Source organism: Oncorhynchus keta, chromosome 4 (genome assembly GCF_023373465.1).
Source record: "Oncorhynchus keta strain PuntledgeMale-10-30-2019 chromosome 4, Oket_V2, whole genome shotgun sequence".
Classification (NCBI taxonomy): Eukaryota; Metazoa; Chordata; class Actinopteri; order Salmoniformes; family Salmonidae; genus Oncorhynchus; species Oncorhynchus keta.
The window spans coordinates 21,410,467-21,554,645 of NC_068424.1; the positions used below are offsets into that span (position 1 = coordinate 21,410,467).

Below are 144,179 nucleotides of genomic sequence, written 5' to 3' on the forward strand. Positions count from 1 at the left end.
AGAATATATTGAAAAGAATCTAGTTGTCAAAAACAAGGACGTCTATATTGAGTTGTCAACTAACTGCAGGACATGACTTATTGTAGAACAAAATGCATAATTGTGTAGTCAATTATGTTGTTATTGTACTATTATGACAGTTTTGTAATTCAACAGTGATCCAATTTCTAGTTTCAGACCATGGCAAATCCAGGAATGCATCTCAATAGTCTAAAATAGGTTCTTCTCACTTTCTCTTTTCATGAATCTCCACTGCCTGGAAAGAACTGGTGAGGTGAAAGCAACTCCTTACAAGGCATCAATCATATTGCTTTCACCTAATCCTGTAGTTTCAGATCAGTGCAGTTGAAGAAGATTGAAGGAAGCCACTGTAGACTATTGAAACGCGCCCAGGGGCGACTCCAGGCATAAGCGACATGACCAGACTCTTTGGGCCCAAGGCTGCTAGGGGGCCCTCGGCTCCCCCCAAAATATGTTTTTTATATACAGTATATCTCAATTTCTTTAAAGAAACTTACTGTTGAGAGCTAGAATAGTAGAAAACATAAGGTGCAAGTTCGAAATTTGTACATCAGTACTTTTTCTCTTGTTAGGTTAGTCACTGACAGTCACTCAATTAGCTAACAATGTTTATATTGGTCAGTTATTCTCGCCAGCCTTCTAAACTTCTAGTAATCATGGCCAAATATCGACCTCACTCAGATATCATTAACGTGGCTTACGTCATCGCAAAATATGTACAATTGCAGGAAATGAGTTTCAAAACTGATTTTTTTTCTCTCTGTCCCATGGCGAAATGAATAGAATTGCATGAAATTTGTTATAAAAACACTAATGGGGGGGGGGCAAACAAATCTCGCTTAGGGCCTGGACGCACCCCTGCAATAAGATTTGAAGAACTGTCTGTGCCCTAATCTGACCCTGGCCTGGTTAATGTCTAAATGCCCTGGACAATATCGACACATGGGCTCTGTGTGAACTGACTGAAAGTACATGACACACTCAACCACTGGCAGGACACAGACACACAAACTGACAGGAAACACACGCATGCGTGCACATGCACACACACACACACATATTGGCGAATACCCAGTTTGGAACACCCCCTAAGGGATTTGAATATTTTCCTCTGCAGGGTGTTTTTCAGTGAATGAGAAAGGCACCTATACCCATATCCACAACCTGGAGCAGATGGCGCCCACAGTGAGAATCTGAACCTAAAAGATCTTACAGTAAACATCACTGGCTTTAATTAGTGTTTTACACAAACACACACACGCTGTACGGGAGACATGTGGCGTAGCCTTGCCAAGTGACAGACAGTGGCGGAAATGTTGACGTTAGCCTGGCAACCCACTCACTGTATGTCCTCATCAGTGTCGTTGGGAAGGAAGTTGCTTTGATGCTTTCTATTAGATTAGTGTTTGTACAGGAGAGAGATTAGCTGTTCCTCCACGATGACCTGGTATCATCTGAGGACAATGCCCTTTAGAAAGCCTCAGTCCCTTCAGTTTGCTCAACTTTATTTGACTATAGGTGAAATAAAATGATAAAATAATTCACCTGTATTAATATTACTCCCTCCTTTTATCCATTATGATCTGAAAGGCAAAACTGATTCTAGATCAGCACTCATAGGCATTTTCAACAGTCAAAACAATAAATTCTAAGCACATGCAGGACCATGCTGTTTTCTTGTAAACATGTACAAAATTACAAATTATGAGACACTGTGTCCTGGACTAAAATACATTTTAAATGCAGATTCTCACTTGATAATGCTTTTTAATCCAGGACTAAGCTTAATTTGGGTCTAGGAAACAGGCCCCATATATATATATATGACATATTTATGTGTGTAATGTAAACACTGCCCATGTAGTCATCTCACCTGACTGTTTGGTGGTCACCTTGGGTTGTGTCTGTCATTAAAACACAGTGACAGCTGTCACTTTGGCTCAGTGTGTAACCTGTTTGTCTTGTTGTTAAGACGCGGTGCTTATTACCATACCTGCCCCGGCTCATTCCTATCAATCCGACAGTGCTGTCGCACACACTCTGCCACAGCACGAGTCAGGACTATGTATCCTCGTTATGTCAGGTGTATAAACATCGCCCAGCCCCCAACGCTTCTCACGCACATACATGTATATGTAACCAGACTCGTGCTGCCACAGTATAAATAACCTATAGCATAACAGTATAGCTCCCGCCCTCATGAGCTCGCACTGAGACAAGCTCTTGGGACGTCTTTCTTGCAAACATAAGTGACTCTCGAAACACTGGTAGCCAGCTGCGCCACAAAGAAGCTAGCAATTTCATGGCGCGGGTCCGTGGGGGTATTTCAACATGAGCAGTGAGTTTAACCAATCAGCAATGGGGGCATGAGGGGCTCAGCAGATATATTGAAACATATGCCCATGTGACATACCAACTAGTCTGCTGTATGACTGTGATGGCTGAAATACTTAACAAGTCAATCAGGCATTGTAAATGAACCTCTCATTTCTAATCTCTGAATGGTCATTAAATCAAAATAATTCACATAGTGATATGCTTTAACATGAACCTTAGACAACAGAAACCGTGAAGGCCTCAGGCTACAGTATGTAGACCTGCATAGTTTATTTGTTGCATAAGAGCTGGCCTGCGTTATGTGCCATCCACCCCATACTGCACTGAGTCAGTCTCGGAGTCCTTTCTCATGTCAAAGTGATATGACTGATGTGGCGTCTTGGTCAGAGACTGGATGGGGACTAGGAGAAATTGTGTGCCTCATTTGGGCTGTCAGTGAAGGTTGATGTGGGTGGTATTGGGGATGGGAGGGTTGGACATTTTAAAGGGGGGATGGCTAGTCGCTAGTGGTGCACGTGTCAGCTGTTTGTTGACCCGCACCCACCCGCAATTATATATAATAATATAATATATAATAATATAATATATGCCATTTCGCAGACGCTTTTATCCAAAGTGACTTACAGTCATGTGTGCATACATTCTACGTATGGGTGGTCCCGGGAATCGAACCCACTACCCTGGCGTTACAAGCGCCATGCTCTACCAACTGAGCTACAGAACCACTTATTATTATTATTATTAGCAATTGCTAATAACCCATCTTCAACGGCCAACTACATGTGATAAAGTGAAAATCTGAGGCCCACATCCGGCCCTAACCCGCTAATATAGAAAATGCACTGTAGGCTCCAGTCAGAGACAATGGAGCATTTTTTGACAGGGGGTGAGGATTTCTTGACCGAGGTGAGGATTTTTTGACACGGGATGCAGGATATTCTTTAGCCTTTTTTTTTTGTCTTTCTGACATTTTGGTAGGCTATATGTTAGTCAATTTGTCTATAATTAGATACTGTACATGCAGCTTCTCTTCCATTATGTTGCCCTGGAAGGCTAAATAAACCCTTGCTCACCAGAACAATGTCGTAAATCGATAGAATCAACGCTTCAATCTAGTTGACATTGGTAAACTTTTCTCTGTCATCTGCTTTTTTCATGGACCAAAGACATTTCGGGACCGTGGAGAAAATGAAAAAATTAAATGGAAAATATATTTCTGATATGATTTCAGTCTGGCTTAGATACATATTTTATGTGGTTGAAATACAATTAGCTTTTATGATGCTGATAAAGATAATGCACCGACAGATAGTATCTAACTGACATTCACGAGATCTCACAATTTCTCGCATGGAATAGCTTTCATTTCTCAGAACAAGAATAGACTGATGAGTTTCAGAAGAAAGTTCTTTGTTTCTGGCCATTTTGAGCCTGTAATCGAACCCACACATGCTGATGCTCTAGATACTCAGCTATTCTAAAGAAGGACAGTTTTATTGCTTCTTTAAACAGCACAACAGTTTTCAGCTGTGCTTATATAATTGCCAAATGGTTTTCTAATGATCAATTAGCCTTTTAAAATGATAAACTTGGATTAGCTAACTCAACATGCCATTGGAACACAGGAGTGATGGTTGCTGATAATGGGCCTCTGTACGCCTATGTAGAAATTCCATCAAAAATCAGCCGTTTCCAGCTACAATAGTCATTTACAACATTAACAATGTCTACACTGTATTTTTCTACTTTAATGGACAAAAAATTAGCTTCTCTTTCAAAAACAAGGACATTTCTAAGTGACCCCAAACTTTTGAACGGTAGTGTACATTCAGCCTCTTGCATATTGAAGGAAACACAGAGAGACGAAAGATAAATAATTAGATGCTTTTTAAAATGTATATTATTGGTCAGATTTTTGGTGCAAGCCTGGCTTCCCTTGGCATCCATGAATACACACCACTGGGGATGCGGGGGTGTGGGGATAGAGGGATACAGTGGCGTGAGGAGTGGAATGGGCAAGGGGGTGGGTATATGGGAAGGGTACGGGAGAGAGAGACAGATAGATGAGATTTGGACTAGTACACCACCAGTTGGGCAAACGTTGTCCTGTGCCCTACCCAGAAGCTGGCGTGCAGTTGTATAGTCCTGGTAGGCACTTCGTCTGGGGCTCATTTGCAGTGTTAATGATGAAGTCAACACAAGTTGGTTAGACGTTAAGAGTTGGAGAGGTGAGTTGGTTAAGAGGGGAGATTAGAGAGACCACATGGTATGGGGCGCGCACACAATAGGTTGGTTAGAGGTTAGTGTTGGTTAGGAGTGGAGGTTAGAGAGAACTCGCGGCATTGGGCACTCACACAATAGGTTGGTTAGAGGTTAGTGTTGGTTAGGAGTGGAGGTTAGAGAGACCTCGCGGCATAGGGCACTCACACAATAGGTTGGTTAGAGGTTAGTGTTGGTTAGGAGTGGAGGTTAGAGAGACCTCGCGGCATAGGGCACTCACACAATAGGTTGGTTAGAGGTTAGTGTTGGTTAGGAGTGGAGGTTAGAGAGACCTCGCGGCATAGGTCACTCACACAATAGGTTGGTTAGAGGTTAGTGTTGGTTAGGAGTGGAGGTTAGAGAGACCTCGCGGCATAGGGCACTCACACGACAACAGCTGGTCACACACTAGTCTAACTCATGGGAAGGTTACAGATCCTACTGTGCATAACGTTATCATCAATCTAGCTATTCTATTCTATTGCTCCAGCAATGATTAGGCTTGAATAGTACTTACTCCAAGATGAGGGTCAAATATATTAGGATATCAGCATACTAACGCAAAAAATATCAAGTCAACAGAAATTATTGTGGTTTTAGTAAGAAGTCACTACAACAAACAAATGGCCATAAAAATGAACTAAAACTTGTTGTGTCAATGCAAAACCCTTAATCAACTGAAATAAACTGACTAAACCAGCCATTCACCACAGGTCACTGCTGTGAGGAAGCAGAACAGAGCAGTAGAGTCAAAGAGTCCTGGGTCCGGTCTTTATCTCTCTCCCTCCCTCTCTTTCGTCTCTCTTTCTGTAATTACCTCTCCTTCTCTCTATATCTTCCACTCCTCTCTCCCCGCTCCCTCCCTCCCCTCCCTCTCTCCATGTGTTAAGAGATAAGCGTATGTGTCTGCGGTGGGTCCCGGGGGAGCAGTGTGTTGCTGTATGACGTTGCCATGGCAGCCGCGGTCCTGATGAGGTCTCAGGATGGCCCGGGAAGATGACTGTGTTCTCCCAGGTGGAAGGCTCTGACCTCACTCTCCCAGGGTTAATCCTCCTGTTTGCCTCCCGTCGTACAGACAGAGATGACTACGAACCACACCACTCACTCACACACACATGTACATGTATACAGTATGTACAATACACACACATGTACACACAATGCGCAATACACACAGTACACAATTGTGTACACACACAATATTGGGACTATAAATTGTGCATCCTGTATTATACTTATGCTAAAATGTTTATTATATTCTACTGATTTTACTATATTCTACTATTTTCTTGCATTATTTATTTTTGTTGTTGCATTATCAAGACGGAACCTGCAGGTAAGCATTTTGTTGGATCGTGTGTATCCTGTACATAAGGCCAATAAAACTTGAAACACACACATACAATAAGCACAGACACATTTGCAGGTCCAAACATGTACGCCATTTCAATGTGCTAACACATGCTCACAGCCGTAGAGAGAAAAAACCCTATAGTGATAGAGAAGGGCATCCCTTACCTTCAGAATCAAGGTTAGGAAAAGTAGCATTTCAAACTTCTGCAAACTGACTCATTGGTGACACCGTGATTGGCCTCGGACTCATTTGGGCTGACATTTTGTCGATGCAAAAAAGCTGTGCAGTTGTCACAACAGACATCATCACTTCATCATGGCTTATATTAAAAAATTAAATGTTTCCTTATTTAGCTAATACTGCTTATTTTAACGCTAACAATACTTATGTTGACACTAACACTACTTATTCTGATGCTAACACTGCCTATTTTGACAGTAACACTGTTTATTATGGCACTAACACTGCCTATTTTAGTCTTAACACTACTTAATTGGGTCGTCAAAATGAGACCCTGGGTGATTGTTTCTGGAGGACCAAAACTTTAGGCCTGAAAGATGTGAAAAGAAGAGGGACAGTTTGATCATACACTCTGGGTGGATGGGACAGTCAATCCACTCTGGTGTGCTTATCCTATGTGTTCTTCTCAGTGTTGAATAGTGTTCAAGTGTTGAATAATCGCCTTTCTCAAAGACCATCCCACACATTTAACAAGATCGAGAGTAAACAATTCAAGCCGCTACCAAATCGTGTGGCCAGTGCCTCTCCTTGACGAGCTTCCAGGAAAGTCAAGCCAGCAAACGGTGAGTAGGGCCTAGGAGGGCCACAAATACAACATGACCGGAAGCTCCTCCGACAGCATATCGGCTGCAGCTCTCCTTACTCAGACTTAATGCGAGTGGTCCTCGGAGCCAAGCGTGTTGTGCTGTCCTCTAGAATGCCTGACCTCAGAGCGTCTCTGTTTCCCAAATCTTTCAGGGTGGCATTGTCACGCTAATTCAACGTGACAGCTCGTTAGGGGAAAGAGAGAAAGAAAGAGAGAAAGAGGGAGAGAGAAAGAGAGAGAGCAACTGAAGTTCATTATGTCGACTTGCAAGTGTCAAGGGAAAGAAAGAGAGAGGGAGAGAAAGATAGACAGAGAGAGAGAAAAAGAGAGAGCGACCGAGAGAGAGACTCTTCACAAAGTCCATTACGTTGACTATTATCAGCTGGCCTAAACTTCTACACAAAGCATAATATTATCCGGCCTACTTCACAGCACTTAAAAAAGTTAATTGTTTCTATTTTTGATAGGTCTAGTTAGAAGAATAAGACGAAGGAGGCAAAAGTGGCCTAAAAAATGGAGATTCATATTACAGTAAGCAGAACAAGTCCATTGTACAGGGCTAAGCTATAAATATGAATGAAGTCTGTGTGGACAGACATGCCTGGGTTGTATTCATTGAGGTACCAAACAGAAGAAAACAGACAAACAGGGAGGGACTAGATGAACTGTCAAATAAGAAATGCTTGTTTTCGTTTTCCATTGCAAAACGTTTTTCTATAGTGTGCCCTAAACGACATTACCTGTGTGGTTCTTGAAGCACCTTTAGGAGGATGATATTAAGGAACAGGGCAAAGGTCAGTGTAATTTACATGAATGGGAGAAAAGGCTAGTCTTAATCACAGATCCTTTGACCTTAATCCCCTCAAGGAGTCTGGGCTTGATCCCCCCTCTCTCTATTTCTCTTCATCTCCCTCCATCTCTGCCACTCCTGTATCCTCTGTATCAACACATGCACGCACGTATGCACACACACACAATTCAACACTTCTGTGCTCCAAAGCAAGATCCTAAACCTGCTGGTATTAAACTACACTGTTAGTACCATCAACTCTAAAGACGTGTGGTAATCAACTCACTAATAATATAGCACTGATACTGTCAGTACATGGTCTAACATCTCCCCCTGCTGGATTCTACAGGTAGGAACCAAGAGTGTCCTGAACACAGATAACCTGCTCTCGGCTGAAGGAGACACACCCTCGAAGGAATTACCAACAGTTTCCCTTATATCTGCTTTGACTGAGCGGAGATAGTCAGTAGTACTCATTGTCAGTATCCAGTGTTTACAGTTCTGAGCAGATGATGTGAAGGAGATGAGGAGAGTAAGTTGTATTGAGCCTATAGAGCCCCAATGGTAATGCACTCTATGGAAGAAATGGATGAGTCAGGGTATATCAATGAGCTATAGCTTTGCCAAGCTTGGAAAACACTGGATTAAAGACAGTGGTTCAATAAATTGATGTCAGATTCACAACAACTTTGAGCTTGGTCTATGAAGGGACACAGAGGTAGTGAGGGGCAATGTGAGAGAGTGATTTTTTTTTCTTTATCCCCCTCCCAGAAGTGTGTAGGCCTACATACATAGCAAAGTTGATTATAAGTCAGCACAGTAGCCTTGTGTAAGCCAGATCGGCCCTTCTACTGTGCTGTAAACCAGAGGACGGGCAGAGCATAGATGGACTAATTGCTTACATGGCATGTTGTTCTGAGGGGGAATTCACTCCGACACCGTGGCAGACTGGGGCAACTAATTACAGCCTTGGGTTGGCCAACGCAGCTGCTCCACACACAGTAACAGCACAGGTCTGCATGGGGAGGAGAAACACTGCAACTTCACACATACACACACACATGCATGAAAGCCTACACAGACACAGACACTTTCACATGCACGCAGGTACACACACTCACTTGCAGATATGACACTCACAAGACCCACAGACGCTACTCAAAACCGCCCATGCCATCGCCAAAACCGCCCATGCCACCATCAAAACCGCCCATGCCACCGTCAAAACCGCCCATGCCACCATCAAAACCGCCCATGCCACCATCAAAACCGCTCACGCCACCGCCAAAACCGCCCATGCCACCGCCAAAACCGCCCATGCCACCATCAAAACCGCCCATGCCATCAAAACCGCCCATGCCACCGTCAAAACCGCCCATGCCACCATCAAAACCGCCCATGCCACCATCAAAACCGCCCATGCCACCATCAAAACCGCCCATGCCACCGTCAAAACCGCCCATGCCACCATCAAAACCGCCCATGCCACCGTCAAAACCGCCCATGCCACCGTCAAAACCGCCCATGCCACCATCAAAACCGCCCATGCCACCGTCAAAACCGCCCATGCCACCGTCAAAACCGCCCATGCCACCATCAAAACCGCCCATGCCACCGTCAAAACCGCCCATGCCACCATCAAAACCACCCATGCCACCATCAAAACCGCCCATGCCACCGTCAAAACCGCCCATGCCACCATCAAAACCGCCCATGCCACCGTCAAAACCACCCATGCCACCATCAAAACCACCCATGCCACCGTCAAAACCGCCCATGCCACTGTCAAAACCGCCCATGCCACCATCAAAACCGCCCACGCCACCGTCAAAACCGCCCACGCCACCGTCAAAACCGCCCATGCCACCATCAAAACCACCCATGCCACCGCTCGCTCCCACTATTCCCTGCTTTTGGAGATTTGAAGTCCTGTGGAGGTCGTGGGCAGCAACTAGTCGTTTCTGAATGCTCTCAGGGGTGGAAAGACACCCGATAGTGCTCCTGTGTCAGTAGTAGTTTCTGATGACTTAAGCTGCACTGTGAAAAATAGAGTTAATTTTATGTTTAATGCACACGTGCAAAAGTAACCTGCAATGCTTGATAGAGCCCTGTGGGTTATAGAATCTGGTCTAATATGAATAACAATGCTTCCAAACAGGGCAGTAATATATTTAAGCTTCATTTTTGGGTGGTGCAAATAGCAGGCCTACATGAATTCAGCCTGGCCTCAAATGTTAGACGTAAAATAGTAAACGTAAGTCTGTGACACTCAAATTAGTATGATATGTTACGTTTGGTATGGTTACATAAGACAGAAGGTTACTTAAGCCAAAAACCAAAGGAGGAAGGTTGGTCAGGGAGGTGTATAATGCAAAAGTCTAGCAACCCAAAGGTTGTGGGTTCGAATCACATCACAGAAAACTTTAGCTAATTAGCAACTAGTTACTACTTTTTTGCAACTACTTAGGATGTTAGCTAACCCTTCCTCTAACCTTAACCCTAGACTTAACCCTTAACCCATAACCTTCACCCCTAACCTAGCTAAAGTTAGCCACCTAGCTAATGTTAGCCACAACAAATTGTAATAACATATCCTACAAAATGGGTGATGGACATCCACAAATTAATACATACCATATGAAATGTAACATTTCATACTAAATGGAGGGAGACAAGAGTTACACTTGCTATGTTACATCTACCCCTGAGTCCAGCTTGGAATTAAACATAACCTTTTCCACGCCATAGTTCTTGTAACCATGCAACCGAGCAGCACAATACGGTTTGGATCTGCCTTTATTGTGTGTATCAAGTATTTCTCTTGCTAGCATATTCAGATTCCCTTCACATTTTTAACACCTGTAGCCAACACCTCTGAAAATATTATGATATCTCCCAAAGGCCATGTGAAGTTATGAACTCTCTCATGTAATTTACAATGTAATGACCTGAATTACACAAAAAATGTGATTACATTTGATCCAGCTGCATTCAATTTCCTTTATGGTGTCTGCCTTATTAGTAAGGTTAAGAGGATGTAGGTGATCAAAAAAAGTCCAAAGGAAAATCTGCTTTAAAATGGGACAAGGTCCCATCTTCCAAATGAGAACTTCTCTGCTCTCCATATTTATTAGCTGTTGGGAGAACTTGATCTTAATGTACAGTTGATTATTAATAAAACCATGCCATACATTGGAAAAGTAACAACGTATTTCTACATAATATATCATCACATGGTTCCCAGTGCCACCCTTGCCCCTGACCTTCCCTGGCTGGTGATCCCTGACAAACACAGTGGCACAGTGGGAATCTAACCGGTAAAGCAGTGCCAGCTGAGCTCAGACTGGATTACTGTCGCCCCAACCTACAGTAAAGTGGCATCAAATCATTTAAGATAGACGAATCACAAATATAGCATCTCAATAGTTGAAAATGGTCACCTATCTATCCCCTGTATCCTTTTAGTCACCTTTAGTAATCTTTTTATTTGATTTTTTAAAACTTCTACCCCTTTATCTCCCCAATTTCATGGTATCCAATTGGTAGTTACAGTCTTGTCTCACCACTGCATCTCCCATACAGACTGGGGAGAGGCGAAGGTCGAGAGCCATGCCTCCTCCGAAACACAACTCAACCAAGCAGCACTGCTTTTTGACACAATGCCCACTTAACCCGGAAGCCAGCCACACCAATGTGTCGGAGGAAACACCGTGCACTGGGCGACCGTGTCAGCGTGCACTGCGCCCGGGCCGCCACAGAAGTCGCTAGTGTGCAATGGGACAAGGACATCCCTGCCAGCCAAACCCTCCACTAACCCGGACGACGCTGGGCCAATTGCGCGCCGCCCCATCGGTCTCCCAGTCGCGGCAAGCTGCGACAGAGGCTGCACCTTTAGTAATCTCACAAGACTGGAGAGGTCCAAGCAAATTCCTGGTAGGCATCAAGCATGAGAGTTTCAAGGAGAGAACACAAGCAGAGTAAACTGCTTCGTAATATTGAGATGCAGCTCTGGTCTGCCAGACAGTGTGTGTACAGTAGACAGAGTGTGTGTTCATGTGTTCTCATTTGTCAATTACACTGCATTAGGCATAATACTTCTCATCCTGGTTCCAATAGGCTATGGTTGATTTTTCTTTGGCTGAGTAAGATCCTGTGTGTGTGTTTGTAAGGTGGATGATGGGTGAGTGATGGGGTCTAGGCTAGTCTTTAGTGATGTGATACTACTGTATATCTGATATCTGCGTGGTCCATTTGGCGGACGGCAGTGGTTGAGTTGTAATGTCCTGAAGTCAGCTATGAGTTAATACAAACAATAAAAAAGCGACCCATAGTGCTTCTCGGTAACAAACTGATCCATTACACTGGTGATACATGTGCTCTTCTTTTTCCTGCGGTCCAATTGAGATGTCTCAATGCAATTCGTGGCGACAGGAAACACATGATTCCACCTGGGTCTCTATTAACGATTAGTACCCATAAAAGCCTGATAAGCTGATTGAGTTAGACGGGGGGACAATACATTTATTTAAATTGACTGATTACCTTATATGAACTGCAACTCAGTAAAATGCTGAAATTGTTGCATGTTGCGTTTATATTTTTGTTCAGGGTAAATTTAAAAAACTATCCACATTTAAAAAAAATGTTTTGTAATTCTGGCATGGGAAATACACCTTCCAATGGGAAAAAAACGAAGAAATATACAGAAAAATCTGTTCAATAAACAATCTAATAAACTATGTAACCCATAGCAAAACAGCCACTTGACCAGCTGCTCGTTTCACAGAGCCATAATGGACATTCCATCCAGGGTTGTGTTCATTAGGCACCAAACCAATGAAAACAGGAGGGACTATGTGGACTTGTCCAATTAGAAACCCTCATTTTCTGTTTCTGCTACAAAACATTTTCTCTTAGTGCCCTAAGGAAGAGTCAGGTTATGCTCTTTGTTTTCCAGCTCCTTCTTCTTCTCCTGGTACAGTTTGAGTATGTAGTCGTCCGGGGCGATGCCTTGCTCTTTCAGCTCCGCCATGCTCTTCTCCAGCTTCACCGTGGTGCGGGCACTGCCCACCTTCCTGGCCGTGAGGTACAAGGTGAAATCCTTAAAGTCCATCAGTTGGCAGGAATCCCTATCGCACAAGTTGGGGAGGCTCGGAGTTGTCCGCTCCACTTTGGGAAAGAAGGTCAGGCCCGAGATCTTCTCTAGTTCCGATAGACTCACCTGGAAGTCCGTCAGTGGGCGCTTGAAGCCGATTGGCTGGTTGGGTACGACAAAGGCCCCGAGGGCCAAGGTTTCTGATGCCGATTGGTTGTTAGTCAAATTGCCCGATGCCGATTGGTCTTTCCCGACGAGGATGACTTTGAAGAGGTGGGTGGGGACGGCCACGTCGTCTTTACCTATGACCTGCACAAATCACAACATATTACGTTAAATCATGTTAAAACACACATTTTTTTGCATTTTGAATATTTTGGTCTACCCGTGCCTCGATAGATTGTGGGCTAGGCTGTTCCGAGATACGACAGTGTTAGTTTATGGAGGCCTCGTAAAGAACAGATGGACTTATGCCTTCAGCACCCTGAGATCTCAAGGAGAGGTCCACGCTGATTTATGGTAAAGGTTGTTTGTTCTAGATTAAAGTAGCCTCATCAAATAATCCAGGAACCAGGCAGATCCGCTTCAGCCGAGATCCGCATATCTGTAGCTGTTGTTTTGATGGTGTCTGAGGTGGAACTGCATTAGAGCTGTCAAATCCACAAGCGGCACCTAAATAGGACAATGCCATTGCTTTGTTAGAGGGGCAATAACCATTAAGTTAAAGGGAGAATCATTCTCCACACCTGCCCAGTGCCCGGGGCTCCAACTAAGGCCTTGACAAATCAAGGAGACCTCTCAATCGGTTACATTACTCGAATAAACGGGAGTACAGACTGTACACTAAGATCACATTTCCCTTCATAAGGTCATATAATAAAATTGGGGTTGTGAAGGAAAGTACCAAAAATAAAACACATATATAGGCTTAGACATAGTATCAAGGGTGGCTACTTGAAGAACCTAAAATATATTTTGATTTGTTTAACACTTTAATCGTTACTACATGATCCAATATGTGTTATTTCATAGTTTTGATGTCTTCACTATTATTCTACAATGTAGAAAATAGTCAAATAAAGAAAAACACTTGAATGAGTAGCTGTGTCCAAACTTTCGACAGGTACTATATATATATATATATATATATATACACACACACAGTGGGGCAAAAAAGTATTTAGTCAGCCACCAATTGTGCAAGTTCTCCCACTTAAAAAGATGAGAGAGGCCTGTAATTTTCATCATAGGTACACTTCAACTATGACAGACAAAATGAGAAGAAAGAAATCCAGAAAATCACATTTTTAATGAATTTATTTGCAAATTATGGTGGAAAATAAGTACTTGGTCAATAACAAAAGTTTATCTCAATACTTTGTTATATACCCTTTGTTGGCAATGACAGAGGTCAAACGTTTTCTGTAAGTCTTCACAAGGTTTTCACACACTGTTGCTGGTATTTTGGCCCATTCCTTCATGCAGATCTCCTCTAGAGCAGTGTGGTCCTTCTTAGCTCAGTTGGTAGAGCATGGCGCTTGTAACGCCAGGGTAGTGGGTTCAATCCCGGGACCACCCATACGTAGAATGTATGCACACATGACTGTAAGTCGCTTTGGATAAAAGCGTCTGCTAAATGGCATATATATGTTTTGGGGCTGTTGCTGGGCAACACGGACTTTCAACTCCTTCCAAAGATTTTCTATGGGGTTGAGATCTGGAGACTGGCTAGGCCACCCCAGGACCTTGAAATGCTTCTTACGAAGCCACTCCTTCGTTGCCCGGGCGGTGTGTTTGGGATCATTGTCATGCTGAAAGACCCAGCCACGTTTCATCTTCAATGCCCTTGCTGATGGAAGGAGGTTTTCACTCAAAATCCCACGATATATGGCCCCATTCATTCTTTCCTTTACACAAATCAGTCGTCCTGGTCCCTTTGCAGAAAAACAGCCCCAAAGCATGATGTTTCCACCCCCATGCTTCACAGTAGGTATGGTGTTCTTTGTATGCCACTTAGCATTCTTTGTCCTCCAAACACGACGAGTTGAGTTTTTACCAAAAAGTTACATTTTGATTTCATCTGACCATATGACATTCTCCCGATCTTCTTCTGGATCATTCAAATGCTTTCTAGCAAACTTCAGAGGGGCCTGGACATGTACTGGCTTAAGCAGGGGGACACGTCTGGCACTGCAGGATTTGAGTCCCTGGCGGTGTAGTGTTTTACTGATGGTAGGCTTTGTTACTTTGGTCCCAGCTCTCTGCAGGTCATTCACTAGGTCCCCCCGTGTGGTTCTGGGATTTTTGACCCCACGGGGAGAGATCTTGCGTGGAGCCCCAGATCGAGGGAGATTATCAGTGGTCTTGTATGTCTTATATTTCCTAATAATTATATATATATATATAGACACAGTTGAAATCGGAAGTTTACATACACTTAGGTTGGAGTCAACAAACTATAGTTTTAGCAAGTCGGTTAGGACATGTACTTTGTGCATGACACAAGTCATTTTTCCAACAATTGTTTACAGACAGATTATTTCAATAATAATTCACTGTATCACAATTCCAGTGGATCAGATGTTTACATACACCAAGTTGACTGTGCCTTTAAACAGCTTAGAAAATTCCAGAAAATTATGTCATGGCTTTAGAAGCTTCTGATAGGCTATTTGACATCATTAATGTCAATTGGAGGTGTACCTGTGGATGTATTTCAAGGCCTACCTTCAAACTCAGCGCCTCTTTGCTTGACATCATGGAAAAATTTAAAGAAAATCAGCCAAGACCTCAGAAAAAAATTGTAGACCTCCACAAGTCTGGTTCATCCTTGGGAGCAATTCCCAAATGCCTGAAGGTACCAGGTATAAACACCATAGGACCACGCAGCCGCCATACCGCTCAGGAAGGAGACGCGTTCTGGAGATGAAAGTACTTTGGTGCGAAAAGTGCAAATCAATCCCAGAACAGCAGCAAAGGACCTTGTGAAGATGCTGGAGGAAACAGGTAAAAAAAGTATCTATATCCACAGTAAAAGGAGTCCTATATCGACACAACCTGAAAGGCCGCTCAGCAAGGAAGAAGCTACTGCTCCAAAACCTCCATAGAAAAGCCAGACTACGGTTTGCAACTGCACGTGGGGTCAAATATCGTACTTTTTTGGAGAAATGTCCTCTGGTCTGATGAAACAAAAATAGAACTGTTTGGCCATAATGACCATCATTATGTTTGGAGGAAAAAGGGGGAAGCTTGCAAGCAGAAGAACACCATCCCAACCGTGAAGCACGGGGGTGGCAGCATCATGTTGTGGGGGGACTGGTGCACTTCACAAAATAGATGGCATCATGAGGTAGGAAAATTATGTAAAATAATTATATTGAAGCAACATCTCAAGACATCAGTCAGTTAAAGCTTGGTCACAAATGGGTCTTCCAAATGGAAAATGACCTCAAGCATACTTCCAAAGTTATGGCAAAATGGCCTAAGGACAACAAATTCAAGGTATGAGTGGCCATCACAAAGCCATGACCTCAATCCTATAGAAAATGTATGGGCAGAACTGAAAAAGTGTGTGCGAGCAAGGTGGCCTACAACCCTGACTCAGTTATACCAGCTCTGTCAGGAGGAATGGGCCAACATTCACCCAACTTATTGTTGGAAGCTTGTGGAAGGCTACCCAAAACATTTGACCCAAGTTAAACAATTTAAAGGCAATGCAACCAAATACTAATTTAGTGTATGTAAACTTCTGACCCACTGGGAATGTGATGAAAGAAATAAAAGCTGAAATAAATAATTCTCTCTAATATTATTCTGACATGTCACGTTCTTAAAATAAAATGGTGATCCTAACTGACCTAAAAAGACAGGGAATTTTTACTAGGATTAAATGTCAACTGAGCTTATATGTGTATATATATATATATATATACAGTTGAAGTTGGAAGTTTACATACACCTTAGTCAAATAAATCTAAACTCAGTTTTTCACAATTCCTGACATTTAATCCTAGTAAAAATTCCCTGTCTTAGGTCAGTTAGGATCACCACTTTATTTTAAGAAGGTGACATGTCAGAATAATACTAGAGTAATAATAATACTAGAGTGAATTATTTATTTAAGCTTTTATTTCTAATTGTTATAATGGACAAAAAAAAAGTGCTTTTCTTTCAAAAACAAGTGACGCCAAACTTTTGAATGGTAGTGTATATATATATATATATATATATAGTGTATATATATAATATCCCCATAAGGACAAAAGGTAGGCCTACTACACAGAGCTTTCATTCTTCTCTACGCTCTCCTTCTCCACTCCATCCCTTCCTCTCTCTCTGTTTTATCTTTCTCTCATTCTCTTTCTCTCTCTTCTTCCTCTCTAGGTGGGAGTCCTGTTCCTGCTGATGGGGGACAGTGTGTTGGCCCCTGATAAACCACAGGGAGACCCCACTCCAGGGGAGTTCATCTGGGATAAAGACACTGCACTCCAGGCCTCTCCACCACGGATGTTAGAGGCTGGCACTACCAACCTAAGGCGGGCATCCCCGGAGCCCTCTAAACCTCTCAATCCCTCACAGGAAACAAGGACCCATGGTAAAGCCCAGGGGGCACTGCCATGGCAACTGGAGAGGTAGCAAAAGGAAACAATAAACTGTGGGTGTGTCGTGTGTGTTTAATCCCCACCGCTGCAGCTCAGGCCCCAGGTGGGTTTGGGGTTTCAATGGGTGGAACACGGCCCCTGTCGCAGATGATCTGTGTGTCTAGGTAACAGCCCTAGGGCTAGGTTCCCCAACTGGCGGGGAACCCATACACCTGTCACTGTGACTTTATTTGGCCCGCGAAAAAGTGTTATTTTATTTATTATCATTTTTTATTGGAAGACAAAAAAGACTGTAAAAACACCAGCAAATCAGCTCCCAAGTTATTTTGATGCAAAACAAACTTCCAAAGTATTCCCACGAATAATAGAGATATGTGATCGTATACAAATGTAAGCAAGGTTTGAAATGATGTTTTAGTCAAATACTATATCTGTTTGGGCGTCTTGCGATCAATTTGCAGTCTACAAATGATTTGAAATTATGTTCTGGCCCCTTGACCATCGAGCCTGTGGCTGAATCTAGTTGATGATCCCTGCCCTAAGGCAACCGTCTGTCCTTGTGGGTTTACACTCTGGGCCTCACTGGAGGACAAAGAAACATTCATAGCACACTCTCTCTGATAGAACAGCCACAGGGGGGCAAAGCATCGATGCAAACCTAACTAACGCAGAGGAAAACAAACAGGAACCTAACCAGCCGACAGCATCCAGATATTCAATTTCTTTTTAAATGAAAAGCTACTAAACAGCCACACTGTCAGAATCTAGCGAGTGTTGTCCGAGAGTGTTGGCATATTTTATTAATGAAAATATGGGCAGTGTACAAAAGTCTCAGTGAATAAATAACAACTTAGTACGTGTGTGCTTTCTGTGGGTTGGAAAAACTTGAAAAAAAGATGGGCTTCATCAACAAGAGGGATTTTATGTGCAACAGTGACATCTAGTGGCCATGAGGCTGCACTGTGATATGTCCAGGAAATAACCATCATGTTACCTCCTCCCTCATTGTATAAGTAAGGGATAATCAACGAGCTGCTCGCATTTGGAAGCAAAGGTCAAATTGAAGTTATTGGCATTGCTGAAATCTATTTTCATAATAGCGAGCAAGGACTAATGGGTTGGTTAGCTAAACTAGTAAGTCTGTTTGTTTGGTTACCAAGGCAACTACTGTAGCTATCTAGTGAACTTGCAAATTATTTCAGTAGATGTTGAACACATTTATTCCTGCAAATGAACACATTTCTAGCTGCAAATGTGTTAAATTATAGCCATGGTATAAAATAGATAATCAACTTGGGGCACTATGTGTTCTCTGGAAAATAATGTAACTCCTTGGAAGGTTAGTTCCACTCCCCTAGCGTGTCGTGGAATACACCCTTCCATATCATACACTTTTTCTCCAGAGAACGCATAGCTCCTCGTTGATTATCCCTTATTTATAAACTGGGTGGTTCGAGCCCTGAATGCTGATTGGCTGACAGCCGTGGTATATCAGACCGTATACCACGGGTATGACAAAACATTTATTTTTACTGCTTTTATTAAGTTGGTAACAGGCTTATAATAGCAATAAGGCACCTAGGGGGTTTGAGGTATATGGCCAATATACTCCACATTGTGTCGTGCTAAGAACAGTTCATAGCCGTGGTATATTGGCCATATACCACACCCCCTCGTACATTATTGCTTACATAATAATGCACATTCTAGAATGCCCTTCAAGCCAATTAGAAACGAGTATTCAACAATGTCATGGTATAATTAAGTGATGATGCCCGAGCATAATTAAGTGACTCTTCCTAGAGCTGGCCTCCCGGCCAAACTGAGAAATCGGGGAAGAAGGGCCTTGGTCAGGGAGGTGACCAAGAACCCGATGGTCACTCTGATAGAGCTCCAGAGTTCCTCTGTGGAGATGGGAGAACCTTCCAGAAGGACAGGTTCTGCAGCACTCCACCAATCAGGCTTTTATGGTAGAGTGGCCAGACAGAAGCCACTCCTCAGTAAAAGCCACATCACAGCCCACTCTCAGACCATGAAAAACAAGATTCTCTGGTCTGATGAAACCAAGACTGAACACTTTGGCCTGAATGCCAAGCGTCACATCTGGAGGAAACCTGTGAAGCATGGTGGTGGCAGCATCATGCTGTGGGGATGTCTTTCAGCGGCAGGGACTGGGAAACTAGTCTGGATCGAGGGAAAGATGAACAGAGCAAAGTACAGAGAGATCCTTGATGAAAACCTGCTCCAGAGTGCTCAGGACCTGACTGAGGCGAAGGTTCACCTTCCACACAGCCAAGACAACGCAGGAGTGGCTTCGTGGATAAGTCTCTGAATGTCCTTAAGTGGCCCAGCCAAAGCCCGGACATGAACCCGATGAAACGTCTCTGGCGACACCTGAAAATAGCTGTGCAGCAACGCTTCCCATCCAACCTGACAAAGCTTGAGAGGATCTACAGAGAAGAATGGGAGAAGCTCCCAAAATATAGGTGTGACAAGCTGGTAGCGTCATACCCAAGAAGACTTGAGGCTGTAATCGTTGCCAAAGGTGCTTCAACAAAGTACTGAACAAAGGGTCTGAATACTTATGGAAATGTGATATTTCCATTTTTTTTTTAATACACATTTTTTGGGGGGGGGATTTGTCATTATGGTGTATTGTGTGTAGATCGATGAGGATGTTTTCTTTTTAATCAATTTTAGAATAATACTTTAACGTAACAAAATGTGGAAAAAGTCAAGGGGTCTAAATATTTTACAAGTGCATTTCTTTTTGGAGCTCTCAGACAAACCACTGACATTGAGTGGACACTGTACAGTTGCCCCTAGTCGCACTTCCCCCATTAATGATTAAGGTTAGGATTTGGGGAGATCCTAGAGCTGTGCACCCTGGACTGCACAGTGTGGTAACAGCTTCAGTTACCTGGTAGGACACTGTCTTTTTCCCATCATCCCCCTCTTCAGAAAGGACCAGAGGTCCCGATATGACCCACACGTCATCAAAGCGCTTGGCCAGGTCCCTGCAGTACATCTCCAGTCTGAAATACAAAACAGTATATTATACTGGGGCAACACACAGATCACGGACTTCAAAATGATCATAAGTCAAGTTTGGCTTCAAGGTACAATAGCTTAGATTAAGAGAGTTTTATTTCAGCATAGGTCATTCCATTTATATACAGTACTAGGACCAAGTAGTAGCACCTAACTTGTGGAACAAATGCAATGAATATCACTGGGGGTTCCCATATACCTGTTCCAGTATCCAGCGTTGTTTTCATAGTTCTGGGGCACAATGTTGGATAGGTAGAAGGTTTCAGCCATTGACTGCTGTTAATAGGAACAGAAAGGAGAGAATTCTGTAAGACCAGTTCACCTCACATACCATCAAAACGAGAAAAGGTCTTAACAAATCACTGGTGTAAACCACATCAACCAAGGACAAGACATTACTCCAAGCTCAATCTATGACACCAATATGTTGGATAGGTGTGATGTTGCTCTGTACCTCGGAGGTCTTGTTGTCTCCTGCGGGGGCCATGTGGCCCCTGGACCAGCCACTGCCCAGGTAGTCAGCATTGTGTGCAGTGAAGGGTTCTGGGATACTGGGGTCTGGCTTGAATTTACAGTGCTTTCTGTCGGCTTTCCCTGCGGCAGCAAGAAGAAGAGAATTAGCCTATATCTAGAATGTCTGTATAACAGCTGCCTATGACTATCCCAGTGAGCACAATACATTTTTGCTCATAGGGATATTATGACTACATTATTAGATTATCATTACAACATTATTACCCAATAGTTTCTCATGTGACAGGTGCTCAGCGACCCATCTTGGTGTTTTCATGGCTTGGTTGTAGGACAATGTGTGGTTGGCGTAGTATCGTATCTCAGCTCCTGTCAAGGGGAAGCCATACCGCCCTATCTCCTGCTGTGCCTGAGGAACTGTAACAAAGAATTGATGTTATTTACATAGGCAGAACTCACAGATATTGCAAAATTCTACCACATTTGGCTGGCCTCTGAACTGGCTAAGTTTAATATGAATCATTTGGGTACTTGTGTATCAGCTATGATAATTGTTCATTCGGTAATCATTACGTATCATCTGTGTATACTGGCTAATTTCATTACAGGTGACGGCTAACTTAACTTAGCTAGCTAAATACTAACTTAAAAGCAAACCTTTCTCGGGCTCTCTCTGGTCCTCTGTGTCCTCATCCTTGTAAAGTTTCATCACTGCAACACATGATCCAGTGGTGACGGCGGCGCCGCACACATAACCACCGACAAATCTAAATAATTTAACATTCCCTGCCATCTTTATAATATTCAACTGATAAAATACTTTGAAATAGTTTGTCTTGTTGCTTTGTGTTTTTAGGTAGAAGCTATCACCAGGGTCTCGTGGGCAACACAAAGAAAAGTACATCCGGGTCACAAAATTTCGAAAATTTTCAAAATAAAAGTCTCCTACGTTCATGATATGTGAAAAATACTAGTCTAAACATGAACAATGATCCATATTTGTTTATATTTATGTGACATTTGTACGTTTATTTGGGTCAAATAAATGCCCCAATGAAATACACTGTATATGCAATACAGTACATATTGGCTTACATATTGGCTTAGAAAAGTAGTCCAGATGCTGAAGTAAAAGTGGGGTTGAGGTTACTCACTAGAGAATGTAGAATCTATATATGTTATTTAATGGGGGACTGCGGTCTATGTGCCCAGCAACACTTTCTACTCCACCCACTCCATTCGTCCCAATGTAGTCTCGTCTTGCCATACCTCCCATATCACGTCGTTGTCATATCTCCCTTGGAAGTCTGAAGAACGTTCTATAGCAAAAACGGTTTGAATGGTCCGCTGGCTCCCAGTGGCAAGATTTTGATTGGATGTTACATTTCAAGAACCCTCCCCTTACACGCCCGTAGAAGGAGGTGCTGTATGTCATGTGAGTCACTGTTCCGTCATTGTAATTGTTGCCTCTGCGAGATTCAGGCAGTGTTTGCTATGTCCGCGGTTTTCCTGTTAAATGGGCTACTTTGAAAACGATGTCGCTTGTGAATGTTTTTTTTGTTGTCGCAGGTTGCTTTTTGCGTGCCCATTTCTAAGTTGCACCGCAGCCGCAATGGAATTTCTCTTAAAAATATATATATTTCACTGTGACCTGCTGCTGACTGCCAGGCTGTTGCTGAGTGCGTGAGTGGTGGGGAGGGCTGGAGCGGTGTGTGTGTGTTGAGAGAGCAGTAAGAGCTGTTGGCTGAATCACGTGAGCGAGAGGAGAGAGCAGCACGCGCACGTTCTAAACCGCTCTGGTGACAAAACACACCTGCCCCCCCATTCCATTTGTCAACATGGCTGCGCTTTGCTACCACCAAAAATATTGTGACAGTTGAACATTTTTGTTTTTGTAAGGACACAAAAAACAGGCAGTGGGAGAATACATTTTTTTTTAAGTAAAAAAAAACTATTATTAGCTAGCTGCTACAGTAGGCCACGTTATAGGCTAACTCAACTGAGCTGTACAATTTGCTAAGCGAATTAAGTGTCATCAGCTAACTAACTTCTTATTAGCTAGCTATCTTGATGTAATCCTTGTAAATTAAAAATACAGACTCCAAATGCATTTGTAGATAACAGCCATGGGACAGGGTGAAATAGCAGCTCCAGCTGTCAGTAAAGGGAGTGTACAGTGGACTACTGGATAGGGTGAGGTAATTACGTTGGAGGACATGACAATATTTTCCAGTTCCAGTCTATGTAAAGTCTATATCCTCAGATATGTAAAGCCTGATTGCGATGAAGAGAGAGGTCCCAATGAATGTCCTAAGAGATTAAGGGTATATCCTATATGCCACGTGTAGGCCTACCTATGTTAGCAAATATTGTATACATAAATACAGTTAAACATCACACAAAATGTATAAACATTGCAATTGGAGCAGGCCAACCCTGCTGGAGGTCTGCTGGATATGCAGGGTTTTCTTTCAGCCCAGCAATAATACACCTGATAATCAAGCGGGCTATTTCTAGGCTGGAATATAAATCCACTAACCCAGTAGATCAGGGAACAGTGGAGCAAGGTTAGCCACCGCTGGTATGGAGTTTTTTTTTGTTCATCTTAAATTATGCTTTAGTAATAATAGCCTACTTGTTACTACTCAAGTACCTATTGTTGTTTAGACTAAGATGTCTAATTTTTACATATGATCTTATTTGTACATGTTTAAGTCATGAGAAGAATCATGAAGTGTTGATTCTTTGAAGATCTCCAATCTGTTTTATTTGATTGTCACTCTCTCTCAGTATATCCGTTATGTGAATACATTTTTCAGCTTTTCACATGGCATGCGTTGCCAATGCAGCCATAAACCTAGATAGAGTATGATAGCATAATTGACTTCATGGATATCTGTCATCTGAAGCAGAGAATAGCGAACCTCACACATTGTTTACATGTTGAGCTATATGCTCAATTTAAAATGATACCAGTCGACAATGAATATGAGGCAAACCATATACCAGATTTGGCCTTTTAAGTGCTGACAAATAAAATTGTTTAGTGGGAATCCATCCCTTGTAATTCAGGTACAGTGGGAAAATAAGGAGATGACAATTAAACTACATGAGATCCCCATTACAGGGAACATTTTATTTCATTCATTTTAGCAATGTTGCTAGGAACATGATTGCAGATGTGTTTTTCAGGGGGTTGGATCAGCTTTAATATTGTAGCGACCCGCACAGACAGCTGTGTGTTATGTATTAGGCTAGGAGGTGGTTGTGTTGTACTGACCAGTACCCGGTGTTCGCGGGGTCCGACATGTCAATCAACCTGCTATCTGCCAATCACGGGAATGCCTGGAATGTTCTGATGCCGGGCATCCTGGTGGTTGGCGGAGTGGCGTGGAGGGGGGTTGGGCAGGGGGGTGGAGCATTGGAAGTTAAGACCAGGTTCAGCCTTTGTTCTCTCTCTCTTACGTCTGGGCTTCACAAGAGAAGGTCACGATTGGCTTGTGGGTTATCTGTCATCTATTTGGCGTGTGCTACGGCCCAAACAGTAGCCTGTGTAAAGTTGGTTTAATAAACCGTCAATTCGCAAACTCAAGCCTCTGTCTGGACAATTGTTCATTTATGATCTAGTCAGGTCATTACATTGGTGTCAGAAGTAAAAACGTTGATACAAGTTAGCCAGCTAGCTAGCTGACTTATGTGGCTAGCTACCGTAGGTGAGAACGGGGATTGAAAATGCTTCGAGGGAATCCGAAAGTGAAGGTGGAGGTAGGGGACGATTATGGCCAAGGAGGTGCGTGTGAATGGACGTCGGGGGTTCTGTCTGAGGAGATCGCCAGGGCGTCGGAGCGCAGAGGCCGCTTGAGGGAGGACGTTAGAGCGATGGCGGCTGAAGCGGGCATGAGTGCTTCGTCGACGGTATTTCGCGCGGATTCTGGTGGGCGGACCGAAGTGGTGACGTCGACGCGGCGTGACGAGGAATCTGGGGCTCAGGATGTAAACAAACATGGCGGCGCCCAGTTCCCGGCTGCGTCCGTATCTGTTAAGACCCCGAAGTATTCCGGTAAGGCGGATTGGGAAGCTTTTCATGCTCAGTTTGAACTGTTAGCTCATTTTAGGGGGTGGTCGGATGAAGAAAGGGCACTGCAGTTGGCTTTATGCCTCACGGATGAAGCTCTGGCCTGTTTGATATTGATTAGCCCCGAGGACAGGCATGATTATGGTGCTTTAGTGGGAGCACTGAGGAGGCGCTATGGACAGTGTGTACAGCCCGGGCTACAGCGCTCCGAACTGAGTAATAGACGCAGGCAGCCTGGAGAGCCTCTACGGGTGCTAGCTAATGACATTGAGAGCCTCTCTCGGCGGGCATATGCTCACATGCCCCCCTCCGTGCAGAGCGAGCTAGCACGGGACCAGTTCATACAGGCGCTCTTCTCCTACGGAGCTGCGCATACAGACCCAGCTGGCTCATCCTGAGTCATTGCAGACAGCCTTGGAGATGGCTTTGGAGAGGGAGCTGGTGTGGGCTGGGGCTTCAGCTGGGGCTTTGGTGGGGGTGCAGGGAGACACACCCTCTGTGCGAGCTGGGGGGGCAGAGCAGCCCGGAGCCGGAAAAGCCTGCTTGGGTGGCCGAAATGACAAAACTCATTCGTGCTGTGTCGCTACAGGCGGAACGAAACACACGCCCTGGTCCCAGGGTCTGCTGGGGTTGTGGCCAGCCAGGCCATCTGCGCCGAGATTGCCCCATGTCCCCCAGAGCTCAGGGAAACGGCTCGGGGTCCGCATAGACCGGGTAGTGCGGACCCCTGGCTTTCTATCCCAACCACCATCATCTTCAGGAGGAGCCCACCGGCACAGACGGGGAAGCAAGGCTCCACTTCCCCCAGAAGCAGACGAGGGCAAGCGGATGGAGCCTGTTGTTGTGGTGGGCCGGACCTGTGTTGGGGACTTTTGTCATGTCCCTGTCACTGTGGAGGGGTGCCCTGCTCCGCCCTGGTGGACACTGGGTCCACAGTAACCCTGGTGAGGCCAGATATTGTGCCAGGTTGGACTCAGTGTGAGCCTACAACTGTGCAGCTCCGCACAGTCACAGGTGAGCTGGCACCCATGAAAGGGAAGGGAATAATGACTCTGACAGTAGGGGGCAGGACTGTGCGTCATCCTGTGTGGGTGGCGGCTGTGCAGGACCCTTGTATCCTGGGGTTGGACTTTCTTAGGAGCACAGGCTGCCAGTTAGACCTAAATAGGGGCACACTGAGCTTCCAGGGTGGGACGGAAGTCACCATGGCCCCCCCTAATGTCACATTCACTCAACCCAACAAACCCTTTACTCCAACAGTTAAAGCAGCAGAGACTCATGGCTGCGCCCTCTCCCCCACAGCTGTGTGTGACTTTTCCCCAGTCCCCCTGTCACCTACGGCGGTGTGTTACATTCCCACAGCTACCTCCATGACACAGCCCTCTGTGAGCCCGGGCCGCACCCCCCCAGCCCAGCTACCTCAGATGGGAGAGGAGAGGACACTGTCTGCAGTGAGGGAGATATGGGGGAGGAACTGTGTTGGTCTTGACCCCGAGCAGCAGGAAAGGTTGTGGCAGTTGCTGTTTGAATTCAGAGACAGCTTTGCGTTGAGTGAGGAAGAGGTGGGTCAGACTCATCTGGTGCAGCATGAGATCGACACAGGTGATGCTCGATCCATCAAGATGCGTCCCCGCCGTATCCCGCTGGCACGCCAGGAGGCGGTAGACAAGGCTGTGTTGGAGATGCAGCGGGCAGACTTCATTGAGCCCTCAGACAGCCCCTGGGCAGTGCCAGTCGTCATGGTTCTGAAGAAGGGGGGCAAGCTGAGGTTCTGTGCGGACTACAGGCGGCTGAATGAGGTAACCAGGAAGGACTCATACCCCATACCACGTATCGATGAGTCGCTGGACCTGGTTAGGGGGTCCTCCTGGTTCTCCTCACTAGACCTCCGCAGTGGCTACTGGCAGGTGCCCCTCTCCCCAGAGGCCAGAGCCAAAACTGCGTTCTCCACTAACAGAGGACACTGGCAGTTCAAGGTCCTGTGCTTTGGCCTGTGCAACGCTCCAGCTACTTTTGAGCGTTTGATGGACAGGGTGCTGGATGGCATCCCCCGACAGCAGTGTCTGGTATACCTCGATGACATCCTGGCCCATGGCAGCTCCTTCCAATCAGCCCTGGGGGCGCTACGGCATGTGCTGGAGAGGGTGGCTGCCGCAGGTCTGAAGCTCCACCCCGAGAAGTGCCACTTCATGAGGAGAGAGGTGTCCTTCTTGGGCCACCGAGTGGGGAAGGAGGGGATCAGCACCATGGAGGACAAGGTAGGGGCTGTCAGAGACTGGCCCACCCCCACCGACCAGCGTCAGCTGAAGAGCTTCCTGGGCCTGGCCTCGTACTACACGAGGTTTGTACGGGGCTTCTCAAGCGTTGCTGCTCCACTGAACCGCCTGCTGCCGAAGGACAAGGCTTTCACTTGGACAGTGGAGTGTGAGGAGGCGTTCAACACCCTCAAACGTGCACTGATCGAGCCCCCGTGCTCGCCCCCTGACCTCACCTTGCCCTTTATCCTGGACACAGACGCGAGCAATGTGGGCATGGGTGGGGTGCTGGCCCAGGTGGGGCCAGAGGGGAGAGAGTGGTGGCGTACTTCAGCAAAACATTTGACAAACATGAGCGCCGCTACTGTGTCACCCGGCGGGAGCTCTTGGCTGTTGTGGCTTCCGTCAAACACTTCAAGTACTACCTGGGTGGTCTGCCCTTTACTGTAAGGACTGACCACTCTGCTCTCCAGTGGCTCATGTCTTTCAGAGAGCCAGAGGGGCAGGTGGCACGCTGGTTGGAGGAGCTTCAGCCGTATGACTTCACGGTGGTGCACAGGGCAGGGGCACGCCACTCCAACGCCGACGCCATGTCCCGTCGGCCCTGTACTGCAGACGGCTGCCGCCACTGTGAACGGGAGAGGGACGGGAGAGAGAGCTGCGGGCAGAGGAGGGTGTCTGTGCCACAGTGTGTCGGGCGAGCGGGCCTGTCTGCTGTGAGCTGCAGACTGTCGACGTGGCTGAATGGCGGCAGCAGCAGGGACGGGACACAGACCTACAGCCAGTGCTACAGTGGGTAGAGGCGCAGGTGAGGCCACCATGGGAAGAGGTGACAGCGCTCTCACTCGCGACCAAAGGGTTGTGGTCGAAGTTTGAGAGATTGCGGCTGGCTGATGGCGTGCTACAGCGGGCATGGAAGGAGTCAGCTACGGGAGAGGAGAGGTGGCAGGTGGTGGTCCCAAAAGCATTCCGGGAGGCTGTGCTCCAGAGTACTCATGGGGGGGGTGGGGACTGGACACTTTGGGGTCACAAAAACACTGCGCCGTCTCCGTCAGGGCTTCTACTGGGGGCAGCACAAGAGGGATGTGGAGGACTTTTGTCGCCGCTGTGACAACTGCACAGCGAGAAAGGGCCCCCCAGGCCGCTCTCATGCTCAGATCCAACAGTTCCCAGTGGGGGCTCCCATGGAGAGGGTGGGAGTGGATGTAGTTGGGCCGTTCCCCACCACAGACAGTGGAAACCGATGGGTGCTCACGGCCATGGACTATTTCACAAAATGGCCCGAGGCCTATGCTCTGCCTGACCAGGAGGCAGAGACCATCGTCGACGCCCTGACAGCGGGGATGTTCAGCAGGTTTGGAGCTGCAGAGTCCATCCACAGCGACCAAGGCAGAAACTTTGAGTCCCGTGTGTTCGCCACCATGTGTGAGAGGCTGGGTATGCACAAGACCCGCACTACTCCTCTCCATCCTCAAAGTGATGGCCTTGTGGAGCGCTTCAACAAAACGCTTGGACAGCAGCTGGCCATCGTCTCTTCCAAACACCAGCGTGACTGGGACAAGCACCTGCCTATGGTCCTCATGGCATGCCGCTCCGTTGTCCAAGACTCCACTTCCTGCACGCCTGCCCTCCTCATGCTGGGGAGAGAGATCCTCACCCCTGCGGAGATGGCGTTTGGTCGGCCCCTGGATAGCCCTCATGTTCCTCCGGGGCCGGAGTATGCCCGGAGACTCCAGGACCGCCTGGAGACAGCCCACACCTTCGCCAGAGAGCAGCTGGTGAAGGCAGGTGTGAGGCAGAAAAGGAACTATGACGTGCACACCCGGGGAAGGCACTTTGTGGCTGGGGAGCTGGTCTGGGTCTACAGCCCCTAAGGAAAAAAAGGCAGATGCCCCAAGTTGGACAGTCACTGGGTGGGACCCTGCAGTGTCCTGGAGAGGGTAGGGGAGGTTGTGTACCGGGTGCAGCTTCCTCCCAGGGGGAGAAAGGTGGCACTGCACCGGGACAGGTTAGCCCCATACAGAGGGGCCTCTTCTCCCCAAACCCCAGGAACCCCCACAATTCCCCTCTCTGGCAATGACATTCTCCAGGCACCCACCCTCAGGTGCCGCAGACAAGGCTCCAGACAGTCCACTCCCCCTGTCTCCCCCCCTGTGTCACCGCGTGGTTCCCCAGAGCCACGGACTGTATTACCCGTTCCCGCTTCCTTGTCCCCCATATCCCTGCCTTCATCCCCTGGTTCCCAGAGGGGCACTCTGCGACCATCACGGCCACGCAGGCAAAGGAGACCTCCGGGTCGCTTCAGAGACTTTGTTTGTTCCCTCGGGGACGAGGGACTTTGTGGTGGGGGGGCTGTGTAGCGACCCGCACAGACAGCTGTGTGTTATGTGTTAGGCTAGGAGGTGGTTGTGTTGTACTGACCAGTACCCGGTGTTCGCGGGGTCCGACATGTCAATCAACCTGCTATCTGCCAATCACGGGAATGCCTGGAATGTTCTGATGCCGGGCATCCTGGTGGCTGGCGGAGTGGCGTGGAGGGGGGTTGGGCAGGGGGGTGGAGCATTGGAAGTTAAGACCAGGTTCAGCCTTTGTTCTCTCTCTCTTACGTCTGGGCTTCACAAGAGAAGGTCACGATTGGCTTGTGGGTTATCTGTCATCTATTTGGCGTGTGCTACGGCCCAAACAGTAGCCTGTGTAAAGTTGGTTTAATAAACCGTCAATTCGCAAACTCAAGCCTCTGTCTGGACAATTGTTCATTTATGATCTAGTCAGGTCATTACAATATTGCAGATAGATTGTGGCTTCCATCAATGTAATTGTCTGCATAATTTCCAATCCAGTTGCAGTTGTTCCCATAGATAGACAGTACGTGGTTTATCTATGTATCACTGACCCTGGATACGCTAGCAACGGCTAACCTTTTAGGTCAATAATATGCCCTTTTTCTTAAAATGTTGGCGTTATAATCGTGAGAGAAATTGAACTAGCCAGTAGCTAGCCAGTTATACCCTAGGTATTTTACTAGTTAGCTAACTTCTCAAAATGAACGTCATTGTGGCTAGCTGCTTCTTGTCTCTCAAATTTACCTTTACAGCCAAATATCAATTCAGAAATGTCCAAATAAAAAATGTTGATATGGTCAGCATTGTTGACCATTTCTCCCCTCTTGTTGCAGCTTTAGCTCATCTCGAAATAACAGAGTAATTAATGCTTTGAAAACCAGCGCGCTGCAAACGTTCTAAAATGTTCTGTAACGAGTGCTTGTTTTGTTGAAATAGACCTCAACAGGTCTATATGCCCAACAACACTTTCTACTCCACCCACTCCATTGGTCCCAATGCAATACACTATAGGCCTATGAATTACATATTAGTTTATATATAGAACAAAAACACATGTAACAATTTCGAAGATTTTACTGAGTTACAGTTTATATAAGGAAATCAGTCAATAGAAATCAATTCATTTGGCCCTAATCTATGGATTTCACATGAGTGGGCAGGGGTACAGACCCACCCACTTGGCATCCAGGCCCACCCACTGGGGAGCCAGGCCCAGCCAATCAGAATGAAATTTTCACTTCAAAAGCCGTTATTAGACAGAAATACCCACCCCAGATGATCCCGCAGGTGAAGAAGCCGGAGTGGTTCCACGCGGTCTGCAGTCGTCAGGCCGCACCGCCAAATTCTCTAAAACAACGGAGGCGGCTTATGGTAGATAAATGAACATTACATTTACCGGTAACAGCTTGTGGACATTCCTGCAGTCAGCATGCCAATTGCAGGCTCCCTCAAAACTTGAGACATCTGTTGCATTGTTTTGTGTGACAAAACCTCACATTTTAAAGTGGCCTTTTGTCCCCAGCACAAGGAACACCAGTGTAATCATCATGTTTAATCAGCTTCTTGGTATGCCACACCTGTCAGGTGGATGGATTATCTTGGCAAAGGAAAAATGCTCACTAACAGGGATGTAAACAAATGTGTGCACCACATTTTAGAGAAATAATCTTTTTGTGTGTATGGAAGATTTTGGGGATTTTTTATTTCATAAAAAAAAATAAAGTGTTTGACTTAATAACATGTTATATTTATGTGGTAGCAACTGAGCCAGGGGACACGGTTAGCACAAAGCACTTGAACAGGCTACACTACCTCAAGCAAGAACAAATTGAGAATAGTCATTGAAATCACTAAATTGCTGCTGTGCTTTAATATAAGTTCCTTTAGGACATTCCATAGAACAGCCTTGGAGAGTTCATATTTAATTTGCATATATGCTAGAATGTGCAGTAATCTTGTGTAATTATCAATAGTTGAGGCATTTAGCCCACTCCTGCATGGTAGTTCACTGCATGTAGAGCATTTTCGAATTCCAGAGAATAAACATCGTCAGCTCCCTTCAAGGCCACTGTGGCTACACAGAACACACGCAACATTATCACAAAAACTTGTGATGGATAGAATCTCTTTCTATTATGGTGTGATGATTAACATCCTAGCACATTAGAAAACTTAAACATAATTCTGATGAACGGTCATTCTAAATGGACACACATACACAATAAAGTAGGAACATGCTGCAATCAAATGCTTTAACAGTATTTTATTGGTTACTTTCATATACAAAAAGATACAATTGAAATAATCCATTCTAGTATTTTTTCTCTAACAGTCAGGGTGTAGTTGTTTCACACTGGGCAAATACTACATTCATACTGGTTTATTCTGGCACCAAGTGCAGAGTAGAAACAGCCACACCCCAACAACTAGGCAAATCTACTTGGATAATGAGTTCTAAAATTACCACAGTAAAAAGGAACAATGATCCACTGCAAATTAAAGAACTATGTTACACTGATCGTTCAAAAAGTCCTCATGTCATTACGGCAATACAATGGATGTTGGATTTTTCCAGGGCATTTCATATACATAAAACTTTTAAACATATTCTTCAATCCAAAAGAGGGGATTACAGCAACAATCTCAACTCTCCGTATACATTTTATCTTATACAGATTTATTTGAGTATATTTATGTTAAAATCAGTAGTACAAGCCATCTCTGTTCTACAATTTAGCTACAATAGTGAAACATAACCTACAACATTTACATTTCACGTATCCTGGTATAGAAACATCACTTTTAAATAAGACCCCTTGACAAAACAAGAAACCCCCCTTGACCCGTTTGCCGAATCCTGCACCCTGGTTTTGGTGGGTCTTGGAAGAAAGACATTGTGAATCAGTTCTTTGCAGTGGAATAGTTTTTCGGATTTGTTTGAACACTTCCATGTGCAAAAAGCCACTGATGAGCTCTTATGAGGAACAAAAAACATTCCACATTGACATTGTTTACCAACAGCAAATTCCACCTGGTTTTAAAGGAGCGAAAGAAACGGGCACTGTATGGAAGTGGCTTTTTAAAGCAGCAAGCTCTACTAACCCAGAGGCTACAAAGATATTGGACGTTCTTAGCGTTTAGTCATTGGCATTTAGAATCAATAGTTCTCTCCTGCTGGGGAAGATCTTAATACTTAAGGAGGGTAAGTCGATTGCCCGGGCTCACAGCTGATGTTTGACACAGGACCTGAACACTGATCTCTTGGAAAACGAGGTAACGTTCACATGGCCTGAGTGACTGTCCATGCACAGTAAATAAGTAACGTAATAACACTAAAAGATGCTCAGAGAGTTGGGTAAAGAAGTAGACGTATAAGAGGGATTGATGACCAATCTAAGGGTACAATGGTAATTAGTGTTGTTGGGGCATTTTTAGTGAGGTAGACAGGACTATAATGAAATCTCAGCTAATTTAAATGTTTATTTTTCTTCAGTTCTGTCAGGTGACAGAGTGAGCTGTCAAACCAGTGTACACTAACAATTTCAGCTGGGAAAGTAGCAGAGGAAGCACTTGAACATGGTTTTCCATACAATACCATTTCTTAGCTGTTGAAAACTAGAGGCGAGAAGCTCGGAAAGGAAGAGGATTTTCACATTGTCAAGGGGTGGATCATACATGTTACACCAGTACAAACGAGGTTTCCTGTTGGTATGACGAAAGTGTACATCATTTTTCTGTAGTAGACGACTATCCAGCTAGCAACACTGTTTCACGTGAGGTCTGAGGTAATTGGTTCCTGAACAACCTGGATCTAAGACTGCATCCAGAATTACAGCTGGTCACTAAGATTTTTATATCATATCATATATATATATGAGATTAATCTAATATATATTAATCTATATATTTTAATACATATATAATATATATATTAATCTATATAATATATATATATAGATTAATATAGATTAATATATATTATATATATAGATTAATATATATATAGATTAATATATATTATATATATACATATATATAATATGTATGTATTAAACTATATATATTAATATATATATATTTTAAAATATATAGATTAATATAGATTAATATATATATATATATATAGATTAATATATATAATATATATAGATTAATATATATAGATTAATATATATTATATATATAGATTAATATATATATATATTAATATATATTATATATATACATATATATAATATGTATGTATTAAACTATATATATTAATATATATATATATATATATATATTTTAAAATATATAGATTAATATATATTAATATATATAGCATTTTTTTGTCAGGTACTAATAACAAACAAACAAACAAACAGAGGGGCGCCGCAGCAGTGGCTTCAGCAACGACGATGAGGAAAATAAAAGGCACAGCATCAGAACACCTCAGGATTTTAGTCCAAAGCTCCAGCAATAGCAATGTTACTGATATTACATGCTGTTTGTATTCCAAGACTTCAGCTTTGTCATCATGAACCCAAATGTGAGTATTGGTAATAATAGATCACTGATTTTACCCTATGTCCAATGTACTAAAGCTAAAATATTCATTTGGAAAGATGTGTTAAGTCCAGCTCCCATCCCTCTGCTCTCAGATAAGACTAAACTAGAGTGACGGTAGAATCATTAAAATGGCACCAGAGTAAAAACCCAGACAATGATGAAAGACCAGAGTAATACTTGCCTTTCACATTGTGGCTAAAACTTTAAAACCACCGATTGGTATTGCATAATTCATCATAACAGTGACCTCCCCCCCAAAAACTGAAACAATTAAACCCTTAAGACCGCACAACAAATGTAATGCTGAAAGTGCAACAGTCCACTATTTGGAAAGAAACTTTAGAGCTTTTAATTTGGAAGTCTAACAACTCACTTTTGTAGACCTTACTCCCTGCACTGACACTCCCTCCCCATCAAATTAATCCACTTAGCTCTGGAAAAGGTGGCAAAAATGTCAAAACAAGGAAAAAACGTCAGATTATTTTGTCTAGCGTCTCAAATCAAAGTATCATAGAACAGAAGGATTTTGTCTCCGCTGTTCCACATAAACAGAAAGTGAGAGTGGGGACACATTACAATTCTCTCAAATATAGAAAAAAAGAAAGACTTTGGTTCCCCTTCTTTCAGACTTAGGTGCAAGGATTTGGCTACATGTTTTTCATGGTCAAAGGTCTATAACTGAAGGTAAACCTATCATAACTCAACAAGCATTATGACCATGACTTGGGGATCAGCAAACCCACCAACCTTCCTCTTGACAACAAAGCGCATCTTGAACAAGATGTTTTGGTTGGTCGCTAGCTCAAGGGCCTATTGCGGTACCTATGAGGTTATTCTGTCATACCAGAAACAATATGTAGGACTATTGCTGTAGATATTGCTTGCTACATTTATATCCAAACTTGCAATTTCTTGATCCCATTACATTTATAGCAGAAATACTGTAAACCATAGTGTTAAAATAAGCTTCCTGAAAAGATAGACATCAAACACTAACCTGATAATTTGACACAAACAACCCCGATTTGCTAACAGGCCATTGAAATCAAAGCAAGAATACCTCAATTCTGGTTAATGATAAAATGGTGGGGAGTCAATCCAAAGAAACTAAAAAGTGCTAAACAAGCGTGCTCTACCAAGGCAGAATGATAAATTATTTTCTTACCCTTTTGGCAAATATTACAGAGAAAGTGGGGCTCCTTGAAAAGTAGTCTCTTAACAGACCTAAATACATGTTCAAGTTTCCTAAGCCCAAAAGCTCAAATAAAGCCAGCTGTGGTTTTCCTACTCAAAGCAGCTGGATCACAGCGATCTGCAGGCCCACATCAATCACTGGGGTTCATGATGACAAGAGATTGAAGTCATGAGTGTCTCAATGCTCTCACTTCTCCATTGGTATCCCTAAAACACCCTGAAAGACTCTGCGCACATGGTTCCACTTACACACATGCGGAACACTGGTAAACGATGTAGAACCTTAAGAACGTATGACACCGTGAATAAAACTTAAAGCTCTCGTCTGTAGGATGTAGTGCTAAGGTGCTGAAGCCGCCGCCATGGTGTCTCATCACTCATCAGTCAATGTAAAGGAAAGGAGATGAAGGGATGAGAATCCAGGGACACTCCCCCCTCAAAGGCGCTATCAAATCAATCATCAATTGAGAACAATTTCATAAAAATATGACTATGCTTTAAAAAGTTAGAACGCTATAAATCGAGAAACTAATTTGGAGATGCGTTGCTTTGTATAAGGAAATTCAATGGTATCTCTTAGTTCTCAATTTGTCTTTTCTGTATAAATGCTTTCTTTTTAATAGAGGAATGGGATAAGTCATTAAAATACATTTTAAAAGCAATGACAAACCCAAGGTATATCCTGGGGTATGCAAAAATATTACAGGTGAGACACGGTGGTGGTGGGTGGATATTTGTTTTTCTGGGAGGAAAATCAAATACAAGGTTCAATGTCCCTTTAGGTATTGGAGAGGGGGGGGGGGGGCAGCACAAATCATGAATAATGCCTAGGTGTCATATATTGGTAGAATACTACAACTGTATACAGCTATTTACACTATTTTCTTTCATTTATACAACCTGTTGCGGTAGCACTATTTTTCCAAAACTCCCTAATCATATAAGCCAAAAAAACTCACATTAAAATATACTTAATACAAGTCAACACAACTAACAAAATATATAACAGAACTCATACACGTAGAAAAATCTGAGGTATTTCTGGTTTGAGGTGGTCTGTGGTTCATTAATGTTTTTTGTTTTTTTGCGTTTCGTTTTATGTTTTATCTCTACTAGATTTTATTGTTCACCTCGGAAGCCTTGTACGTTGGTAGACATGACTTTAGCTGTTTTATGCATGTTTCCTTTACTACTGAGAGTTGCACGTGTAATGCACAGAAAAAAAGGAACACAGAAATATATTCATCTTTGAGTTGAAACAGCAGCATTGTGGACATTCACTGTTACATTATGGCATACGGAAATGTGGTTTCTTGCATGCCACTTTTAAGACAAAAAAAGTTCCATGTTCGTTTTCAGTTTCTTTTTTTCCTTCTAATGAATGAGAACGTGTAACTAATCGTAATGAAGTTAAGTTTAAGCCGCTTGTTACGCTCGGTGCCCTGTCAAAAACTGTTCTACAATGCAGGACCTACCCGGTACAAACAGTTTGGTCCCTGTGCGAAAGAGGTAAATAACAAAGGGACCAGGCAGTGATGATTCAACTGTATTCCCTCCCGCTCAACACTAAATGAAGGATATAGGCTTTTGCTGAGGCCTAGGATGGGCCTCTGTGGAGAAGAGTCTAGGTCCTTAGCTCCCAATGTCCAATCTACTGACTGAAATAAAGGAGGAGAAAAAAAACCTGAACAAAAATACATTTAACTTATCTTCAGATGTTTACGGCTGAAACTTTTTATGGTCTTAATCTCCATCCCTCTCCGCTACACACACACACAGTCACTCTCCACTGCACAAGTAGTCACACACAAACACACACCCACCCAAAAATGCATACATATCTTCCCCAGGGTCTTGCACCGATTGTGTGTTTTTGTGGTTTGGGCACGTTCTGTGTTTAGACTCCATTTTGATCTCAGATAAAAAGGCTCTGAACCAAGTCAGAAAAGCCCCCCCCCCACTAAAGTTTGCCCCCGCCGACCACTCAAGGGCGGCAGTTGTGGCTCTCGCCCTACTTTACGGGACGCGTTGCGATATCACCTCAAATCAACATCTCCTGCCCCTTGAGACTGGTTACCTGAGAAGTAGTTCCATACCAAACGCACTATCCAGATGATGTGTTGTTCAATCTCTGAATGTAAGCCATTTCCTTTTGAACTTTTCAACATGCACTCATAAGAATGCTTTGGCCAACCCCATCCATAGTCACCAGTCTGAACACAGAAAAAAACTAAAAGAAATGAGTCCAGTTGTTTTCCACTTTGCCCTGTGTTCTAGAGACACCCGTTAGTTCCGAAGGTTTGTATGGGACACGCTGTCGGAAAGGAAACGTTTTCTGAAAACTAAAATCCCTTGAGGAAGGTTAGTTGTGTGTAACAGTCTTAATGTTCCTACAAGGTTTATGCAGCATAGTTGTATTGTCCAACGTGGTAGATGGTTGCTTGGTGAGTTGGTTGGTTCTGTCACAGGCAATCCTGTCCAGAAAACAGAAAAAGAGGAATAAACTAAACCCAAAGAAACTACTGAGAGCTGAAAACATCTGAGGTACCTGCACCTTGTCAGCATTCATAAGTCGGCACCTGAATGCGCTTTTGAGATGTCCATTTAGCTTTTTTTGTCCTGTATTGATAAAAAAAAAAAAAACAGTATAGAAGAAGTGTGCTGGTAATAGTGATCTGATCGGAAATCAAATAAAAATAGTAATAATTAATAATAAAAAAATAAAAAATCAGGATAAAATAGCAGCTGCATTCATGTTTTTTTTCTGAGATCCGCTGAGGCTTAAGAAGAAGACGACGAGTGGTTGTTTTGTATGCTTGCTTGCTTGTCGCTCTGCGTTGGGAGGGTTGGTGGTGGTCGGGTTGAGACTCAGATACTGGACTCTTTGGGTGGCAAGTCCACGTTGGTGACAGAGGTCACCATGGAGACCAGGCAGTCCGAGGTAGGGGGGCTGGTCAGCCGGCGGATCTGCGAGATGCGCTCCTCCACGCAGCCAGCAGAGAGGCGCGCCTCCGCGTCATGGTCCCAGCACTCCTCTATCGTCTCACACATAGACTCCAGGCCCTGGGAGACACATCAGTTAGGACAGGAACTCAGCATTTAGCAAAACCAATCTGCTTATTTATTGTCATTTAAGTGTTATTACATGCATGTATTAACATCTTATTCAGTGTTTGTTAGATGTATTAAATGTGTATTAACAGGCGGAGTGGACATGTTTTTAGTGCTCTCCTGCCAATTTCGGCTAAACTTCTTTTAATCTCTTATTTTAAATCCTCGTAACAAACAGGACAATGTCAGGCGTATCTACATCCGTTATGAATAGACTTAAACATAGTCCTCCTAAAACATGAAGAACATATCACAGACAACGTGGTCCAGATTAGACCAGTTAGCCCTGCTAATTCAGTTAGCTCTGCAAGCTCCTCACACCACGAGTCTGACATGACAACCAACGATGTAGACGACCTAAACCAGAACCAAGGGGTTATGGAAGCAATCTTTGCCATGAGGGCAGGCTTTTTAAAAATATTTTTTATTTTTACCCCTTTTTTCTCCCCAATTTCGTGGTATCCAATTGTTGTAGTAGCTACTATCTTGTCTCATCGCTACAACTCCCGTACGGGCTCGGGAGAGACGAAGGTTGAAAGTCATGCGTCCTCCGATACACAACCCAGCCAGCCGTACTGCTTCAACACAGCGTGCATCCAACCCGGAAGCCAGCCGCACCAATGTGTCAGAGGCTACACCGTGCACCTGGCAACCTTGGTTAGCGCGCACTGCGCCCGGCCCGCCACAGGAGTCACTGGTGCGCGATGAGACAAGGACATCCCTACCGACCAAGCTCTCCCTAACCCGGACGACGCTAGGCCAATTGTGCGTTGCCCCACGGACCTCCCGGTCGCAGCCGGTTACGACAGAGCCTGGGCGCGAACCAAGGGACTCTGATGGCACAGTACAGAGCACTGCGCCACCCGGGAGGCCATCATTAAGTTTCTCAACTTTCAAGACAAACTCCAAGTGATGCAGAAAGCCAGGTCTGTGTATGGGCAAGGTGATGTACCCAAGAGATCATGTTCTTCCCTGACCTATCCACGGACCTGCACCAAAAAAAGAAAAGGCTACGATGGGGTGAAACGCCAGCTCAGGTCCCTCAACATTGCCTTTGGAATAGCCTTCCCAGCTAAACTACGTCTGACTTACAATCGATGGTCACAAGACTTTGAATCTCTATATGACAGGCGAGATAGCTGTCCATTGAGCATTGGACGCCATGTTAAGTTTAATTATGTTAATCAATCTCTTCCATTGGATTACATAAAACACTAAAATGTCAGACAAGATGTTTCGCTCCATGTCAACGGACACATCGGGACCTTATTCGTTCTGGACCACAGAGAAGCATCGGGACTACTTTATATGATGACTTAAGTTTCAATCATATCCTTGGACTAAAAATGATTGACACTCACGTGCAAGCCTGACAACATCATGTGCAAGGGTCTTAGGGTAACGTAGCACATATTCAATGGTATCTCTTTATCTCAAGTAGCCTGTTCATTTCTGAGCTTTGATATTTTTGGGGGGTTTATAAACTTACTAATGGTATACTACGTTAACACTATATGTATGGGCCATTTTGCTACTTGGTAGACCCTGTGTTGTGGCTCATCTACAACTATTTAGGACTGTCCATATTGTAACGTTAGTTAGGATTCACTAACTAGCGTTACCGTTTTAGGTGGAGCTATTCTTCGCTACTTTTCAAATGAATACTACATGATATTTCACATATCTTCCTAGATATGCCTTTTGGTGTGATATTTCACACAACATCTTTTCAAGATACGCCTTTTGTTTTGTTCATGAGGAGTAATGGCCGAGAGAAGGCAGGAGACACTGTTTTGTTGAGCGTCACATTGGTTAGACTGCTCCCTGTAACGGATCAGTCGTCCACCAGACTACACTCTACGGTTAGAGGGAGGTGGGAGAGGAAGCGTTGGGTGTCTTGGTTAGGGAGACAAGGGAATGGGATTCAGTGTTTTCCGGTTAGTATAGATGTATGTTTGTTTCAACAGATCTTTACATATTTTCCTCACTACAAAATATTAATGCGGTCCTTGTGGTTACTAAGCATATTTTAGATATGCCTTTATGCTATAGCTTATTCCATGTTTACATCTTTGGTTAGATGACTTCAAATGTAAAACAAATGTACTTTCTGGAATGTCCATGGAGTTTGTAAACTCCCCAACCTTAAAAAGGTTATTACTAGGTTTGAACAACTTTATTCCTCTATTGTGTTTCTACAAGATACTCACTTGTTGAAGGATGAGCTATTTAAAGTACGCAAGAGGTGGCAAGGGCAGGTAATAGCATTTCGTTTCTCTTCTCGTGGTGTTATGTTTTTAAAAAAATCTGTTCCGTTTCAAGTGGACAATATTATAACTGATACAGCTTGTAGATACAGGGAACTCTTTTGAATAATCGTATCAATCTGGTTAATGTTTATGGTCCTAATGATGATAATCCCAAATTCTTTGAGAATGTATTTCTATTGATAGCAGTTTACCAGGAAGGGAGTCTAATGGCAGGGGAGTTTAATTGCACCTTTGATCCTCATCTAGATCACTCCTCTTCACACTCGCAGAGTTGAAAGGAAGTAAAGCATTTCATGACATCTATGTGAACCTCGGAGAACTCAGAACCCGAGTAAAAAGGCGTATTCATGTTACTCGTTGACATTTAAATCATATTCTCGTATAAACAACTTTTATGTTTCTTGCCGATTGCTTCCCAATGTAGCAGGAAATGGATATGTTAGTATTGTTCGGTGTGACCATTCCCGTGTCATTATTCTATAGGGATACAAAACTAGTAAAAGGATCTTCTAGATGACATTTGCATCCCAGATGATTACAGGACCAAGACTGTTACATGACTTTTAGTTTCAAATCAAATCAATTCAATCTAAAAATTAGACAGATGGACAGCCAAATCTGAAAATTGGAGAGGGAAGCTTTTTGGGATAATTTAGAAGACGTAAACAAGGAATTATTTGTTCTTAAAGCTCAGTATGAAGAAATTCCTACCCTCAAAGGCCACAAACAGCTTAACGAGGCTGAAGCAGTCCTATGATCAAGGTGAAAAACCTGGTCATTTGCTTGCCTGGTGCATTAAGAAGAAGTTCAATTCCGACAGAGCCATTAATGAAATTCATTATTTACCAGGACAATTATCAATGGAGCCTGTAGAAATAAACCAAACATTTGGCTCCTACTACAACACACTTTCCTCTGAATCTCCTGAGAACTTAACTAATCAGACATCATTTTTGGATGGTCTTGATTTTCTCCTCTATTTCAGAAGACACAAAATTGGACCTGGAAAAAGGAATTGGATGGTGTTGAAATATCTGATGCTATTTCAAATATGAAGGGAGGTAAAGCGGCAGGTCCAGATGGGTTCCCAATAGATATTTCGAAGATATTTAAGGACAAACTTCAAGGTCCACTTTTGGATATGTATGCTGAATCCTTTCAGCAAGGTTGTTTCACCTTTAAATCACTCTTATTCTGAAGCCTGATGAATCCCAGACAAAACGTGAAAGTTAAATTGGTCTATCTTCTGAACTCGGACTCAAAAAATTATTGCTAAAGCTTTAGCCGGGAGATTGGATAGAGTGCTCCCATATAATACACAAAGACCAAAATGGCTTCGTGAAAAACCGTCAAGGTTTTCACAATGTGAGGAGAGTACTAAACATAGTATCAGGGGACTGCACTGCCATACGTAGAGTATGGCAGTGCAGTCCCCTGATACTTGATGTAGAGAAGGCATTCCATAGAGTTGAGTGGTCTTATTTATTTGAAGTGCTTAAGAGATTTGGGTTTGGGAACTACTTCTGTAAATGGATTAAGATATGATATACAGACCCCACTGCAGAAGTTGACACAAACAACTTGATCTCACAACCTTAAGTTTTTTCAGGGCACGAGACAAGGATGTCCAGCCAGTCCAGGATTATTTCCTTTAGCTTTGAACCCTTTGCCATTGCAGTAAGGTCCCACCCGTCAATTAGTAGAATTATAAAATTGGATTTTGAACATCGAGTGGCCCTGTATGCCGATAATACCCTCTTATTCCTAACAGATCTAAAGAATTCTCTCTTCCCTCTCCAATTTAATTTATAACTTTGGGCAGTTTTCTGGGTTGAAAGTTAATAAAAACCAAGTCTTCTATCCTTTTCCTCAGCAAGCAAGAGAGACTGCATCCAGTTATACAGCATCCTTCGGTGAATAGAGAACAAGGTCTCACTTATCTTGGTATTAAAATCACACCAGAAATAAGCTCCTTGAGTTCAACAAATGATGAACTCATGTAACGAGTGCAACATAACCCATCAACAGATGGACATCATTGCCTAGATCTATTAATAATAATAATAATAATAATAATAATATATATATATATATATATATATATATATATATATATATATATATATATATAGATATATATAATATATATAGATCTATTATTGGTAGAATAAATATCATTAAGATAAATATCCTGCATAAATGTTTTATCCATTTCAATAAATTCTTCTGGCTCCACCACCTTTTTTTCCCGCCCAAAGTTCAGAAAGATACTTCCAAACTGTATCTGGATCAACAGAAAAACAAGGTTTAGACTTTCTCTTCTTTATTTGACCTATGGCAGAGGGAGGTTGCAACTTCTAAACCTACAGTTTTATTACTGGGCTACACAACTTAGGGCTGCAATGTTTTGGTTCTCCAAGAAACCATACTTACCCTGGCTGCAGACTGAAATGCTGTCCACAAAAGGCTTAACTTTGGATGCATATTTGTACTCTGCTCCATTTAAGAAGCTAAAGAAGAATACTACTAATCCCCTTTTAACAAACACCCTAACTATATGGCACGAAGTACAGAAATATCTGTGCGAATCCCCTGTATTATCCAGTTTTCTTTTCACACCTTAAAGAATGGGCAAGAAAAGGTATTGTTAAAGTAATGGATTTATACAATGAAAATGGGCTCATGTTGTTTGAATAACTAAAAGGTAAGATTTAACTTAACACAAAAGCATTTTTTCAAATACTGACAATTGAGAAGCTTTATTCTTTCCAGTCTAACAATCCGCCCTACAACCTCCTTTGACCACTAGAGAAATGCTCTCTGTTAATATGCGTTATGGGAGAGGTCAGATGACATCATTATATGGGAAAATGGTAGCTACTCACAAAGACAACTCTGATAGTAAGAGACTTCAGTGGATATACGATTTGCAGGAAGATATTTCAGCAGAGGACTGGGTTATGATATGCTTTTGAGCTCAGATACAGACAAACACCTGCCTGAGATTGCTGCAATACAATTGGATAATGAGAACATATATCACACCCATGTTAAACTCCACAAAATTGACCCTAATACCCCAGACCTGTGTTTTAAATGTAACACACATTTAGGCACCTTGTTTCATTGCCTGGAATGTGCTGAGATACAAATGCTTGAGCTCAGTACTGCACTATATCTCTGGGATTACTTCTACCCCAATACCATTAATCCCTAAACTTTGCATCCTAAATCTTTAGAGGGAATATCTCTTTACATAGGAGAGAGAAGAAAATGGTTGACCTCTGTCTATTACAAGCTAGATGTTCAATTTCTCTCCACTATGGTCATTGGTTAAAATAATTAACGTCAAGCCTGCTCTTGAGAGTTTTTGCAAACCAGTGATACTGTAGAAGCATTGGAATTATAAATCTGTATATTCTTTATTTTTTTTAGGTGAACCTTGGCTATAGTCTAAGCATATTCTGCATTATCTGCAACTACATATTATACTTATGCATTTTTATTTTTGGAAATGGACTTTATTTTATTTGTCTGTTGAATGTTTGGGGGTTATGTTGTCGTCTCTTTGGGTTGGGGGGTGTTAGGAAAAAAAGGCAACATGTTTACACACTCAAGTCATGCCTGGGTGACATATTGTGGGAAATGTGAATCAAACTGTACTGCTTTAAGTACTGTACATCCCAGCATTGACCCACTGCTCTCTGCGTTGGAGACAGAGCTGGCATACTCACAACGTGTTTGAGCCAGCAGTCCTTGAAGACCGGTCTCATCTTTTTGTGGACCACCACCTCCTGTAAGTCCTCCAGGGACGGGTGCTGGCCGATCTCCTCCTCAAACGGCAGCATGTACTCATCCACTGGGCCTGACCAATCAACACAACAGCTAAGTGTCTTACCATGGAACACCTTACCATGGAACATGCTACATCGTTACCCATAAGCTTTGCGTTCTCATTTGTCTATTACACAGCATTAAAAAGGTCTCATCCTGATTCCAATGTGGTATGGTTGCTGATAAATTGCAGAGTAGGATCCTGTGTGTGTGCTTGCGTGTTTATGACTCACCGTCGGCCGCCTTGCAGCGCGACACCAGCTCCCACAGCACCAGGCCCATGGCGTACATGTCTATCCTGAGAAAGGCGTCCCGCTGAAAGTTGATGGCACCTTCCAGGACCTCCGGCGCCATGTAGCGCCTGGTACCCACCTGGACGACAGAGATAGACGGACAAGACACTGTCAGACAAGGTCCACTACGCACACACACTTCCTTGTCGTGTGAGTATGTGGAGCTAACTTTAAAACAGTATTTCCATGATGGCACTTGTTCATAGTTAGTATGGCTCCCTAATTCATGTACACGAGTCAAAAGCAGCTAACCCTTGGGACGTAACCAGCCTGATGGTAGCCCACTCACCTGGCCGTGAGTGTCCCCTGGGGGCTTGCCCGGCTCGAACCGCACCGCCAGCCCAAAGTCCCCGATGATGGCCGTCAGGTCCGTACGCAGCATCACATTCTTACTCTTGAAGTCCCTGGAAGGAAAAGGAAGAGAGGACGGGGGTTCATCGACAGTTTTCTTTTTTAGCCAATCAATTAACAATCGGTGATTGGCCTGTGAGTTTCCCCCCCTGACTTGGGATCAGTTTGCCCTTTGTCAAGCCTGAACTTATCCTGAACTACAAACAAATAAAGCCCACCGAGAACAGTCCCGTCTAGACTTATGGGTCTGTTTGATTGTAACGGAATTGAAGTGAATTCCCAATAGAATAAACTGTAAACAACTTTGATGCCAGGCAGAAAAATAAAATTGCAGTCCAGAGATTTGAGTGCAATAATAATAATAATAATAATAATAATAACAACAGACTCCCTCAGGGTTAGATGCCTCCGGATTGCAGAATGAAGACACAGGGGACCGCAGACAGAACGAAGATTCAGCATAAACATCACTACGCTATAGAATTAACCTCAACTTTACTTAGCCAGATGGGTCATTGAGAAAACATCAAGATGCTTGAACCGGGCCAAGTCTAATGTTTCTCTTTTACACACACATTTTTGAGTTAGGTTCAGTTTCGTTTTGATTCTTTAAAAAATAAATAAAGTTTTCGATTTCTGTTTCAATTATTTAATTAACATTAAATGCCCAATGCATTTTGTGGGTTGAATGCTGTAACACAGAATAAAACTATTAATGGAAGTCCTATGATGGTAGTGACTGCTCATTACTGCTTATCACTTATTAACACAATTTATTCACATTACTTTAATAAAATACTTCATTTGTGTATATTAACATTTGTTTTACTTGAACTATTTCATTCCAAGTCATCTCATCTCTATAGGGCTGCTGCCCATGCTGTCTGACAAAATACCCATTTTGTAGTTCAACGTAATTAAGGCATACTTTTTTATGACAGCGGAATACCAACCATCAATCACATGGATCATGTATTTTCAGATAGAGATGCCTCGAAGCAACAGCTGCTCTCTATATCACCTCATAATCTCGCATTCTTCGCTCTTCAGCAGCAGTCGTAAAAGAAACAGACCGGACAAGTATATGTGCAATGGATTATGGTCATTGTAGTTAATTACCACATTTTATGTGCTAAACTATGTAAGAATATTGGCCTGTTGGAAACTACAACTCCCTTCTACATCGCACAGTTCAGGCTGGATCTAATTTTTCTCTAGAGAAACTGTGCAATGTCTGTATTGAGCTCACAGAAAAGTATCAAAAGAAATCAAATTCAAATAATTGAACTGGCGTCACTCAAGTAGTTCATTTTAAAAATTTAAAAATAAAAACATTTCTGCTAATCGCTCAGCTCTAAACACACACCTAAGTGCTGAACTCGTGTGCCTTACCTGTGAGCAATGGCCGGTTTGGGTCCCTCTCCTTTGTAGCGAGGCACGTCTTCGTGCAGGTAGGCCAACCCGCAGGCCATGGTCTCAGCGATGTGGCACAGCTCAGTCCAGCTGATTGCATTCCCTTTCAGATAGTCCGTCAGGGAGCCCTGGAGCATAGACAGAGAGAGACACACACGCCGCGCGCATACACAGAAAAAGAGAAAGAGTGAGAAAGAAGTGGCGTTGTTAACAACTAGCTACAGTAAGACATCCCCAGAGCACACTAAATAGCTTATCAATGATTGAACTGGGAAAAATACAAGTGAACCCGACTGCAGAGACAGGGTTCACATCGTTTATTGTCCGAGAAATGCCAGCCAACCCACTGTGGTCAGTCAAATTGAGTGTTATTAAATTGTAGCAAACAACTTTCACGCTACTGAAAATTAAACAGCGAGGAAAATTAAAAGGCTCTGTGCAACAAAACTCAGCTTCCTCAGTGCCAATAAATAAATAGTGGATCTCTGTAGCAAGCCTGATACGAAAGCCTAGAGAACATTGCTAAAGCTCTGTGGCGGGACCTTGTGAAGGCTAACTGATATAGGCTTACAGCTGGTTTTATACTTCTTATACTTCCTCCCCCAAACCTAACCTCCCCACACCTTAACACCTCTCCCTCCACCCCAGTCTCGCTCCTCACCCTCTCGTGGAACTCAGAGATGAGCCACAGCTCCATCTCCAGGTTGGTCCCACGCTTCTCGGCAGCGATGTAGCGCAGCAGGTTCTCGTGTTTCATCCCCGGTGTTAGGAACACGTCCCGTTCGTTCGTCCATGACTGTTTATCCTGTGGGAGGACACACAAACAAAGAGGTGTTGTTACACCAAGGCTTCAGAGGACAGACAGTAGAATCAACCTTTCAGCAACTTACCTGAATGGGGAAGACCTTGACAGCCACGTAGTCGTTCATCATCTGGGCCTTCCACACACAGCCAAAGCGCCCCCTGGCCTTAATCTCCAGCAACTGCAGGGGTTTGAGACCTACCAGGGGGGAGGGAGGGAGAACGAGGCCGGGATCCTGGTAGATCAAGAGGTCAGAGGTCAGAACAGGTAAACACTGGGTCATTATATTCAACAAGGTTATGAGGATTGATTGCCACTCGTGACATACTTACAATTTATATAATAACTGGAGCTTTTATATCAATGTAAAATATGAATTCTAATACAGTTAAAAAGAAAAACAGATAAGGCTTTATGCACAATGGCTTGTGTAAAGTAGATGTACAGATACTGAAAACTGACAGTAGTAAACTAACAATGGTCCTATAGGTGGGACCTGTATCACGCCAGTGGCACCCGACTACCTCTAGATGGGGCTAGTCGTTAACAGAGGTCCTGTGTGGCCTACTTGGCAGCTTTGGGGCTACTAACAAGATGGCCTCCAAAAAACAAGGGATGAAAACGGCAAGAGCAAGAAAATACAGGAGTGAGAAACCACAAAGAGGTAGCACCACAGAAGATAAGCAAACAGCTCTACAGACAAAGAGTAAACAATACCGACAGACAGGAGGACCACAATAAGTAGTAACTTTCCCTTGATTTGAATCCTCTGTTTTGTGTGTGTAAATACTTAGCTGAGGGAAGTCTACATGCACTTTAAACATGTCAAATAAATTCAGTCATTCAAAGATGAAAACAGAAGAGTGATGGGAAGCAAAAGTGAAAGATGCGTAGCTAGGGAGGGAATTGGCCGACCTCATTGATGTCCACATGGCCATAGGGTGGCTTGCGGTGGCGGTACATCCAGAAGGCCAGCAGCAGGGCCATGGAGAGCATGGTGATGGGCAGCAGTGAGTAGACCAGCACATTGAGTAGTGTGGGCATGGGGGGAGGCGACTTGATCACTGGCGGTAGAGAGAGGGACAGAACACAGTGTTACCCAGCGGCCATCGAGGAGCGGGGGGGAGAGAAAAGATGGAGGGAGGGAGGGGTGAGAGAAAATGACAAGAGGATAGGTAAAGCGGGAGAGAAGAAACCAGGAGAAGGGGGGAAAACAAGGAGGGAGTAGTGGAAAGGAGGGAAGGATAGGGAGAGAGGTAGATTGAGGAAGGGTAGAAAGAGGGGAAGGGGAAACTGGCAGAGATATAGGAATAGTTAGGCACACTATAGTTTTTTCCACCTTTCTAAGCCAAGCTTTGGCTTTAACACACACAAATAAGTTTGCTGCCTGTCTGGATGTCTGTGTGCTCAAGAAAATCTGGAGAGGAAAGGGAGCTGTAAAATAGAAGAGGTGCTATTCTCCTGGGCAGAATTGCCCCTAACTTTTGGAGCTTCAGTCTGCAAACAGGCGGTGTAATTCAATACTCGTGTGGCCTCTTGCACATTTCTGTCCATCGTGTTTAAGATCCTACAATACCCCACTGTGAGGACCTTTCGGGGAACAAAGTCAATACTTAACCCTGGGTGAGGCCCGTGGAGCTTCCAACTCGGTTTAAAGCTGGTATAGGTCTTAGACGGATGTCAAATATAATATCAACTTACTGGGTTTCACGTCACACCAGGCAGGGTTAGAATACCAAGTTAACATGCCAAGATATCACAGCAAAGCAGGTGATATTGGCTTCAGGAAACAAATGGAGCGAGCAGTGATTGGGAAAATCAAATATTCCAAAATGACAACAAGCTAATTGAGATATGGGTCAATATAACATCTACATTTGACTAGACCTTGACATCTGACCCCAGACAGAGGAGTACGGGAGTCATCAGGGGTGCGATCCAGAAACACAAATTCTACTCAGGTCTGCAAAAGACTATCAGATCTTAACAATGCCTTGAGGTGTTTTAACGTCTCAGGAACACAATCTTATATGGATCTTCTGATCTGCACAGGCCGGAGCAGAATTTGTTTAGAACATTGCCTAACCATAGAAATGTAATTAGTAGCACAGAATTTTCCTTCCGTGCTCTGTGACGGTTGGACCTGCGGCCCCATCTACTTTCTATGGGTGTAAAACAAAGAGGTAGAGTCGTACAGGTTCACTTACATGGTCCGTTGATATCAGGCAGGTGAGTGAACCTCTCGTTGCAGAAGTTCCCCTCGCAGCAACAGAAGAACACCTGAGGATTCTCCTCTGTCGCCACACACTCTTGCCTGAGAGAAAGAACGGGAGATAACATTTAATTGACCGTCAAAGGGAAATGTTTTGGTCTAGGGTAGCGAAGAGAGCGCCTCCGCTTTCTATTGACTTCAGTAGTTCAGAGGGAATGTGGTTATACCCTATGAAGGGTTGTGTTCAGAACGCCATGAAAAGCAGTGAAACAGAAAGGTTCTACCTGAAACTGTCCAATCAGAAACGGTTCTTATATTTTCCGTTACCAGACGTTTTAAAAAGCTTTGCTACAGTGTGCCCTACTGAACATGACCCTGGAGACAGAACTAGATCCTATATGACCTGCTCAGATACCTAACTAACCCTTAGCTAACCACCCCCCTCCGTTCCCTTCCCTTACTATGCAACGCTCACACTATTGGCCTTGGTCTGATGCGGGGCCCACAGCGAAACGACTTATTGACCTCTGTGGAGGAGAGGACTGGCGGTGTCGCCATGATTCTGCTGGCGCCAGGCACATCGGCAGCGTCGGGCCATGTCAGCAATGTGGCGGCCTGGCGGGTCATTGGGCAATGTCCTCTCTCCTCAGAGAGCCAGAGCCAATGGTGAGGCCAGCCAGTCGCCCCTGACAACACTGAAAGGAGGCCGGGATTAAGGGCTGCTTAGCCTTGTGAGAGTCTCCTCAAGCTGTCCCGATAGGAACTCAAAACTCCCATAAGAAACATGCTTGTAATCATGATGGAATTAAGATTGACATTTGAAGACATCATTGTATGTCTAGAGAAGCGGGATCACACTGAGATAACTGTGGCCTCCAGGATCAACTTAAATGCTTTACTATTTCAATGCATTTATATCAATGCATTCGAGGAACCTGGATCTTTAATCCCGCAGGGTATTAATGTACACAATTCATTCAGAGCAGGTCGGACCACCTCACTGGTGTCGGCAAAGTAACATCCCTTTACCTAAATCTAATCTACAACAGTCGTGAGCGTTTAAAAAAAGCTTTCAGACTTAAGCCTGTCACTCAACACACTTCAGTGTTTGGTATTTCAAACATGCACCGGAGACTCTACTCGTCTGCTATTTTAAGAAGTGGTGACCTCTAGTTTTAAGCAATCTCGAATTGCTGCCGTTGCGTTTCAGATCAGTCATTGTTGCTGGCCCACTTTCACATCATGAGGGATCGGGGAATCGTGTCATAGATAGCGTCCCACTATAATAAAGGCAAACACAGTTTTAGAATTGAGCTTTTAGAAAACGTCTGGTTAAATACCTCAAAACAAAAGCCATTAATGCATTGGTACCTTGGCTGTTCTCATGCAACACTACAACATGTTTTTCAGCTTTTATACAAATATCCTGCAGAAACATTTTAGAGTTGATCATTCAAACCATGTACACATCCACACAATATTTGTCTCGCTCTTTAAACAATGCAGTGGACTGGTCCTAGTCAAAACTTAAGGCACTTTGCTCCTCTCTAATGTGTATCTGGGGAGAAGTGACTGTATTCAAGCTTCTTATCCGGATCCATTTATTCAATGATTTCTCTTGGTCTCGGGAGCAAGGCCAGAAATAGATTGCAATGGCAGCAGGCAAGTGGTAGACAAATCTAACGCACCACTCCGCCTGACTTCTCCCGAGACGTTATCGAGACGTTATCGAGCATTATCCCGCCAGGCGCGGGATAATTTAATATTCCAGTTTGACAGAGAAACATTTAATATAGAGTCCAATAATGCTTCCGATAAACGAAATGAAAACCAAAAAAATGTTGGTAATGCGAGCAAACGTCAGAGACTACCTTGTGTGAGTTTGCACACACATGCCAGCTGTGAAGTCAATGCAGTAATGAGTGAATGACAAATCCAACTGTGTTTTAATGATGTTTTATATATGGTGATATCTGATGTTTAGATGAACAGTCATTATCATACTTTAACATTTGTTGAGCCTTTGATCACACTGGGAAAATGAAACATTTGAAACCAAACATAGAGGGGGACACAGATTCTACCTCAGCTCCACACCAGGGACTGTTTTGATTAAGCGTCTCAGAGTAGGACTGCTGATATAGGATCAGTTGCCGCCTTTAGAACTTAATGGAATATTGTTATATGGGCAGGGGGGACCTGATGCTAGATCAGCACACCCATCCCGAGAAACTCTTTGTGAATACAAGGACCCTAATATTTTAGGCGGAAGAAGGCAGAGTTTATCGAATGTACAATACAGATTTATTAAATAGTTGATAGGCACAACGGTAGGAGATTCTACCTGTCATAGCAGTTGAAGTCATCCAGCCAGCAGCCCTTCTTCACCAGCTCTATGGTACCCGAGTTGTTTCGCCATGAGGCGTAGCAGTGCGACCGCTTGTCCTTCTCACCCTCGCAGCGCTCTACCCCACTCTGGTTGGTCTTTTCAATCTCATAGTTGATGTTATAGAACAAGCACTCCTGTGTGTCCACCTCTCCATGGCTTGGTCCTGTCAGACAGAAAGACGAGGTGCATTAGTTTGGTCAAGTATCATAGTGGCACTGTAACAGGGGTAGAACACACCCTGTAACAGGGGTAGAACACACCCTGTAACAGGGGTAGAACACACCCTGTAACAGGGGTAGAACACACCCTGTAACAGGGGTAGAACACACCCTGTAACAGGGGTAGAACACACCCTGTAACAGGGGTAGAACACACCCTGTAACAGGGGTAGAACACACCCTGTAACAGGGGTAGAACACACCCTGTAACAGGGGTAGAACACACCCTGTAACAGATGGTTAAACACACCCTGTGACTGATGGTTAAACACACCCTGTGACTGATGGTTAAACACACCCTGTGACTGATGGTTAAACACACCCTGTGACTGATGGTTAAACACACCCTGTGACTGATGGTTAAACACACCCTGTGACTGATGGTTAAACACACCCTGTGACTGATGGTTAAACACACCCTGTGACTGATGGTTAAACACACCCTGTGACTGATGGTTAAACACACCCTGTGACTGATGGTTAAACACACCCTGTAACAGGGGTAGAACACACCCTGTAACAGGGGTAGAACACACCCTGTAACAGGGGTAGAACACACCCTGTGACTGATGGTTAAACACACCCTGTGACTGATGGTTAAACACACCCTGTGACTGATGGTTAAACACACCCTGTGACTGATGGTTAAACACACCCTGTGACTGATGGTTAAACACACCCTGTGACTGATGGTTAAACACACCCTGTGACTGATGGTTAAACACACCCTGTGACTGATGGTTAAACACACCCTGTGACTGATGGTTAAACACACCCTGTGACTGATGGTTAAACACACCCTGTAACTGATGGTTAGAACACACCCTGTGACTGATGGTTAAACACACCCTGTGACTGATGGTTAAACACACCCTGTGACTGATGGTTAAACACACCCTGTGACTGATGGTTAAACACACCCTGTGACTGATGGTTAAACACACCCTGTGACTGATGGTTAAACACACCCTGTGACTGATGGTTAAACACACCCTGTGACTGATGGTTAAACACACCCTGTGACTGATGGTTAAACACACCCTGTGACTGATGGTTAAACACACCCTGTGACTGATGGTTAAACACACCCTGTGACTGATGGTTAAACACACCCTGTAACAGGGGTAGAACACACCCTGTAACAGGGGTAGAACACACCCTGTAACAGGGGTAGAACACACCCTGTAACAGGGGTAGAACACACCCTGTAACAGGGGTAGAACACACCCTGTAACTGATGGTTAAACACACCCTGTGACTGATGGTTAAACACACCCTGTGACTGATGGTTAAACACACCCTGTGACTGATGGTTAAACACACCCTGTGACTGATGGTTAAACACACCCTGTGACTGATGGTTAAACACACCCTGTGACTGATGGTTAAACACACCCTGTAACAGATGGTTAAACACACCCTGTGACTGATGGTTAAACACACCCTGTGACTGATGGTTAAACACACCCTGTGACTGATGGTTAAACACACCCTGTGACTGATGGTTAAACACACCCTGTGACTGATGGTTAAACACACCCTGTAACAGGGGTAGAACACACCCTGTAACAGGGGTAGAACACACCCTGTAACAGGGGTAGAACACACCCTGTAACAGGGGTAGAACACACCCTGTAACAGGGGTAGAACACACCCTGTAACAGGGGTAGAACACACCCTGTAACTGATGGTTAAACACACCCTGTAACTGATGGTTAAACACACCCTGTGACTGGGGTTAAACACACCCTGTGACTGATGGTTAAACACACCCTGTGACTGATGGTTAAACACACCCTGTGACTGATGGTTAAACACACCCTGTGACTGATGGTTAAACACACCCTGTGACTGATGGTTAAACACACCCTGTGACTGATGGTTAAACACACCCTGTGACTGATGGTTAAACACACCCTGTGACTGATGGTTAAACACACCCTGTGACTGATGGTTAAACACACCCTGTAACAGATGGTTAAACACACCCTGTAACAGATGGTTAAACACACCCTGTAACAGATGGTTAAACACACCCTGTAACAGATGGTTAAACACACCCTGTAACAGATGGTTAAACACACCCTGTAACAGATGGTTAAACACACCCTGTAACAGATGGTTAAACACACCCTGTAACAGATGGTTAAACACACCCTGTAACAGATGGTTAAACACACCCTGTAACAGATGGTTAAACACACCCTGTGACTGATGGTTAAACACACCCTGTGACTGATGGTTAAACACACCCTGTGACAGATGGTTAAACACACCCTGTGACTGATGGTTAAACACACCCTGTGACTGATGGTTAAACACACCCTGTGACTGATGGTTAAACACACCCTGTGACTGATGGTTAAACACACCCTGTGACTGATGGTTAAACACACCCTGTAACTGATGGTTAAACACACCCTGTGACTGATGGTTAAACACACCCTGTGACTGATGGTTAAACACACCCTGTGACTGATGGTTAAACACACCCTGTAACAGGGGTAGAACACACCCTGTAACATGGGTAGAACACACCCTGTAACTGATGGTTAAACACACCCTGTAACTGATGGTTAAACACACCCTGTGACTGATGGTTAAACACACCCTGTGACTGATGGTTAAACACACCCTGTGACTGATGGTTAAACACACCCTGTGACTGATGGTTAAACACACCCTGTGACTGATGGTTAAACACACCCTGTGACTGATGGTTAAACACACCCTGTGACTGATGGTTAAACACACCCTGTGACTGATGGTTAAACACACCCTGTGACTGATGGTTAAACACACCCTGTGACTGATGGTTAAACACACCCTGTGACTGATGGTTAAACACACCCTGTGACTGGGGTTAAACACACCCTGTGACTGAGGGGTAGAACACACCCTGTGACTGATGGTTAAACACACCCTGTAACAGATGGTTAAACACACCCTGTAACAGATGGTTAAACACACCCTGTAACAGATGGTTAAACACACCCTGTAACTGATGGTTAAACACACCCTGTGACAGATGGTTAAACACACCCTGTAACAGATGGTTAAACACACCCTGTAACAGATGGTTAAACACACCCTGTAACAGATGGTTAAACACACCCGGTAACAGATGGTTAAACACACCCTGTAACAGATGGTTAAACACACCCTGTAACAGATGGTTAAACACACCCTGTAACAGATGGTTAAACACACCCTGTAACAGATGGTTAAACACACCCTGTGACTGATGGTTAAACACACCCTGTAACAGATGGTTAAACACACCCTGTAACAGATGGTTAAACACACCCTGTAACAGATGGTTAAACACACCCGGTAACAGATGGTTAAACACACCCTGTAACAGATGGTTAAACACACCCTGTAACAGATGGTTAAACACACCCTGTAACAGATGGTTAAACACACCCTGTAACAGATGGTTAAACACACCCTGTAACAGATGGTTAAACACACCCTGTAACAGATGGTTAAACACACCCGGTAACAGATGGTTAAACACACCCTGTAACAGATGGTTAAACACACCCTGTAACAGATGGTTAAACACACCCTGTAACAGATGGTTAAACACACCCTGTAACAGATGGTTAAACACACCCTGTAACAGATGGTTAAACACACCCTGTAACAGATGGTTAAACACACCCTGTAACAGATGGTTAAACACACCCGGTAACAGATGGTTAAACACACCCTGTAACAGATGGTTAAACACACCCTGTAACAGATGGTTAAACACACCCGGTAACAGATGGTTAAACACACCCTGTAACAGATGGTTAAACACACCCTGTAACAGATGGTTAAACACACCCTGTAACAGATGGTTAAACACACCCGGTAACAGATGGTTAAACACACCCTGTAACAGATGGTTAAACACACCCTGTAACAGATGGTTAAACACACCCGGTAACAGATGGTTAAACACACCCGGTAACAGATGGTTAAACACACCCGGTAACAGATGGTTAAACACACCCGGTAACAGATGGTTAAACACACCCGGTAACAGATGGTTAAACACACCCGGTAACAGATGGTTAAACACACCCTGTAACAGGGGTAGAACACTAGATTCAGCTGCAGGCTTATTTTTGTTGGAGAGGATGGTCGGGAAGACATACTATAATTATAATAATTTGTACACTGCAAATTGACAACTAAACCCAAAAAGACATTTGAATTTGAAAATAATAATGTCATACTTTGATACACAACTCACTTTTGGCTGAATTCCTGGTTATTTTACAGTCCTTTTTTTATACCAAAACACATTTGCGTTTGGTACAACCTTCTCCAAAGTTCCACATCTAGACATAAACAATCAAAAAGATTGTCTCCCTTTAAATACAACCAAATATGCAAGTCAGGATTCAGATATTATACAAAGATCAGGACCGATCAGAAATCACAGATGACCTGTAAAACCACCCAACCACTGTGTGTCAATGTGTTTTTGTTAAAAGAAAAGTTTGCTACTGAAGCACTCTAACTGAGGCAGGGGATTCTCCGGTATCACGTAGTGTGGTACAGTAGCGGTGATTTCTGTGGCGGTGGTGGGCGTGTTTGATGAGGACATGGCTCCCGGCACGGCACCACAAATAGAAGCACCGGAGCCACCACCTTGCGGCGCACAGAAACTTGTCTCAGTTTCCTCTTTTGTCAAAACAGCACTCGAGACGTTACTCACGCCTTATTTTGATAACGGGGCAGAGGGTGAACATTTTCTGATCATGAAAGCGGAGTACGTGCCGTGCCGAAAGAGGTAACGAGAGAAGTAGAGTAGTTTAGGGGAGAGAGGGAAATAGTGAGAGTACACAGTATGCTGCAACAGACTGAAGGCAAGTGCAGCATTTGCCAGCACACAAAGCAGCACCAACGCACCTCAGTGAAGAGGGAGGGTTTCATCATCATCATCATCATCATCTAAAGCCACGGCTGTGATCAAAGAGCATGGCCGGGGGAAGTGAAGGGACAGACCTTTGACCTTTGATATTCTCTGCTACCCAGAAAGTGAGGTCATTCAGATAACCTCGTCGGTACAGAAACATAGAGACGCATTTTTCTTAGACAAAGAAACACCAGGAGAAAAGGGTTGATAATCAGGGGATATCTTTACATGGCGTTTTTGATATTGTACATGATGACTTGATGCATTTCTGAGTTTTTACCACAGGCTCAATCATTTCACAAATATGAAATTCCTATTTTTCTTTCATGCACTAATCATTTTTGGATTCCCTCCAGATATATTGAATCATTAGTATGTGAATCATTAGTATCTTTTTTCCCCTCTATATGACAAATACTGACACTAAGCCTACACAGTATATTTACTCAGCACATACAATGCATATGCTCTTGACTGAGGTCCATATCAGGATCTTGATATGCATGTTAGAATATTATACAAATATGTAAGCGGGTGCATGCGCATCAGGTGCGTCGCTCACCCCCGATATATCCCTGCATGTAGAAACTGTCCAGGTATTGAGCATATCCTAGCTCTGCATATAAAATGAAGGACATGAGTATCTGGAACATCCTTACTCCTTAGATCTAACAAAATGTCAGATATCCAGAAATGTGAATTGAAGATAAACCGTTTGGCCAAAGTCAGGGTGTTTCATTGATAGAAGAAATACTTGCTGGAAGAAGAACACATTAAAAACCTGTTGCAAACCAAATGAGCTTGAGTGGTAAAAGCCACATTTTTCAGCACCCAAAATACATTTTAACAACCGTTTAAGAGCATTGTCGACAAATCTTCACTCCATTGTTTAACAGCCAGTGGCATTAGCAGTCCATAGCAACAATTAGGGATGTGCATGAGTAATCGAAAACTCAAAAACAGACAAAGCTTGATCTTTAACCAGCAATCATATTTTTTTTTCACCAAATACTGTAAAACTATTTGGTGGATTGTGCTTTGAGGCTGCCTGAACGAGCAAGTGAAATTGTCTTGAAAACAACATTAAAATTGCTTGGACTCTAGTTTACCATTTGTAAATGTGCATTTGAGGGGCACAACCAAAAATAAACCAAGCATCACAGTTGTTCTCCCTAAATTCCCCTTTCCCCGTCTCAATTCACTGTGTTCCGAGCGTTTCCTCCACACACACACACACACACACACACAAGCTACCGTTAGGCCTACAGAAATAAATGCCTAGAAAAACGTACCTGATGGGATACACAGGCTACATTCCTTGCCAAATGACGACAGTTACATCACAAATTCAAAATTGACATGTTGACTGAAGTAGGACAATGTGTGTTACAACTCCCAAATGGCTCCCACAGCTGTGCCCCTGCCCAGTCATGTGAAATCCATAGATTAGTGACACATTTATTTCAATTTGACTGATTTGATTATAAGAACTGTAACTCAGTAAAATCTTGAAATTGCGTTTATATTTTTTTCCCAGTATAGATAAATGTGCACATATTTGTTTCCAGTGTGGGACTTGGGCTCTAAAAACATGCATTTTTAATTATTTGAGTACTCAACCAAAATGTTAGTATTCAAACAGCCACAACATTTCAAATGCTCATCCCGGCAACAATCCCCGCAGGCATAGAGGCCTCATCTCTGCATTTCCTGGAATATTACAATTGGCCGCTTGACAAGGGTGGCGTATCCTTGACTTGGCAGAGGAGTGAAAGGTCATCAAGGAGACTACCCCGGTGGTGTGTGTGAATGGAGAGAAAAGAGAAAGAAAACAGACCAAAAGAACAGCAGGAAGGAGAGCTCCTCTTCCCCTTTCCGCTGGAGCGAGGGAGTGAGAGAGGGTGAACGAGAGAGAGGAGCAGTGTTTACTATACAACACAAATTTGGCAGCACCGACTACGGCAGATGTTCTTGCCAATCTGTGCATTACTGTCGCTAGGCGACGGGAAATGTGGGAGCATACGACGTCGCCCCACTTCCCCAGACAAAGCCCTATTCAACCCCTCATTCACACACACACACACACACACACACACACACACACACACACACACACACACACACACACACACACACACACACACACACAGAGAGAGAAACACACATACGGTGTACATAAACACTAACGGCAGAGACACACACACCCCGGGATCAGTGTGAGACTGGAAATGGAGCTCGTTGCCAATGTCCTGTTCGTGTTGCTGCACGACGGGTTGAATACTTAAAACCCCGCTGCCTCAGCAATGGACCCTCATCAACATTCAGGAGCTGAATTTATAGGGTTCCATGGGGATATTAAGGCTAATGGCAATAGCAGATGTCAGGAGCAACAAAAGGAAGTATGCACTCAAAATGCCGCTCCAGACACTGGGCCTTTAAGGTGCATGTTACAACCACTGATCTCCCCCTTTACATTATGTGGGCAATATAATTTTACTGTTACCAGTTTTTCTGGCCCGTGTACAGTGGGGCTGGCAACAGCGCTTTGAGCAGGCTAATTGACAACCGTATGACATAACCAAAAGATTTAAAAAATAAAAAATATATATTTAAAGTTAGTGCTGATAATCATTGGTGGTCTTAAAAAAAAAAGACACTGAAATTGGGATGCCGTAAAAGCGAAGTCAACTAAGCCCAGGCCTCACTAGAGAGAGACGCTAGAGAGAGGCCTGCTGCTTCCTAGTCAATAGAAAAAGAACAGTGGATCATTAGAGCCAGCCAAACAGCTTTACCCTACTTCAGGAACAAAAGACAAAACCATCTGTTCTTGCACATCTTCAAACAGAACATCTTGTTCAGTACTGACTGCCTGAAATGGAGCGACTTAGCAAAAACACTCATTTCCCCAGGAAGACGGTGCAACATGTCAGTACAATGTTCAATCTTAGCTATACAGCAGCATTTTGAAGGGGGTTTGTGGCACCAATCTGAAATGGCCGAACCAAACACTGCTTTTTATCCACAGCAGTTGGTGAACCCTGGTGCGAAATAGCCACTGGTTATAGAGCAAAAACGCAATCAGAAACCAATTCACAGTCAACGGAGGCAAATTCCCTTCGAATTCCACAGTCATGAAGCACACTGGGCAATTGCAAAATCCTCTGTTAAATTAACGTATTTTCCAGTTCTCTTGTCCACATACCACACTATGAATCATCAAGGCTTGTTGAAACTTAACTACAATAACACAAACGGTTGACTCACTTATAGGTAGATGATGCATGCCAAAAAATAGATTCATCAGCTTAAATTTACCAAAGTGAATAGTGCCAAATTCAAAGATTACAGTGAAACGATTGCATTAGACTCAGAGGCACAACAAAATCAACCTAAACATTTGCCACCCCATGCGAACTCGCCATCCAAAGAACGGTTAGTGTGAGAAGAACAGCTCAGTCTAGATATCACCACGTGAAATGAACCAAACGTGTTTATCGGAACAAAAAGGCCAGAACTATGCTGTTTCACATAGCGCCGGGAATTGCCAGGGAACTCACAATATTATCATGATACTTAGGTGCTGACACGATATGTACTGCTATTCCATACTGTGATTTTATTGCGATTCAATGTTCCAAACGTATTGCTCACCATATGTCTGCTGCAGAGGGACAAGAGGAAAGCTACGAGAAATTGATCATAAAACAAAAATCGGCTACCTATTTAAAAAGATGGAGAACAAGCTATGATGGAAAAACACTGGAGTTTTGGTGCAGGTACAGCCAACTAAACGCAAAAATAATATTGCGATAGAACGATACAATATAGAGCGTCAAAAATAATAATCCCGATATGTAACATACATTTTTCTCTCCCATCACTAGTTTCTCAGCTACAGGCCTATTCCTAGGAACCATGTACCATCACAGCAATTCAAAGGGGAAGAAAAAGCAGTGGGTCTCCAACGCAGACTTACATAAAGACGGCTGGGCGGTTTGTGGGGATGAGGGGAAAAAGAACAGGGAAAGTCAAACTAATTTCATATGGCTCATAAACGGCGTCAGTCTGCACCCCTGTGCACACACACGGGGTCAGAACAACTGCGAGCAGTGCTCCCGCATTCCTTGCAAGTACCTCAGTATGTAATTAGAAGCAGAATTTGGCAAACCACAAGAAGACAGAGGCAAACACTTTATCACACAAAACATATTGAGGTCTTCTCAACTAGGCTCCGAGGCTTGTTTGCTGTATAAACAACAGAGGAATTATATTACGGCGCGTGTTCATTTTGTTGGGGACATCTGTAGCCCCGGAATGGGCTATGACTTGGACGTGGACATTTTTGGGGGGAGGGGGGCTTTACGATGACTGGGTACTCAAAGCGTTCACCCTAACAGGATAGGCTACATGGAGTATCACAACACTTGAGTCCTACATTTCCCGAACAAACCGGATAACTTTGATAACAGGCCTACAAAAAAAAGAAACCATCATGCTGTATGAAAAATATACTTACAACAAAGCCTATACAAGACACGGACACATGCTTCCAAGGACATAGGTCTCAATATCTGTAGCAAAACAGTCAAACACACTACTAGTTGCTACCAAATGCATTCTTACTTAAAAATGTCAGTCTTGCTCAACAAGCAAATGTGAGTCATATGTACAAACATCTACAGTTGAACAATAAGCACTGGGGAATTCAACCATGCTTTGGATGAAAATCTATTATCAAGCCAATAAATCCCTCAAAGATGGTCATTACCTGCCGTTGAGTTGTTGACTGTGCTAATTGTCTTGCCTCTGGTTAATGGAGAGCCTTGTATGCAGGCCTAATCTTTACTTTTGAGAGAGAGCGAGTGAGAGTGTGAGAGAGCAGCCCCTTGAATTGAGAGAGAGACAGAGATTATGTTGGATACACAATCTGTCATCACTTCCCTTTCTCTGGCTTGGGGTTTGGCTTGGGGTTTGGCATGGTGGATGGGACCACATGAAAAGCCTGCGGTTCACCCACTGTGGTTGAGACTCTTGTCTGTCAGAGTTCATTTCTAGGCCTTGAGCCCAGGCGCGTGGCTAGAGCATTGTCCTCTCACCAGCAGAACGCTTCACTGAAATAACATTACTCAACACTGTACAAGAGCCAAGGATAATAAAATGTACTCAATATTGCTGAGCTATAACATGAACAAGGTCCTGGGTATTGTGTAAATAAATAATCTATATGCCCAAATATACCCTTATAGTGCACAAGCTTCCTCTACACTCTCCAATGGGCTTTAAATGTACAAATGAGGCACCTTGATTGATCTTATATAATTTCGACAGCATTGAAGAGCACAGAATTTGCTTGAGGCACATAAGATTCTACCTAAAGTAGCTACAGTGGGACTAGCATAGCTCTACACAGGAATGGCCAGGGCAGGTTTATCACTAATAAGAATGCACATTGGTTACAATACGAATGAGACATTAACAAACCAAGGCGCATCCATATATTCTCATACATTCCTCTTTTCCAAAAGGTTTCTTAGAATTGAGCTGTGAATCCTTGACAAAATCCTGGCAAATTCTTGGTTGCCAAAACACGATATTTATTCTCTAACACTATGCTCAAACCAGACGTTCGAAAAGCATTAAACATTTATGGCAATTTAATTAGCTAGCTTGCAGTTGCTAGCTAATTTGTCTTATTTAGCTAGCTAGCTTGCTGTTGCTAACTAATTTGTCCAGGGATATAAACATTGCATTTCAGGTCAAATAAAAACTCACAAGGTCCTCTACTCCAACAATTAATCCACACATAAAATGTTAAACCGAATCGTTTCTAGTCATCTCTGCTCCTTCCAGGCTTTTTCTTCTTTAGACTTCATATGGCAATGGCAACTAACCTTCATAATAAGGTGTATTACCACAACCGACCTCAGTTCATCTTTTAATCACCCATGTGGATATAACCAATGAGATGGCACGTGGGTATATGCTTCTAAAAGCCAATGAGGAGATGGAGAGGCAGGGCTTGCACCCCGTTCTGCATCACAAATAGAAGCAACTTCCATTTTACCGCCTGGCAACGCAGATGCTCAAAGGCACACGCAAAGCAGTGTGGGTGCAATGATTGAATGACATGTATATATAAATGTATTTTGCAACGCACTTGACGCGTCCGGTTTGGGCAACATGTAAGGCAGTGGTTCCCAAACTGTGGGGCATGCAAGTGGTATTAATACATATTTTGTTATTAAGGAACTCAGTCTGGCTTCAACTTACTCTTGAAAGTTGTAATAGTAAAATGCACAAGGTGCAATTTGAAAAATGGGTAGTGGATTATCAATTTCCCTCGTCAGTCATTGAATACCGTAGAGCAACATTTCCCAGGACTAAAAACGTGTAGACCCTATAAAACTGAAGCTCCTACTCAACTCTTACTGATAACTTAGCTGAGGCCTAAATACCCAGGTCATGTTCAGAAGGACACACTTAAGCAAAACATTTTGAAACTGAAAAAGAAAATCTGTGTTATTATGGAACAAGTTCAGTCATTTTTCCATACTGAAAACAACCAAATTGTAAAACAGGGAGAGAGTCTGCATCAATCATTGGCTTTATCAAACGCTGATCTGCATATATCATGGAGATTAAGATGAATGAGAAATGTGTTCAGACGAGAAGGTACTTTGCATTGATGTGGCTATCTAGATGAAAAATGTATACCAAAACAATACAAGCTTTGAACCTTAAAATAGATATAAATGTTCGACTTTCATCAGCTCTCTTCTTCGGGCACTATTGAAGGAGTGTCAGAACAGTAAAGACTAAAACCTAAGATGTGTAGCATAGTTCCTCTGATCTAAGGGTACCAGTTGAACCACTAATCAATTAGGACATATATTAAAAGGGATAGTTCACCAAAATGATGACACTTACCATGAAAGGAGTTTGGACACGCTTTAGTTGTTTCCCTAACCATGGTCACCAACTGCTAACTTTAGCATTGTTAAGCCAAAGACCAAAAAAAGTCAATGTACCAAAATTAACATGTTTCTTAAGTAGGCCTATATGAGAGGGATTGTGCAATGCAATGACTTGGTTAGAAGACACCCTGAATTGTCTGAAATAGGCCTAGTATAATACTTAGGGCTTAGTATAACCCACACGTTTAACTACCAAAGGGCAGGCATTGAAATCTAAGGACTCTTAAAACAGATCTTAACACATCAGACACTGTACTATAGGAACAGTAATTTGCCTAGTTTAATTGCTTACTTTATTTATTTATTTGGGGGGGGGGGGTTTTAACTGCATTGTTGCTTAAGGGCTTGTAAGTAAGCATTTCACTGTAACACGGAACCCAAACCGGCTGTGCGCATGTGCCATCGTGCATGCATTTATTTTTGCCCCACCACACCAAACGTGATCACGACACGCAGGTTAAATATCAAAACAAACTCTGAGCCAATGACATTAATTTTGGGACAGGTCGAAAAGCATTAAACATGTATGGGAATTTAGCTAGTTAGCTTGCACTTGCTAGCTAACGTTACTTTGTCCTATTTGGCTAGCTTGCTGTTGCTAGATAATTTGTCCTGGGATATAAACATTGAGTTGTTATTTTACCTGAAATGCACAAGGACCTCTACTCCGACAATTAATCCACACATAAAAACGGCCAACCGAATCATTTCGAGTTCTCTCCTCATTCCAGGCTTTTTCATCTATGAATTTAAATGGGGATCGCATCTAAACTTTCATTGTATTACCACGACAACAAAGTTTGTCTTTCAATCACCCACGTGGGTATAACCAATGAGGAGATGGCACGTGGGTACCTGCTTCTATAAACCAATGAAGAGATGGGAGAGGCAGGATTTTCAGCGCGATTTGCGTCAGAAATAGGAATTACGCTCGTTGGCGTGCGCGAGCAGTGTGGGTGCAATAATTGAATAACATGGATTTCTACATTTATTTGCGACACTAGAACACGCAACGTGTCCGGTCTGGTCAGCATGTAAGGTCTACACCCATATACAGCTCATTCAGTGCGGTCTTAGTGCCAGCATCGGTTTGGTGGTAAATAGACAGCTACGAAGAACATAGATAAACTCTTGGTAAATAGTGTGGTCTACAGCTTACCATGAGATACTCTACCTCAGGCGAGCAAAACCTCCAGACTTCCTTAGATTTCGTGCACCAGCTGTTTACAAATACACAGACCCCCACCCCTTTGTCGTATCAGAGGCCGCTGTTCTATCCTGCCGAAAAAAGCGGAAATCCGTCTAGCTGTATGTTACTCATGTCGTCGTTCAACCACGACTTGGTAAAACATATGTAACTACAGTTTGTAATGTCCCGTTGGTATGATGTACGTGATCGTAGTTTGTCTATTTTTATTATTCATTGATTGTTCGTTGGCTATTTTGACCGACGGTAGATTACCCATGTACATTGGCTAATTTGACCGACGGTAGACTACCCATGTACGTTGGCTAATTTGTCCGACGGTAGATTACCCGCTCGCCATCGGATCCTTACAAGGCACCCAGGCCTTCGTCCCCGATATCTCAGTCTCTTCCTCCTAAAATGACTGGGATGAGGGCCTTGTCGTGTGTCTGGAGTAAATCCTTCGTGCCAGACTCGTTAAAGGAAAAACATTAAGTATTCTTCCAGTATGGGGTGAGTAAGCTCTTTTCGGTCATAAGAGACAGCGGCAGAAACATTATGTACCAAATAAGTTACAAAATACAATTGTCTAGGGGATTGTAAAATGGCAGCCATCTCATCCGGCACCATTATTGGACTTAAACGTCTTGTGGCTGGGGGCAGTATTGAGTAGCTTGGATGAATAAGTTGCCCAGAGTAAACTGCCTGCTACTCAGTCCCAGTTGCTAATATATGCATATTATTCGTAGATTCGGATAGAAAACACTGAAGTTTCTAAAACTATTTGAATGAACTCATATGGCAGACAAAAACCTGAGAAGAAATCCAACCATGAAGTGGGAAATCTGAGGTTGGTCGTTTTTCAACTCATTCCCTATTGAAGATAGTGGGATATTAGTAATGTTGCACTTCCTAAGGCTTCCGCTAGATGTCAACAGTCTTCAGAACCTCGTTTGATGCTTCTACTGTAAAGGAGGGGCTTATAAGGGCTCTGAGTCAGTGGTCTGGCACAGTGCCACAAGCTCGTGACGCTCGTTCACGTGAGAGTTCGCTCGCGTTCCATTGCATTTCTGAAGACAAAGGAATTCTACGGTTGGAACCTTATTGAAGATTTACGTTAAAAACATCCTAAAGTTTGATTCTATACATCATTTGACATGTTTCTACGGATTGTAACGGAAATGTTTGACATTTCGTCTGCTCCTAGTGAAAGCGCTTTGTGAGTTTGGATTAGTTTCCAAAACGCGCTAACAAAAGTAGCTATTTGGACATAAATGGACATTATCGAACAAAACAAACGTTTATTGTGGAACTGGGATTCCTGGGAGTGAATTCTGATGAAGATCAAAGGTAAATGAATATTTATAATGTTATTTCTGACTTCTGTTGACTGCTCAATATGGCGGATATCTTTTTGGCTTGTTTGGTCTCTGAGCGCCGTACTAAGATTGTTGCATGGTTTGCTTCTTCCGTAAAGCTTTTTGGAAATCTGACACAGCGGTTGCATTAAGGAGAAGTGTATCTCAAGTTCCATACATAACACTTGTATTTTCATCAACATTTATTACGAGTATTTCTGTAAATTGATGTGGCTCTCTGCAAAATCACTGGATGTTTTTGGAACTACTGAACATAAACGCACCAATGTATACTGAGATTTATTAATATAAATATGAACTTTATCAAACAAAACATACATGTATTGTATAACCTGAAGTCCTGAGTGTCATCTGATGAAGAGCAAAGGTTAGCGATGAATTTTATCTCCATTTCTGATTTTTGTGACTCCTCTCTTTGGCTGGAAAAATGGCTGTGTTTTTCCTGTGACTTGGCTCTGACCTAACAATCGTTTGTGGTGCTTTCGGCCGTAAAGCCTATTTGAATCGGACACTGGTGGGATTAACAAGAAGTCTATCTTTAAAATGGTGTGAAATAGTTCTGTGTTTGATGAACTTTAATTATAGGATTTCTGTTGTTTTGAATTTGGCGCCCTGCACTTTCAATGGCTAACGTCATATCGATGCCGTTAGCACGACCTCAGCCCTAAGAAGTTAATCACTTACCTTTGATGATCTTCATAAGACATTAATTTACTCAATAAATGTTTGATAAAGTCTCTTTATATTCCAAAACTTCAGTTTTGTTTGCGCGTTTTCTCCAGTAATCCACAGGCCCAAACGCAGTCACAACAGGCAGACAAAAAAAATCTAAATTGTATCCGTAAAGTTCATAGAAACATGTCAAACAATGTTTATATTCAATCCTCAGGTTGTTTTTAGCCTAAATAATTTATAATATTTAAACCGGACAATAACATCGTCAATATAAAAGGTAAACAAGAAAGGCGCTCTCTAGGGATTGCGTATGAAAAAGCTCTGACACTTTAGGGCCCAGTCCTTCAGACTGGTCTTACTCCCTCATTTTTCAGAATACAAGCCTGAAACTATTTCTAGACTTAATAATAATAATAATAATAATAATAATAATAATAATAATAATAAATGCCATTTAGCAGACGCTTTTATCCAAAGCGACTTATCTAGTGGAAGGCATAGGAACTGCAATTTGAGTCCTAAGTCAATGGATACTGTAATGGCATTGAATAGAAAACAAACAAAAAAATCCTAATTCCTGAATAGCAGTTCCGTTATACTCAGACACTATTTTAAGTTTTGGAAACAGTGTTTTCTATCCAAATCTACCAATTTTATATGCATACCTATCCCCTGGGCCTGAGTAGCAGGCAGTTTAATTTGGGCACGCTTTTCATCCAAAATTCTGAAATGCTGCCCCCTACCCTAGAGAAGTTACTTTTTTGGTTACTTCATGATTTCATATGTTTTATCATAGTTTTGATGTCTTCACTATTATTCTACAATGTAGAAAATAGTTAAAATAAAGAAAAACCCTTGAATGAGTAGGTGTCCAAACGTTCTCTGGTACGTTACATATATATTTTATACCTAAAGGGGCCCATAAATTCCGTGTCAAATAGCTAAATTATCCTTAGTATGACTTTTTTTTAAATCCATATGTTAGTTTATATAGCTCCACAGAGCACAAAAAAAAAAAGCAAGCAGCTCAGAACGAGAGATGGCTCCCATAAGGAAGAAGTATCTGTGCCGTGAAATGCCGACAGGCTACATATTGAAATGCCTGCAGGCTACGTATTGACAAGCCTGAGATGAGCATTTTTTGCTGCAAGTAAAAGAGGGTCTTCCAAGCCATTTGCTTGCTGTCAGACCATTGAAGAGCTTGGCAAAGTGGGTCTGTCACGTAAGCTGCGCGCTACTGTCATGTAGGTAAGTGCTATGTCCTTATAACCAATGTGACAGACTTCCAGAATGGTGAAAGCTTATAGCCAGGCTATTATACAAATAAAGCACATATTGTTTGTGCTGATATAAAGCACAAATCATAAAATGTGCCCTATATCAATCCTGTATATTCTTATTTCCATCCTAATGCTATTGTAAAGCAGTGGGTATGAGGTGCAATAAAGCAGTTTTGTCATTTAATCTGACATTGCCGCAGGGTCATATTTTCTAGGTCTACGAGGAGAAGCTCAGAGCTGTTTCAGGTGGATTTTCACAAGGTGAATTGCTGAAAGGGGGGTCTTCCTGCTCCAGTTAGCGGGTCCTGCAGGGTGTGATGGGGAGACACTCCCTTCTCTGTCTTCCCTCCGGTCGTGTAAATAGAGCACTCCATAAACTCCTGGCCTGCCCTGGAATTCCACGCCCACTTAACTCCGCTGCCTCGCACGCCCACCACTCACTCCTTTGTGGTGTTCAGCCTTGCTTAACTGGTCCTGGCCAAGTCTCATCTCTCTCGCACACACACAGTCCCATCTCTTTCGCGCTCACACACACACACACACAGTCCCATCTCTCACGCACAGGGTCTATTTCTCAGCCCTGTCTGAGCAACTGGAGAAGTCCAGTGTTGTTCTTGGCAGATGCAGCTACCTGAGCAGAGAACACATCCATCTCTGATCCCCACACTGAGCCAGTCACTTCCTGCAGAGGAAACTAGGCCACTGGATGAGGTCAAAGGCTACTCATTTGAGCGTTATATGTTTACTTCTGCACATCTGGGTGCCTAGCTAATAAAACAAGACAAGCCTAAGGCTGCAAATTGCATCACAATATGTATGACACGTGTCCTCAAAGCACTAACATACAGTTTACATGCGAAAAGATCACCCACGTTGCAAACACGAGCGTTGCAAACATAGGTATACACATACGTTATTCAATCATTTAACCCAAACTACTCGCATCTGCGTAGCCAGGCGCTAACATACAACTTGGTTCTATTTTAGACACATTGCATGTCCCACCTCTACCATCTACTCATTGGTGTGTAGCCACATAGGTGATTGAAAGATGAACGAGGTCCACACTCCTGTCCAGTTGGTGGCGGTAGTGCACCATAAAGTTGGTTGCCAACCACCATATAAAATCCACAGAAGGACGGAAAGATTTATCAAAAGAACACTAAAAACGAACTAGGTTCCCCCTTTTATTATATCTGTGGATTAAGTAGAGAACACATGATTTTGTATGACTCGACAATGGGTCAATATTCTACAACGATCCAGCAAAAAATAACATTCATTTTCAGGTAAAATAACAACCCCATGTTTATTTCCCAGGACAAATTATCTAGCAACAGCAAGCTAGTTAAATGTCCATGTATGTTTCAACCTGTCCCCAAATTAATATATAGTTGGCTCACATTTGGATTTAGTATTTTAACCCGAGTTTCAAGAATGCGCCTGGTCGGGATTGGAAAAAAAAAAATCAACATGTGCACGTGATGAGCCAGACTACATGGAGTGTACAAACACTTTCACCTGGTCAGTCTGTCATGGAAGGAGCAGAGGTTTTGAAAAACTCACTGTATATGGAAATCAGTAGGGCTTAGTTTAATTTTGCACAAGCAGCCATGCTTTTGGGTCACTTAATTGTAGTCCACTAAGGAGTGATGCAAGTGAAATACCTATTGATTTGAACCTTTAACATGCCAGTGGTCACAATTTAACATCTAGGGGAGGATTGCATTAATACAGCTGTACAAAACAACTGAAAAAGGTGAGTGCTAACAGTTACTACACATTAAATAGGACAATGCAAGGTAAGTGTGAAGCTAAAATGTAGGGCTACCTGAGAACCAAATTATTAAAATAGACATGGAAATCATATGCCATGCTCTCCACAATCAGCAGCCTTTGAATTAAACACAGCAAGCAATGACAACCTGCTTGCATAAGAGTTTATATAATCATTGACAGCTCCAGCTCTAGTGTTACTACAATGCCTTAACGGCATAAAGTGAACCCATTCATCAGCACAGCAGGAGAAGTTCATTACAAACATCTGGCCTTTGAGGGCTTCTTAGAGGAACGACATGGAGCAGGGGAAAGCAAATGTGTAATTGATGCAGAAAGTCAAGAGAGGAGTTGTGTACACTGGACTGTATTGTCAGCTGGGCAGAAGAGAGGATGCCACTGTTGCATGGCCACTGGGCACACAAGTCTAATTACTGTTGCAGAGCTGGAGCTGTTGTGATGCCTTCCACAAAAGATGCTGAGACATTCCATTGTTTCATTCTTGAATTGGCTATCAACACTTGTGGGCCATGGTTTTATAGAGTATCCTTGAACACCATAGCAGATGGATATGGCCCCTCATGCATAGCCTGTAAGAACCTTAACTCTGTGTACAATCAATGAAGAAACACCACTTGGAGACCATTGTTCATATACAGTGCCTTCGGGAAGTATTCAGACCCCTTGATTTTTTTCTACATTTTGTTACAGGCTTATTCTAAAATTGATTCAATATTTATTTTTTCTCAATCTACTACACACAACACCCCATAATGACAGCATTACGCTACAAGCTTGGCACAGTTGTATTTGGGGAGTTTCTCCCATTCTTCTCTGAAAATCCTCTTAAGCTCCGTCAGGATGGATGGGGGTGTTGCTGCACAGCTATTTTCAGGTCTCCCCAGAGATGTTCGATCGGGTTCAAGTCCGGGCTCTGGCTGGGCCACTCAAGGACATTCAGAGACTTGTCCCAAAGCCACTCCTGTGATGTCTTGGCTGTGCTTAGGGTCATTGTTCTGTTGGAAGGTGAACCTTCGCCCCAGTGAGGACCCGAGCAGGTTTTCATCAAAGATCTCTGTACTTTGCTTTGTTCATCTTTGCCTCGATCCTGACTAGTCTCCCAGTCCCTGCCACTGAATAACATCCCCACAGCATGATGCTGCCACCACCATGCTTCACTGTAGGGAGGGTGCCAGCTTTCCTCCAGACTTGACACTCAGATCAAAGAGTTTTGAGAGAGCCTTTTGGCAAACTCCAAGTGAGATGTCATGTGCCCTTTACTGAGGAGTGGCTTCCGTCTGGCCTGATTGGTGGAGTGCTACTGAGATGGTTGCCCTTCTGGAAGATTCTCCTCTCTGTCAGAGTGACCATTGGGTTCTTGGTCACCTCCCTGAACAAGGCACCTTTTCCCCCAGATTGCTCAGTTTGACCGGACGGCCAGCTCTAGGAAGAGTCTTGGTGGTTCCAAACTTCTTCCATTTAAGAATGATGGAGGCCACTGTGTTCTTGGGAACCTTCAATGCTGCGGAGACGTTTTTGGTACCCTTTCCCAGATCTGTGCCTCGACACAATCCTGTCGTCTCGGAACTCTACGCACAATTCCTTTGTTTTTTGTTATGTACTGTCAACTGTGGGACCTTATATTAGACAGATGTGTTACTTTCCAAATCATGTCCAATCAATTGAATTTACCACAGGTGGATTCCAATAAAGTTGTAGAAAAATCAAGGATGGTCAATGGAAACAGGATGCACCGGAGCTCAATTTCAAAACTCATAGCAAAGGGGCTTAATACTACTGTAAATAAACTTTCTAAAATGTCTTAAAAAAAAACTGTTTCCACTTTGTCATTAAGGGGAATTGTGTGTAGATTGCTGAGGATTTATATTTATTTAATCCATTTTAGAATAAGGCTGTAAGGTAACAAAATGTTTATAAGTCAAGGGGTCTGAATACTTTCCGAATGCACTGCACTTAGTACAGTATAGACAAGATCCCCTCGTCTCCAAAAAAATAATTCCAAATTGACTGGACCTCAGAAGCAAGGAAAGGAGACTTTCAGGGTCTTCAAAAATGCAGCACGAAACAAACAAGGAAGCATTCAAAACAGCATTACAGTGGGACTCATTCGGTTACCGGCGGTGTATTTCTCAATGCCAGAAACGCATGTAATAGTAACTTAGAGCACCCCAAAAAGACATTGCCAAATTACAAACGCTTAAATCAAATGTTATGTTGTTTTAAAAGTAGGGTTTAAGGTTCTCCAAATCAACTCCATCTTCAATCCCACAATGTCCCACATGATGAACAAAAAACTTAAATACATTAATGAGAATGAGGGCAAATGTTTATTTCACCAGGTAGGCCAGTTGAGAACAAGTCCTCATTTACAACTGCAACCTGGCCAAGATAAAGCAAAGCAGTGTGACAAAAACAGAGTAATACAGGATAAACAAACGTACAGTCAATAACGCAATAGAAAACTCTATATACAGTGTGTGCAAGTGTAGTAGAATTAGAGAGGCAAGGCAATAAATAGGCCAAAGTGGCGAAATAATTACAATTTAGCATTAACACTGGAGTGATAGATGTGCAGATGATGTGCAAGTAGAGATAATGGGGTGCAAAAGAGCAAAAATAAATAACATGGGGATGGGGTAGTTGGATGAGTTATTTACAGGTGGGCTGTGTACAGGTGCAATGATCGGTAAGCTGCGTTGACAGCTGATGCTTAAAGTTAGTAAGGGAGATATGTCTCCAGCTTCAGTGATTTTTGCAATTCATTCCAGTCATTGGCAGTCAAGAACTGGAAGGAGTTGGCTTTGGGGATGACCAGTGAATTATACCTGCTGGAGCTGTGCTACGGGTGGGTGTTGCTAAGGTGACCAGTGAGCTGGGGATAGAATTGGGCATCTACTCTATAATCTTCGAGGCACATTTCATCCCTGAGAACTTTGACTATCAATGGAAGGAGGGATTCAGCATAAACCATGAGATTGGAAGTGAATCGGTTAAGTGAAAGAGCCATTTTTCTACCTAATATTAGCTAGCTATAGCACATTTAGCTCACATCTTCCATCTAAATAACACTGATAAAACTAACCAAATGTAAACATGTCTGACAGCTGTTGGTAGCCAACTACTGATGCTTACATAATTTATTGGAAAGGAAATACAGAAATCAAATTTACATAAGGATACACACACACACTTCAATACTTTGTAGAAAAACTTTTGGCGGTGATTACAGCTTTGAGTCATCTTTGGTATGTCTGTACAAGCTTTGTACATCTGGATTTGAGGATTTTCTCCCATTCTTCCTGGCAGATTTTTTTCAAGCAGTGAACAGAAATCTTCAAGTCCTTCCACAGATTTTCAATGAGATTCAAGTCTGGGCTTTGGCTAGGCCAATCAATGACATTCACATTCTTGTACTGAAGCTATTCCAATGTTGCTTTGGCTGTACGCTTGGGGTCATTGTCCTGTTGGAACATAAATCTTCCCCCAGTCTAAGGTCATTTGCACTCTGAAGCAGGTTCTCATCAAGGATTTGCCTGTATTAGGCTCCATCCATTGTTCCCTCTATCTTTACCAGTCTTCCAGTCCGTCGCTGAAAAGCACTCCCATAGCATGATGCTGCCATCATCGTGCTTTACGGCGGGGATGTTGTTAGATGGGATTGCGTTCAGGACAAAGAGTTACATTTTTGTCTCATCAGATCACAGAATCTTATGCTCTCAAGTCTTCCATGTGCCTTTTTGCACACTCCAGGCGTGCGGTCATGTGTTGTTCCCAGGAGTAGCTTCAGTCTGGTCACTCTCCCATAAAGCCCAGATTGGTGAAGTGCTGTAAAGATGTAAAGACTGTTGTCCTTCTGGAAGGTTCATTCATCTCTGTTGTTTTTCCAGAGTGGTCATATGGGTTCTTGGTTACCTGCTTGAACAAGGTCATTCTTGCCTGGTTAATATGTTGGTTTCACAGGTCAATAGTATTTCATTAATAATGACTTGCTTTGACTCTAAAGCTGGGGGACTTACACAACAAGAAGTATAGTTTTTCCTACTTGTAGAATAGCCTACCTGTACCAAAGGTAATTCGCTGAATACAAATCTTGAAAACATACAATATTAATTTAAAATATTAGAACGAGTGGATCTAACACACACATCGAAATAAACCTGAACTATAAAGGAGAGGATGAAGGTATAAATAGACAACTATATTTCTAGAGGTTGATAGTTTTACAAAGCATTTCAAGTGAAATTAAAGACCATAAAACCTAGAGAGAAGTAACAAGAAACTGTCATCCATACAATATTTCAAAATACTAAGTAAGAGTAGTCTCTTGAGCTAGTTACCAGACACTGCAGAGCTAGGTGGTTAATTAAACGGGCTAGAATGTATGCAACAGTCCTGCAGTAGTGTAAAGTGCTTGAGTAAAAATACTTTAAAGTACTACTTACTTAAGTTGTTTTTTGGGGGTCTGTGTACTTTACGGTTTACATTTGACAACTTTTCATCCACTACATTCCTCAGGAAAATCTGTAATTTTTACTCAGGTACTGTTCCCTGACACCCAAAGGTACTCATGGCATTTTGAATGCTCGTGCAGGACAGCAATATGGTCCAATTCACACACCTATCAATATAACATATTGTTATCCCTACTGCCACTAATCAGGCGGATTTACCTAACACAAATACTGTGTTTGTAGATTGTTGGAGTGTGCCAGTCTGTCCTCACATAAAAAAAAGAACATTGTGTCGTTTGGTTTGCTTAATATAAGGAATTTGATGTACAGTGATTACTTTTAACTCAAGTATGTCAATGTAGTACTTATACCAATGTACATTTAAAACCAGATACTTTTACTCAAGTCATTTTCTATTAAGTTATCTTTACTTTTACTCAAGTATGACAATTTAGTACTTTTTCCACCACTGTAAGGTTCCATATAACGCAAGGTATAAGAGCTTTTCATCAGGCAGGTTGGCGTTTGTCATTGTGAAAGAAAATCTAAAACTAGGCCTAGCCTACAACGTGGGCCCAGCAAATGTCAACTGCTTTCTGTACATTAATGTCAAGGCTAGAGTGCAACCTTTCCATGAGCTCCATAGAAAAGGTAAAAGGAGTAGCAAGAAACGACTTTCGACCGGTTTCTATAAATTGATGTCAGCAAGGACCAGTGGAAGGAAAAGGCCAATGAAAAAGTAATGGGCTTAGAACTTATTGAGCGGGTTGTTTGCGTTGCCTAGAGAGTGCAGGTTTATACGGACATAAAACCAAAAAAAGGTACAAATAGAACGTTGGAACACTTAGCTTTTTGGACCCATTCTTGTCAGGCAAAGCAAGTGACCAAAACAACAGACCTTATAAGATAAAAAAAATCTCTTAGTGTTTCTTCAACCTCATTATGGCATCATTTGTTCTGAACATTACCAAGAGCGCCAAACACTCATGTTCAACCAAACCATATCTTCATAATATATCTATATATATCTATATAGATATCTATATATCTATATAGATATCTATATATATAGATATCTATATATATATATATATATATATATATCTATATAGATGTATATATATAGATATCTATATATAGATATATAGATATATAGATATATATAGATATATATAGATATATATAGATATATATAGATATATATATATATCTATATAGATATATAGATATATATAGATATATATATATATCTATATATCTATATATATACATATACATCTACATCTATACATCTATATATATACATCTATACATATATACATCTATATATATCTATCTATATCTATATATCTACATCTATATATCCATATATCTATATCTATACATCTATATATATACACACCTATATATCTATATCTATACATCTATATATATACACCTATATATCTATATATATACATCTATATATATACATCTATACATCTATATATATACATCTATACATCTATATATCTATATATATATACATCTATATATCTATATACATCTATATACATCTATATACATCTATATATATATATACATCTATATACATCTATATATATATACACATCTATATATATATATACACATCTATATATATATATACACATCTATATATATATATACACCTATATATATATACACATCTATATATATATACACATCTATATATATATACACATATATACACATATACACATCTATATATATATACACATCTATCATATACATATCATATACACATATATATACATATATAGATATCTATATCTATATCTATATCTATATCTATATAGATATACATATATATATATATACTATATATATCTATATCTATAGATATCTATATATATCTATATATATCTCTTCATTACTCAATGCCTAGGTTTACCTATGTATATCCTATATATACATATGCCTTGAATCTATCTATGCCCAGAAACCTGCTCCTTTTACTCTCTGTTCTATATAGTTCATATAGTCTTTATATATCCTACTTCTCCTCTGTTCCTCTGGTGATCGGAGGTTAATCCATAGTGCCTAGCTCCATCCCACCGCCCAGGTGCTCTCATTTGTTGACGTCTGTATAGCCTTGGTTTCATGCATAACATTAGAAGCCTACTCCCTAAATTTGTTTTACTCACTGCTTTAGCACACTCTGCCAACCTAGATGTCTTATGTCTGAATCCTCTTAGGAAAACCACCAAAAACGCAGAAATATCCATTGTTAATATAACGTTTTCAGACAAGATAGAACTGCCAAAGGGGGCGGTGTTGCATCTACTGCAAAGATAGAAAGTAATACAGAACTCTGCAGGCTAAGTCTGTACCCAAACAATTTACATCTAAAATTCACCTTTCCTGAAACAATATATGACCTCCCTCTGCCCCCATCGATACTGTATGTATGATTGCCCCCATCTATCTTCTGAGCTCGTGCTACTAGGTGACCTAAACTGGGACATCTTAATTAACACCCCGGCCATCCTATAAGCTTGATGCCCTTAATCTCACACAAATTATCAATGAACCTACCATACAACCCCAAATCAGTAAACACGGGCACCATATATCATATATTCGCCCTCCAAATACACTGCTGTTTTCAATCAAGATCTCAGTGATCACTGCCTATTGCCTGCATCCGTAATGGGTCTGCAACCAAACGACCACCCCTCATCATTGTACGCTCGCTGAAACATACATCTAATCGACCTGGCCGGGGTATCCTGGAATGACATTGACCTATCAATAGATGATGCCTGGCGATTCTTTAAAATACATCTTAAATAAACAAAAAATGTAGAACTAGGAATATATAGTCCTTGGTTATACCATCTGACCAGCACAAAAACATATATATATATATACTTTTCAGGAAGTTAGGAACAAATATCAGTTAGAAAATAGCTTTTTCAAACAGAAATGTGCATCCTGTAGTACTAACTCAAAAAGTTCTGGGACACTGAAGTCCATATAAGAGCACCTCCTCCCAGCTGCCCACTGCTCTGAGGCTAGGAAACATTGTCACCACCAATAAAATATACATCTATGCTTTATACCCCTACCCCGGTCAACTGCCAGGCACCCTCAACAGCAACCCGCCAAAGCCCCGCCATTTCTCCTTTACCCAAATCCAGATAGACAATGTTTCTGAAAGAGCTGCAAAATCTAGACCCCTACAAAACAAAATCAGCCGGGCTAGACAATCTGGACCCTCTTCCTAAAATTATATGCCGAAATGCAAGCCCTATTACTAGCCTGTTCAATATAGGTTATATATATCAAAGGGGAGACATAGACCCAAATGACCTATATATATATATAGATGTATATATCTAGCCATTATGCTCTTGCTGCTGGCGATTCTCAACTCTCCTTTCATGGCCTCCAACGGCTCTTAAAACGCAAGTAACACTAAATGCATGCTTTTCAATCGATCGCTCCAGGTCATCTACAAGTCTCTGCTAGGTAAAGCCCTGCCTTAACTCATTGGTCACCATAGCAGCACCCCACTCATAGCACGTGCTCCAGCAGGTATATCTCACTGGTCACCCCCAAAGCCAATTCCTCCTTTGGTCGTCTTTCCTTCCAGTTCTCTGCTGCCCATGACTGGAACGAATTGCAAAAATCTCTGAAGCTAGAGACTCACATCTCCCTCACTAGCTTTAAGCACCAGCTGTCAGAGCAGTTTACAGATCATTGCACCTGTACTTAGCCTATCTGTAAACAGCACATCTATCTACCTACCTCATCCCCATACTGGTATACTGGCACCCCAGTATCTCTACCTGCACATTCATCTTCTGCTGATCTACCATTTCAGTGTTTAATTGCTATATTGTAATTACTTCGCCACCATGGCCTATTTATTTCCTTAACTTAGCTCATTTGCATCCACTGTATATAGACTTTTTGTTTTATTTTGTTCTACTGTATTATTGACTATGTTTTGTTTATTCCATGTGTAACTCTGTTGTTGTATGTGTCGAATTGCTACGCTTTATCTTGGCCAGGTCGCAGTTGCAAATGATAACTTGTTCTCAACTAGCCTACCTGGTTAAATAAAGGTGAAATAAAAATAAATAAATAAATATCTTTTTCAGAAAAATATTACGCAAGTTTTGTATAGGTGCAAGATCAAGTTGTTATGCTGAGAGAAACTGAATAAGATTGTGAGGTTGGAAAATAACACTGTGGTTCATTTATGAAATAACTAAATGGAAAAGCCGATTTAAGCTCCGCTCACAAAAGCTCCATTCTGTTTTTCAATATCCTCCTAACAGAGAAGGCCTATGCCCTTCTCATCACTATGGAGATGGACTTACATTTAAAACACGTAATTTCCCTGAACGGAGGCTTGACTATACCCCTGAATGGAAGCCTATGGCTGTAGAGTTTGACAAAGTCACCTTTCTCACACGGTGAATAGGCGGTGGTGACAATGACGAGATGCAGCTCCGATGTGGACATTAACTACGTGTAGGTTTTTCACACAGGAAAACGCAGAGACAAAAAGGATTCTCCTAACCATGCTATACACAACCCATCTACGTGTCTGATTCATCTTTACCAGATACATTCAAGTAAATAGGCTGAAAAGACAGATGCTCTGTTCTGTCTAAAGAAACCCAGGCCCACAACAAGGTTTGGGCCATGCGGTTCCATTGAGCAGTTCATTTTCAAATCCATATGATCAAATAGGGTCATTTGCATGTGTGTGTGACCCAGAGTCTCATGACAGAAAAATGTGTTAATGACATGAATATGGTCATTTTTCATGATAATATACATCTCAGATATACATCTGGCAAACCTGTGGTGCAATGTGGCGTTGGTGGATGGAGCGAGACTTGTCTCAGATGTGCTCAATTGGATTCAGGTCTGGGGAACGGGCGGGCCAGTCCATAGCATCAATGCCTTCCTCTTGCAGGAACTGCTGACAAACTCCAGCCACATGAGGTCTAGCATTGTCTTGCATTAGGAGGAACCCAGGGCCAACCGCACCAGCATATAGTCTCACAGGGGGTCTGAGGATCTCATCTCGGTACCTAATGGCAGTCAGGCTACCTCTGGCGAGCACATGGAGGGCTGTGCCCCCCAAAGAAATGCCACCCCACACCATGACTGACCCACCGTCAAACCGGTCATGCTGGAGGATGTTGCAGGCAGCAGAACGTTCTCCACGGCATCTCCAGACTGTCACATGTGCTCAGTGTGAACCTGCTTTCATCTGTGAAGAGCACAGGGCGCCAGTGGCGAATTTGCCAATCTTGGTGTTCTCTGGCAAATGCCAAACGTCCTACAGTGTTGAGCTGTAAGCACAACCCCCACCTGTGGACGTCGGGGCCCTCATACCACCCTCATGGAGTCTGTTTCTGACCGTTTGAGCAGACATGCACATTTGTGGCCTGCTGGATGTCATTTTGCAGGGCTCTGGCAGTGCTGCTCCTGCTCCTCCTTGCACAAAGGCGGAGGTAGCGGTCCTGCTGCTGGGTTGTTGCCCTCCTACGGCCTCCTGATGTACTGGCCTGTCTCCTGGAAGCGCCTCCATGCTCTGGACACTACGCTGACAGACACAGCAAACCTTCTTGCCACAGCTCGCATTGATGTGCCATCCTGGATGAGCTGCACTACCTGAGTCACTTGTGTGGGTTGTGGACTCCGTCTCATGCTACCACTAGATTGAAAGCACCGCCAGCATTCAAAAGTGACCAAAACATCAGCCAGCTGACCATGTGAAAGCTTTGAAGCCTTTTTGATGTCACTTGTTAAATCCACTTCAGAGTAGATGAAGGGGAGAAGATATATATATATATATATATATTTAACCTTTTTTTAATTTTAAAGAAGGATTGTGTATGTGTTACATTCAGAAGGTGAATGGGTAAGACAAAATATTTAAGTGCCTTTGAACGGGGTACGGTAGTAGGTGCCAGGCGTACCGGTTTGAGTGTGTCAAGAACAGCAAAGGCTTCTGGGTTTTTCATGCTTAACATATATAAATAATTTAAAAAAGAGGGGGTGGGGTGGTATCAATATTAGGAAGGTGTTAATGTTTTGTACACTCAGTGTATATGACTGGATGAAGGTTCTGAATTAAGATCACATTGCTGCCTATAATTGAGGATACCAGAAGACTTTTGTTCTAGCATTGAAGCCCGCCCTAATTTAACTTGCGTAACCCACGGCCTACTTGAGGAAACCCCAAATGATAGCAATTAGCAACCCCAACGTTACTCAATTGAGTTCTGATAATGACTACGCAGGCTAAGGAGATACAAAAACAAGACAGCGCCTCTTCCCATTCATAATGCTCCATGGTCCCGTGTGGTTCAGTTGGTAGAGCACGGAGCTTGCAACGCCAGGGTTGTGGGTTCGATTCCTACAGGGGACCAGTACGAAAAAAGTACAGACTCCCTACTGTCAGTCTCTCTGGATAAAAATGACTTAAATCAATCCATTTTTAAAAAGAAAAGAGAAATCAACCCCTCCACAAAAAAGCAGCTCTTTACTACGCCACCTCCAAAACAAAAACACTCCCCCGCCACGGCTACACTCAGCCAGGCCTTGGCCGGCAGCCAGCTGGATGCCAAAAAGGACTTTTCCTTCTGTGCTGCGCCGCTCCCCCTCATTCAGATACTTACTCCAACACTCTGCTATTTATAGATGCTGGCAAGACACCAACCACAACTCAACCACATAACCACGGACCAAGGCAAAAATAATAATAAATCGGGGTCAAGAATAGATATTAAGAGAGAGGGACAGGGAACAGGAGTGGGCGGGAGGCCTGTCAATGGAGCAGTCGCATGTGGTGGTGTGAGAGAGACGGTAGGGGAGGGATTCTGAGGCCAGCCTGTTTCCAGAGAGAAGAGAGAGGGGGACACGGGCAGGCTGCTGCCATTGGACCGCACAGTTCCCTCATTCCCGTCAAAAACCAACAGGCATCCTGGTCTGCAGAGAGCACCTTCGTGGTGGAATCTCACGTGTGAGTAGTGGGGCTCTGAAACTAGGTCAAGACCAGGCCTGAACCGCATACCTTATGCAGAGGTGGCAGCATAGCATAGATCTGAAGTTACTGCACAGCACATTCAGTAGTCTACAAGGTCTGTTTACAAAGTTTGAACTTCTGAACACTGTTGTCGTCACAATATAAACCATTGATATTTCAATTAATACAGCTGCCATTGTGTGTGTGTAATGTGGGAAGGTAAAACACTCAACTGATGTTCACCAACCACACTACAAGCAACATAAGAAGAACAAATAACTCTGGCCACAGGGAGTGGCAGGTAGCCTAGTGGTTAGAGCGTTGGACTGTCGTTCTGCCCCTGAACAAGGCAGTTAACCCACTGTTCCTAGGCTGTCATTGTAAATAGGAATTTGTTATTAACCGACTTGCCTAGTTAAATAAAGGTAAAATAAAATAACATAGCTCAAGGCAAGTCAGCTGCACAGTTTTCAAACGAGGATATGATTAACCTCAAAACCTCAATGTTTCAGACTCATTTTGGGTCTGCATGGCTCCGAATACATTTCTGCTCATCTGACAGTGACAGCATAATATCAGCCTCTTGCTCAATGTGTGGCAATCAGTGTTTTCCCTCAGTGACAGTACAAAAGGACCCTAGACAATGGACCCACAATGCACCAACTGAGCCTCAGCAGCATCAGGGAGAAGGGGGGGACAACTCCCAACGTTCCATTTCAAGGTGTCTCAACTGCTAGACAGAAATGTTAGGGGCTAAATCCTAACTAATTCAAAGGTTTGAGTTGTGTAAATATTTAGTTGTAGGACTTGGCCTTGGGGAACGTTTGCCAGACCTGAGAGTGATCCTAACAAATATAGACAATATGAAAATGCTGAGCCACCTATTGGCCAGCTTGTGGTAGTCTGGCCTACATTTTAGGCTAAATCACACACACCTTGGAGCATGACCTTCACTCACCATTTAGTTTTATTAAGCTCTGAGAAAATGTTAGCTCTGTAAATTTAAGCTTCTCAATTCCCCCAAAATAAGCCTATAATCTTTACATTTCCCCTGGTGGTGTGATAAAGTTTTCAGAGTTAGTCTAGATCCTTGGGGGCTGTTCATTTCCCATGCAGCTGTAGACATCTATTGTTGGGGCCTTATGCACAGCAGGTGGTCAAGTTACTGGGTTTACCATGACAAAAGACTCACCCCGTGACCTTCTCCCTCTGTTGTTCCTGCCCTTCCCTCCCCGGCGAGAATCTTGCCCATCAACATGTCTATGGTTCAGCCTGCTACCCTTCTTAGAGCTAGGGGGAATATGTGACCCTCTCCCACACTCCTCCAAACATCATTGTCCATCAATAGTGAATGGCAATTCTCTAGACGGTCACGGTAGCAATCAATTAAAACCAGGGTAGAACAAAACCAAGGATTCATGCAACGTGTTGGCTGTTGCCTTGTCTTTCAATATGATACATATGATGAAGCCGAGTAACAGGCAGTGAGTGTCATAAGAGGAATCATTCTAAAGCCACAGAAAAATGGCTTCAAGGTCTGAAATGTTCCCTTTCTGTACAACCAAACATTCTCCACACAACACATGCAGCAGGGTTTTTCCATTTTGCTCACTCTTGGCCACATCAAGGGCATACTGGAACAGGATGCCGAAGACATCAGAGAAATTGCCAAACAGAAGTGTGTTTATGTGTGTGTGTGTAAGTGTGTGTGTGTGTGTTGACAGTCCGCGACAGATGGGCCAGAGACGCGAGGGTCATCAGAGCAGCCTGGGAGTCAACATGAACCAGCGTACGCCTCCATCTGTAGACGGCAGACCAGGAGGAAGCCAGATGAGCAGCTGCCGCCGTCATCTCCATCTGAAAAAACTCCAAGTTCAAGCAAGCAAGGTGAGCTAGCTCCACAGTCCACACACAGCACAGGCATGAGGTTTAATGGAGATGGGAGGGGTAGAAGAGTGTTGAACGAAACCAGTCTGCAGCCTGATCAAAGGCCTTCACTCGTCCATCTGAGAGAAAGAAACACTGTCTAGATCCAGAGAGCTAATAGGGATAGGTCAGCCCAGGAAGTTAGTTACATGTTTTCAGAAGTGGTCCAACAATTCAATTGAACTCATAATAATACAATTTGTTTGCCAAATCTGCAGGCCTACACACCAACTGAATAGTAAGGATTGGCCTATCGAGATGACGGACAACTATTTTGATACAAAAAAAGTGTGAGAATCTGGGGTGAACTAGCCTAACTGCTTAGGTAGTTGAAACATGTAGGCCATATATGGAACAAATGTTACATTTATGTTGCTCTTCCAGTTCCCCTGACAGAGAGCATGCCAAAGGAGGTGTCGATGGAAAGCATTCACAGCAAAGGAGAATTGAAAGGGAAGTAGGCTATGTTGAATGAAACCTGAATGAGCATTGGACATCATTTCAAGTAGCGGTGACACAGGGAAAAAAAAAAAATCACCTCAAAGATGAATGCTAAATGTTTCGCATTCCCTTATTGTTTAAACCTTTGTGGTTTAAGTTAACATCCCTTATACACACACACACAATTACAGAACAGTTCTTCACATGTCCTCTTCCTCCAGAGTCCATCCCAGAAGTAAGAGGGAATCTTTGTTCTCTTCATTCCCCCCTGACAGGAACAACATGTGGATCTGAGGGAGGAGGTGTCAATATCATGCTAAACTCAAAGGGGGGTGGGTGACCACCATGCCCCATGCCCCTTCTCCCAGTCCCACGCCCAGCCTCAAAACCCCCAGCATGGGGCACAGGGGCTTGACAAACAGGCCCCAGCAGCAGCCTGCCTGACACATCCCCACACAGAAGGGGGGGGGGGGTCAGTGCGTGGGACACAAAAGCAGAGAGGGGCCCTCCACAGGGGCTGGATGTGGAGTGGAGAGACACTGCGCAGGTCCTCTGGGGGAAAGGGAGGCTTCTTTCAGACACAGGATTATGAGGGCCATCAATCCCACCTTGAAAGGAACTTCAAAACCAGTGCCCAACCCCCTTCCCCTCTAGCACTCAGTGAGTGAAAGTTGTTGCAACCACTGCTCTCTGAAATGGGGCGAATGGATGGAGCAGGAAATCAGAGAACAGAGGAAGAGAATTCTAACTAGTGCCAAAACTAACTAGCCTATAGGGCTGGGAATTGCCAGGGACCTCACGATATGATATTATAATGATCCTTAGGTGCCGATACAATATGATTTGCGATTCGATACTAAGGCTGTGACAATACCAGTATCGCAATATTTTTGATCAGTCAGGAAAATAAGTGTTGAAAACATGTTAGCTCACTATTTTCAAAAAGATGGAGAACATGCTATAGGATGAAAAATACTGGAGTTTTGTCACAGGTCCATCCGACTAGTGTTAGCTAACGCTACCTACAGTAAAATAAATTACATCCTCTAGACACTTCCGGTAGTTACGGATAGATTAGGTTGGAGAAAGTACTATAAAAAAAAATTTGTTCCACCTAATCTCTCTCTGTTGCAGAGGCCAGGTTGAGTTAACCTTAATTGCTCCTGTAAGTCACTCTGGATAAGAGCATCTGCTAAATGGTTTTATAAAATTAGCTTCCACCATTTTGCTTCCACCCATTTGATTCTTGCAGATCAAAGTGTCTAGCGGTTGGGGCTATAAGGTTGATGTCATGACATCAGTCTGGGTATTGGTGAACATCGCAAAATGTAGAGAAGAGAATGTCCTGACAACTGTAAATGGATAGCGAATGACATGGTACTCCTACTACAGAACAGTTCCAAGGCAGAGAAGACAGCATCAGTCCTTACCATACATTACTTCAATAACTAGAGGCTTCTGCTGTGCCTCCTAATGGTCAAGCATATTCCATTGTTTTATATTAATGATTTGTTTACAATAAAATAAAAGGCCAAGAGTCAAATTGGAATCGCATTTACTTTCTGGAGAGAAAAACCATGAGTGGCCCAAACATGCAACAATTTCACAGAGTTACAGTTTATACAAGAAAATCAGTCAATTGAAATAAATTCATTCGGCCCTAATCTACGGACTTCACAACTGGTCAAAAAATGATTGGAGGCGGCCGTTGGTAGAGAAATGAACATTCAATTGTCTGGCAACAGCTCTGGAGTAAACATGCCAATTGCACGCTCCCGCAAAATTGACATCTGTGGCATTGTGTTGTGACAAAACTACACATTTTAGAGTGGCCTTTTTTTGTCCCCAGCACAAGGTGCACCTGTTTAAATCAGCTTCTTTATATGCCACACACACCTGTCAGGTGGATGGATTATCTTGGCAAAAGAGAAACTCACTAAAAGAGATGTAAACCAATTTGCGCACAACATTTTAGCGAATTAAACTTTGTTCATGTGGAATATTTTTAGGATATTTTATTTTTGCTCATGAAACCAACATTTCACATGTCTAATTGACATTTTTGTTCAGTATAGATCATTGGATGTTGTCCACCCATTTCCCAAAGAGGGATCTAGAATGGAGTCTAAAAGCTTGATCTCTGCGTTTTGTGCTAAACAGTAAACATTGATAATGAATTACCATACTATGAAACATGGCACATATCTTCTGGAACTAAACGTGCTTCTACACCTGCATTGCTTGCTGTTTGGGGTTTTAGGCTGGGTTTCTGTACAGCACTTTTGAGATATCAGCTGATGTACGAAGGGCTATATAAATAAAATTTGATTTGATTTTGATTTGAAACACTTGGCTAATCCCATCCTACCGCATGTTCAGCAGGACTTTGAGTGCTGCGTATAATGTACAACGCAGCCTACACAAAGATAAGGCCCTGCCGAATATCATTGTTTACGTACCGCATTCCACCCATGCAGCTTTGCCCAGATAAGTGTTATCGGCAAAGGTAAACAAACGCTGGGGCCAGAACAGTGTGGCTTCTCAGCAGCACGCGACTGAGCGGGGACACTCACAAGCTTCCTCCCTTCTCACTTCAAAAGCTGGAGCTCACACTTAAGAAATAAGAGATTTGGGCACACAAGGATATAGCTATATTGGGACATTATCCAAGGCTTGGCAAGCAATTCCCATTTGTCAGCAAACTCGGCATGTTTCCCAGACCCAAGCAGAGGAAAATAGTTCACAAGGCCGTAGATACTGTGCAAATTAACCTATTTCACTTAAAAGTAAACCAACATCATCTCTATAGGCTTAAAGGTTGCCCATCCCCAAGCATGAGCATAGGCAATGACAGTTTTCACTTGGTAAACAACTAAGCATGAGGCCTCATTATGGCAGTTAGCTATGGGAGTCAACAGTGCCCCACCAGGGAAGGAAAGATAAAGATATAGGAGCGTTAGGACAAGGTTTACCTAAAAACTCTTAACCAGCCTGTTCACTTAAGATGACCCCAAACAACTGCAACCTGCTCTGGCTTATGCATTTCTGTTTAATGTAACAGCCTATATAAAGAATGGATAGGGGAGATGCTATTTATGCTTTAGCTTAGCAAATAGCTGAAACATCTGGCAGACTAACTGTAGTTACATTATCAAGAATAAATCAGTACTAGTGTGCTTTTTCCCCCCAATAGGCAGCACATCATCCATTTACCCCTACACAATCATCAAGTCAGCCGCTGTGTCAAAGCAAACATGAGCCATTTCCTTTCACACTGGGTATTTTCCTTGGGAAAGAAACTAGTATCGCTCACTGGACCACTGTGTACCGTTTATTTAGTGCCTTCAGAAAGTATTCACACCCTTTGACTTTTTCCACATTTCGTTATGTTACAGCCTAAATTGAAAATTGACTAAATTGAATTGTGTCACTGACCTACACACAATAACCAAGTGGAATTTAGGTTTCGAACATGTTTACCAATTCATTTAAAATGAAAAAGCACTGAGTTAATAAGGCAAGCCTAAATAAGATCAGGAGTTTTTTTAAATGTGCTAAACTGGTCCACCTGTTTCACACATGGACTGTGTGAAATAGTGTTTAACATGATTTTTAAATGACTATCCCATCTCTGTACCCTACACATAATTGTAAGTTTCCTCAGTTGAGCAGTGAATTTCAAGCACATATTCAAACACAAAGACCAGGGAGGTTTTCCAATGCCTTGCGAAGACCACCTATTGGTAAAAACTAAGCAGACACTGAATATCCCCTTGAGCATGGTGAAGTTATGAATTGCACTTTGGATGGTGTATCAATATATCCAGTCACTACAAAAGATACAGGCATCCTCCTAACTCAGTTACCGGAGAGGAAGGAAACCACTCAGGGATTTCACCATGAGGCCAATGGTGACAGTTACAGAGTTTAATGGCTGTAAGAGGAGAAAACTGAGGATGGATCAACATTCCTCCACAATACTAACCTAAACTAGAATGAAAAGAAATACAAATTTAAAAAACATTTGTTTGCAATAAGGCACTAAAATAAAACTGAAAAAAGTGTGGCAAAGAAAATGTACTTTATGTCCTGAATACAAGGCGGTATATTTAGGGAAAATGCAACACAACATCACTGAGTACCACTTCATATAAGCATGGCGGTGGCTGCATCATGTTATGGCTATGCTTGTCATCGGCAAGGACTATGGAGTTTTTTGGGTGGATACAAATAAAACAGAATATAGCTAAGCATAGGCCTGGTCCTAGAGGAAAACCTGGTTCAGTCTGCTATCCAACAGACACTGGGAGAAATTCACCGTTCACCAGTACAATAAGCTAAAACACAAGGGCAAATATACACTGGAGGGGCTTACCAAGAGAGTGAATGTTCCTGAGTAGAGGTCGACCGATTAATCGGAAAGGCAGATTAATTAGGGCCGATTTCACGTTCATAACAGTCGGAAATCGTTCTTTTTGGGCACCTATTTTTTTTATATACCTTTATTTAACTAGGCAAGTCAGTTAAGAAAACATTCTTATTTTCAATGACTGCATAGGAACAGTGGGTTAACTGCCTTGTTCAGGGGCAGAACGACAGATTTGAACCGTCAGCTCGGGGGATCTAATCTTGCAACCTTACAGTTAACTAGTCCAAAGCAATAACGACCTGCCTCTCTCTCATTGCACTCCACAAGGAGACTGCCTGTTACACGAATACAGTAAGCCAAGGAAAGTTGCGATCTAGCATTAAACTTATCTTATAAAAAACAATTAATCCTAATCACTAGTTAACTACACATGGTTGATGATATTATCTAGCGTGTCCTGCGTTCCATATAATCTGACTGAGCATACAAGTATCTAAATATCTGACTGAGCGGTGGTAGGCAGAAGCGTAAACATTCATTCAAACAGCACTTTCGTGCGTTTTGCCAGCAGCTCTTCGTTGTGCGTCAAGCATTGCGCTGTTTATGACTTCAAGCTTATCAACTCCCGATATAAGGCTGGTGTAACCGAAGTGAAATGGCTAGCTAGTTAGCGCGAATTAATAGCGTCCCTTGCTCTGCATGGGTAACGCTGCTTCAAGGGTGGCTGTTGTCGTTGTGTTGCTGGTTCGAGTCCAGGAAGGAGAGAGGGAAGGAAGCTATAAATGTTACACTGGCAATACTAAAGTGCCTATAAGAACATCCAATATTCAAAGATTAATGAAATACAAATGGTATAGAGGGAAATAGTCCTATAATTCCTATATTAACTACAACCTAAAACTTCTTACCTGGGAATATTGAAGACTCATGTTAAAAGGAACCACCAGCTTTCATATGTTCTCATGTTATGAACAAGGAACATTAGCTTTCTTACATAGCACATATTGCACTTTTACTTTCTTCTCCAACACTTTGTTTTTGCATTACTTAAACCAAATTGAACATGTTTAATTTACTTAAGGCTAAATAGATTTTATTGATGTATTAAGTCAAATTGAAGGGCATTGAAGATGAAACGTGGCTGGGTCTTTCAGCATGACAATGACCCCAAACACACCGCCCGGGCAACAAAGGAGTGGCTTCGCAAGAAGCATTTCAAGGTCCTGGAGTGACCTAGCCAGTCTCCAGATCTCAACCCCATAGAAAATCTTTGGAGGGAGTTGAAAGTCCGTGTTGCCCAGCAACAGCCCCAGAACATCACTGCTCTAGAGGAGATCTGCATGGAAGAATGGGCCAAAATACCAGAAACAGTGTGTGAAAACCTTGGAGACTTACAGAAAACCTCTGTCATTGCCAACATTGATAAACTTTTGTTATTGACCAAATACTTATTTTCCACCATTATTTGCAAATAAATTCATTTTAAAAAATCCTACAATGTGATTTGCTGGATTTTTCTTCTAATTTTGTCTGTCGTAGTTGAAGTGTACCTATGATGAAAATTACAGGCCTCTCATCTTTTTAAGTGGGAGAACTTGCACAACTGGTGGCTGACTAAATACTGTTTTGCCCCACTGTATGCATATTATTAGTAGATTTGGATAGAAAACACTGAAGTTTCTAAAGCTGTTTGAATCATGTCTGAGTATAACAGAACTTATTTAGCAGGCAAAACCCTGAGGACAAACCATTGAGATTTTAGTCACTCTTTTCAATGGGTTTTCATTGGGAATCCAGTTTAAGTTCCTATCGCTTCCACTGGATGTCAACAGTCTTTAGAAATTGGTTGAGGTTATTCCTTTATGTAATGAAGAATACAGCAATCTTGAACGAGGGTCACTTGAAGTGTACTGTTTTGATAGAGGCACGTGACCAGAAAGCTAGCTACAGTTTGTTTTTCTCCTGTATTGAACACAGATCATCCAGTCTTCAATTTTATTGATTATTTACGTTAAAAAAATACCTAACGTTGTGCAATACAAAAGTAGTTTGAAATGTTTTGGCAAAGTTTACAGGTAACTTTTGAGATATTTTGTAGTCACGTTTCGCAAGCTGGAACCGGTCTTTTTCTGGATCAACCGCGCCTAATAAATGGACATCTTGGATATATATATATATCAACAGAATTAACATTTGTGATGTTTATGGGTCATATTGGGAGTGCCAACAGAAGAAGCTCGTCAAAGGTAAGGCATGAATTATATTTTTATTTCTGCGTTTTGTGTCGCACCTGCAGGGTTGAAATATGGTTTCTCTTTGTTTACGGAGGTGCTATCCTCAGATAATAGCATTGTTTGCTTTCACCAAAAAGCCTTTTTGAAATCTGACATGTTGGCTGGCTTAACAAGTTCAGCTTTAATTTGGTATCTTGCATGTGTGATTTAATGAGTTTGATTTTTATAGTAATTTTTTGAATTTGGTGCTCTGCATTTTCCCTGGCTTTTGGACAGGTGGGACGCTAGCGTCCCACATATCCCAGAGAGGTTAATGGAAGCCACATTTCTCCAGTTTCAGGGACCGATGCCAATTACATAAGGCAAGCGACCGAGGCATTGTATACATTTCTTCCAGTGTTTGCACAACATGTTCTGAAGGACCACGGCAAGTCTCGTGTTGTGGGCAACATGAGAAGGAAATTTCACAGGCACTGCTGATCGCACTCACAGGTAGGCCCAAACAATTTCTCTTTCACCTCTCTCTGTTGGGTGTAATTTCCGGTTCTGAACACCACTATGAAAAATGAGACTTTTGCTTGAGTCACTGACAGAGGTGGCGATAAGAAAGGTCTCCCTTCAGCTATTTACATTGTACGGATGCTGTGTGTGTTAATTCGGTCATGGTCACAGCCCTACCGACCAAGCCATGTGCCTCGCCCCATGGACCTCCCGGTTACGACAGAGCCTGGGCGCGAACCCAGGGACTCTGATGGCACAGCTGGCGCTGCAGTACAGCGCCCTTAACCACTGCGCCACCCGGGAGGCCTTTCTACAATAAGTTAATGAGCACTTAACAAGAGACAGGCTGGAATTCTTCCCTAAAGATCCCAACCTCTGCTTGACTCCATGCTCTTTATTCATTAACACAACTATTCATATCGTGTTTGTGCAGTCATTTCCTAGAATGGAACAAAACGAGCAGAAAATCTTACATTGCATAGAAATCTGCCCCCCCCCCCCGGCCTCCCGAGTAGCTCAGCGGTCTAAGGCACTGCATCGGAGTGCTTGATGCGTCACTACAGACCCAGGTTCGATCCCAGGTTGTGTCGCAGCCTTGTCTCATCGCGCACCAGCGACTCCTGTGGCGGGCCAGGCGCAGTGAGCACGAGCCAAGGTTGCCAGGTGCACATTGTAGCCTCTGACACATTGGTGCTTCCGGGTTGGATGCGCGCTGTGTTAAGACTCAGTACGGCTGGTTGGGTTGTGTATCGGAGGACGCATGACTTTCAACCTTCGTCTCTCCCGAGACCCGTACGGGAGTTATAGCAAAGAGACAAGATAGTAGCTACTACAACAATTGGATACCACGAAGTTGGGGAGAAAAAAAAGGGGTAAAAATTCACAAAACAAAACAACAAAAAAAACTTGCTATGGAACTTTGGTGACTAAACCTTAAAACCTCTCACTTTGGGTTATATGAGCAGAATTACTGTCTTACCTCAATTAGCCACAAAATCCCTAGTCTGAAAGCGTATTTTGGATGCTGTGCCATTTCCCCCCACATGGACCAGCCCCCTAGCAATTTACATTCCAGGCAATGAGCTTGAGTCCCTCGCCATTTGAGTGACAGCTAGCAAGATGCAAACACAGCAGAGTGAGAGAGAGAGTGCAATGACGCGGTGCACATATGAAGCGTAGTAGCAATTTTCAGGAACCACCTTTGGCTCGTGAGTGCTACTTTCAGAACTACTGGATAAAAAGTATACATAAAGTACCAGATAAAGAAATTAAGAGTTGGGGAAACTAAGCAAAAACAAGATGGTGTAATTTATACCAGAAAGATTGATGATTTATGGCTTTCGGTTTGAGGGAAAAGCACAAAACCACACCCTTATCTATGGGCTCATACGGTCATTCTGCTTGAAAAAGCGTCTCCGAATGAGATTCTAAAGATGGTATCCTTTGACAAAAGTAGGCCGATGCTGTATGCATGGTGCCAAAAATATGCAAAGAGCTCAAGAAAATACACTACAATGGGAACGATGTACACCAAAACAAAGCTTATCTTTTAGCTAAATACACTAATATAAGGTCGACCGATTATGATTTTTCATTGGACGATTTATTTATTTTATAATAATGATTACAATACTGAATGAACACTTGTTTTAACTTAATATAATACATCAATAAAATCAATTTAGCCTCAAATAAATAATGAAACATGTTCAATTTGGTTTAAATAATGTAAAAACAGTGTTGGAGAAGTAAAAGTGCAATATGTGCCATGTAAAAAAGCTAACGTTTAAGTTCCTTGCTCAGAACATGAGAACATATGAAAGCTCGTGGTTCCTTTTAACATGAGTCTTCAATATTCCCAGGTAAGAAGTTTTAGGTTGTAGTTATTATAGGAATTATAAGACTATTTCTCTCTATACCATTTGTATTTCATTAACCTTTGACTATTGGATGTTCTTATAGGCACTTTAGTATTGACAGTGTAACAGTATAGCTTCAGTCCCTCTCCTCGCCCCTACCTGGGCTCGAACTAGGAACACAGACAGCCACCCTCGAAGCATCGTTACCTATCGCTCCACAAAAGCCGCGGCTCTTGCAGCGCAAAGGGAACGGCTACTTCAAGGTCTCAGAGCGAGGGACGTCACCGATTGAAACGCTATTAGAGCCCACCCCGCTAACTAGCGAGCCATTTCACATCGGTTCCACCAGCCTAATCTCGGGAGCTGATAGGATTGAAGTCATAAACAGCGCAATGCTTGAAGCATTGTGAAGTGATGCTGGCAAACTGAGGAAAGTACTGTTTGAATGAATGCTTACGAGCCTGCTGCTGCCTACCACCGCTCATGCAGACTACTCTATCAAATCATAGACTTAGTTATAATATAATAACACCGAAGTCATTAAATGGTCAAATCTGGAAACTATGATTTCTATATATTCTAAAACGTTTATTCTTCAGTGAAATACGGAACCTTTCCGTATCTTATCTAAGGGGTGGCATCCCTAAGTCTACATATTGCTGTTACATTGTACAACCTTCAATGTTGTCATAATTAGGTACAATTCTGGACAATTCATTAGTCTTTGTTAGGAAGAAATGGTCTTCACACCGTTTGCAACGAGCCAGGCAGCCCAAATTGCTGCATATACCCTGGCTGCTTGAACGGAACGCAAGAAAAGTGTAAAAATGTCCCTAGTTCAAAGAAATTCATGTTAGCAGGCAACATTAACTAAATATGCAGGTCTAAAAATATATACTTGTGTATTGATTTTAAAGAAAGGCATTGATGTTTATGGTTAGGTACACATTGGAGCAACGAAAAGTGCTTTTTTCGCGAATGCGCACTGCATCGATTATATGCAACAGCAGGACACGCTAGATAAACTAGTAATATCCTCAACCATGTGAGGTTAAGATTGGTTGTTTTTTATAAGATAAGTTTAATGCTAACAAGCAACTTACCTGCCACGGGCTCCTCGTGGAATGCAATGTAAGGCAGGTGGTTAGTAACCGGAAGGTTGCAAGATTGAATCCCCGAGCTGACAAGGTAAAAATCTGTCCTTCTGCCCCTGAACAAGGCAGTTAACAGTAAAATATATATATATATATATATGTATTTTTTTAATGATTATTTTATTTATTTATTTTTAATCGCCGTCCAAAAATGCCAATTTCCACACAAAGGTATGTGGAGACAGCCCTTCAAATGACTGGATTTGGCCATTTATTTTGCTGACAGATGTATAAATAAGATGCATGTGTCCACATACTTTTGGTCATGTAGTGTTTGTATATTACACCCTACATTTTTTATATATATATATATATATATATATATATATATATATATATAAATAAATCTACTTCTGTGGAAAAACATCATGCTTCAATACTAGACTGTGGAATTACAGTAACAGCTGTCCCGACAAACATATCTGGCCTATTCTCACCCAAACAACTATGCAATGAATCTCCTACAGCTCAACATCTTTAATCCAAGGCAAGGGGGGAATACACACTGTCACTTTAAATCCCTTCTCCTGCTAGAGGCTACCCATCCCCCATTTCCCAGTGTTTTCCTCCCCATTTCCTGTCCATGCACAATAGACTGTATCCATATAATACATGAATTCCCCTGTAAATACGGGGACGATATGCAGTAACTAGTAGAGATGTTTCTAAGGCAGAAAACAGATGAGCGGGTTAAGCAGTGGCCATTACAACTCAGGAGTAATCCACCCTAGCAGAGCCACCCCTCCCCCATTTCCACTAGACCATGTGGCCGAACCTTAGAAAATCCAGCACAGCACACACACCATTGTTACGGATTCAGTAAAGCTGCGATGAGAGAGCACTAACAGCATTCCAAGCCCTGCTCTCACTAACACACACACACACACTAACGGATCGGTGGGCAAGGCCAATCTGCACGGGGGGGGGGGAGCGCGCAGCCCCTGCCTCAGTTGACACTGTGCGATCATAGGCGATACCAGGACAGTCACAGACTCTCCTCAACTCAGCAAAAGCCAATGAATCGACAGGAGTGAGGAAAGATGCTATGACTCGGGGTCAGCATCTCCTCCTAGTAGCGAGAGAGCGAGAGCAAGCGAGCCATTGGCAGGGATCCGGCTTCCTTTGTCTCAACAGAGTGGATTACCAGTTGATAAGAGCAGAGGACCAGAGCTGCATTCTACTACCTCTGCTGCTAGCCAGGGAGCCACAGAATGCACTCAGTGAGACCATTACACAATACATCCAGCGCAGTGAAAACAGCTGGTTTTATGCCACCACCCCACCCCCACAAAAGCATTTACTATTCTGGCTCCCAATGGTCTAGCAGCTGTTATTTGGCATGTTTCATTACAATGACTTGTCTCTTGTGATCGACTTGTGCAGAATAGGGAGAATACATTTGAATGTTCAATAGTAGCCAAAATGTTGTTGTGTATTGGCGTGACCATACAGCATAGGACTATAATGTTGTGGTTGTGTATTGGCGTGACCATACAGCATAGGACTATAATGTTGTGGTTGTGTATTGGCGTGACCATACAGCATAGGACTATAATGTTGTTGTTGTGTATTGGCGTGACCATACAGCATAGGACTATAATGTTGTGGTTGTGTATTGGCGTGACCATACAGCATAGGACTATAATGTTGTGGTTGTGTATTGGCGTGACCATACAGCATAGGACTATAATGTTGTTGTGTATTGGCGTGACCATACAGCATAGGACTATAATGTTGTTGTTGTGTATTGGCGTGACCATACAGCATAGGACTATAATGTTGTTGTTGTGTATTGGCGTGACCATACAGCATAGGACTATAATGTTGTGGTTGTGTATTGGCGTGACCATACAGCATAGGACTATAATGTTGTGTTGTGTATTGGCGTGACCATACAGCATAGGACTATAATGTTTTGTTGCTTGCAAGAAACCAAGGGTATTGTCATTGACCTATCAAATAGGGTTGGGCAGTATACCGTATCTCGGGGTATTTTGAAATATATACGCAATTGGAAAATCATACCGAGGGGGTGGGTGTGTATAAGATACACACAAACAACCGTTCAAAAGTTGTGTCACATAGAAATGTTTTCCATGAAAACATACATGAAGAGATAAGTTATAAATAATGATATTTTTATTGAAATTATATTTTTATTGAAATAATAGTATCCTTCAAACTTTGCTTTCGTCAAAGAATTCTCCATTTTCCACAATTACAGCCTTGCAGAACTTTGTCATTCTAGTCAATTTGTTGAGATAATCTGAAGAGATTTAAAATCAAATCAAAGTTTGTCACATGCGCCAAATACAACAGGTGTAGTAGACCTTACAGTGAAATGCTTACAGGCTCTAACCAACAGTGCAATTTCTAAGTTAAAAAGGGTATTAGTTGAACAATAGATAAGAAATAAAAACAGTAAAAAAGTGAAAACTAACAGTAGCGAGGCTAAATACAGGCACCGGTTTGTCAGGCTGATTGAGGTAGTATGTACATGAATGTATAGTTAAAGTGACTATGCATATATGATAAAAAGAGTAGCATCAGCGTAAAAGAGAGGTTGCACACAATGCAAAGAGTCCAGGTAGCCATTTGATTACCTGTTCGGGAGTCTTATGGCTTTGGAGTAAAAACTGTTGAGAAGCCATTTGGTCCTCGACTTGGCACTCTGGTACCACTTGCCATGCGTTAGTAGAGAGAACAGTCTATAACTGGGGTCTTTGACAATTTTTAAGGTCTTCCTGACACCGCCTGGTGTAGAGTTCCTGGATGGCAGGCAGCTTAGCCCCCATGATGTACTGGGCCGTACGCACTACCCTCTGTAGTGCCTTACGGTCAGAGGCCAACCAGTTGCCATACCAAGCAGTGAAGCACTCCTCCAGCATCTTCTCACTTTTTCTGTGTCTCACAAAGGTTCTTGTTTGAGATCAGAACACCTCAAAACAGATTTGTCTATCCAGAGTTAAGACCCAGAGTTACCTCTGTTGCAGAGGATAATTCATTAGTTACCAGCCTCAGATTGCAGCCCAAATAAATGTTTCGCAGAGTTCAATTAACAGACACATGTGAACATTAACTGTTCAGAGGAGACTGCTTTAAAAATCAGGCCTTCATGGGTAAATTGTTGCAAAGAAACCACTACCAAAGGACACCAATAAATGTAAATGTAAGAAGAGACTTGCATGGACCAAGAAACACAAGCAATGGACATTAGACCGGTGGAAATCTGTTGTTTGGCCTGATGAGTCCAAATTTGAGATTTTCGGCTGCGTCTTGTGAGACGCAGAGTAGGTGAACGGATGATCTCCGCATGTATAGTTCCCACGTGAAGAATGGAAGAGGTGGTGTGATGGTGCTTTGTTGGTGACACTGCGATTTATTTAGAATTCAAGGTACACTTATCCAGCATAGCTACAACAGCATTCTGCAGCAATACGCCATCCCATCTGGTTTGCGCTTAGTGGGACTACCATTTGTTTTCAACAGCACAATGGCTCAACACACCTCCAGGCTGCGTAAGAGCTATTTGACCAAGTAGAGTGATGGAGTGCTGCATCAGATGACCTGGCCTCCACAATCACCCAACCTCAACCCAATTGAGATGGTTTGGGATGAGTTGGACCGCAGAGTGACGGAAGGGCTCCCGAGTGGCGCAGCAGTCGAAGGCACTGCATCTCAGCGCAAGAGGCATCATTGCAGTCCCTGGTTTGAATCCAGGCTGTATCACATCGGGCCGTGATTGGGAGTCCCATAGGGTGGTGAATAATTGGCCAAGCGTCGTCCGTGTTTGGCCGTCATTGTAAATAAGAATTTGTTCTCGGCTGACTTGCCTAGTTAAATAGTGCTTAAATGTAAATAAAATGTAAAAGCAGCCAACAACTGCTCAGCATGTGGGAACTCCTTCAAGACCGTTGGAAAAGCATTCCATGTGAAGCTGGTTGAGAGACTGCCAAGAGTGTTTAAAGCTGTCATCAAGGCAAAGGGTGGCTCCAAGCATTTTGCACACACCTGCAATAACGTTGGCTAAACACGTGTATGTGCCAATAAAATTTGATTTGACTTTGAAGAATCTAAAATACATTTTGATTTGTTTAACACTTTTTTGGTTACTACATGATTCCATGTGCTATTTCATAGATTTGATGTCTTTACTATTATTCTACAATGTAGAAAATGGTAAAAATATATATATATAAAAAAACCTGGAATGAGTAAGTATATCCAAACTTGGCTGGTGGCCTATATCTATTTAAGTTGCGCCAGATAACGTTAGCAAAACCCAGCTGGAGAGAATGTTAACTTTCCAGGATCAAGTTTCTTGGTAAGAGCAGCAAAAACAATCACCTCCTGGATTAAGATCTTGCCATCTCATTTACTTTTTTTGTGAGTGCTGCAACCTGAATTTTGAGATGTATACGTAACTTTAGCTGGGTTGTCATCCGTCTTAGTAGTGAATGTTTGCATGCGCTCCTTAGCATTTACCTAGCATCCACTATGGGGATTCCATACTTGCTATCATTTCGTTATTGTTCTGGTAGGCAACGTTTTTTGGGATGTTTTTGTTTTTCGTGTGGGGGAAAAAAAGGAAGCAAGCCCTGCCGGTAATACCGTCTATCCCAGGATGGCACAGGCACAGTATGAAAATCTGAATACTGCACAACCCTTCTAACAAATAACTAGTGATATTTACGATTAGATGGTTGAAGGGATTACGATTTTTGACTGGCTTTGCTTTCAGTGTGAAAACCATAGTAAGCAACAGGCGTAGAGGCATTTGAACTGGGTGAGTAAGTACCATATACAAAAATAAATCCTTAATCAGTTCAAAGTTATTCAGAAAGAAATGGAACTGACTTTGACTGTATTCAGCTGAAATGTCATGAGATACAAAATAGCTGGTCCCACGTGCTGAGAAAAGTCCTGTGGGTTTCCCACAACCACACTTATCAAACACTCCTTGTATTAAATTGTAGGTTACTGAAAACCTCATGACATAACTGAATCTTGAAACTCATTCATGAATAGAAATAGTAAAATAATAACAGTGGCTATTCTGTCAAATTCTATTTTTGTTTTGAAGCAATAACCATTTTCCTTTTCAATCAAAGTCTGAAGAGTGCAACAACTATGGCACCATAATCAAATAGCAGACTACCCGTCATTCACAACAAATCTTGGAATTAGAAAATTGCAGAAATTCTAAGAACTACTAAGGTGAAGAGACGTAAAATGAAACAATATCAGCACTTCAATATGTAGGCTAAACAAGTCACTGTAGAATGTATTGGCTAAGTATCAAGAATTGCCACTTTAACCAATTACCAAAATATCAGAGATGTTAGGATAGTGTTTGACAACAATCATGCAGCCAAATGACAAATAACTTGTCTGACTGGGATGAGTGGTAACCATAACCATACACAAACAGATTCATTAACGTATCTACATTTCAGGTAAAAATAAATAAATCATTTTATTTCAGCAAAAGCGAAAATAAACACAAGAGCCATTTTCACCCCAACCCCATACGTACCCCTCCCCCAAAGTCGACTAAACAAGGAGGGAACTACACAACAAAGCAGCAGTGATAAACAAATTGCCAAAAATGAAATCTGCGAACCTACAGGTATATAGGCCTAAATGTATGCGTCACTGAACTAGATAATGAGGACATGAACAATAACATTTTGCGTGGAAATCCAGAGTAGAATGCTAAATTTAAAAAAAATATATATATAGTTATTTGGAGTACTCATCCTACTGCTCTGAGAGAATGTATGCCAAAAAATACATTAATTACCAATTAGGCTACAAGTGATGTGGGCTGTGCGAAATAAGTGGAATTCTAAGCATCATTCACATCAATTTCAACACCTCTGTCAGCGCGCTTCAATGGAGATTGAAGATCTATCATGTGGTTTAATTTAGTCTACACAGGTCAAAATACACTGATAAGTCTGATACACGTGTAAACACTTCCAAATGCATCACATTGTGTTTCTCAAGCTATGCATTCCTAATAGAGTCGTAAACACTTCTAAAGCAACGATATCTTTGCAACATATGAGGCCACATGACTTCATCGTAGGCTTTTTTTTTTACGGTCCTGCTTTCACATTTCAGCCAAATACGATAAGCTGTCGTTCAAATAAATGCGACACTTATATTTTAATGACTAATCATTGAAGATTGTTATAGGAAATGTATCAAACTCATTGGAAATTGTATGTTGTCGCGAATTACTTATTGATCTACAGTGAACCAATGCACCGAAAAGCTTAAATAACCTTTCGCATCAATACTCAAAATAACAAACATACAAAATGCTACCCATTTAATTATTGCCTTAGCTATTGTAATGCCATTAAATGTGTCATTTTTGTACCATTCGATAGAGCCAATATCAATAGTCAAGTGACTACCTACAGCACGTTATCCCTGGTTTGGGTACATTAGAATAATCAGAATTTGTGTTCTGCTTTTCTGTTAGTGTGAAATCACTGAATACGTTCTGATTGCCAATTCAAACCATAAGAGTAAGCGATAGCCTATTACATAAATAGGGTGCTTACCTGCACAAAAAGTTCCCAGAAGTGCAAAAGTCAGACAGGAAGCAAACATATTCCTTTAATTAAAAAGAAACACACCAGATGTTCTCCTTTTTAACCTATTTTCCTTTGCGAACATTTAAAAAGATGATAGCACAACACAACGAGCCAAATGTCCCAAGGCCTTCGATGTCCACAGCACCAAGAGTTTGCGTTGCTTTTGTGTGTACAGCCCCCCAATGCAACAAAATTGCACGGGCTAAAAACAAGTTTTAAATATAAACAAATCCATTGGGAAAGGGTCGGTCGAATCCAGGATGTAAAATCGACAGGGTAAAATAAACTCGATGTTTCAAAGAAACAATTTTCTCGCTCCGCGGTGCGCGTTAACCTTTTCTACTGTGTAGTGGTGAATGGCTGAGGACAGGGTCCGATATTCACATGCAAGAAACTGAACTGAGTCCAAAATGGCTTCTGAGAGGGGGAGTAAGCCAGAGTAAGCACAGTCAGTGGGAAAACCCGGATGTTTAAATACAAAGACAGGAACACAATCAAAGAGGCATGGGTAGGGAGGGAGTGCAGCAATGTTGGAGCTTTAACCAATGCTTTAATTTCAGTTAATATACTAGACAAGAAGTACGACTTAGAAAGGGAATTAAATTATACACATTGGTAAAGGTCAACAGGCAAAACAATAAAATAATAATATTAATATTGCTGATGCCCACATCTAAACACAAGCCTATTTTTGGCTTTAGAACAACAGTGCTTGGAAAGGAAACCCTGGGTCTTTTTTTCTGGAAAATGCTGTACACTTTTCGTTCTGCTATTAAGGTAAGTCTGCTTTCATGATATGGTTATTTACCTTAGAGATACAACATTCTGGAAAAAAGGTTAAATTGCTAACAATGCCAGATAATGATGTAGCCTATAATGTATGTTAGCATTTTAATTATATATAAAGCCATAGGCCTATAGCCATATATAAAGCCATAGGCCTATAGCCATATATAAAGCCATAGGCCTATAGCCATATATAAAGCCATAGGTCTATAGCCATATATAAATCCATAGGCCTATAGCCTAAAAAAAATCCATGCATATCTTGATTAGTCTGTAGTTGTAAGAAAGTAGATCAGCTTTATCGAAATCTGTCAGCCCTTCAAAAAAGTATTGCACACATTAAAGGGGTTTTATGTCATAACTTGAAAACACATGTTTTTGTTTATACACAGTGTACACATTGGAATTCATCCAAAGATAAATTGCATTCATTGTGAAATTGGTGTAGAAAAGCATTCCTGAACTAAGGAGAATATGTCGGCCAATCACCAACAGTGGATCTGCTTGGGAGCCTTCTCTTATACACTGAGTGAAACATGGCATTTTAGTTAAAGTTATGCAATGACTGCCTGTTATTATTTGTATAGTGCATCGCTCTCTCATGCTCTCTGTCTCTCCCTCTCTCTTGCCAATCTCTCTTTTTCTCTCATTTGTCCATGGCTATTCTCTCTCTCTCTCTCTCTCTCTCTCTCTCTCTCTCTCTCTCTCTCTCTGTCTCTCTGTGAAAAGTGAAACTATTGATCTAGATCCTTTCTTGCCAGGAGCTGAAGATTTGGAGAACATTAAAGCCTAACAATGAAATATCTCCTCTTGTCTGGAGCTTCAACGTGAAGCACAATGTTTCCCAAACTCGGTCTTGGGGACCCCAAGGGGTGCACCGTTAGTTTTTTTGCCCTAAAACCACACAGCTGATTCAAAGCTTGATGATTAATTTAATCCCTTGTCCCTTAACATATGGGCCTTGATAGATATTCTATCGCAGCCATTTTTTTTTATCTCAAAAAAACTTCAGTTTTGGACGTATCGGTAGATTTGCACTGAAGTCCCAGATTTAGTTCATTTCAATTCTACAACGAATTTAATAGATAGAGAGATGGATCATGAAATAGCACACTTTCAGTTTTAGACATATCCTTGAAAAAAATGATGTTTGGTGTCAAGAGTTAGTTGTATGAGATCAAACCAGTGGAAATTGCATTGGTGATATCAGTAGATGAGATATTCACATACACTGATTGACCGGCAGTAGTGTGTAAAATGCTCCCTCTTCACGTTTATGTACTTCATACATCCCTCCACCCTTAATGGTTGCCATGGGAACAGCAGAAAAGGTTAACATATCCTTACGACAGTGGTTGATCCTAGCGACACTTTTTGTTTAACCTGCCCGACAGATGGTTTTATAGCCAATGCATCCTTTGTGGTTAAACACTATCAGTTTACTCTTTCATGTTTGTATGAAACATTCATCTCACTTAATCAAATGGCATGGTGCACAAAAGCTAAGTTTGAAAAAACTCTGTAGCTTTTAGAAAAATACAAACTGTGTGATACTATCATCAGTCAACACATAGTCCTGATGACCTCCCTCATACAACCCATCCCGTACAATTGTAGTGTAATTACTCTGTTTGTTGTATGTCAGGTAGTGATGATGGACCACAAGGAAAGCGGAATAGCAACTGGCCATACATCAGGAACAATTGTATAGCAACCACTGCCAATATAGAACGGCCTGTTCAGTTTAGTGCCAGATTTCATAGAACAGTACTAATACAGTGCTTATCAGTTGACAGAAGGCCTGTGGTGGCAGTGGGCTCCTTGTCTTTTGCACTACACTACTTCATGCATTCCTATGTATGAGCCAGGCAACACGTCTTACAAGGCCTCCTGGACAATGTGGAGTGAGTTATGTCATTCTGAACATTGTATCAAATCTCAGAGCAGGCTTGTACAGTGGGGCAAAAAGGTATTTAGTCAGCCACCAATTGTGCAAGTTCTCCCACTTAAAAAGATGAGAGGCCTGTAATTTTCATCATAGTTACACTTAAACTATGACAGACAAAATGAGGGAAAAAAATCCAGAAAATCACATTGTAGGATTTTTAATGAATTTATTTGCAAATTATGGTGGAAAATAAGTATTTGGTCACCTACAACCAAGCAAGATTTCTGGCTCTCACAGACCAGTAACTTCTTCTTTAAGAGGCTCCTCTTGTCCTCCACTCGTTACCTGTATTAATGGCACCTGTTTGAACTTGTTATCAGTATAAAAGACACCTGTCCACAACCTCAAACATTCACACTCCAAACTCCACTATGGCCAAGACCAAAGAGCTGTCAAAGGACACCAGAAACAAAATTGTAGACCTGCACCAGGCTGGGAAGACTGAATCTGCAATAGGTAAGCAGCTTGGTTTGAAGAAATCAACTGTGGGAGCAATTATTAGGATATGGAAAACATATAAGACTACTGATAATCTCCCTCGATCTGGGGCAAGATCTCACCCTGTGGGGTCAAAATGATCACAAGAACGGTGAGCAAAAATCCCAGAACCACACGGGGGGACCTAGTGAATGACCTGCAGAGAGCTGGGACCAAAGTAACAAAGCCTACCATCAGTAACACACTATGCCGCCAGGGACTCAAATCCTGCAGTGCCAGACGTGTTCCCCTGCTTAAGCCAGTATATGTCCAGGCCCGTCTGAAGTTTGCTAGAGAGCATTTGGATGATCCAGAAGAAGATTGGGAGAATGTCATATGGTCAGATGAAACCAAAATATAACTTTTTGGTAAAAACTCAACTCGTCGTGTTTGGAGGACAAAGAATGCTGAGTTGCATCCAAAGAATACCATACCTACTGTGAAGCATGGGGGTGGAAACGTCATGCTTTGGGGCTGTTTTTCTGTAAAGGGACCAGGACGACTGATCTGTGTAAAGGAAAGGATGACTGGGGCCATGTATCGTGAGATTTTGAGTGAAAGGAAGTGGCTTCGTAAGAAGCATTTCAAGATCCTGGAGTGGCCTAGCCAGTCTCCAGATCTCAACCCCATAGAAAATCTTTGGAGGGAGTTGAAAGTCCGTGTTGCCCAGCAACAGCCCCAAAACATCACTGCTCTATAGGAGATCTGCATGGAGGAATGGGCCAAAATACCAACAACAGTGTGTGAAAACCTTGTGAAGACTTACAGAAAACGTTTGACCTCTGTCATTGCCAACAAAGTGTACATAACAAAGTATTGAGATAAACTTTTTTATTGACCAAATACTTATTTTCCACCATAATTTGCAAATAAATTCATAAAAAATCTTACAATGTGATTTTCTGGATTTTCTTCCCTCATTTTGTCTGTCATAGTTGAAGTGTACCTATGATGAAAATTACAGGCCTCTCTCATCTTTTTAAGTGGGAGAACTTGCACAATTGGTGGCTGACTAAATACTTGTTTGCCCCACTCTACATGCTACGCACAGGTAAACAATCTAGTCAGTCAGCAGTACACATCGCTGAAGGGCTTGTCAGACACACCAGTGAATGGCATGACAGTAGACTTTCTCCCTAACATAACTGTATGTAACTTGACATGTACAGGTTAACCACATGTCAACAGTAGCATACCATACAATGTGTCCTCAAGACCACATCAATACCATATGTCCTCAAAATGAGTGAGAGAGAAATGTAGTAATATTTTAATATTTGTATTCAGAATTGTACTTCCTGAGAGAGTCATTTTCACACACACAGCCTCAGGTGAATAACACATAGTTCTTCTGTAAGTACAGGACACACACTAATGATATGTATCAGCATACATTACACAGGAACACCAACACGGCACACAAACGCACAAACACACACACACACACACAGCCAAAAACACACACACAGGTGAATGGCGTGCTAGCAGTCCTTTCTGGTCAGAGTGTATCGATTTCATGGCGCCCTTGAGGGCACACCATGACTCAACAAGCAGGACAGGTATTCCATGATTCAGTCAAACCATACTGACATGCCGAGCTGGAGGAGGACGTACATGTTGGGCTCCCGAGTGGTGCAGTGGTCTAAGGCACTGCATCTCAGTGCTAGAGGCGTCACTACAGACCTTGGTTCAATTCCAGGCTGTATCACAAACAGCCGTGATTGGGAGTACCATAGGGCGGCGCACAATTGGCCCAGCATCGTCCGGGGTTGGCTGTCATTGTAAATAAGAACATGTTCTTTACTGACTTGCCTAGTTAAATAAAGGTTGCATTTTTTTTTAAACTAAAAATGTAACTGCCAACATAAAGGAAACACCAACATAAAGTGTCTTAATAGGGTGTTGGGCTATAGAAGTGTTTCCATTATTTTTGGCAGTTACCAGTATGTGGTTATCAATTATGACTACGACAGTTAGCCATGAGATTAGCGGACGGCTAGCTTTTAGATATGGAAACGGGTATACTCATGAGAGGCCAACGCGGCAGCGCTCTTTGAATGGCATGTGGTGTGTGATTGCGTTCTGTTGAAGGAGAGACAATATGATAGAAGTGATGTGAATCTCGGTGTCAACATGTTGTTTGTTTCCTCTTGGCGTTGCTTGTATCACATTACACACGCATTCACACACACACTACGGCACATTCAGTTAATGTACTGATACACGTTTAGTATATGCACGTAGGCACCAGCATTATTTCTCTGTGAGGCTGGAGGATTTGATGCACGGCCAGGGAACATCACATGATGGCCTTGCATAAGTGCCCCGTCATCAGAAGAGCCTAATATATACAGTATATGGCTGTGATCTTAGCAGGCGTATATCATGATGTAAGTCCTCTATGGTCACAATGTGTTCCTAATGTCCATCAATGATTAACGCTTCCCATTATGTTTCATAATGAGAGGTGATCATCATATAGAAGATGGAACTCTCGCCCACAGATCTATACGAATCCTTTACCCACATCAAAAATATGATATGTTTCCATACAAATATAACTCTTGTTTAAGATCTAGGCCATTCTGTCCACTATGTGTTGGAGTGATTGGTACATTTACATTTGCTGTGTGGTGATCTTGAGGGAAGCATCTCGTATGACTCACAGAGCTGGAACTGTGTCAATATTTGACGGAGTGGAGGAAATCATTTTCCAGCAAAACAATATCTCTGGCATACATGAAATCAATCATAAGCAATTAAATAGAGGTGAAACATATCCAGCTACTTAATAATGTCCAAAAGCTCTTATCTGTAGGCCTATGCACCATTGATGAGACAAATGTATTTTCTTCAGGAAAATCTGTGGGCGAACTGTGAAATGATCTACTCACTCTTTTTAAATTCAGGACATAATATTATTTTGACATTTTCGTGGTGCCAATAAGCCAAAATCTGGCAGCATGATTTACATTGCACACAGTTGAAAACAAGTTCAAAATAATATCACGCTGCCAGATTAAAATGGGGTTCATTGTATTTTTTAGCACAGATGTCTGCTCTTTTGCACCACAAAAATGTTGCCTACAGCGCACGCCACGTCCAGTTCTAAGGGCACAAGCACTGTTCAAGACACAAACTGTTCACGCCCCTCTTGTTGGTGGATACACAATAAGTTTAAAACTTATTTCCTGCAATTTACACATTTTGTGAAAGGTTGCCGATAACATTTAGCAGTTTTAAAGCAAATTGTCTTGCAATTGTATACATTTTGGCATGTCCAATGTGTATTCATGTGATATTTGAGTGACTCAAAAATTACAACTAAATCTATGGGCTAAAAAACGTAGCTTAAAAAACGTTAGCTGACATGGGCTAGTTGATCTGGACATTTCTGACAAGTTATGCAATGACTGACATGACAAGAGAAATTAACCAATTAAAAAATGTGACCCTGTGCATTCTATTATTACAACTTTTAAGAGTAAGTTGAAAGCCGGACTAAGTTCCTTACTCCGCCAACCCCTCACGCCCCACAGTTTGGGAACAACTGGCCTAGGGTATCGTGTTTTTGGAAAAGAGAAGGCATTCATTTAGTAGAAATGGGTTGGTGCTTGTAGTTTAGATGAGGTAACCTGAAGACAAACTAGCAAAATGATCTCAATGGTCAAGATGCACAGACAAAAACACAGTCAATTTAATTCCACTTAACTCATTCTACCATAGTGATATTTTTGGGCCATAAAAATGCATGAATTCACATCAATCATAATGAAATGGATAGCTGGTCTGAAGGGATCCACTATGCTACACCTGATTTACATAAATTCCCCTCAAACGAAAGGTCATGAATTTAAAAATCACACATGATTTATTTCACCATTTGTCAGTAGGTATGGGGCATTATGGAGATGAAGATAGAACAGCAATTATATGCAATAAATCTATAAATGTAAGTATCCATTCTGAAATGTACCGTAATAACCTTATGAATGATGGCCTCATGTGAACGCATATTTCTGCTGGTATAATTCTGTTTGTAAATGTTGCTCAATCTAATTTTGATATAATTTCATTTTGATATAAAATGATGATCAATCAAACAAAAAAATACAGTTGTTGATAGAGGAGGATTGTCGTATGTCATCATTATTAACAAAAACATTTAGTTGAAAACTATTCCCCTATTTGACAATTGATCATGTAAAGAAAGCCCAGAGCAGACATGCAATGGGTAAAGATGACAGCTGACAGAGAGCTGTGGTACTGGGGCTTGAAAACGTAGAGCCATTTCTTTCTGGCTGGGGAGTTTAGCAATAGAGAGTGAAAGGCACTGTGGGGTCAACCTCCTCATGAAAAATACTAAATGCTGCCCTGTGGCTACAATGACCAATTGCAGCATTCCTCCAGTGTGTGTGTGTGTGTGTGCGTGCACGTGTGTGTGTATTTGTAAATCAAATCAAATTGTATTGGTCACATACACGTATTTAGCAGATGTTATTGCGGGTGTAGATAAATGCTTGTGTTCCTAGCTTCAACAGTGCAGTAGTATCTAACAGTGCAGTAGTATATAAAAACGATTCACAACAATACACACAAATCTAAAAGTAAAATAATGGGATTAAGAAATATATAAATATTAGATTGAGCAATGTTGGAGTGGCATTGACTAAAATGCAGTAGAATAGAATACAGTATATACATATGAAATTAGTATAGCAGTATGTAAACATTATATAAGCATTATTAAAGTGACTAGTGTATGTACAGTTGAAATCGGAAGTTTGCATACACTTAGGTTGGATTCATTAAAACTCGTTTTTCAACCAATCCACACATTTCTTGTTAACAAACTATAGTTTTGGCAAGTCGATTGGGACATCTACTTTGTGCATGACACAAGTAATTTTTCCAACAATTGTTTACAGACAGATTATTTCACTTATAATTCACTGTATCACAATTCCAGCAGGTCAGAAGTTTAAATACACTAAATTGACTATGCCTTTCAACAGCTTGGAGAATTCCCGAAAATTATGTCATGGCTTTAGAAGCTTCTGATAGGCTAACTGACATCATTTGAGTCAATTGGAGGTGTACCTGTGGATGTATTTCAAGGCCAACCTTCAAACTCAGTGCCTCTTTGCTTGACATCATGGGAAAATCAAAAGAAATCAGTCAAGACCTCAGAAAAAATTGTGGACCTCCACAAGTCTGGTTCATCCTTGGGAGCAATTTCCAAATGCCTGAAGGTACCACGTTCATCTGTACAAACAATAGTACGCAAGTACTATACCGTCATACCGCTCAGGAAGGAGACACGTTCGTTCTGTCTCCTAGAGATGAACACACTTTGGTGCGAAAAGTGCAAATCAATCCCAGAACAACAGCAAAGGACCTTGTGAAGATGCTGGAGGAAACGGGTACAAAAGTATCTATATCGACATAACCTGAAAGGCCGCTCAGCAAGAAAGAAGCCACTGTTCCAAAACCTCCATAAAAAAGCCAGACACGGTTTGCAACTGCACATGGGGACAAAGACCGTACTTTTTGGAGAAATGTCCTCTGGTCTGATGAAACAAAAATAGAACTGTTTGGCCATAATGACCATTGTTATGTTTGGAGGAAAAAGGGGGAGGCTTACAACCCGAAGAACACCATCCCAACTGTGAAGCACAGGGGTAGCAGCATCATGTTGTGGGGGTGCTTTGCTGCAGGAGGGACTGGTGCACTTCACAAAATAGATGGCGTTATGAGGCAGGAAAATTACGTGGATATATTGAAGCAACATCTCAAGACATCAGTCAGGACGTTACAGCTTGGTTGCAAATGCGTCTTCCAAACGGACAATGACTCCAAGCATACTTCCAAAGTTGTGGCAAAATGGCTTAAGGACAACAAAGTCAAGGTATTGGAGTGGCCATCACAACGCCCTGACCTCAATCCTATAGAGAATTTGTGAGCAGAACTGAAAAAGCATGTGCGAGCAAGGAGGCCTACAAACATGACTCAGTTACACCAGCTCTGTCAGGAAGAATGGGCCAAAATTCGTCCAACTTATTGTGGGAAGCTTGTGGAAGGCTACCAGAAACGTTTGACCTAAGTTAAATAATTTGAAGGCAAGGCTACCAAATACTAATTGAGTGTATGTAAACTTCTGACCCACTGGGAATGTGATGAAAGAACTAACAGCTGAAATAAATCATTCTCTACTCTTATTCTGACATTTCACATTCTTAAAATAAAGTTATGATCCTAACTGACCCAAGAAAGGACATTTTTACTAGGATTACATGTCAGGAATTGTGTCCGTTAAAAGCGCAGAGAGCATCATGAAGAACAAGGAACACACCAGGCAGGTCCGAGATACTGTTGTGAAGAAGTTTAAAGCCGGATTTGGATACAAAAAGATTTCCCAAGCTTTAAACATCCCAAGGAGCACTGTGCAAGCGATAATATTGAAATGGAAGGAGTATCAGACCACTGCAAATCTACCAAGACCTGGCCGTCCCTCTAAACTTTCAGCTCATACAAGGAGAAGACTGATCAGAGATGCAGCCAAGAGGCCCATGATCACTCTGGATGAACTGCAGAGATCTACAGCTGAGGTGGGAGACTCTGTCCATAGGACAACAATACGTCGTATATTGCACAAATCTGGCCTTGGAAGAGTGGCAAGAAGAAAGCCATTTCTTAAAGATATCCATAAAAAGTGTTGTTTAAAGTTTGCCACAAGCCACCTGGGAGACACACCAAACATGTGGAAGAAGGTGCTCTGGTCAGATGAAACCAAAATTGAACTTTTTGGCAACAATGCAAAACGTTATGTTTGGCGTAAAAGCAACACAGCTCATCACCCTGAACACACCATCCCCACTGTCAAACATGGTGGTGGCAGCATCATGGTTTGTGCCTGCTTTTCTTCAGCAGGGACAGGGAAGATGGTTAAAATTGATGGGAAGATGTATGGAGCCAAATACAGGACCATTCTGGAAGAAAACCTGATGGAGTCTGCAAAAGACCTGAGACTGGGACGCAGATTTGTCTTCCAACAAGACAATGATCCAAAACATAAAGCAAAATCTACAATGGAATGGTTCAAAAATAAACATATCCAGGTGTTAGAATGGCCAAGTCAAAGTCCAGACCTGAATCCAATCGAGAATCTGTGGAAAGAACTGAAAACTGCTGTTCACAAATGCTCTCCATCCAACCTCACTGAGCTTGAGCTGTTTTGCAAGGAGGAATGGGGAAAAATTTCAGTCTCTCGATGTGCAAAACTGATAGAGACATACCCCAAGCGACTTACAGCTGTAATCGCAGCAAAAGGTGGCGCTACAAAGTATTAACTTAAGGGGGCTGAATAATTTTGCACGCCCAATTTTTCAATTTTTGATTTGTTAAAAAAGTTTGAAATATCCAATAAATGTCGTTCCACTTCATGATTGTGTCCCACTTGTTGTTGATTCTTCACAAAAAAATACAGTTTTATATCTTTATGCTTGAAGCCTGAAATGTGGCAAAAGGTCGCAAAGTTCAAGGGGGCCGAATACTTTCACAAGGCACTGTATGTGCTTGTTTGTGGCTGTGTGTGTCAGCAAGTCATCAGTGTATTTGCTTCTGTATTAACGTGTGTGATTGTGAGCATGTGGGAGGGCTTGTGTGTATGTGATTGTTTCTGCCTAGTTAAATAAAGGTAAAAAAAGGTCAAAGAAAAATATAAAAAAAGAAAAATTCTCTGGGGCCAACGTGCAGCGCCTCAACCACCGCCTGTAATAGCCAAACCTGATGCCCCTCATCCCCTGCTGCCCTGATTCCCCTCATCCTCTGCTGCCCTGATGCCCCCCATCCCCTGCTGCCCTGATTCCCCTCATCCTCTGATGCCCCCCATCCCCTGCTACCCTGAAGCCCCCTTCCCCTGCTGCCCCGATGCCCCCCATCCCCTGCTGCCCTGTTTCCCCTCATCCCCTGCTGCCCCGATGCCCCCTTCCCCTACTGCCCCGATGCCCCCTTCCCCTACTGCCCTGATGCCCCCATCCCCTACTGCCCTGATGCCCCCATCCCCTGCTGCCCTGATGCCCCCCATCCCCTGCTGCCCTGATGACCCCCATCGCCTGCTGCCCTGTTTCCCCTCATCCCCTGCTGCCCTGATTCCCCTCATCCCCTGCTGCCCTGATGCCCCCCATCCCCTGCTGCCCTGATTCCCCTCATCCCCTGCTGCCCTGATGCCCCCCATCCCCTGCTGCCCTGATTCCCCTCATCCCCTGCTGCCCTGATTCCCCTCATCCCCTGCTGCTGCCCTGATTCCCCTCATCCCCTGCTGCCCTGATTCCCCCCATCCCCTGCTGCCCTGATTCTCCTCATCCCCTGCTGCCCTGATGCCCCCCATCCCTTGCTGCCCTGATTCCCCTCATCCCCTGCTGCCCCGATGCACCTCATGCATTGCTGCCTCTACCACAAAATAATCAACAGCTTACCAATTTATAGAACCCCCATGGAAACAGCAAAACAAGTTGCTCAGGGGTTTCATGAATTATCATCAGCGCTTTGGTGTATAACACCCCCATTAACCATTGGAAAGAGAAAGAGAGAGGACTGAGTCTGTATGCTGTATTTATAGAACACAGCTATAAGCAAAATGTGATAAGCACATAGCATATAACAAGCGGACAAAACTGACGTCTTTTCCCACGTCACATGATGTATTTTTTTGATGTAGACCTATTTCCCAGACACCTTTCATTACCTGGTTAAGGTTTACATTTGAGTTTGTTTTGATTTTTACAGGGACAGTGCACATTAATCAACGTTTCAGTAAAAGTGACGGTTTTAGCCAGCCGGCAAATTTTCTACCGCAGTCCCTGGGCAGGTTATTAGGTCTGTTTTTTAATGACACAATTTCCTTATGGATACATACTGCACGTGTTAACAGGCATGCATTAGCAGCTGGTCTGTATGGAGTCTATGTTTATGTTCAGGACAGGGACCAGGCCATTATGGTTGTGTTGTGGCAGTGGTTCCGTAGTCACACTTGTATGACCCCTTGTAAATCAGAGGTAAGCTAAGGTGAGACGAGGGCTTAGTGAAGTGCTAACTGCTGCTCTGGCATTTCAGCATGTCGAGGATGGTGTCATAAAATTGAATTAACGGATATTACGCTCATACGAAAGCTTTAAGTTCCTTGGAGTGCGCATCACTGACAACCTGAAATGGGTCCTTCACCACCTGGTCAGGTAATTGCATCGTCCGCAACCACAGGGCTCTCCAGAGGGTGGTGCGGTCAGCCCATTGCATCACCAGGAACACTGCCTGCCCTCCAGGACATCTATAGCACCCGGTGTCACAGGAAGGCCAAGAAGATTATCAAGAATCTCAGATGTCCGAGCCACGGCCTGTTCACCCCAATACCCTCAAGAAGGCGGAGGCAATACAGGTGCAACAAAGCTGGAGCCGAGAGTCTGTGAATCAGCTTCTATCTCCAGGCCATCAAAATGTTAAACAGTCACTACTAGCCTTAGTCACTGTCCTAGTTGGATACCACCCGGTACTCTACCCTGCACCTTAGAGACTGATGCCCATGTAGATAGTCACTGAACACTGGTCACTTTATTAATGTTTACATACTGCTTTACCTCTTCAATTGAATATACTGTATTCTAGTCATGGCTCACCCTACACATATATATATATTTATATAATACTGATGTACACACCTTTTCTCTTCACGTACTGTCCATACTATCTTTAAACACCACATACATATATATATATATATATATATATATATAATATATATATATATATATATATATATATAAAGTAAATGTGGAAAGTATTCAGACCCTTTGACCTTTTCCACATTTTGTTACTTTACAGCCTTATTCTAACATTGACTAAATTGTTTTTTCCCTTATCAATCTACACACAATACACCATCATGACAAAGCAAAACCTTTTTTGGAAATTGTTGCTAATTTGTAAATAAAAACAAAAACATTTCAATTTCAATCAAGTATTCAAACACTTTACTCAGCACTTTGTTGAAGCACCTTTGGCAGCAATTACAGCCTTGACTCTTCTTGGGTATTACGCTACAAGCTTGGCACACCTGTATTTGGGGAGTTTCTCTCATTCTTCTCTACATATCTTCTCAAGCTCTGTCTGGTTGGATGGGAAGTGTTGCTGCACAGCTATTTTCAGGTCTCTCCAGAGATGTTCAATTGGGTTTAAGTCCAGTCTCTGGCTGGGTCACTCAAGAACATTCAGAAACTTGTCCCGATGCCACTCCTGCATTGTCTTGGCTGTGTGCTTAGTGTGGTTGTCCTGTTGGAAGGTGAACCTTCGCCCTAGTCGGAGGTCCAGAGTGCCATGGAGCAGGTTTTCATCAAGGAGCTCTCTGTACTTTGCTTCGTTAATCGTTGCCTCAATACTGACTAGTGTCCCAGTCCCGACCGCTGAAAAACATCCCCACAGCATGATGCTGCCACCACCATGCTTCACCGTAGGAATGGTGCCAGGTTTCCTCCAGATGTGACGCTTGGCATTCAGGCCAAAGAGTTCAATCTTGGTTTTGTCAGACCAGAGAATCTTGTTTTAGGCGCCTTTTGGCAAACTCCAAGCAGAATGTAATGTGCCTTTTACTGAGGAGTGGCTTCTGTCTGGCCACTCTACCATAAAGGCCTGATTGGTGGAATGCTGCAGAGATGGGATAATCTTCCAGAAGGACAACCATCTCCACAGAGGAACTCTAAAGCTCCGTCAGAGTGACCATCGTGTTCTTGGTCACATCCCCGACCAAGGCCCTTCTCCCCAGATTGCTCAGTTTGGCCGGGTGGCCAGCTCTAGGAAGATTTTTGGTGGTTCCAAACTTCTTCCATTTAAGAATAGGGACGTTCAATACTGCAGAAATGTTTTGGTGCCCTTCCCCAGATCTGTGTCTCGACACAATCCTGTCTTTGAGGTCTACGGACAATTCCTTCAACCTCATGGCTTGGATCTTTGCTCTGACATGCACTTTCAACTGTGGGAGCTTATATAGACAGGTGTGTACCTCTCCAAATCATTTCCAATCTATTGAATTTACAACAGGTGGACTCCAATGAAGTTGTGGAAACAACTCAAGGATGATCAATGGAAACAGGATGCACCTGAGCTAGATTTTGAGTCTCATAGCAAAGGATCTGAATTCTTATGTAAATACATTTTATACAAATAAAAAAATAAAAAACGTTTTTTCACTTCTATCATTAAGGGTTATGGGTTATTGTGTATAGATTGTGGAATGTGGAAAAAGTCAAGGGGTCTGAATACTTTCCGAAGGAGCTGTATATACAGTCCCAGTCAAAAGATTGGACACACCGACTCATTCCAGGGTTTTTCTTTATATTTACGATTTTCAACCTTGTAGAATAATAATGAAGACATCAAACTATGAAATAACACATTTGAGAAAATCTTCAAAGTAGCTACCCTTGCCTTGATGATTTGTACAATCTTTGTACAATCTTTGCATTCTCTCAACCAGGTTCATGAGGGGCCTTGGTCAGGGAGGTGACCAAGAACCCGATGGTCACTCTGACAACGCTCTAGAGTTCCTTTGTGGAGATGCAAGAACAGTTCAGAAGGACAACCATCTCTGCAGCACTCCACCAATGTAGAAAATAGTACAAATAAAGAAAAACTTTGGAATGAGTAGGTGTGTATATATATATATATATATACATACATACATACAGTGAGGAGAACAAGTAGTTGATACACTGCCGATTTTGCAGGTTTTTACAGGTTTTCCTATTTACAAAACATGTAGAACATTTTTATCATAGGTACACTTCAACTGTGAGAGACGGAATCTAAAACAAAAATCCAGAAAATCACATTGTATGATTTTTAAGTAATTAATTAGCATTTTATTACATGACATAAGTATTTGATACATCAGAAAATAGGAACTTAATATTTGGTACAGAAACCTTTGTTTGCAATTACAGAGATCATACGTTTTCTGTAGTTCTTGACCAGGTTTTCATACACTGCAGCAGGGATTTTGGCCCACTCCTCCATACAGACCTTCTCCAGATCCTTCAGGTTTCGGGGCTGTCTCTGGGCAATACAGACTTTCAGCTCCCTCCAAAGATTTTCTATTGGGTTCAGGTCTGGAGACTGGCTATGCCACTCCAGGACCTTGAGATGCTTCTTACGGAGCCAGTCCTTTGTTGCCCTGGCTGTGTGTTTCGGGTCGTTGTCATGCTGGAAGACCCAGCCACGACCCATCTTCAATGCTCTTACTGAGGGAAGGAGGTTGTTGGCCAAGGTCTCGCGATACATGGCCCCATCCATCCTCCCCTCAATACGATGCAGTCATCCTGTCCCCTTTGCAGAAAAGCATCCCCAAAGAATGATGTTTCCACTTCCATGCTTCACGGTTGGGATGGTGTTCTTGGGGTTGTACTCATCCTCATCCTCAAAACACAGCGAGTGGAGTTTAGAACAAAAAGCTCTATTCTTGTCTCAGCAGACCACATGACCTTCTCCCATTCCTCCTCTGGATCATCCAGATGGTCATTGGCTAACTTCAGACGGGCCTGGACATGCGCTGGCTTGAGCAGGGGGACCTTGCGCTGGCTTGAGCAGGGGAACCGTGCGCTGCAGGATTTTAATCCATGACGGCGTAGTGTGTTACTAATGGTTTTCTTTGAGACTGTGGTCCCAGCTCTCTTCCCATCATTGACCAGGTCCTGCCGTGTAGTTCTGGGCTGATCCCTCACCTTCCTCATGATCATTGATGCCCCATGAGGTGAGATCTTGCGTGGAGTCCCAGACCGAGGGTGATTGACCGTCATCTTGAACTTCTTCCATTTTCTAATAATTGTGCCAACAGTTGTTGCCTTCTCACCAAGCTGCTTGCCTATTGTCCTGTAGCCCATCCCAGCCTTGTGCAGGTCTACATTTTTATCCCTTATGTCCTTACACAGCTCTCTGGTCTTGGCCATTGTGGAGAGGTTGGAGTCTGTTTGATTGAGTGTGTGGACAGGTATCTTTTATACAGGTAACGAGTTCAAACAGGTGCAGTTAATACAGGTAATGAGTGGGGAACAGGAGGGCTTCTTAAAGAAAAACTAACAGGTCTGTGAGAGCTGGAATTCTTACTGGTTTGTAGGTGATCAAATACTTATGTCATGCAATAAAATGCAAATGAATTACTTAAAAATCATACAATGTGATTTTCTCTCACAGTTGAAGTGTACCTATGATAAAAATGACAGACCTCTACATGCTTTGTAAGTAGGAAAACCTGCAAAATCATCAGTTGTTGTTCTCCCCACTGTATATATATATATAATGATGTTTAAAGACAGAATGGACAGTGCGGAAATTTACACTCAGTTTTTCAACAATTCCTGACATTTAATCCGAGTAACAATTCCCTGTCTTAGGTCAGTTTCGATCACCACTTTATACTTTATTTTAAGAATGTGAAATGTTAGAATAATATTAGATATAATGATTTATTTCAGCTTTTTTTCTTTCATCATTTTCCCAGTGGGTCAGAAGTTTACATGCACTCAATTAGTATTTGGTAGCATTGGCCACTCCAATACCTTGACTTTGTTGTCCTTAAGCCATTTTGCCACAACTTTGGATGTATGCTTGGGGTCATTGTCCATTTGGAAGACCCATTTGCCACCAAGCTGTAACTTCCTGACTGATGTCTTGAGATGTTGCTTCAATATATCCAAATCATTTTCCTGCCTCATGAGGCCATCTATTTTGTGAAGTGCACCAGTCCCTCCTGCAGCAAAGCATCCCCACAACATGATACTGCCACCTCCGTGCTTCACGGTTGGGATGGTGTTCTTCGTCTTGCAAGCCTCCCCCTTTATCCTCCAAACATAACGATGGTCATTATGGCCAAACAGTTCTATTATTGATTCACAAGACTAGAGGACATTTCTTCACAAAGTACGATCTTTGTCCCCATGTGCAGTTATAAACCGTAGTCTGGCTTTTTTATGGCAGTTTTGGAGCAGATCGTACTTTTACTTCCTTGCTGAGCGGCCTTTCAGGTCGATATAGAACTTGTTTTACTGTGGATATAGGTACTTTTGTACCGGTTTCCTCCAGCATCTTCACAAGGTCCTTTGCTGTTGTTCTGGGATTGATTTGCACTTTTCGCACCAAAGTGTGTTCATCTCTAGGAGACAGAACGCGTCTCTTTCCTGAGCGGTGTGCCGGCTGTGTGGTCCCATGGTGTTTATACGTGTGTACTATTGTTTGTACAGATGAACATGGTACCTTCAGGCGCTTGGAAATTGCTCCCAAGGATGAACCAGACTTGTGTTGGTCTACAATTTTTTTTATTGAGGTCTTGACTGATTTCTTTTGATTTTCCCATGATGTCAAGCAAAGAGGCACTGAGTTTGAAGGTAGGCATTGCAATACATCCACAGGTACACTCCAATTGACTCAAATGATGTCAGTTAGCCTATCAGAAGCTTCTAAAGCCATGACATCATTTTCTGGAATTGTCCATGCTGTTTAAAGGCACAGTCAACTTGGTGTATGTAAACTTCTGACCCACTGGAATTGTAATACAATGAATTATAAGTGAAATAATCTGTCTGTAAACAGTTGTTGGAAAAATTATTTGTGTCATTCACAAAGTAGATGTTCGAACTGACTTGCCAAAACTATAGTTTGTTAACAAGACATTTGTGGAGTGGTTGAAAAAATGAGTTTTAATGACTCCAACCTAAGTGTATGTAAACTTCTGACTTCAACTGTATATATTTATATTCCGGTCTCTGACATTGCTTATTGCTCATATTACTGCACTGTTGGAGCTAGAAACACAAGCATTTCGCTGCACCTGCGATAACATCTGCAAATTTGTGCAAGCGACCAATCAACTTTGATTAGTGCTTCATCAAATGAATCTGCAATTTGGCCCTGGCAGCAATATGTTATTACCCACTCCCTGATAGGATATGATTGACTCCTCACACCAAAGAACTCATATGCATATACATAGCTGGTGTTTCAACTCTTGTCCCACTGTATGGCCTTTTTCCTAATTGTTAATGTTTATTTAATCCGATTCATCAGTTGAGGAAAGATACCGGAACAGCAGACCAGAATGGTCGATAGCAACTGGGTGCATTTTCAGTGTATGGTGTGTGAGAGAGTGAGAGAGTGAGTGAGTGAGAGAGAGAGAATGAAAAAGAGAGAGAGCGAGAGAGAGAATGAAAAAGAGAGAGAGCGAGAGAGAGAATGAAAAAGAGAGAGAGCGAGAGAGAGAATGAAAAAGAGAGAGAGAATGAGAGAGAATGAAAAAGAGAGAGCGAGAGAGAATGAAAAAGAGAGAGAGAGAATGAAAGAGAGAGAGAGCGAGAGGGAATGAAAAAGAGAGTGAGGGGAAGGAGGGAGGCAACACTACGTGTGGCTACTTTCAAAACTGCATGGCTTCTCCGGTGAGAGGAACAAAGGAGAGCCAAAGCACGAAGGAGAAAGATCTATACGCAGCTCAAGGATGACCTTCATATGGCGAGAAAATATCATAGACTCTTTAGAAAAGACAGCATACAAATGTAGGATCTTCATTTGATCACCCTGTTGTTGCAGGACACTCGTAGTGTCTTCAAGGTTTAGAAAGGCTTATAAAGTTTGTGATTTCCATTTTTAAATTTCACTCTTGATTTGCCCTAACGAAAAATGTATCGCCCCCAGCAAAAATGTCCATTAATTATAATCCACACAATAATTTACATTTCCTGTGGCTGTAGGATACTTTTTCCTGCTATGAGAAACTTTCAATTTCAAATTGAAATCTTGTATACAGTAGGTCACAATGGAGCCATTGTGTGAGGGTCCTTGTTGAAACAATGGAGAAATGTTTCACCTTTCAAATGTTTACCAGTCACAAACATTTTCTCAGTAATGTTTTCCCTATGCGCTAAAGGTCTTGTATATGACTCATATGAGCACACTTAATGTAGTAAAATGAAACCTGAGGGAAACAAAATAATACAATTGAATTGCCTATATAGCCAGTATGGCTATCATAAATCATCCTGTCTTTACCTGGACATGCAAAGAGTCACAGACTCTACAGCCTTGACCTGACATTGCATTTGTATTGTCTTTGGGTTGGGGGGGGGTTGTAGTTTAGAGAGGAGAGCAACCCTGCCAAATTTGACAGCTGTGTGTGTGCGCATGTGTTTCTGTGAGTGTGTATTCCCGTAGGTGGCATAGCTCTGTTCTATCTGTCAACCCTGTGGCAGCAAATGAGCTCCCAAGCTGAGGCAGAGGGTTCCTCCAGCACTGCAGGGTTGTGTGCCTCCATCTTCATGCCTCCATTCCAGTAAACATGCACACAAACAATGCATTCGCTTTTGATGAAGGCAATTCAGCCTCACAAACACATCAGATACATATCTCCTACAAGAATCAAATCAAATGTATTTATAAAGCCCTTCGTACATCAGCTGATATCTCAAAGTGCTGTACAGAAACCCAGCCTAAAACCCCAAACAGCAAGCAATGCAGGTGTAGAAGCACCGTGGCTAGGAAAAACTCCCTAGAAAGGCCAAAACCTAGGAAGAAACCTAGAGAGGAAAGAAAGAAGTCTCGCTCCTGCAGGAGGAACATGTATCATGGTGGCCTTTTGTTTAAAAAAAAACTTGGCTTGTTTTATTTATATCCGGAGCAGATTTTTATCTGGGTTCATTTGAGTTGGCTTTATTATTGACACTTATATGATCGTAAATCGGGGAAGAAAACGAAAACCGATTAAAAACTACTTAATTCATCTTAATTATTTGATAGGGAAACATTTCATACCAAAAGATGGGGGAAGAACCTGACAGTTGGTCTCTTTCCCTTTCCTGGCTCTGTGTTTAGCAAAAATATACTCTAGTCTGACAAATTTGAGATAAGATCAGAAGTAATTTGCACGGCATTATTGGGTTGGTCTCAGAGATCCATTATTATGGATCATAATAATGGATCAGAAGAGTCAGAAGAGATTTGATCAAGCCCGCATCAATCTCCAATGGCAATTGGGGGAAAGTATTTACATTCTCTTACAGTGATATTAGTGTAATTTGACTTAAAACATCCACTGTAATACAGGCCGCAACACTTATTGTACATTTCATGAAAGTTGTTGAGTATGATGAAGTAATTTATAACTGTATCTGAAAGACCAGTGGTCTCCTGTGTGGATATATAGGCTTGTCTGTTTTTGTGAGTGTACATGTGTAGGATCTTAATTTGACCTATATTGTCATTGCTAAATAATCCTCCAGCAATAGGATTAGAATATTTTAATGTTGCTTGATCGGTGGTTAGTCTATTAGCTGGCCAAAAGTAGGCTACATGAAAAGTGCAATACTGTTAATATTGTCGGATTTCAGTGAATTTATGTAAATCACAAATCACATCTGCATTTTGTGAGGCACAGGAAAATTCTCAGTAACTAAAGGTCAAATTATGATCCTACACCTGTAGGTATAATCATCTGAGGTAAAATCAACACCACTGGCAAGGGAGATGGGAAAATGGAGAGGGAGAGGGAGAGAGAGAGAGAGAGAGAGAAGCGTCTGTCCAGTCCAGTATGAAGCCTCTAATCTAACCCAGCAGTGTGGTGTGCCCGGGCAGAGGCAGATGTTCAAATACTGTTGCCGAGGCGATGGGAAGGGTAGGCATGCCAGCATGGAGACAAGGGTCATAAAAGCTGGGAGGGGAAAAAAATCCCACAAACTGGCAAATGCACAGAGGACAGAACATAGGAAAATAGTTAGGTAAACCAAAAAAACAGCTTCAATGAAGCAATTGTGGTCTGGTCTACTCTTGACTACACATTCGACTGAACTGTAGGCCTATCAGGATCAGAACCGTAAAGATACAATATAATGTTCTACTGTAATTCTGTGATCAGAACGTTGCCGATCTCGCTTAAAAATGTAATGTGTTCGAATCCGACCTTCATATTACTTATTAACAATCACATTCTCGAGGGGAACAGCTCAAATGAAGTGGATCCACAATGACACCATTCCACCACTGGCCATTTGAAAACGAGCAGAGCTAACAATAGAGGGTTAAAGTCATTTGAGTGAAGTCAAGCAGTTCCAACGGCCCTTCTCTCTCCAACGAGGCAGCAGAAAAGGATGAATATCCTCAATCATCATTGTTTCTTTCACCACTTATTTTCCATTACCATTTCGCTTGGCCCGGTGTTGCCATTTCCTGAACTCCTAAATGACGGATGATCAGTACAGTTTCTCTCTCTCTCTCTCTCTCTCTCTCTCTCTCTCTCTCTCTCTCTCTCTCTCTCTCGTTGCTGCCATCGAGAAGATGAACTCACAATTGGACTATGGTCGGTTGCTCTGCTCTTCTCTGAAACCAAACAGGGTAATTAATTTGCCGGCCAGAAATAAAGGTGCATGCATAATTGACGCTGCTTTGTTAAAATGAACAAATTGGAGTCATCGGTATCATCTCAATAAATCATAGGCTGGCCGGCCATGCTACGGACCCAGAAGCCATTTCATCACATCTTCAAGCCCAGGGAGAACAGAGGTTTGTTGGGCCAAGGGGAAGAAATGTCTCATACTCTGACTTCTGATCCTCATTATACCATCCTTATGATATTTTACAATACCTTTTGATATACATTACTAGTCAAAGGTTTGGACACACCCATTCATTAAAGTGTGTTTATTTTTTACTATTTTCTAAATTGTAGAATAATAGTGAAGACATCACTATGATGAAATAACACATATGGAATCATATAGTAACCAAAAAAAGTTTAAAACAAATTAAAATAATTTTATATTTGAGATACTTCAAAGTAGCCACCCTTTGCCTTGATTAGAGCTTTGCACACTCTTGGCATTCTCTCAATCAGCTTCATGAGGTAGTCACCTAAAATGCATTTCAATTCACAGGTGCGCCTTATTTAAAAGTTAATTTGTGGAATGTCTTTCCTTCTTAATGTGTTTGAGCCAATCAGTTGTGTTGTGACAAGGTAGGGGTGGTATACAGAAGATAGCCCTATTTGGTACAGAAGACAGCCCTATTTGGTAAAAGTCCATATTATGGCAAGAACAGCTCAAATAAGCAAAGAGAAATGACAGTCCATCATTCATTTAAGACATGGATGTCAATCAATCCAGAAAATTTCAAGAACTTTGGCAGTCGCAAAAACCATCAAGAGCTATGATAAAAATGAGGACCGCCACAGAAAGGAAGACCCAGAGTTACCTCAGCTGCAGAAATTACCTCAATAATGGCAGTCCAAAGAAATGCTTCACAGAGTTCAAGTATCAGACACATCTCAACATCAACTGTTCAGAGGAGTCTGCGGGAATCAGGTAAACCACTACACCACACCAATAAGAAGAAGAGACTTGCTTTGCCCAAGAAACACGAGAAAATTGACATTAGGCTGGTGGAAATCTGCCCCTTGGTCTGATGAGTCCAAATTTGAGATATTTGGTTCCAACCGCAGTGTCTTTGTGAGAGGGAGATTAGAATAACGGATTATTTGTTTTTCAAACAGGACAATGACCCAACACACCTCTAGGCTGTGTATGGGCTATTAGACCAAGAAGGAGAGTGATTGAGTGCTGCATCAGATGACCTGACATCCACAATCACCCGACCTCAACCCAATTGAGATGGTTTGGGATATGTTGGACCGCAGAGTGAAGGAAAAGCAGCCAACAAGTGCTCAGAATATGTGGGAACTCCTTCAAGACTGTTGGAAATCATTCCAGTTTAAACTTTTACTCTCTGTTACTAGACGACCAGTTCTTATAGCCTTTAGCCGTACCCTTATCCTACTCCTCCTCTGTTCTTCTGGTGATGTAGAGGTTAATCTAGGCCCTGCAATGCCTAGCTCCACTCCTACTCCCCTTCTGTAACTGTAAAAGCCTTGGTTTCATGCATGTTAACATTAGAAGCCTCCTCCCTAAGTTTTGTTCACTGCTTTAGCACACTCTGCCAACCTGGATGTCCTAGCCATGTCTGATTCCTGGCTTAGGAAGACCACCAAAAGCCCTGAAATTTCCATCCCTAACTATAACATTTTCGTACAAGATAGAACTGCAAAAGGGGGCGGTGTTGCAATCTACTGCAGAGATAGCCTGCAGAGTTCTGACAGAGCTTCTACTTTTAAAAATCCACCTTTCCAGAAACAAGTCTCTCACTGTTGCCACTTGCTATAGACTACCATCTGCCCCCAGCTGTGCTCTGGACACCATATGTGAACTCATTGCCCCCATCTATCTTCAGAGCTTGTGCTGCTAGGTGACATAAACTGGGACATGCTTTAACACCCCAGCCATCCTACAATCTAAGCTTGATGCCCTCAATCTCACACAAATGATCAATGAACCTGCCAGGTACAACCCCAAAGCTGTAAACACTGGCACCCTCATAGATATCATCCTAACCAACGTGCCCTACAAATACACCTCTGCTGATTTCAACCAAGATCTCAGCGATCCCTGCCTCATTGCCTGCATCCGTAATGGGTCTGCGGTCAAACAACCACCCCTCATCACTGTCAAACGCTTCCTAAAACACTTCAGCGAGCAGGCCTTTGTAATCGAATATCCTGGAAGTATATTGACCTCATTCCGCCAGTAGAGGATGCCTGGTTATTCTTCAAAAGTGCCTTCCTCACCATCTTAAATAAGCATGCCCCATTCAAAAAATATTGAACCAGGAACAGATGGTTCTCTCCAGACCTGACTGCCCTTGACCAGCACAAAAACATCCTGTGGTGTTCTGCATTAGCATCAAATAGCCCATGTGATATGCAACTTTTCAGTGATGTTAGGAACCAATATACATAGGCAGAACAGAAATTTGCATCCTGTAGCACAAACTCAAAAAAGTTCCGGGACACTGTAAAGTCCATGGAGAATAAGCTGCCCACTGCACTGAGGCTAGGAAACACTGTCACCACCGATAAATCCATTATAATTAAGATTTTCAATAAGCATTTTTCTACAGCTGGCCATGCTTTCCACCTGGCTACCCCGGTCAACTGCCCTGCACCCCCACAGCAACTCGCTCAAGCCTCCCCATTCACCAAAATCCAGATAGCTGATGTTCTGAAAGAGCTGCAAAATTTGGACCCCTACAAATCAGCTGGGTTAGACCATTTAAAATATATGTATATATATATATATATATATATATATATCACCTTTATTTAACCAGGTAGGCTAGTTGAGAACAAGTTCTCATTTGCAACTGCGACCTGGCCAAGATAAAGCATAGCAGTGTGAACAGACAACACAGAGTTACACACGTAAACAATTAACAAGTCAATAACACAGTAGAAAAAAAGAGTCATTATAAGAGTCATTATATACATTGTGTGCAAAAGGCATGAGGTAGGCAAATAATTAAAATTTTGCAGATTAACTCTGAAGTGATAAATGATCAGATGGTCATGTACAGGTAGAGGTATTGGTGTGCAAAAGAGCAGAAAAGTAAATAAATATAAACAGTATGGGGATGAGGTAGGTAAAAATGAGTGGGCTATTTACCGATAGACTATGTACAGATGCAGCGATCGGTTAGCTGCTCAGATAGCAGATGTTTGAAGTTGGTAAGGGAGATAAAAGTCTCCAATTTAAGAGATTTTTGCAATTAGTTCCAGTCACAGGCAGCAGAGAACTGGAACGAAAGTCGGCCAAATGAGGTGTTTGCTTTAGGGATGATCAGTGAGATACACCTGCTGGAGCGCGTGCTACGGGTGGGAGTTGCCATCGTGACCAGTGAACTGAGGTAAGGCGGAGCTTTACCTAGCATGGACTTGTAGATGACCTGGAGCCAGTGGGTTTGGCGACAAATATGTCGCGAGGGCCAGCCGACTAGAGCATACAGGTCGTAGTGGTGGGTGGTATAAGGTGCTTTAGTAACAAAACGGATGGCACTGTGATAAACTGCATCCAGTTTACTGAGTAGAGTATTGGAAGCTAGTTTGTAGATGACATCGCCGAAGTCGAGGATCAGTAGGATAGTCAGTTTTAAAAGGGTAAGTTTGGCGGCGTGAGTGAAGGAGGCTTTGTTGCGGTATAGAAAGCCGACTCTAGATTTGATTTTCGATTGGATGTCCACATATTCTAGGACGGAACCATCCAGGGTGGTGATGCTAGTCGGGCGTGCGGGTGCAGGCAGCGAACGGTTGAAAGGCATGCATTTGGTTTTACTAGCGTTTAAGAGCAGTTGGAGGCCACGGAAGGAGTGTTGTATGGCATTGAAGCTCGTTTGGAGGTTAGATAGCACAGTGTCCAAGGACGGGCCGGAAGTATACAGAATGGTGTCGTCTGCGTAGAGGTGGATCAGGGAATCGCCCGCAGCAAGAGCAACATCATTGATATATACAGAGAAAAGAGTCGGCCCGAGAATTGAACCCTGTGGCACCCCCATAGAGACTGCCAGAGGACCGGAGAGCATGCCCTCCGATTTGACACACTGAACTCTGCAAAGTAGTTGGTGAACCAGGCAAGGCAGTCATCAGAAAAACCGAGGCTACTGAGTCTGCCGATAAGAATATGGTGATTGACAGAGTCGAAAGCCTTGGCAAGGTCGATGAAGACGGCTGCACAGTACTGTCTTTTATCGATGGCGGTTATGATATCGTTTAGTACGGTGGTGCACCCGTGACCGTCTCGGAAACCAGATTGCACAGCGGAGAAGGTACGGTGGGATTCGAGATGGTCAGTGACCTGTTTGTTGACCTGTCTGGACCCTCTCTTTCTAAAATGATCTGCCGAAATTGTTGCAGCCCCTATTACTAGCCTGTTCAACCTCTCTTTTGTATCGTCTAAGATTCCCAAAGATTGGAAAGCAGCCGCGGTCATCCCCCTCTTCAAAGGGGGAGACATTCTAGACCCAAACTGCTCCAGACCTAAATCTATCCTACCCTACCTTTCTAAGGTCTTCGAAAGCCAAGTTAACAAACAGATTACCAACCATTTCGAATCCCACCGTACCTTCTCCGATATGCAATCTGGTTTCAGAGCTGGTCATGGATGCACCTCAGCCACGCTCAAGGTCCTAAACGATATCATAACCGCCATCGATAAGAGACAATACTGTGCAGCCTTATTCATCGACCTGGCCAAGACTTTCGATGCTGTCATTCACCACATTCTTATCGGCAGACTCAACAGCCTTGGTTTCTCAAATGATTGCCTCGCCTGGTTCACCAACTACTCAGATAGAGTTCAGTGTGTCAAATCGGAGGACCTGTTGTCCGGACCTCTGGCAGTTTCTACAAATACCTAGGTGTCTGGTTAGACTGTAAACTCTCCTTCCAGACTCACATTAAGCATCTCCAATCCAAAATCAACCTAGAGTCAGCTTCCTATTTCGCAACAAAGCATCCTTCACTCATGCTGCCAAACAGACCCTCGTAAAACTGACCAGCCTACCAATCCTCGACTTCGGCGATGTCATTTACAAAATAGCCTCCAACACTACTCAATAAATTGGATGCAGTCTATCACAGTGCCATCCGTTTTGTCACCAAAATCCCATATACTACCCACCACTGCAACCTGTACGCTCTCGTTGGCTGGCCCTCGCTTCATACTCGTCGCCAAACCCACTGGCTCCAGGTCATCTACAAGTTTCTGCTAGGTAAAGCCCTGCCGTATCTCAGCTCGCTGGTCACCATAGCAGCACCCACCTGTAGCACGCGCTCCAGCAGGTATATCTCACTGGTCACTCCCAAAGCCAGTTCCTCGTTTGGCCACCTTTCCTTCCAGTTCTCTGCTGCCAATGACTGGAACGAACTGCAATAATCACTGAAGCTGGAGACACATATCTCCCTCACTTGCTTTAAGCACCAGCTATCAGAGCAGCTCACAGATCACTGAACCTGTACATAGCCCATTTGTAAATAGCCCATCTAACTACCTCATCCCCATACTGTATTTATTTATTTATTTATCTTGCTCCTTTTCACCCCAGTATCTCTACTTGCACATTCATCTTCTTCTATTGTAATTACTTCGCCACCATGGCCCATTTATCGCCTTAACTCCCTTATCTTACCTCATATGCACACACTGTATACAGACTTTTTCTACTGTATTATTCACTGTATGTTTGTTTATTCCATGTGTAACTGCGTTGTTGTATGTGTTGAACTGCTTTGCTTTATCTTGACCAGGTCGCAGTTGTAAATGAGAACTTGTTCTCAACTAGCCTACCTAGTTAAATAAGGTAAAATAAAAAATGAATAAATAAATAGAATGCCAAGAGTGAGAAAAGCTGTCATCAAGGCAAAGGGTGGCTACTTTGAAGAATCTAAAATCTCAGATATAAAATATAGTTTTATTTGTTTAACACTTTTGTGTTATTTCATCATTTTGATGTCTTCACTATTATTCTACGATATAGAAATGAGTAAAAATAAAGAAAACCCTTGAATGAGTGGGTGTGTCCAAACTTTTGACTGGTACTGTATATTTGATGTCCAGTTATATGTTATACTGTCATTTCTCTCTCCATACTTATCTATTTTGGCAGACGGCTCTGGGAGTGAGGGTGTTGCAGGAGTTGTGCAAGTAGGTGTGGGGTCGGGCCAGGACGATGCTAGTATCGTGATAATCATTAGTATTGTGGCAAGGAAACAAAGCACAAAGAATATTTAACTTCTTTAGGAAAACACACATGATGTTGGAAGCAAACATCATTATATTGTCATCCAGAATCACATTTATTTCCTTTCCAAACTATAGCACACAATATTTGACCAAACAGTTTGGTCTGCTTTGTGTTTACATTTTTGCCATGGAAAAATATTGAAATACTGGTATCTTCACAGCCCTAGTGTGGCGTGGTGCCTCTTTGTGTGTGTGTGTGTGCGTGTGTGTGTGATGATAAGAATAACACATCCGTATATTCTGCTGCTCATCAATAACGTACACAGAAACACCTGGATGAGATGGTCATTCATTTCAGTGTGTTAAATCAATGGTAGAATTACACCGCTGCTTATATCCCCATCTGACAGCCAAGGGACCCCTGTTTAGCCCATCCAGCCTCCTTGACTGGGCAAAGTAGCCATGGTGAAGCCATCGAGCTATGTGACACAATATACTGAGAGGCATATTGAATGCGACGCTAACTGCTTACACAATTCGGGCAAGAATCAGGGGAAATAAAGATTTTCACAATGGGAGCAATCAGTCCTGACTGTCCACTTGGTATGAGAATGAATGGATAAAGCTCAATTAAGCACAGCACAAACTCCAAAGGATTAGGTTGCAGTGAGCGAAAGTTGTTGAAATAAATCATATATTTTTGAACCCATGGCTGGTAGAATGGTTTCTGGTGTCCCTGAACAATTGCTTGTGACATATTGGAGAAATACATAGATGACTTGATTTCCGGGAAAGAATACTTCAACTGGTATTTTATTCCTGTTGTCACTGTTGAGCGTTATTTTATTATATTGATGTGATATATATCACCAATAAGGCCCGTGGGGGTGTGGCTAAGGGCTGTACTTTAGCACGACGCAAAGCGGAGTGCCTGGATACAGCCCTTAGCCTTGGTATATTGGCCATATACCATAAACCCCCGAGGTGCCTTATTGCTATCATAAACATTTGACCAACGTAATTAGAACAGTCCAAATAAATGTTTTGTCATACCCATGGTATACGGTCTGATATGCCATGGCTTTCAGCCAATCAGCATTCAGGGCTCGAACCACCCAGTTTATAATGAAGTTTATAGTGAACCAGGTTATATCTTGGAACTATGCCAAGAGAGTCTTGAAAAAATAATTGCCCACTGGGCAAAAACTGGTTAAATTAATGTTGTTTCCACGTATTTCAATCATAAAATTCAATGTTATGACATTGAATCAACGTGGAAAACTGATTGGATTTGAATAAAGTCATCATTTTAAGCGAATTTCACCCATCTTTAAACCTAGACGTTAAATGGATGTCAGTGCCCACCCAGTTGAACGGATGTCTGTGCCCACCCAGTTGAACGGATGTCTGTGCCCACCCAGTTGAACGGATGTCTGTGCCCACCCAGTTGAATGGATGTCAGTGCCCACCCAGTTGAACGGATGTCAGTGCCCACCCAGTTGAACGGAAGTCTGTGCCCACCCAGTTGAACGGACGTCTGTGCCCACCCAGTTAAACGGACGTCTGTGCCCACCCAGTTGAACGGATGTCTGTGCCCACCCAGTTGAACGGATGTCTGTGCCCACCCAGTTGAACGGATGTCTGTGCCCACCCAGTTGAACGGATGTCTGTGCCCACCCAGTTGAACGGATGTCTGTGCTGTGCCCACCCAGTTGAACCTGTGCCCACCCAGTTGAACGGACGTCTGTGCCCACCCAGTTAAACGGATGTCTGTGCCCACCCAGTTAAACGGATGTCGGAGTGCCCACCCAGTTGAACGGACGTCTGTGCCCACCCAGTTGAACGGATGTCTGTGCCCACCCCCTGTGCCCCCAGTTGAACGGATGTCTGTGCCCACCCAGTTGAACGGATGTCTGTGCCCACCCAGTTAAACGGATGTCTGTGCCCACCCAGTTGAACGGATGTCAGTGCCCACCCAGTTGAACGGATGTCTGTGCCCACCCAGTTAAACGGATGTCTGTGCCCACCCAGTTGAACGGATGTCTGTGCCCACCCAGTTGAACGGATGTCTGTGCCCACCCAGTTGAACGGACGTCTGTGCCCACCCAGTTGAACGGACGTCTGTGCCCACCCAGTTAAACGGATGTCTGTGCCCACCCAGTTAAACGGATGTCAGTGCCCACCCAGTTGAACGGACGTCTGTGCCCACCCAGTTGAACGGATGTCTGTGCCCACCCAGTTGAACGGACGTCTGTGCCCACCCAGTTGAACGGACGTCTGTGCCCACCCAGTTGAACGGACGTCTGTGCCCACCCAGTTGAACGGATGTCTGTGCCCACCCAGTTGAACGGATGTCAGTGCCCACCCAGTTGAACGGATGTCTGTGCCCACCCAGTTGAACGGATGTCTGTGCCCACCCAGTTGAACGGATGTCTGTGCCCACCCAGTTGAACGGATGTCTGTGCCCACCCAGTTGAACGGATGTCTGTGCCCACCCAGTTGAACGGATGTCTGTGCCCACCCAGTTGAACGTATGTCTGTGCCCACCCAGTTGAACGGATGTCTGTGCCCACCCAGTTGAACCCAGTTATGTCTGTGTCCCACCCAGTTGATGTCTGTGCCCACCCAGTTGAACGGATGTCTGTGCCCACCCAGTTGAACGTATGTCTGTGCCCACCCAGTTGAACGTATGTCTGTGCCCACCCAGTTGAACGGATGTCTGTGCCCACCCAGTTGAACGTATGTCTGTGCCCACTCAGTGGGAGATTTGTCAGACAGTTTCTTACTCCATTTTCACCTTTATTTGGTCCTTATTTCTGCAGTGGTGACAAAACACTCAATAACACTCCATCATGTGCAAAGTTGATTTTATTTAACCTTTGTCTTTACACGGAGTCATGCTGACACCAAGGTCTCTTATTAAAGATGAGCCCTGTAATCACAAAAACTTATACACATAAATAGAAAAATATTTTTGCGGGTGTCTAAAAGGAAACATGAAAGTGAAAAAATGTATTGGATGAAGTATAAAATAGATATTCTGCTGTATAGCTTGGACGTCATCATCGGCATGTCCTTTAGATTGAGTCAGTAATCATTCTTCTTTAAGGTGGTTTGTGACGACCAGACAGACTTGCCATGGCAGCAGTAGAAAGAAAAGCCAGTCATCTGTTCTTTTTCAGCTTGTCAATAAGTTTTCATACGTTCTTTCACCAGAGCCAACGTCTCCTTTGTCAGGATGAATGAGAAGACCTGTTATAGATGTTTATTAAAGGCCTCCTATGCACCCTGTTGTCCACATTCATCTGCTAAGGAGAACAGAAGGAGAAAGGGCTGCCAATCAATGATCCGTTGCTATGATAAATGCAATTATTTCGGTGGTATGACATTCTCTGGAGATGCAGTACGCTCCTTGTTCTCCTTTGGAGACAGTATCAGCCTCCGGCCTTTATTGATAAAATACCACAGCTGCAAAGTCCCAAAGGCATGGTTGACAGGGAGACGCAAACAATTCTTTAACTGATAGTTAGTTCTCAGAATCAGAGAATTGTGACATTCTTAAATAATTGATGCTGGATATTGTTGTTTAGTTAGTGTAGTTAGTTGTTTTTAGGAATATTTGGCTATATGTATTAACTAAACGCTTACTAAAGAGATGTTTCTTTGAATATCCTTTCTTTGGTAATGGCAGTTAATGACCGAGGATGAATGTATATATCTTCATATGCAGTTTGCATGTTTTCCACAGCAGAGAAGGACTGAGATACACAGAGTTTTTGTGGTAAACACACACATCTGGCTCTCTCCCACCAGGCTGTCCAATCCATCTCTCCTCAGCAGAAGGTGGAAATCAGCTGAGACCGCTGTCAATACATCATCCATTTGGAGGGAGGGAGGGAGGGAGGGAGGGAGGGAGAGAGAGAGTATTTCACTAATCATCCATGTGTCCTCCATGACAGCTTATCTGGTAGGGGAGAGACCATTAGCTAGGAGAAATTGCCCGTCTGTCCTCAACGACAGTTCACCTCCTAGGTAACACCATCACCATCAGAACAGAGATAAACACACCACGCCACACACCATCCCTCCCATTCTAACAGGGGAAAATGGCGTCCGATATATTGCTTCTTCTGCAATGTCAATGAGGAACACCACATGATGACAGAGTCATTTTTCATCCTTCCATGACTTACGTGACAGCAGTCGTCAAGGAGACTTGTCACATTATATACTTCATGTAGGGAGGTGGCAGGAACGGTTGTGTATGTGTGTGTTCTAGCAGCCATATGCTCATATATCAATGCAAACATGAAATGATCGTGCTCTGTCTGATTTTGATGTGTGTCTGTGAGTGTGTGTGTGTGTGTAGTCTCGAGGAAATCATTTTAACATTCTTCCACATTCGATGAGACAGCTTCCTCATCCTTGTGAGAGGCTATGAAGCTTTGCAATTTTAATAAACATCTGTCCTGAAACTCATATGGGAGCGTGTTTATTTGGCCTGGCCTGTCTTGTGAAATATTGCCTTCTCCAGTTCTCCTTGTCCTTCTCCTAATCCCGGTTGGGAGAACATACTTTCTGCCCGACTGCCTGATAGATTGAATCTTTAATAATACTGGGAAAGTTTAAGGAATTGGGAGCCGCTTTGTGTCCTCCAGACACCTTTTTAGTAGGCCTTTGAAACGGGGAAGAATCATTATTTATACACAAGGCCCTATTCAGTCAATCAGCGGTGCTGGACTTCAGGGGAAAAGTCCATGTCATACAGTCCTTCAGAAAGTATTCATACCCCTTGATTTTTCCACATTTTGTGGTGTTACAGCCTGAATTCAAAATGGATTAAATATATTTTTCTCTCTCACCCATCTACACACAATACCCCATAATGACAAAGTGAAAACATGTTTTTAGAAATGTTTGGAAATGTATTAAAAATGAAATACAGAAATGTCTCATTTACATAAGTATTCACACCCCTGAGTCAATAATTTGTAGAAGCAGCTTTGGCGGAGATTACAGATGTGAGTCTTTTTGGGTAAGTCTCGAAGTTACACCTGGATTGTACAATATTTGGCTATTATTATTTTTACAATTCTTCAAGCTCTGTCAAGTTGATTGTTGATCATTGCTAGACAACCATTTTCAAGTCTTACCATAGATTTTCAAGCAAATTTAAGTCATAACTGTAACTAGGCCATTCAATGTCGTCTTGGTAAGAAATTCCAGTGTAGATTTGGCTGTGTGTTTTAGGTTATTGTCCTGCTGAAAGGTGAATTCGTCTCCCAGTGTCTGTTGGAAAGCAGACTGAACCAGGTTTTCCTCTAGGATTTTGCTTATTTCGTTTCATTTTACCCTAAAAAAAACTCCCTAGTCTTTGCCGATGATAAGCATACCCATAACATGATGCAGCCACAACCATAATTGAAAATATGAAGAGTGGTACTCAGTGATGTATAATGTTGGATTGGCCACAAACATAACGCTTTGTATTCAGGACAAAAATGTAATTTCTTTGTCACATATTTTGCAGTATTACTTAAGTTCCTTGTTGCGAACAGGATGTATGTTTTGGAATATGTTTTATTCTGTACAGGCTTCCTTCTTTTCACACTGTCATTTAGGTTGGCCTTGTGGAGTAACTATGTTGTTGTTTTAAAATCATTATTGGCCTCATGGTGAAATCCCTGAGCGGTTCCCTTCCTCTCCGTCAACTGAATTAGGAAGGACGCCTGTATCTTTGTAGTGACTGGGTGTATTGATACACCATTCAAAACCTAATGAATAACTTCACCATGCTCAAAGGGATATTCAGCATGTTTTTTTTTTATTCTTACACATCTACCAATCGGTGCCCTTCTTTGTGAGGCATTGAAAAACCTCCCTGGTCTTTTTGGTTGAATCTATGCTTAAAATTCACTACTTGAACGAGGGACCTTACAGATAGTTGTATGTGTGGGGTACAGAGACGGGGTAGTTATTCAAGAATCTTGTTAACAACTGTTATTGAACACGGAATGAGTCCATTCAACTTATTATGCAATTTGTTAAGCACATTTTTACTTCTTTTTGTCCATTTTTACTCCACACAACAAACTGAGGAAAAAGTAAATGGGTGTGAATCCTTTCTGAGAGCACTGTATTTCTTCAAGCGCTGCAGGGGAGCACTGGTTTGAATTCATGTTTTCTACAAAACAATGTTAACTCAACCTCATATCAATTCACACGAGTTCCCGCTGCACTGGGTAAATATTATTGTTGACTTAATCCTGCTTTTTATTGAATTGGGTCTATTGTATCCTAGCAACCATATAGGCTACTACTTTCGAACCCATCGTTTTGGTCATATATCAATGAAAATGTGACATTATAGTTCTCTATCATCTGTGACACCTTGGGTTTAACTATTCCAGTAAAATGTCATACCGATGCACCGACAAACACATGAACATATTGCTATCACCTCGTCCATATTATGGCCGGAATCAGACATTCCCTACCCATTGGGCACAAACTGGTTGAATCAATGTTGTTTCAATGTCATTCGTCAACGTATTTTGACGTGGAAAACACATTGGATTTGCAAAAAGACAGCAATGTCATCTCGTGACATTGCTCCGCCTTATTTCAGTTCACTGGTCACAATGGCAACACCCATCCGTAGCACGCGCTCCAGCAGGTGTATCTCACTGATCATCCCTAAAGCCAACACCTCATTTGGCCGCCTTTCGTTCCAGTTCTCTGCTGCCTGTGACTGGAACGAATTGCAAAAATCGCTGAAGTTGGAGACTTTTATCTCCCTCACCAACTTCAAACTATCTGAGCAGCTAACCGATCGCTGTAGCTGTACATAGTCTATTGGTAAATAGCCCACCCATTTTCACCTACCTCATCCCCATACTGTTTTTATTTATTTACTTTTCTGCTCTTTTGCACACCAATATCTCTACCTGTACATGACCATCTGATCATTTATCACTCCAGTGTTAATCTGCAAAATTGTAATTATTCGCCTACCTCCTCATGCCTTTTGCACACAATGTATATAGACTCCCCTTTTTTTCTACTGTGTTATTGACTTGTTAATTGTTTACTCCATGTGTAACTGTGTTGTCTGTTCACACTGCTATGATTTATCTTGGCCAGGTCGCAGTTGCAAATGAGAACTTGTTCTCAACTAGCCTACCTGGTTAAATAAAGGTGAATATTTTTTTTATTTTTTATAAATAAATAAAGTTTTATCACAAAGCATAGTTCTGAGAACTTGAGCATCAAAGTTTTCAGATGTCAGAACTGCTTTGTAGTGAATTATTCTATCATAACCAAGTAAGGTCCTCACCTTAAAAGGTACCTAAAGTGCAGATTATCAAAATACTGAGACGTTTGTAAATTTTTGGGGGTAGTGCAAACACAGAGAGAACCTCATGGTTCTGAAATGTCAATCTGGGTTCAGCCATAAGGTTCAATCTGGGTTCAGCCATAAAGTTCAATCTGGGTTCAGCCATAAGGTTCTATCTGGGTTCAGCCATAAGGTTCTATCTGGCACAGAATTTTACAATGATTTCAATTTCAATAGAAAAGTACAAACATTTAATGATTAAATAAACCCTTCTTTCTAATCACATTATCAAATACATTAATTAATGTTCATCACACATTTGTTAAAGCGATAGTTCACTAAAATGACAAATACACTATATCCTCTGGAGAACTAGCAACATTGCTAAAGCTTAGCTCTGGATGAGTAAACTGATATAATTTTCTGGTCTCTGACACCCAGTCAGTAAACTTCTTGCTAGTTATCAATAAAATCTGGTATGTTTGTAAATGTAGTGAAATACTCCTTCCATGAAGGTTTTCGAATTGATATAGAACAAGACAAAAACAGCAATGCCTCTCCAATGGGCCTAAGTCACCTGTATTTATTAGTTATTACCATAAAGAGCTTAAGTGTGTGTGTGTGTGTGTGTGTGTGTGTGTGTGTGTGTGTGTGTGTGTGTGTGTGTGTGTGTGTGTGTGTGTGTGTGTGTGTGTGTGTGTGTGTGTGTGTGTGTGTGTACCACAGAGACGCTGTGTATCTCAAAAGTTGTGAGGACCAGAACCTATGATATGAATAATCATAGATTTGGGACTATAAGGTTCTATCTGCAAAATGTATGGTTTTGAGATGAGTATTTTCCAAGGTAAATTGACAGTGAACATATTCTCATTTACAGCAACAACAGCGGACAATAGAGGGATGAATGAGTCAATTGGAAACTGGGGATGATTAGGTGGCCACGAGGGCCAGATTGGGGATTTAGCCAGGACACCAGAGTTAACATCCCTACTCTTATTTATTTTATTTAACCTTTATTTAACTAGGCAAGTCAGTTAAGAACAAATTCTTATTTCACAATGACAGCCTACTCTGGCCAGACCCTAACCCGGAGGACTTTGGGCCAATTGTGCGCCGCCCTATGGGACTCCCAATCAAGGCCTGTTGTGATAATGCCCGGGATCGAACCAGGGTCTGTAGTGACACCTCCTACTGGCCTCCTACTGGCCCTCCAACACCACTTACAGCAGCATCTGGTCTCCCATCCAGGGACTGACCACAACCAACCCTGCTCAGCAGCAAGCCAGCAGTGGGATGCAGGGTGGTATGCTGCTTGCCAGATCTTAGAACTGTTTTGTGATGTCTTCCTCTTTCATGACTCAAGGGGCACATCACCTTACATACAGTACTGTTTTTATTGACAACCCAACATTGTATGATTGGATTGCAGATAGAATCTTATAGCGCCAAGTTCAAAGGTGTTTACGCAGATAGAACTTTCCAATATGTTTTATTTACATGTTTTTTTTAATTGGACTTTTTCACAAACTTGACATATATCACATATGAAGGACATCCTAAAGAGCAACTCTATGTGAATAACTCCTTTTTTACCAAAATGTCAGATAGAACCCCATAGTTCCAAGGTCTGAAACTGTTGTTTTGAGGATAACATTTCGACTACAGGATTATGTCATCATGGTAACCAATTTTCAACATAGACAAACCTTGTATAACATTTGATTAATTTGTACCTTTGAAAAAATGTCAGATCTTCAATGTTATATCCACTACCAGAAAAAAAGGTAAGCTGGGCAGCACCTCCTACTGGAGAGTTGATCTATCTACAGCTATCCCTTCATTCTCCCATCCAGGTTTGTAACGAAGGCTACTCCTGCTTGGCTTTGATATTTGTCACTGACGACTACCAATGTGCTATCGCGATTCATTAAAACTCATTTTCCAACCACTCCACACATTTCTTGTTGACCAACTATAAATTTATCAAGTCAGTTAGGACATCTACCTTGTGCATGATACACGTCATTTTTCCAACAATTGTTTACAGACAGATTATTTCACTTATTCACTGTATCACAATTCCAGTGGGTCAGAAGTTTACATACACCAAGTTGACTGTGCCTTTAAACAGCTTGGGAAATTCCCGAAAATTATGTCATGGCTTTAGAAGCTTCTGATAGGCTAATTGACATCATTTGAGTCAATTGGAGGTGTACCTGTGGATGTATTTCAAGGCCTACCTTCAAACTCAGTGCCTCTTTGCTTGACATCATTGGAAAAACAAAAGAAATCAGCCAAGATCTCAGAAAAAAAATTGTAGACCTCCACAAGTCTGGTTCATCCTTGGGAGCAATTTCCAAACACCTGAAGGTACCACGTTCATCTGTACAAACAGTAGTACGCAAGTATAAACACCATGGGACCACGCAACCATCATACCTCTCAGGAAGGAGATGCGCTCTGTCTCCTAGAGATGAACGTAGTTGGGTGCGAAAAGTGCAAATCAATCCCAGAACAACAGCAAAGGACCATGTGAAGATGCTGGAGGAAACAGATACAAAAGTATCTATATCCACAGTAAAATGAGTCCTATATCGACAACCTGAAAGGCCGCTCAGCAAGGAAGAAGCCACTGCTCCAAAACCGCCATAAAAAAACGGTTTGCAATTGCACATGGGGACAAAGATCGTACATTTTGGAGAAATGTCCTCTGGTCTGATGAAACAAAAATAGAACTGTTTGGCCATAATGACCATTGTTATGTTTGGAGGAAAAAGGGGAGGCTTGCAAGCCGAAGAACACCATCCCAACTGTGAAGCACGGGGGTGGCAGCATCATGTTGTGGGGGTGCTTTGCTGCAGGAGGGACTGGTGCACTTTACAAAATAGATGGCATCATGAGGAAAATGATTTGGATATATTGAAGCAACATCTCAAGACATCAGTCAGGAAGTTAAAGCTTGGTCGCAAATGCGTCTTCCAAATGGACAATGACCCCAAGCATACTTCCAAAGTTGTGGCAAAATGACTTAAGGACAACAACGTCAAGGTATTGGAGTGGCCATCACAAAGCCCAGACCTCAATCCTATAGAAAATGTGTGGGCAGAACTGAAAAAGTGTGTGTGAGCAAGGAGGCCTACAAACCTGACTCAGTTCCACCATTTCTGTCAGGAGGAATGGGCCAAAATTCACTCAACTTATTGTGGGAAGCTTGTGGAAGGCTACCCTAAACGTTTGACCCAAGTTAAACAATTTAAAGGCAATTCTACCAAATACAAATTGAGCGTATGTCAACTTCTGACCCACTGGGAATGTGATGAAAGAAATAAAAGCTGAAATAAATCATTCTCTCTAATATTATTCTGACAATTCACATTCTTAAAATAAAGTGTTGATCCTAACTGACCCAAGACAGGGAATTGTTACTAGGATTATGTAACGTTCGTCGTCTTCCTCTGATGAGGAGTAAGAGAGGTCGGACCAGTTTTCAGCGTGGTAAGTGTCCATTTTAATGAGACAATCTGAACACTACAAAAATACAAAATAACAAAGTGAAACAAACTAAACGGTCCCGTGTGGTAACAAACACTAACACGGAAAATAATCACCTACAACTCAAAAGTGAAACCAGGCTACCTAAATATGGTTCTCAATCAGGGACAACGATAAACAGCTGCCTCTGATTGAGAACCATTCCAGGCCAAACACAGAAATCTCAAAACATAGAAAAAGGAACATAGACCACCCACCCAACTCACGCCCTGTCCATACTAAAACAAAGACATAATAAAAGAACTAAGGTCAGAACGTGACAGATTAAATGTCAGGAATTGTGAAAAACTGAGTTTAAAAGTAGGTGGCTAAGGTTTATGTAAACTTCCGACTTCAACTGTATATACAGTTTCAAGCTTTGATTGATAAAATCAAATCAAATTTATTTATATAGCCCTTCGTACATCAGCTGATATCTCAAAGTGCTGTACAGAAACCCAGCCTAAAACCCCAAACAGCAAGCAATGCAGGTGTAGAAGCACAGTGGCTAGGAAAAACTTGATTTCAAATGGAATCTTAAAGTGAATTAATAATTTATGTTGGATTTCATCATGAGTCCATCTCAACCAAAAAAGTTAAAGAATAGGACTAAATCAAACTTTAATTTAAAATGTGTTTAAAGTTAGATTTAATTTAATTTTGTCGTTTTCTTTAACCTGATTTTTGGTTGAGATGAAGACATGAATGCAACATGAAAGGTTGCTGGATCAAATCCCCAAGGTGAAAATCTGTTGTTTTGCCATTGCATTAGAAATAAAAATGTGTTCTTAACGGACTTGCCTAGTTAAATAAAGATTTTAAAAAATATGAATTTGCAAACAAACTGGATATTGTGTTTGGTTATCAACACAACCAAATATCACCAGATGTATTTTCTGCTTGGATAATTATTTATGTGCCACTAACTGGCTTTAAATCCACTTTGTCTACAAATTAACAATTGATATGATGGATTTACATCTCCATTTCAACCAAAAATCTAATTTAAAGAATAGGATTAAATCAAATCAAACAGTAAATGCACTTTAAAAGATGCAAGCCGCAATGAACGGGGTTCACAGGATGACAGATAGTTCCTACATGATAGAGTGCTTGATTTGTGTCCTATCTTCCTTTATGTGCAACCAGGGCTCCTGAATGGCACAGCGGTCTAATGCACTGCATCTCAGTGCTAGAGGCATCACTACAAATCCCGGTTTGATTCCAGGCTGTATCACAACCGGCCATGATTGGGAAACAAACCCAGCATCGTTTGGGTTTGGCCAGGTTAGGCCGTCATTGTAAATAAGATTACCATGTTTATCCCGCAATACCACACGGATGACGCAAGTTTAGTCTAGTGCTGTAGATTGGTTATCTTTGAATGCAGCAGTTAATAATTCTTAAAGATATTGCTTCATGTATTGAGTTTATACACCAATTCTAGTTTTAATTTGACTAAAGGTTGATAACGCTTGTCGGATGTGTCAGGGCTTACAAACTATCGCGGACCATAAAGGGAAACCCAGCTGCGAGCTGCCCAGTGACGCCTAGCCTACCAGAAGAGCTAGATGCCTTCTATGATTACTTTGAGGCAAGCAACACCGAACCATGCATGAGAGCACCAGCTGTTACGGATGACTGTGTGATCACGCCTTTCGTAGCCAATGTGAGTAAAACCTTTAAACAAGTTAACCTCATAGTCCGCCCCATCCCGCATGCGGTCGCATTACTACAGCCTCAAGCTCATTACCATAACGCAACGTTAGCGATTTCTAAAAATCGCAAATGAAATGAAATAAATATGCCTGCTCTCAAGCTTATCCCTTTCTTAACAATCCTGTCGTCTCAGATTTTCAAAATATGCTTTAGAACCAGAGAAAATCAATAATTTGTGTAAGAGTGGTGATAGCTAGCGTTAGCATTTAGCACGCAACATATTCACAAAAACCAGCAAAGGGATCAAATAAAATAATTTACCTTTGAAGAACTTCAGATGTTTCAATGAGGAGACGCTCAGTTACATAGCAGATGTCCAGTTTTTCCTGAAAGATTCTTGTGTAGGACACATCGTTCCGTTTTGTTACTATGCATTTGACTACCGAAACTAACCGAAAATTCAGTCACCTACACGTCAAACTTTTTTCCGAATTAACTCCATAATATCGACTGAAACATGGAAAACGTTGTTTGAATCAATCCTCAAGGTGTTTTGTCATATATCTCTTCATTGAAATGGCAGTCCTAGAAGCCTTCTTTGTTCTCTGATTCGGATGGAAAAATACTGGTAGCTGACTTTTGCGCACCAATTTCCACGCAGACACCGTGCGGGACACTTGGCAATTGTAGTCTCTTATGGTCAATCTTCCAATGATATGCCTACAAATCCGTCACAATGCTGCAGACACCTTGGGGAAACGCTAGAAAGTGTCCGTTCATTCCTGTCTCATTCACAGCCATATAAGGCGATCATGGAAAACGTACCTTCAAAAATCCTGTTCATTTCCTGGTCGCTCAAACATCTTGGTTTTGCCTGAAGCTTTTGTTATAAGGCACTCACAGTGAAAATCTTTGCAGTTCTGGAAACGTAAGAGTGTCTTCTTTCCAAAACTATCAATTCCAAGCATAGTCGAGCATCTTTTCGTGACAAAATATTGCGCTTAAAATGGGCACGTCTTTTTATCCAAAAATGAAATAATGCCCCTAGTGGACTAACAGGTTAACATTCACAAGGTAGCAGGGCCAGACGGATTACCAAGACGTGTACTCAGAGCATATGCTGACCAAGTGGCAAGTGTCTTCACAGACATTTTCAAACTCTCCCTGACCTAGTCTGTAATACCTACATGTTTCAAGGAGACCACCATAGCCCCTGTGCCCATGAACGCCAAAGTAACCTGTTTGACTATCGCCGCATAGCACTCACAACTGTAGCCATGAAATGCTTTGAAAGGATGGTCATGGCTCATATCAACACCATCATCCCAGACACCCTGGACCCACACCAATTTGCATATCACCCCAAAAGATCCACAAATGAAGCAATCTCTATTGCACTCCACACTGTCTTTTCTGACCTGGACAAAAATAACACCTACGTGAGAGTGCTGTTCATTGACTACAGCTCAGTGTTCAACACCATAGTGCCCTCCAAGCTCATCACTAAGCTAAGGACCCTGGGACTGAACACCTCACTCTGCAACTGGAACCTGGACTTCCTGACGGGCCGCCCCCAGGTGGTGAGGGTAGTCAACAACACATCTACCACGCTAACCCTCAACACGGGGGCCCCTCAGGGTTACGTGCTAAGACCCCTCCTGTACTCCCTGTTCACCCACGACTGTGTGGCTGTGCGTGACTCCAACACCATTATTAAGGTTGCCGACAACATGACAGGGATAGGCCTGATCACTGACGATGATAAGTGTGAATACTTTCTGAAGGCACTGTATTACCTCAATTAGCTCAACTACTTCATACCCCTACACATTGCCTCGTTACCAGTACTCCTTGTATACTGTATATCCTCGTTATTGTTATTTTATTGTGTTGCTATTTCATTTTTTATTTTGCAAACGTGTCTTAATTTCTTAACTGTGCATTGTTGGGAAATGGCTTGTAAGTAAGCATTTTGCTTTAAAGTCTACACCTGCTGTATTCGGCGCATGTAACAAATACGATTTGATTTGTTAAGATTTTTAAAAACATTTTCAGCGTTATTTTCATGATATTTCACATTGTTCGTCTGTATAATTCTTATCTAATAGTAATTTGCATGAGACAAAGTCCACAAAGTCCACCTTAGTCCACCATAGTATCCTATGTTGCCACTGGTGCCAATGACATCTATAGTGCCACCACCTGGTCTGGTCCAGGCATCTAAGGTTGCAGTGACTTTTTCTTCACAAAGCTTCTAAGGACATATACACCCTTATCTATCGGTTCAGTTCCTATAGCCCAGGTGTGATATAGTACCATCTAGTAGTATTGTGTGGCCGACTTTGAATGCAGTATCTAATCATTCTCAAATTCATTAGAGGCTAATTCATTGAGTCTATATAACAAATCTGGAGTCAATCTGACTTATGGTTCATGAGAAGAACATTTGTTAAGTATGTTTAGCATTAGCATACTGTATGTACAGTACCAGTCAAACGTTTGGACACACCTACTCATTCCAGGATTTTTCTGACTTTTTTTCTATTTTCTAATTTGTAGAATAATAGTGAAGACATCAAAACTATGAAATAACACATATGGAATCATGTAGTAACCAAAAAAGTGTTAAACATATCAAAATATATTTTATATTTGAGATGCTTCCAAGTAGCGACCCTTTGCCTTGATGACAGATTTGCACACTCTTGGCCTTCTCTCAAACAGCTTCATGAGGTAGTCACCTGGAATGCATTTCAATTCACAGGTGTGCCTTGGTAAAAGTGAATTTCAGAAATGTCTTTCCTTCTAAATATTTTTGAACCAATCAGTTGTGTTGTGACAAGATAGGTGTGGTATACAGAAGATAGCCATATTTGGTAAAAGATCAAGTCCATATTATGG

The 144,179-nt window shown here is 42.4% G+C and overlaps 3 protein-coding genes across 5 annotated transcripts; 1 reads left to right on the top strand and 2 right to left on the bottom strand.

The window, feature by feature from the left end:
* Positions 1 to 10,365: 10,365 nt before the first annotated feature.
* LOC118370779 (nuclease EXOG, mitochondrial-like) lies at positions 10,366 to 22,487 on the bottom strand. 3 transcript variants are annotated; one of them, XM_035755929.2, is made up of 7 exons: positions 22,075 to 22,487; positions 21,463 to 21,516; positions 21,073 to 21,222; positions 20,789 to 20,928; positions 20,534 to 20,610; positions 20,204 to 20,318; positions 10,366 to 12,991 (listed from the first exon to the last, which is right to left on the bottom strand). In XM_035755929.2, the coding sequence occupies exons 1-7, from the start codon at positions 22,079 to 22,081 to the stop codon at positions 12,509 to 12,511; spliced, it is 1,026 nt and encodes a 341-aa protein (XP_035611822.1). In that variant the 5' UTR covers positions 22,082 to 22,487; the 3' UTR covers positions 10,366 to 12,508. The 3 variants fall into 3 exon arrangements, with proteins under 3 accessions (XP_035611822.1, XP_035611834.1, XP_035611813.1); XM_035755941.2 differs by lacking the exon at positions 22,075 to 22,487 and adding an exon at positions 21,901 to 21,980; XM_035755920.2 differs by lacking the exon at positions 22,075 to 22,487 and having other exon boundaries at positions 21,463 to 21,726.
* Positions 22,488 to 33,767: 11,280 nt separating this feature from the next.
* On the bottom strand, positions 33,768 to 101,312 carry LOC118370799 (activin receptor type-2B). The gene is made up of 11 exons (XM_035755953.2): positions 100,868 to 101,312; positions 51,853 to 52,060; positions 49,504 to 49,610; positions 48,212 to 48,360; positions 47,385 to 47,531; positions 47,156 to 47,299; positions 46,474 to 46,622; positions 45,020 to 45,134; positions 44,671 to 44,809; positions 44,338 to 44,468; positions 33,768 to 38,285 (listed from the first exon to the last, which is right to left on the bottom strand). Exons 1-11 carry the CDS (start codon positions 100,914 to 100,916, stop codon positions 38,091 to 38,093), a joined length of 1,533 nt encoding a protein of 510 aa, XP_035611846.1. The 5' UTR covers positions 100,917 to 101,312; the 3' UTR covers positions 33,768 to 38,090.
* Positions 101,313 to 111,949: 10,637 nt separating this feature from the next.
* Positions 111,950 to 112,312, top strand: LOC127929802 (uncharacterized). The gene has a single exon (XM_052518234.1). It carries the CDS (start codon positions 111,950 to 111,952, stop codon positions 112,310 to 112,312), a length of 363 nt encoding a protein of 120 aa, XP_052374194.1.
* Positions 112,313 to 144,179: the final 31,867 nt, after the last annotated feature.

Excerpts from the sequence above, each read along its gene's own strand:
- LOC127929802 (XM_052518234.1), top strand. The coding sequence starts at position 111,950 with ATGCCCCCCATCCCCTGCTGCCCTGATTCCCCTCATCCTCTGATGCCC.
- LOC118370799 (XM_035755953.2), bottom strand. The coding sequence starts at position 100,916 with ATGTTTGCTTCCTGTCTGACTTTTGCACTTCTGGGAACTTTTTGTGCA. Across the intron at positions 46,623-47,155 it reads TCTCTGAGTTCCACGAGAGG|GGCTCCCTGACGGACTATCT; the intron begins GTGAGGAGCGAG and ends TCTATGCTCCAG. Across the intron at positions 38,286-44,337 it reads ACTGCTGGCTCAAACACGTT|GGCCTGGAGTCTATGTGTGA; the intron begins GTGAGTATGCCA and ends TGTGTCTCCCAG.
- LOC118370779 (XM_035755920.2), bottom strand. The coding sequence starts at position 21,709 with ATGTACTTTTCTTTGTGTTGCCCACGAGACCCTGGTGATAGCTTCTAC. Across the intron at positions 20,929-21,072 it reads GTCACATGAGAAACTATTGG|GGAAAGCCGACAGAAAGCAC; the intron begins GTAATAATGTTG and ends TTGCTGCCGCAG. Across the intron at positions 12,992-20,203 it reads AAAAGACAGTGTCCTACCAG|GTCATAGGTAAAGACGACGT; the intron begins GTAACTGAAGCT and ends TGATTTGTGCAG.